General features: G+C 39.8%; 4 protein-coding genes across 7 annotated transcripts in view; 1 reads left to right on the top strand and 3 right to left on the bottom strand.

Moving 5' to 3' along the window:
- The first annotated feature begins 14,796 nt into the window (after window positions 1-14,796).
- Window positions 14,797-70,051, top strand: LOC115011992 (syntaxin-binding protein 4). 3 transcript variants are annotated; one of them, XM_029437345.1, is made up of 21 exons: window positions 14,797-14,992; window positions 18,572-18,645; window positions 26,406-26,501; window positions 30,366-30,435; window positions 30,547-30,621; window positions 33,724-33,803; window positions 35,179-35,302; window positions 36,212-36,353; window positions 45,080-45,186; window positions 45,354-45,495; window positions 46,424-46,496; window positions 54,985-55,073; window positions 58,601-58,697; window positions 59,488-59,615; window positions 59,838-59,930; window positions 60,771-60,824; window positions 63,026-63,313; window positions 65,774-65,890; window positions 67,670-67,719; window positions 67,816-67,946; window positions 68,986-70,051. In XM_029437345.1, exons 1-21 carry the CDS (start codon window positions 14,946-14,948, stop codon window positions 69,003-69,005), a joined length of 2,097 nt encoding a protein of 698 aa, XP_029293205.1. In that variant the 5' UTR covers window positions 14,797-14,945; the 3' UTR covers window positions 69,006-70,051. The 3 variants fall into 3 exon arrangements, with proteins under 3 accessions (XP_029293205.1, XP_029293204.1, XP_029293206.1); XM_029437344.1 differs by having other exon boundaries at window positions 60,759-60,824; XM_029437346.1 differs by lacking the exon at window positions 14,797-14,992 and adding an exon at window positions 15,786-15,900 and having other exon boundaries at window positions 60,759-60,824.
- Window positions 70,052-70,262: 211 nt separating this feature from the next.
- Window positions 70,263-87,251, bottom strand: rrn3 (RRN3 homolog, RNA polymerase I transcription factor). Its single transcript, XM_029437347.1, has 17 exons — window positions 86,947-87,251; window positions 86,660-86,716; window positions 86,485-86,574; window positions 85,468-85,597; window positions 85,145-85,204; window positions 84,567-84,630; window positions 83,416-83,485; window positions 77,840-77,938; window positions 77,438-77,533; window positions 75,983-76,106; window positions 75,653-75,783; window positions 74,902-75,032; window positions 74,619-74,806; window positions 74,409-74,517; window positions 73,322-73,474; window positions 71,340-71,418; window positions 70,263-71,007 (listed from the first exon to the last, which is right to left on the bottom strand). The coding sequence occupies exons 1-17, from the start codon at window positions 87,040-87,042 to the stop codon at window positions 70,861-70,863; spliced, it is 1,824 nt and encodes a 607-aa protein (XP_029293207.1). The 5' UTR covers window positions 87,043-87,251; the 3' UTR covers window positions 70,263-70,860.
- Window positions 87,252-101,023: 13,772 nt separating this feature from the next.
- Window positions 101,024-102,826, bottom strand: LOC115012503 (transmembrane protein 238). Its single transcript, XM_029438149.1, has 2 exons — window positions 102,140-102,826; window positions 101,024-101,134 (listed from the first exon to the last, which is right to left on the bottom strand). Exon 1 carries the CDS (start codon window positions 102,687-102,689, stop codon window positions 102,153-102,155), a length of 537 nt encoding a protein of 178 aa, XP_029294009.1. The 5' UTR covers window positions 102,690-102,826; the 3' UTR covers window positions 101,024-101,134; window positions 102,140-102,152.
- Window positions 102,827-106,514: 3,688 nt separating this feature from the next.
- The window catches only part of LOC115012504 (phosphoinositide-interacting protein-like), a 1,612-nt gene continuing 626 nt past the window's right edge, over window positions 106,515-107,500 (bottom strand). Inside the window, exon 2 of one of the 2 annotated variants that reach the window (XM_029438150.1) lies at window positions 106,515-107,251. In XM_029438150.1, coding sequence (XP_029294010.1) covers window positions 106,926-107,234 — 309 coding nt within the window. In that variant the 5' untranslated portion in view covers window positions 107,235-107,251 and the 3' untranslated portion in view covers window positions 106,515-106,925. The remainder of the gene's footprint in view (window positions 107,252-107,500) is intronic. The other variant, XM_029438151.1, reaches the window with a different exon arrangement.

Here is a 107,500-nt window from a genome sequence, read left to right as displayed (position 1 = left end):
CTTGTCCATAAACGCAACATTTTATCATCTTTTGGCCACAGAAAGCTAGATATGGAGATGGCCCCACATCCCCATACAACACATTGCTTCACAATTATCCTTGACGCTCGATTGTTGTCCGTTCTTTTTCGTAATAATTAACAGCAGTCTTTGCTGGACGCATGAACAATGTTTGGTCCCAGTGAGTTTCTTCTTCTGGTCCACTTGAATCTCCCAGTCAGATACTTGACGCAAAAGAGAGGGCGGGTTCTTGGCAGTTGTCCTTGCCCTAGGAGCCATATCTCCTTCCATTTATAAATTGATCATTTCGGGTGGTATTGCCTGGAGTTTGTTGGCTTTGACCCTCTGCAGGTCCACCCATTTGTACATTTTGGCAAGGACCTTATAGTGCCTCCATCTGTATTGGCCTTCTCTAAGTGATTTGGGACATCCGCTCAAGATGTGAGTCAGAGTGCAAAAGGTCCACCTTGCTTGCAGGATAGGTCTTCTTCACTGCCCCAGATCTTTAGATTATTTTGAGTTGGCAAGAGGTCAGACACAGCACAAAGGACGAAGGTCAACTTGCCCGGTCGCTATCCCAGAACTCCTTCCAGGCCAGCAACCGCTCAAGTGCCTGAACCCATGGCATCCACTGTCCCTGGTAGGTGAGTCCTACCGTTTTTTGGTCTTGTTAGCGAGTCAGACTTTCTCATCCTAAAACTAAAGCAGTGTGCTGACTGCTCTTGCCTTGGTGGCTTTGAATTGTTCCAACACCAATGAGACTGTAAGTGGAGCTTGGCGGTCTTGTTGTACTGGTTTACCTGAGCTTCACACACATTTGCAGCACAGTCTCTTCATTCCACTTGAGTCATGGGAAAGTCGTACAATAAGAATGGCCATTGCAGTCTGGGTATGATGCATCTTAAACCTACCATGCAGCTGGATGTTTTCAATGAACTCATTGGCGAACAGATAAGATGTTAGTCTTTTGGCAATGATGGACCAGGTTATTTAAATTTCAATGAGTAGCAGGGATATCTCTCGAAACTGACTGAGTTCAGTTCTTTAGGGACAAAGCAGCCTTCAGCGAGTGTCCAGAGCCGAGGTTCCTGTTTCTTCGTCCAGAGTCTTCGCAAAAGCTTCGATAGCCTTTTCTAAAGTAGAATAAGCAAAGATCTTTGCAAGAGAGCACATAATGTTCTCCATATGACAGAAACACTGACTTTGTACATTACTTTAGGGTGCTTCCAGGTAGTGTTCCAGAAATAAGAAAACCTCATTCATAATAAAATTGTAATATTATGCTAATTCCAGCCTGGGACATAACCAATAAACCCTCCATCCAACATTTATTGAGATTTAGTGCTGTGTGTGTGTGTTGTAAAGTACATTGTTTCCCCTACCATTGTGCCCTGCCAACAGAGCCCAGTGCCCTGCCTGAAATTCAAGGTGTTTTTTTTTGTTTGTTTTTTATGATTTTTTTATCTAATTTATGTGCATGTTTCAGTTTGTACTGTCACACGCACACACCTACACGTGCGCACACACCTACAGAGCGGAAAAGAAAAGAAAGGAGAGGGGAGAACTAAATAGAAACCGCGCCACGCACGCAATCTCCCCCCGTCGCACGATGAGCGCCCCTCCAAAGCAGTAAACCTAGGGGAAACACTGAAGTATGTGTCTATACACATCAGGCAGTGCTGATCTATAAAGTGAAAACTAGGATAACATATCTTTTCTTTTTCATACATCCCTTTTCTATACCTGCGTCTCCTGTGCATGGCCATGCAGACTGTAGCCACAGAGCAAGCATGCCATCTGGGAAATAAATCTTTTTTTTTTTTTTACAACTTTGGTGTTATGGTAACACTATACTCTGTGCTAGTGTAGTCCCGCGTGCAACTGCAGCCAACCTATGACAGTCCCTATTCCTCAAACTAAAGATGTGTCTTTGCTACATTGACTGGATCAACACGTGTCTGCTGGTGACTAGAGTGAAAGCTGTGTTTTTATAAGTCTCCGTGTTCAACTCTGATTACTTTTGTAGCTTCTAACTGTATCTCTGTGTATGAAGTTTACTTTCACATCTGCGTGCCTATTATTCCACATATCAGCCTTATGTTACTGTTTACTGATTGCTTTCAGCTGTGTTAAGTTCCTGCTGATGCAAACCCAATATTTTGTGATGACTTTGTGAAGTAAATATAGAAAAATGCAGTGTAACAGCGTTGGTGCTACTATTCTTCAATAAAAACAGGTCTACACAAACAAATGTTCTGCTCTATTTAGTCAATGGATCAGTTTTAAACAATGAGAAACAGTACAAGCAGAGACAGCCACTGTGAGCTTTTTCCTTTGCTTGTGCTGTGTAAGAGACTCTCACCGTGCCAACATGGCAAACATTTTGCTGACATACAGCAATTGTTTTTACTCAGTTTAGCTCAGCACCAGTATCCCCATCCCACAAACATGCATACAATGCATTTTAGTGAGAAACACTGAATGTTGACATAACTATTTGTTTGGTAGAGAACTCCATAGGGTACCTTAATGTTCTTATACTGCTGTAGTTTTTGCAGGAACCCAGATTCCTGTTAGAATATCAGCTGTTCACTGAACCTGCAGCCTCTCTTCCTCATCTACAGAGGGCAGCCTTGTAACTGGAAACCCATCACAGTGATCACCCATCTCTTTAGTTTTTGTCTATTTGTCTATTGCACTCTGTAACACCCCCCCCCCCCTCCCTCCCCCCCCCCCCCCCCCCCCCCCCATCATGCTCACATAAGAGTTATAAATGCATGCATTTGTGTGTTTTTGAGCATGCAGGTTGTGTCTCTCTGTGATTGGGTCTGGGCTTGTTTGATTTCTCAGTGTGGATTGGATAATCCCATAATCTGATAACGACCCACTGTGCAGATTTAGTGATTAAAGTTCTGAGGCAAATGGTCGTTACCATGGCTGCCAAATAGAAGAAGAGAATAAATCTGTCTGAGGTGATAATGTGTGTTTCTGTGTGTAGGGAGAAGACAAATGCTGAAGTAGTGCTGAAATGAGAATGTGCCATTACAAACTGAATCAGGAACAGGTTTATTGCTAAGTAGGTTTTCACATACAAGGAATTTGCCTTTGTATTTTGGTGCATTACTGTCCCAATAAACATAGTAAGAGAAATAAGAAAACAAGTACTTGAAAAGTCAAGAATAAAAAAAAATCTAAATTTACTATAAAAATATGTAAAATATATACAGTATATTTAAAATAAAAAAAGAGCTCTGCAGTGTTTAAAGCGAAGAGGATGGACTTGATGGACTGCAGCCAAAGGTTGTGGGAGGGGTTGGTCGTAATCTTTCCTGCTCACCTCCTGGTCCAAGAGCTCACCAGTCCTGGGGGGACGTCAGATTGCAGCCAATCACCCTCTCAGTTGAGCGAATTATATGCTGAGGTCTGCCCTTGTCCTGGTCAGTGGCAGCAGCATACGAGATGGTGATGGAGGAGTTGAGGATGGACTCAATGATTAGTGATGAAAATTTGTTTTTGAAAGTGAGTGCTTCTGTATGGTGTATGCCCATTTGTGCATAAGAGCCACGTTAACTTTGTTTAGCAACTCTTCCTGAGCCATAGAATGAGTTGATTATTTATTAGACAAAAAAAAGCTAAGAGAGCTTGTGGACATGCTGGCTTTTGTTATGACACGTTCTGGTAAATGAACAGACTGTCAGAGCCACGTACTGCCCAGCCGATACCGGCAACAACAAGGACATCAAATTTCAGTAGAAGTTGGAGGGGAAAAAATGTGCACGTTGTGTTTGTTTACTAGACAGTGTTTTCGGGGTGACGAGACATGGCAGAGTTTGTCTCAAGAAAATTAAAACAGCGCCAAGCTCAGTGAGCAGAGTTGGCAAAACAGCATAGCTGTGCCTTACAGCCACCAAGTGGACTGAAGTTGCTACACTCTCATTCATGTGCTCTCTGTCTCTTGCTCCACTCAAAGCGGTTGCTTAATCAAGTCCAACGCCAAGTGGTAAACTTCAGTGTACCGGTCCGGTGTTTGGCTTAACATCAAACCTCTTTGAACATTTTTACCCTGGCCTATCATTAGGTTGACCGTCGTCAGCTGCCGCTGGACGTACATCCTCTGCTGTGCTCCACTTGAGGTCCAGGTTGATGATAGTACCCAGGAAGCTGGTCTGTCTGAGACCCTTTCAGACTGAAGCAGAGTCTCTGAGACTTTCTCAGAGTACAGTAGTTCATGGCGGAAATGTATACGAAAAATCGCTCACAATTTGTCCAAATACGTCCAACTTTTCATTGGATCAGAAAAGTGAATGTATACATATCCGTATGTCTAACCTATTAATAGAGTATCACTTACTTATACAAAATGTATCAGACGATTGCCCAACGAATGCATAACGTATACAAAAATATGGCATATACAAAATATAATATGCTGGTGTACATTGATGTAAGGTATAAGTAGTATTCGTTAAGAGCAGGCGGTGTTACGCTGGGGTGCGTTGTTGAACGCTGATTCAGTGTTCAAAAATTTTCGACGTACCCAACGTGTGCTTCATAAATTATGCAGACGTTACACATAAGTTACGTTACGTTAGACATATGTGAATACTGAATACGTACGTGAATACAGTACGACGGAGTAACTTATTAAACGGGTTTCGACAGTACAGCTAGCATTCAGCTAGAGTTTTGGGAGCTTATTGGGGTTTGTATATAGGGTCCTTGTGAGTAGCTCGTTCTCACTTCTTCACAGCACGTCTGGATGAATACATCAACCCATCATCAGAGAGCATGGAGGATGCTGAGAGGCTGCGACAAGAGTACATTCTAGCCGTTCTCCAGCATTAGCTTGATGTAAACCAAATGGCAATTTTCCAGCTCCGTTGGCCAGACGCTCTGATACGTTTTATATAAGTAAGTGATACGCTATCAATAGGTTTGACATGCGTATAATAATTTGTTATGTATACGTCAGCTACAACACCGCTGTGGAAAAGTTGGACGTATTTGGACTCTGACAAGTCTTTAGCTAATTTTAATATACGCCGGCATATGTTTCTGCCATACAGAACTGTGTGACAGGGCCGTATGTCTGGCGTGTTCGGCGTATCGTCTGCGTCCTTCGAACGTTCACAATTTACCCTTAATTTATATCAACCTATTGCCGATATTTCGTATGCGCCGGCATACGTTTGTCATTCGGATATGTGTGACTGGGCCTTAATGGAAGATGTGGCAACACCCTGCAGCCTTCTGCTTTTTTGGTTCAGGTTTAAAGCACCGTTCAGTTCTTTAAAGCCACACAAAGATGCTTTGAAGAACTGCTAAGCTTCTCTATGTATTAGATTTGAAAAATGCAGGATTTTATATGTTATGTAATCCAGCAGCTGATCAAAGTAAACAAGTCACCCAAATCAAATGCACATTGAAAAAATTTAGGTGGCTTACCTCAAACATTGGCTTGCCATTTGAAAAACACACAAACAAACCAAACCATTGCAATAGCAGAGAAAAGAAGCTGCTGATGAATGTAAGGCTTAAGGTCTTGAGGGAGAGACATGTCCCTCTGAAAGGCTGTCGGCATGATGAAAGGAACAACACACTGCCGTGTGTGTGTGTGTGTGTGTGTGTGTGTGTGTGTGTGTGTGTGTGTGCGCGCGCGCCAATGGAGTCAGTGCGTGCCAACCACCTCCTTACCTGGGGCCACATAATAACGATGCATAAGGACAAACAATATGCACACGTCAATTACACACATGAACTGGTATTTATATAAAAGAAGAATGTGCACAGCACACATACTTCTGATGCCGAATACATACCGTACTCTAGAGCCACAATTCTTTCAACACAGCCTTGTGTAAAATGTCCACTCAAAGGTGTGTGTATATATGTATGTATATATATATATATATATATATATATATATATATATATATATATATATTATATATATATATATATATATAGATGTGTGTGTATATATGTATTTGTATATAGATATATATATATACACATAATATATATATATACATATATATATATATATACACATATACACATATATATATATATATATATATATATATAAATCTATATATCTATATATCTATCTCTACTATCTATCTATCATCTCTATATATATCATATTATACTATCTCTATCTATCTCTCTCTCTCTCCCCCTATCTCTCTCTCTCTCTCCTCACTCTCCCCTCTCTCTCTTCTTACTCTCCCTCTCTCTCTACTCTCTCTCTCCTCTCATCTACTCTCTCTCTCTCTCCCCTACTCTTCTCTCTCTCTATCTCTCTCTCTCTCTGTGTCTCTATCTCTCTATCCTCTCTCTCGTGTCTCTCTCTGTCTCTCTCTCTCTCTCTTGTCTGTCTCTCTATCTCTCTCTCTCTCTCTCTCTCTCTCTCTCTTCTCTCTCTCTCTCATCCTCCATCTCTATCTCTCTCTCATACCTCTTACTCTCCTCTCTCTACTCACTCCTATATCCGTCTTCTCCACTCTACATCTCTATCTCATCTCTATGTGTCTACTGTTCTATATCTTCTCTCTCTCTATATCTCTCTCTCCCCCCATCTATCTCTCTCTCTATCTCTCTGTGTATTGTGTATATATATATATATATATATATATACACATATATATATACACATATACACATATATATATGTGTGTGTGTATATATATATGTGTATATATATATTAACCCTCTATGGTACGCATGGTGATGGCAGTTTGGAGAGAAAAAAATTTGGAGTGTTTTTTTTGTCATAGAATAGACCAAATAGACATAATCTAAAGAAATTTCCAATAAATCATTTTGGGGGGGGGTCATTTTTGGGGTACATTGCAACACCGTACCATAATGCTAAGTAATGAAAAGTTATTGTTTCAAATTTGAACATTTATTTAAAAACACATGGAAAATACTAAATAGCCTCAACAGATTAAAATCCATGCCACTTAAAATATGAAAATAGTTATTTTTAATATTTGAAGAAGATTACAGGTCTGAATGTTGCCTGCTAGACAGGTCAATTTATGACAAACAACCACCTTGACCCACAACAAATTGCAAGAAAAGGTTTCTCAGTGGTTTTCATTCCTACTGGATATACTGATCAACAGAAAAAAGTCTACCAAAATCAGACCTCGGAAATGGGTTAAAACTGGGTCATTTCCAAGATGGCCGCCTCAGCTGTGATCTAGTCATTGAACAAACACTCATGAGAGAGATTAATTCCTATCCATCGGCAGTAACAAGCAACAACTAATCACCTTAATAGATGATCAGCTGAAGAAAGTGGGCTGCACAGTTATTCAGGCAGAAGGGGACGCTGATGTGGACATTGCAAAGACAGCAGTAAACGGCACAATTCTGCATTCCACCACACTAATCGGAGAGGACACAGATTTATTGATGCTTCTGCTTCATTACTGTTTGGCAGATGGGAAACCACTATATTTCAGATCAGACAACCAGTCAAGAAGCAATCTGAAAGTGTATGACATCAATCGGATGAAGCATCTTCTCGGGAATAATGTGATTCAACGTCTCGTGTGTATGGCGTGGGAAGAAATCATTCTTTCAAAAACTCGTGAAAGATGATCAAGTACTCAAGTTGTGTGCAGATACATTCACTTCGAGAGGCATGAGCCTCGCTGAAATAGAGAACCTTGGCAGCCAAGCGATGACCGTTATATTTGGTGGGGAGAGCACATGTTCTCTGGCAGGCATGCGTCACAGCAGCAGCAACCTTTTTGTTGAATATGCTAAGTCTTTCGTTACACCTGAACGTCTTCCCCCAACGGAATCTGCCACCAAGTTTCATTGTCTCTGAGTTTACTACCAGGTCATGGTTTGGATGGGGATGGAGCGTGACCTTGATCCTCTGGACTGGGGCTGGGGACTTGAAGACAATCGATACGTACCCATCATGACTGCCATGAATGCTGCACCAGACAATCTTCTGAAAATGATACACTGCAACTGCACCACAGCTTGTGGTATGCCCCATTGCAGCTGCCGAAAGAATGGGCTTACGTCTGCATGTGGATCGTGCCAAGTGACGTGTTGTGACAATACGTTAAGTCAAGTCTCTGAGGAACTAGAGGACAGTGATGAGGACTGAACTGAGGCAGTCTAACGGACATAACATTACAGATGAAGTTTCACATTCAAAGATCATTGCCTTTCGAGATAGGGGATATATTATATATGGGCAATTATTGATTTTACGCCCCTAATTTTTTGCCGCCATCTTATATTTCAGGTTAAATACTGCCCAGATCTGAAATTAAATGACACCAGTGGATTGCCCACCCATTAAAACCATGGACTAGAACCAATAATTATGTTACAATTATTGAAGAAGTTATAGCTGTTTTAGTGATTTTGAAGCCTGGCGGCGGCCATCTTGAAAATGGCCCAGTTTTAACCCATTTCCGGAGGTCTGATTTAGACTTTTTTCTGTTGATCAGTATATCCAGTAGGAATGAAAACCAGTGAGAAACCTTTTGTTGCAATTTGTTGTGGGTCAGGTGGTATATTGACCTGTCTATGCAGGCAGCATTGTACCATTGTGGAACCACCCATTAGAATGAATGGGTCGAGAGTTTAAGCATATTTCATCTAACTCTCACTATCTCACTGCTTATGGAAATGCATGAAGCACTTCTTCTCAGCAGTGAAGTATAGATAAGTGACACACTTTGAACACTGCACTTTTCCTATACCCTTACAAACAGGGTATTTGCACCGGCCCTTTACCCCACCCACAGAGGCCTAAGGTCAGGGTTGACCTGACACAGAGGCAGGGGCTCTGCCCTTCTTCTCATCCAGGTCTCAACATTCTGTGATGGTCAACCCTCTTCTTCAGGACTTTCCTCTCGTTGCAAAGGCAACTTGCAACTTCAGCTTTGAATTTCAGCAAGCTGTACACTTTTTTTCTTCGGGATGTCAAAGTCTTGCGGTCCAGGAGCCACGCGTTCACTAGAGTTAAATCCATCATTTATCCAATTTACCTTAATGGTACGGTGTTGCCTTTAGGCAACATTTGCATTTTAGCAAGTTTCCATTACTTAATTAGCAAATAAAGTACATTAAACTATTAGAAATTAAGCTTTACTCATCTATTATTGTGAATATATTTTTTCCCAGATTGAAAAAGGGCAGGAAATTATGTTTTCAGACCATTTTTGTGCAGAGAAATGGCTGAGCTGATCCTTGTGCAACAGACTGCAAAAAAAGTCTTCAGCATGGCCCCCAGAGACTCATGTGACAAATTTAAGCACTGCAATTGGTTCCTTATGGTCCTGCCTCTTATTAAAAGTATTGCGTTATACCTGGAGATGTATTGTGTGAATGTAAAAGGCCAAAAATGGGTATGTTGAGTTAAATGTGAAGAACTTTGTAATGTCTTTAAGTCAAATTCTAAATGAATCATTGATCATCTTTGTGACGTTAAACATTTATGATTGAGATATCACATGATGATGGATACATTTGTAACTTCCAAAACTATATATGTTTTGTTTGTTATAATCGATAAAACCAGCACTGCCAGAATGGCCAGGTAAACCCTAACCCTAACCCTAACAGACACTGAACTTACAGAATAACTATTTACTGTAACTCTTAATGAGGCAGAACGTTTGTCAGGCAGGTAAATGATGTGACTGTAGTGATCAGTCAAAGCAAACGTTTGGACAGTAGCATTCCTGCCTGCCAGCACAGATAATGGGGAGGTCCCAGACCAGCCCCAGATTCAGCAGCCATATGCCACGTGCTGTCGTAAATGTATGCCATTACACACAGATTGCAATGTGTGACACCCTGTGTAATGTAAACAAAGTATTTGTATCCATTTTCGAGTTCTGTTTTCTAAATGTTATTTCAAAAGAGTCAAAGACTGGAATGTTTTTCCAGTCTAAACATCATCTTTTATCTAAGAACAGAATTTGGGGAAAATGTTTGATTCTTGACAAATGATCAAACGAAGCTGGAGATAACAAGGAGTTTCTCCAGCTGTACAGTAAGATGTCAGGGTGTATGTGTGTGTCAATGAGCTTATTATTTCAGAGAAGGGTTGGCATGTTGGTGTCTGAGCGTTACATCACCAAGATGATGAAGTTTGGTTATAAAATCATCACGCTCACACATGCACGACTAGTTGGTTATGTTAGAAGTGCTGTCTGCGATTCTAATCCAAAACTTTTTGTCAAAAATGACTGAATATCACGATCCCCTAGCTGTCCATTCTGTACAGAACAAAGCCCTGGCTCTGTAAATGTGAAGCAAATAAAGCGTCTCGGGCCGAGTACAGCATTATTCTAGCCAATCAGCAACAGGCGGCATTCTTGTTGTGCACAGGACGGGGGAATGGCCATGGATGTTTAAAAAGAGGCAGTGGTGAGTGAGGGATGGTAAATAGGAGCACTGATTGGAGGGGTGTTTTAATTTGGGTGTTTGGGTGTTCAAAAATCTTTCCGCTAAATCGACCTTTAAACTACTTTGCCCCGTTGATGAGTGTGGGACTTGTTTCTAATGGTGCTCTACATGACCTGAGGATGTGAAATAAAACTGAATTTGCTGAATGACATGATTTTCATTCTCTATTCTAAAAACTTTTTATCCATATGTTTCCATCCAATTTCACCAAATATGTCTTTGTTGGGGTACATGCCGTCATGTACAGTATGTGGCTCGACAGGCCAGTATTGCTAAATGAGTTGACAGCAGTGACAACAAGTTGGCTACTATGGCAGTCAAGTGTTAGCCAAGCTTACGTCCGTGCTCCCAAAGCCTGTCTGGAGTGAGAGCAAGACACTGTGTTAGGTAAGAGGCTGGACCGCCTCCAGCTTCTTCTAATCTTATCAACTGGGTACACATCCAAACCTTGGCCTGGCTTTAGAGGAACCATTGGTGTGTATGTGGAACCAGGGATGTTTGTATGTGCCATGTTTGGTTTGTAATTAGCTTATTAAAAACCTAAATGAATGAATTACAAAATTCAACAAATTTTAACTCCTATATTTTAATGAAAGAAAATTAAAGCTGCAATAAAGTTGGGGTAGGTAATATATTTTTGGTGTCACTAGCAAAAATAACCTCTCAGCATATTGTAATTCAAGTGGTCTGAGAGAACTAGACCGCTGCACGTCCTCTTTCCTCTGTTTTCAGGCCGTTTCTTTTGCATTTTCCAGACAACATACCCTGGGGTCCCACTTGAATTACAATATGCTAAAATGTTATTATGAAATTGTTACCCAATAATGCCAAAAATAAGCGTAAATAAATGTATCCACCTGATGAAAGTAAACGTCATATTCACTCTCTTTTAGTTCTGGTTTGGTCTCCACCAACTTCTGAGAATTTAGCTTTAAATGCATAAATTAGACATGGGGCCCTTTAACAGCAGTTTGCCAAAAGAAAATTAAACTCTGTTTCTAAAAATATGTGTATAGTTCTGAGAAATAATATGTGCTTACTGTTTGGAGCAATTGAGTAGCCCTCTTATAAAGGCCTATATTTAGCACATTGTTGTGCCGTATGGATTTGTGTGTATTATCCTTTTGCCATAAGCTCATCATCTCCTCATCAATTGGCACTCTTCATATCTGCTTGTCAGCTGTAGTGCATCATGAGAGGGAATATGCAGAGCCAATGTTAACTACAAGAATCATATCCAAGCTTTTCCACAAAAGCAGAGACATGTTCCAAAGGTTGAAAGTGCCTCTAGGTTTTGCCAGGTATGTTTTCAACTGTTTCAGTCAGTTAAGCCAAATTTACTGGCAGATAGTACTTGTGCCTGCATGCCAAGGATTATGAGGATATGCTGAGCTGATGTGGTATTCTAGGATATTTTCACATGTATTTAGTTTAGTAGTAAAAAAAAATTGTAATTTGTGTTGTAAATTGTAAATTTGAGTCTATATAGACATACACATACATCCAGATGTGTTGTATGTAGGCTTAGGCTGATGTGTTCTTTTGCATTAAAACTGCCAGTAAATGTTCAGTGTTGTTCACATTTAGTTACAAAGTGTGCAAACTTTATTGTATTTGATGGATGAATGTGTATTTGTTCTGAAGCGGCATTTAACACTGAACTCCACTAAAACCGTGTTCATTGTATTCTTAACATTTTAGCACCTTTACGGTAGGTGAGAAACAGCACTTAAAATATTTGGTGGGAAGGTGACACTCCTCATATTGACCTAAAACTGGATTAAACAAGTTTGTAAGGCCTTATGATGGGTGTTTTCCTGCCTTTTGCCCATTCATACTCACACCGGTGGTGCTGCCATGCAAGGTGCGATTGAACCCGGATGCTGCCCATTCAGTGTCTTCAGAACAACAGGGACCACCAACACTGGGAGCCACTGCCACCACATGCTGTGATAACCTAGAAATATGTTTATATGGAAAATTAATTGATGGAAAGTAGTTGCAATTAGCTGATAAGGTAAATGTAAGGTAAATAAGATAAATGTAAAAAACAAGTCAGGTCCCTGTGATTGTTTACCTTTTTAAATAAGACATTCAATGAGAGAGAACAGTATTGCAAAATACTGTATATTCTTTTAAATCGGTTCTCAACCTTTTTAGCTCAACACCCCTTAAACACCTCATCACTGTTCCATTCTGCATGTTTTTGGGTTATGAACTCCATCAAAGAGTAATTCCCCCATCCATTTCTTATTATTTAATCATTTTTTAAAACACATTTGAGGCCTGAAGACTTAAAGATATCCAATAAATTGAAGGAACCGCTACAACTCAATAGAGCAGTGTTACTCATTGCGCGGCTCGCCAAGCTTTAATTGGTGGCTCACATGGCAGTAGGCTAAATAAAGGGGTGATAGATATGATTATGGAGTCAATACAGATATTTCATAAAAACACTAAAACCAAGCAGGGCTATTACATACAACCCATTAAAACACGGTGGCTGCTCTATTAGCCTACAAAAGAATACAAATAATTGATAATTGATAAAAGATGCAAATTTAGACTAGAAACAAGATATTTAACTTGCTCGGCCGACACTGACTCACTGCGGAGTTGCCAGTTGTGGCGGTCTATCCAGCACTACAATATAAAAATAATTTATGTCACTAAATTTGAACATTTAAATTGGAGGATACTACGACCAACCTGGCACTTCATACTCGCGTTAGCTTGACTCCGGTCGACTCGTTTCACCATTACATGCTAGTTCGCACGTCTTTCTACAGACGTAAAATGGATCGATTTCTTCTTAAAAAGTTGCACACCAGGTGGACAGAAACAAAGCGTGACAAACGAGGGAAATTAAGATTTGTCTTCGGAGCATCAAACCACCGCAAATCGAGAGGAAGATGCTGGAGATGGAGTTTGTGGACAGACAACAGCTGCTCCCGTAAAAAAGAAAGATACGAGCCATACAAGACAGGCATAGGAAAATTCAAGAAAAGTAGACAGAGGAATTTTTATTTGTCCTCCACGAGTCGAACCCTTTGTGCTTAATATGCAAACAGACCCGCTCTGGTTTCAAGAGAAGTCATTTGGAGCCGCATTTCCAAACGACGCATCCAAAATTCAACGAAATTTACGCACCTGGAAGAGAAATTAGTAAAATAAAAAATAGAGCAGCTTTCTTCTTCTCTTTCTGGACAACACAGACTCATACACAGGACAACTAATACAGCTGAACGATTAACTGAGGCATATTTTGAGATCGCATAGATTTTGGCTCGGGCAAAACACCCTCAGACTCATAAATTGTGAAAGACTGATTTTGGCTTCAGCAGAAATATTGTTTGCAGAGTTTGACAACATCATCCCAGTATTAAACTAATCTTGCTTGTATTGAATGTATTGGTTGGCTGCATTGCATATTGTATGTTCTGGGTGGGATGACAGATTAATAAGCAGACGTGCTTTTTATGACTGGATGTAGCTTTTCATACTTTGTAAAAGTGGCTCTCCCATTGACTTTGTCCTATCAATGTGGCTCTCGCGTAAGAAATAGTGAAGACCACTGCAATAGAGGAACATAATTGCAAGACAGACACATTTAAACCAATCACTATGGTACATTTCTGTTATTCAAATCATCTTTTTATTATATAGAATAAATTATTAATATGAGCTTTTTATCAGAAATAATCAATAGATTGATCTGCTCTGACGCTTGAATGACAAATGACAATGCTAAGTAATGGATGTCAATTGAGGATTAAAAATTGCTGTTTCTAAATGGAGAGCGGGACACTTATGTATTAATGTGTTTAAAGCCCATCCTGCTCTGTTTGAATTCTCCTTGGCTGAAAAGTTGTTAGTGTAGTGTATTCACAACATTTTCAGTGTCGTAATAATATGTCATTTATCTTAATCATTGTGAGTTACTATATATTTTTTAAATAAATGTAATCATTTTAAAATGTAAATAAAAAATGCCTGCAACGATGAACAATAACCCCACCCAAATATGTTTTTACAAGCTGGTAACATATTTACACGTACTAACTAACTGACGAAATTATGATACTTATCAATAACCAATAGCAATAATCTTCTTAAATTGACAGGACAGGCTTTGCTGAGGATATGCTTTCCTGCTAATGCAACTTCACCAACATATAAATACTGTCTCCAGTCTAACAGGCAGATAGAAATGACCATTAGTCAACGTGTGAGATAAGCCTCGCCAAAAAGATTTCCAGCCTCAGCGCTTTCGGTGCCTTTTTTAATTTTTCGGTGACTTTAGTTATGTAAGAGATTAAATGTGTGTGTGAAGGTGGAGATGTTGGAGCGGACAGTCTGGTTAACTGGAATTAGAGGCTGCCGTGGGTAGACTCTGGCAGACCATCATGTGGCTGCTGGCAGAAGGTTGAAGGCTGAGGAAGCTCCGACTGACTGTCTACACTACCGGGGAAGCTGGCTCCAATGTCAAAATGCCAACCTTTTCAGTCATGTATAAAGGAGCCGTCATCATTAGCAGGTAAAACAAAATTCGCAGACGGGAGGTGATGGGTTGGTGTTGGAAACACTGGCTGACGCTGCTGCCTTTCTACTTTCGTTAAGTGTTGAGTGTGTGTCGTCGCAGCGGTGCTGGAGTGATGTTTACGGCTTCTGTTTCTGGAAGAACAAGTTAAATGTAGAGGTTACTGTATGTGGAAAAAACAGCGTTTAATTCAAGTAGGACTCGTGCGGCGCTCGCGCGCTGAGCAGTTGACTCTAATTCGCTAAACCAGTGAACGTAGTGCTGCATGTAATGGTGTTGAAAATGGAGGTGCTTTATTTTCGAAATGTATTCCATGTGGGAGTTTAGAGGAACCAATTCTATATAAACTTATTGGTAGAACCACCTGGTTAAAGCGTGTTTTTTTCTAGTGTTTCTTTTGTTTATCATTCCACAGAATAGGGATAGACCCCTCCATCTGTCGTCCCAGCTGCTCGTGCGCCGCGCGCAGCGAGAGGCGGCTGTACTTGGTATGCCTTCTCAATAATGGCCATTCCTAAGTGGAATGCAGTTATCATTAATGTAATTAAATACAGCTGTGCTTTTCTTCTATGCATGCTGTTGTCATTTTCTGTTTGTACTTATACCTACGAACAGTTATACATTTCTCTGTTGGGGTTAATGGAAAGTATCCAGCCTACATAATCAATTTGCCTAAAACCCACTTAATCGTGAGCAGAGCCGTGCAGGGCTGCCTCTGAGGGAGGCAGGTGACGTAGTAAACACAGCGACAAAGTCTGCGTAGGGAGGAGGTCGGCTGGACAGACGGGTCAAAAAATTCAGCACCCAGGAGACCAAAAGTCAACGTTGATTTATTTTAACGTACATTGGTTACGTAACTTACTACTAAGCAATCTCCAAGTGAGTTACGTGACAAACGTAATAAGGTACTTATTTGAACCCAACTCACTTTTCTTTTCCTAACCAAGTAGTTACTGGACATTCATGGGAAAACGCATGAAAAATAACTTTTGTAATATATCATACAAACCGTTGTATGAGGATACAATGTACTTTGACGTGTCAAAATGTCTGCTGTGAAAGGTGATATAGGCTATGCTGCGTTGACTGGTGTTATGGAGATGACTCAGTTTTCAATCCAGGGGAGTGTTAGTTCCATTACTAAAAAGACAAAATATGAAAATGATCTCAAAATGTTACCCACAAAGTGTTGTTAATAGTATTTATAGGTAAACAGATATCAGTGTGCACTGGTTTATCGTTCATTTTACACCATCTTTTGTAGCGTAGTCTGAGTAAATTGATGTTCTTTATTTGCTACTTGAGCCAATATTAGATAGATTAGGAAAATATGTCTTAACCTAAAGTTTAAAGTGGGCATTTCTTGTGCAGCACTGTTGCACTACGATCATTTCTGCCAAGCTCCAATCAGGTGCTCTTATCAGCAGGGCAACATTGTTTGACAGTGCATGCCAAAATTGTTACAAATTACCCTTTGAAAATAAGATTCATACTTTCTATAGTTAAAGCTGCACTGATTAATATTTAGAACTAACAATAGTTTAAATGACTGCAATGTCAAAAGTGTCACTCAGTGAAAAACCCACAGAGAATTATCATCAACTTTGTAACTATGCAACCATCCTGCAAACATCTCTCACCATCACCATCCATCAACTGTTTTTAGTGACAGCTCTGATAAACCCAGTGTACACGACCTGCTCAGCAGCAAACTGCAGACTCACTCAGGTAGAGACTAGCTGTTGAACATAGTGGAGCATTTAGCAGCGAAAGAGCAGTTATTTTTCTGGACACAAACGCGACTTCAAATTAAAGATAATGTTGCATCAATGTTGTGTTTACAACTGATTGTGCTGCCTCCTAAATGGCCAAAAGTTCAATTAATGCAACTTAATTTAGGCAAGTACTTACACGTTAGTGCATACGAGTCCCTGTGTGTGGCTAGCTAATTGTCGCCGCTCTGCACTGCGCTCATAGGTCAACACGGAAACACAACAGCCACCCTCCAATTGCTGACTCTGTCTGCACTGTTGTAGTCAGTGTAAGCAACTTAAACTACTTGGCAAAAGTCAGGGCAAGATCACAGAGGGCTAGATCTCTCACCTGTTTGACAAAATGCTTTGTATGCCCGTTCATCCATGTTAGAAATGTAAAAATGTAGAGCTGCATGAAAAATAACTCTTTTAACTTAACTTTTTTTTGTGTTTGTTTTTTATAAGAGGACAGCAGCTTCATTACATATATTTGAAGTGTGTGAGGTATTTGCTAGCGCAATACTGTCACAGACTAAATCCATATTATTCCAAGAATAAACAAAAAACCAAGATACTGTATTTCTGTGTTCTGGTCAGTTAGTGAAAGATTTGAAGGTGAGCATATTTTCAGATGTGCTAAAATGAGGTATATAAGTGAGACCTGTCAGAAAGAACACTGCCATTACTTCTGCTGTCAAGCCTCTTCTAAAGACAACAAGTCAACAACCTACCAGGTAGTTTCTTTGGGTAGGCGCCTAAAGATGAGGCTTCATTCTTTGATAGTGCCTGAGGTGGCAGCAGCAGACACACACTTCTTATTCAACACCGCTGCAAACTTTATATGTTTCTTTCAGCCAACGTTCGGTGTTGGGGTGCTCTCATGTTAAAATTGTACATAGAGGGGTCTTTTAATTCATCAATCCAGAGGTGTACATTTTTATTCTCAGCCAAAATACGACAGATAATGTCAACACACCAGTCTCACCAGAAATGCTGATTTCTTACTGAATTCTTCCAGGAATTACAGGGACTATTTACTACTTGGGTCCCTCAGCTACAATATGCTAGTTTCATACATGAGACTGGTCTGAGTTGGACAAGTTATATCAGTGTTCCAATTGTCCCTGACTTACTGAGTGAGTGATGAAGTTACACAGTTTGTGAGTTTCCCCATTGGCCGTTGCTTTTTCAAAATGATTTGACTCAACCATGTTGTATGATATGCTACTTCAGTTCACTTTAAGAACAATCATGAATGGTTCCACTACAGAAAATTGCAGATGTCAACAATGTGAATTCCTGGATATTAATTGTTCATTACCACAGATTTCTTGCCAGAATAAAGCAAATTGACCATACAAGGCTCAACCATATACAAGGTTACGAGTGTTGTTGCTGTTACATACAAGAAATCTACATGCTAAACATTTTACTTTTACAAGAAAATGTTGAATACTTGGTACAATTCCATAGTTATTCCTGGTGGTTCCTAGAGCTGTTTTCCACCATCCACAATTTAAAAAGATTCGCAGTCGGGCATTGAATTTTGGGAGAATAGTGTTCATGAACACTCTAAGAGCTGTCTCCTACAGGTAAAGCTGCAGGAGAAACTCTGAGACAGACGTATATATTCATGAGAAAGTCAGATTCCACTGAAGAGCTCCCCCACATTGAGTAGTTACAGGCAGACTGTACCTTTGCAACTGAAGGGTGTCATATGTGAAGGAAGAACTCTTTAAATTTATGATGTATTTATTTTCTCCTCTCTTCTGCCTCTTGCTCCCTTTTTTCCCCATCCTCCTCATCCGTCCATCTTTAACAGGACATTAATGGGTCCATACGGAGTAGACAGAGCTGTTCATTCCATGGAGTTTACTGACTGTGAGAATGGCCTGGGTAAGTGTTTTGTTTTTTGAATCACTTCAGCAACCATGGATTAAAGGAGATACTTCTCAAAGTGAACATGTAGAAACTGTGTTTCCTGCAGGTACTAATGCCCTCTCCATCTCTTCCACTGTTTTTGCTCAATAACTGCTTACACAGCCCATGGTTATCAGGGGGCCTATGCCAGCACTCAATGGTAGAGAGACAGGGGACACCCTGGACTAGGGATGTCATGAGAACCGATACGTCGGTACCAGGCCGATTTGAAAATGGTGAAAATTAAACAAAGCTGTTATGGTGGACTAAGAGTAAGCAAACAGTTGCTATTTACACACCAGGAAGACACAGAGCAACATTAACATTCAACTGGAGTCTTTGTGATGAATGCTAGTCCAAGATTCAATCTCCTTTTGAAGCTCAGTTTTTGGTCTCCACCTGCTCCTGATGGAAACATCTGTCTCTTTAGCTGCTAAATGCTCCACTACGTTCACCAGCTAGTTTCTAACTGTGTGTGCCTGTGGTTTACTGCTGAGCAGGTCGGTGTACTAGCAGGCTGACGAAAGCAGTAAGACAAAGCCAAAACAATGAGCTGAATGCAATACATTACACAAAGGCATGTGATCTGTTATGCATGTATTAACAATATTACATGACTATTATTTAATGCAGCTTTAACTCTAAACTCCAGATACAGATTCTTTAAAAAAAAAGTCTGCTTTTCTGCTGAAGGTCAGAGGCACTGTTGTTGCTAACAGAGTGCATCTAGATACTTTAGTGTGTAGATGACAAATGGATCATGTGGATTCTCGTGGCCTTTGTTTCTTTGTGCTCCTGCCGTTGTTAGGTTGTAACTTTATCACCAAGTTTATAAGAGGCATGAAAAAATGGATCCTTTACATGTAAAAGTCTAATCTTTTAAATCAGTCATCACTAGCAAAACAATACATTTATTTATATGTATGAAGTCACATGCTCAGCTTAAAGAAACAATATAATGTACAGCCCTACTCAACCACCCTCCACTATCTGGTAATGGAGACTGATTTTGAATAGCTGAAATAATTGAAGTCCTACTTTTAAAGGGATTTTCTCTGCAGAGTAGGTATCCTTGTTAAGTATCAGTGTGTGTGCCTGCGAGAGGAAGTAGGTCATGTGGCAAAGCCCTAACCCACTTAACTCAGCTGGGTTAAGAATTCAGGGAGCTGCTGTTGCTTTTATCCTTACTGCACTTCCACAAAACCATGCGGGTGGAGCTTGTGCAAGGACAAACCTTCCATATGCATAAATACAATTACAGCCAAATGTGCTGCTCGAGTAGAGGTGCTTTACAAGTGGACATACATATAGGCATTAAAAGCTACTCAAAACTAAACAATGTTTAAAACAACTGATTTACATGAACATATTTATTTCATATTTATATTTTTTTCATTGAATATATATTTGTAATAATCCCTACAGCAGCTCACAGCACTTCTTTTACACACATATTATACTACACCTACATTTAAATTAACATTTTAAGTATGCTTGACAGCTGAAAAGCGCTGCATTAAGATTAATAAATCATTAAGAAGATTAACATGTAGCCCACATCACAGCTTTCTTTATTTACAATAAGATTTCTGTCCATAATAGTATTTTTTAACATACCAAATTGTCTCCGATGGTTAGAGCAGTACCTTGTATGGTAGCTCTGTGGGATTATTGTGTGAATGTGAAGTACTTTGCATGTATAAATGCAGTTCTCATGTTAGTGTGGATGGAAGGTTTGGACAGGATTTAAACATTTTATTTTCATCATTTTTCTCCTGCTCTACGTGATGTTTGCAACATAAAGGCTCTACATACTTTCTGCATTCCACCTCCACGGACCGCTGCGGTCATGTGGATGTGCACACAGTTCCATGGATACTACAATTGAGCGTCCGCGTTGATATGGTGTTTCACGCCTGTGCATTTACCGATCCACACTCCACGTTACGATGTTTGCCAGGAGTTTAACGGCTGTGTTTGTATTTCTTCTTCTTCTTCTTCTCTGCAAACCAGCTAGAGGTGCATACGTCACCAACTGGACTGGAGTGTGGAATGAAACAGGAGCATACATAGTTGGCGCGCTTGCGAAGTGTACAACCAGCGCGGTCACACATTTTGGGTTGCACATGGACAGTCTACGCAGAGTACATGGTGGATGACGTAATTTGCGTCACGAGGACTGTAGCGTACCCTCGCGGACACGCAGATGCGGAAAGTATGAATTCGCCTTAACTGTGTATGTTGCGTTTTTACAGTGTACAATTTGTGGAGTGGCCCTTTAATTGTTATGTCTCCGCGGCAGTGACAGCCATGGCCGGAAGCATTATGTTTTCGGGATGTTCCTCCGTCTGTCCATCCCATTCATGTGAACATGATATCTCAGGAACGCCTGGAGGAAATTTCTTCAAATTTGGTACAAATGTCCACTTGGTCTCAAGGATGAACTGATTAGAATTTGGTGGTCAAAGGTCAAGTTCACTGTGACCTCACAAAACACATTTTTAGCCATAACTCAAGATTTAATAGACTAATTATGGTAATTTTACACTAATGTCTAATATGATGAAATTATGACATTCTGGACAGACATGGATGTAAACTGCAATTTGACTGGCAAACAACTGCCAGGCAGTAATTCTAGTTGGGATTTATTCCTTCTATACCAGAGGTCTGCAACCTGCGGTTCAGGAGCCATGCGGCTCTTTAACCTCATATTCATTTTATTTTTATTTGATTAAAAAAATATGGGGAGGACTCAAATAGAGCTTCATAGTTCTGTGTTTAATTTATTTCAAAGTAGGTCCCTATACATGCCAGTGTATTTTTTCCTTCTCTTCAAAAGAGTTTGGTGTTTTCCTTTGTTGATCTCAACAGTTACCTTTATTGTCATTCTGTAATTTCATAAATGCAACAAATATAGTATAACTACATATAAAACTTAAGCTGTGTTATGAAATGCGGCTCCAGACAAATTTAATTTGGTGGAAGAGGGGGCAAAATGGCTCTTTGATAGAAAATGTGTGTGATGCTGTATGATGGTTAGCACAAGTTGAGCATGACTTCATAGTCTCATAAGCTCATTGACCTTAATGTATGGGATGAGTAAGAGATGCAATGTCAGAACGGGGCTTTGAGGAATAGGTAGTGTGCAAACATGTGACAAAACTGTGTGACGTATGCGTGCGACTCTATTTTGGATGACTAACAAATCAACAATGGCATCTAAAGCGAACAACAACAACTCCGACTTCTTCAAAGTATTCTGACTCTGGAGTCCTCTGCAAAGGCAAGATTCAGAGGAAAAAGTCCAAATGTGCGGCCGTGACCCGTACACGCTAAAGCCGTCGGATCATATTGAGGATTCAGATTCACTACCGCCGATTTGAATATCCTGATATTGTGAACTACCTTGTGCTACAAACGCCGTGGGCAACCAACGCACAAATGAAGGCATACAAGAGCTTAGATGCTTATCATTTCTTTGTTTCTGGCTGGGTTGGTAGTCTTCTTACCAAACCAGTGAAAGATGACAGGGTGCTCGTCCATGCCCGTGTAAATCACTCTCAAAGATCTCGAGATACACCGCTCAAGCCGTGGTTTGTGAGTGAGAAGAGCAGCAATGTTATCCTCACACACTGTGATTGTATGGCTGGAGTAAGCGAAGCATGTTCTCACATTGGTGCTTTGCTTTTCGCAAGTGAAGTAGGCTCAAGAATAAGCAAAACAAAAACATGCACAGAAGAAAAGAGCAAATGGCTGCCATCACATGTAAAGAAAGTGCCTTATTTACCAGTCAGCGATATGGAGAAGTAAGGTCTTACAGTGTTCGGGTATATCATAAGCACAAATGTTTAACGTAAACATTGAAAACATAGCTTTAGCATGAGCTCTTACCAGATATAAAGTGGACGCCACACACACACGGGTGAATTGTGCTTTTTCTTCTATTAAATCCTCACGATTTATGTTGCTAAACCACAGCTTACGGCGTTCGGTAGACAGCAATTCATCCCTCTTTTGTGGATCGTTGTTTTTGATGATTGTAGGAAATCTAAAGAACCGTTTCTCTGGGTCACAAGTAGCGTTATGACCACAATTATACACTGCGCACACGATTGGCATTTTCTTTCAATCTTAGACGTTTAAATACAAAGAAAATTACGAAGCGTTGTAGCAACACACACGTGAACGGACGCCGTCTTGGTTGTATATACATCCAACATGGTTGACTTACGGGTTGGGAAATAAATGTGACGTCACATGCACATGATCTATAGAGTTTATACTGTATGCTGATGGGATCACATGGGCCTTTGTAGATTCATAACTATTGGCTTTATAAACATTAATGCATTATGTAATTCATATACTCTATGTCATCATAATGAGCTTATGTGCTGTTGATCTGCAATATTAAATGGAGTGTGTACTCTATACAGATGGTGAGTTGGGACTACATCTACTTGAATGTACTTTAATTAGAAAGTCAAATCACCTCCTAAACATCATCATAATGAGCCTCTGTACAGTTCATCAGTGTGCAATACGTCAGTGGTGTTTGTAATGCCTACAGCTGATATATAAATGCAATGTCAAAGAGACTTATTAATCTTAGTAACATAGTACATAGACAGTCCTCAATCAGAAAAAACATAGCACCCATCAACAAGGTGTGTGTGTGTGTGTGTGTGTGTGTGTGTGTGTGTGTGTGTGTGTGTGTGTGTGTGTGTGTGTGTCAGGTGAGTACCAAAGCAGCTTATAGTCATCCAATTTGAGCATGTGCAAGTGTTCACACTGTTCCAATCCATAAAGCCTAAAGACCCCCGTGCTGTACATCTGAAGCGGCCTCAGCAGTGTCTGTTGTGCACACTGTAGCAAACAGTCCTGCTGTCCCACACTGAGGACAGCACAGCATGCTAATCTTAATGTTAGTGCAGCTCAGCGTGTGGACTGTGCCTTTTTCATCACATTGAATCGTGTGATCTTTACAACGTCCTAAAGTGTTGGAACTTTTAATCCTTGGGAAGTAAACATACTCTTGATGAGGAGGAAATAATTCTATGGAAAACTGAATGTGAAGGCAAACAGGAAAGAGAGAGGCATGTCTTTTCTATTTGCTCCAGCTGCTTTTGCATTAGTATGATGTTTTTCTTATCTGATGATAGGCGGGGGGAGGAGAGTGCTTTGAGGCTGAACAAAAGAACAAGATACTGTTTTCCTCAGAGAAGAGCAAGAATGGAGGGAGGACTGAGAAAAGGGAATTTTGTAACCCCATTCTTCCAACAGAAGATAATTAACATCCACCACTTCGCTCCAGACCTAATTAATGTTACCATTTTGTCTCTGTGGTAACAGGCAGCCTGAAGGAGGCCTGATCAATTGTTAAATAAGGGAGACTGTACCAGCCAGGCAGCCGGGTCTGATTTACAAATCAGCGATTTACTGTACATGATCGGGCCATATTGTGCTTTAATTAATTTCCCCACAGTAACTGTGTTTGCATTCTTTCATTTACTTTGTCATATACAGCAGCAATGGCCGACACACATACTTACTAGAGGTGGAAATTACAAATCACATTGCCCATTCGGAAAGTTTAGTTTAGTTCAAAGATTTGTTGTCACATTTTGTGGTTTGTTAAATGATTGCATCACTGTTCAACTGCATTTCAATCTCCATCCATCCATCGTCTACCGCTTATCCGGGATCGGGTTGTGGGGGTAGCAGCTCCAGTAAGGAACCCCAATCTTCCCTTCTCCGGGCCACATCCTCCAGCTCCGACTGGGGGATCCTGAGGCGTTCCCAGGCCAGTGAGGAGATATAATCTCTCCACCGAGTCCTGGGTCTTCCCCGGGGTCTCCTCCCAGCTGGACGTTCCTGGAACACCTCCCTAGGGAGGCGCCCAGGTGGCATCCTTACTAGATGCCCGAACCACCTCAACTGGCTCCTTTCAACGTAAAGGAGCAGCGGCTCTACTCCGAGTCTCTCACGGATGGCTGAGCTTCTCACCCTATCTCTAAGGGAGACGCCAGCCACCCGTCTGAGAAAACCCATTTCGGCCGCTTGTACCCGTGATCTCGTTCTTTCATTTCAATCTATACATCAAAAATTGAATATCACTGTTCATAGCGCTGTTATGTTCAGTGCTGATGTAAACAGATTCAGTCTGCTGTTGACTTAAAGGGACAGTTCAACCCAAAATCAAAAATTCATATTTTGTGTGTGTTGGAGGTATCTGCCGTAGAGATGTCTCCCTTCTCTCCAATATAATGGAACTGCTTCTTTTTCTTTTTCTTTTTTCAAAGCACCAAAACAGTACATTTGAAAAACTCTACAACAATGTCTCAGAAATCATGATCCGGTTGCTCAAGATGATTCACAAACCTTGTTGTGAGCAGTTTCATGTAGGAACTATTTTCTCGTGCTCATGACAGCAAAAGATGTAAACATTGAGTTCCTCCTCGGCTGAGCTGTAACGTTAGCTAGCCTCGTTCATGAGTAGAACGCTGTGGTGACGGTTGGCGGGTGTAGTTTGGTAGAAATAAAATCGTTCCATCTAGGGCTGTCAAATGAACGCAATTTAACGCATATAACATGATTGAATGTTTATGTTAATTGATGATGGACTGATGTTTCTGAGTTACCTGTAATAAATAACCCCATTGTTGTATTTTCCCATGATGTTGCCACACTGACGAGAAGCAGAAGCGTTGCTGTGGTCTTTGTTAGTTGCGTGTAACTTAAGGAGCAGGAACTGGGCCTTTCCTTAACAAAGTCTGCCAGCATCAGAAACTAGAAGAATGCACATCAACTACAAAGTCTACGATTAAAGCTACTGTAGCTACAGTGTAATCACTTAAAGGACAACTATAAAAACCCACAACACATGCGTACTGTGAGGTTTATCATGTAGAATAAACAAATACAGAAACATACAGTATATACGACAGTCAGTTACAGTTTGGTTGAGTGGAGGTTTAATGCAATTTCATATGTATTTATTACAACCCGAACCTACAAAACAAGTGCAAATGTTTAACACAATTTATGTCACATTTTAAAGTAAATAACTTTTCAGAAATTGTTACTTCTTTTATCTTTCATAGACATTAAACGGCACAAATCGTACATTCTTACTAATTCTTACTTTCTGACAACAAATGAAAAGGTTTCTTAAAATAAATATATTGTATATATAATATTATAATAATATAATGCATATTAAAATTGAAAATAATATCTTTTTACTTCTTGAAAATTCCTAAATCATAGAATAATATCCTCAGTGAATGAAAACATTTGTGCTCTTTTAAATCATCGAATAACTTTCTTATGTGACCCTCCCTTTCCTCTTCTGTCAGCAATATGACAATAGAATGGCCGCTGCCGACAAATGACCTTCCCCTCACTCCCTTAGATCACAGTGTTTAAAATCCCATCTTTACCATGTTATTATTATTCATTTATGTACTGTAATTAGTATTTTTACATGTTGAGTTCACCAGCTTTTTATTGTTGAAACTGAAATAGTGACAAGGACATGTAGAAATTAAGTGGTGACTTCGTAGTGAACGTTGTACCATGGTGAGCCAAAGCTTAAGAAAACTCTATAGTGGGATATTGTTAAATCTTGAAATCCATGAATAGAATTTGTTCTAAACACAACAAAACAAGACGAGAATCCTTACTCTCACGTGTCATTGATATCTGTCTGTTTCTTCTCTTCCTCCCAACAGGGATTAAAGTGATTGGTGGAGTGAAGGAGCTAACTGGAGAGGAGTTTGGAGTCTACGTCAAACGGATTTTACCAGGTGGCCTTGCATCTAGTGATGGTAAGTACTGTATCCTCCGAGGGTACCTTTTCTTGTCATGGTGTCCCAGGTTTACTTTTATTACTTCAATTCCAAGGTAACCATTATCCAAACAATACAGAGAGGCAGTGAAACTGCTGTAGATCATCGGCTCAAGGTGCAGTGACCTGTATCATCTCCCTCGCTAACTGCTAGCTTCTGCCTAACTAATCAAAACAAATATCAAAAATAACTCTTGTAGCTAGTGTACAAAGTGTATAAAACTTTTTCCTGTGAGGGCCACATAACTTTTCCCTTCTCTGATGGGGGCCGGGGTCAGTTTGTAACAGAAAAAGTGTGACGATCGCAGGGGTGCCTAAACGTAAACATTTATTGTTTTCCAGAAAGCCACACATAACCAAATATTAATAACCCTTTCTGGGATCTTCACAGAAAAAAGTCAAGAAATAAATAACCCGATTTGTGAAATAAATAAGAACCAATCTTTCTTCTCGAGACACACCTCTTCCGCGACAGCATTCAAACATTTCTTGACAAACTCTCCATCAGTGAAAGGTTTACCGCTGCTTGCTATCAGTTGAGTAACCCGAAAGCTGGCCCGAACGGATGACTACGTACAAATGTATTCTGCTGAGCTAACAGTCCACTTTTTAGCTTTGAGAGTTTGTCTGCTCGCATTTGGCCTTGCAAGTTATCATAGTTGTCTTTGTGACGGGATTCATAGTGTCGGCGCAGATTGTATTCTTTGAATACCGCCACCGCCTCTTGACAGATGAGACAAACAGCCTTTTCTTTGCATTGAACAAAAAAAGAATCGTTTGACCACTGCAGGTTAAATACCCTGCATTCTGAATCAATTTTTCTCTTACCTAACCTTTTCGCCATTATTCCGTTCTATTTGACAGGGGCTAGTCTAGGATTCAACTGAAGTTTCTAAATCTGCAAGTACTGTATCGTCATTGTTGTCATGTTGTGGGAATGTGTGTGATGATGGTAACTAACTAGCAGTTCTTTCTCCCTCCCATTGTTAAAGAATAAGACTGGAGACTGTTGGAAACATGTCCACAGTGTCTGTGGTTTCTTGCAGGGAGGTTTGGAATCCTGGATATAGGTTTATGGTCTTCCTTGTCACTTAATGGAACAACACAATCCAGATTAACAAGGTGACAATAGACTATTATCTGTTATTATGGTTCATTGGTCTGCATATAAATACAAAAACACATCACATGTGATTGTCCTTATAGCTCCCAACACCGGGTCTGCATATGTTATTGAAGTCTCCTGTCCCTGTATGAATTCACTGAGGTGTTTACTGGGGCTTATTTTCAAATCAGATGAAGTGTGATTCATGAATGGATTTTTGCAGGTAACATATTTAGGAGTCTGTGCAGGTTTCCTCAATCTGACATTGGACACCTGATGTCCATTGTCCTTGCCCAAAGAAACTCAGCGCACCTGTAGCGATAAACACGCTTTTTAAAGACGTTTGTTTTCCTCTCATTGTTGCCTGTGGGATTGATTTTTTGAAGTAAAGTATCACGTGGCAGACGAGCGTCTTGACATGTGTCAAGAGACACAGACGCACAGACAGATGTAACCGGTGATTTTTCAAAATAAAACCTTTCAAAAATAAAATGTTTTTTTATTCAATCTTTCTGTGCGGCCCCGTACCAAACAACCGGTGGTTGGGGACCACTGCTCTAAACTGCCGACCCTCAATAGGGGCTAGTCTTGAGTTTCCCTAGCTAGTCAAGCTATAGATTCCACATCTAATCATTCATCATACTTTCTTAAAAGGTGTGAAGAATCAGGTATCGTGTCATAGTTAACATGGATCACCCAGAACAAAAAAGTGCCATTGATGTTTCTTAGAACAATTGGCAATCTTTTGTGTAATGTATTAGACTCCTTGTGAAACATTTACTAAACTTGTCGCAAATTACCATAAGGAGTGGAACATTTTGTATTTTTCAAAATTAACCAAGTCTATAGATGTAAATGAGTTCAACTGTAGTTCACCAGATTTGCATAAAACGCTGCTAAATAGCGCTGCTCCCCGGGCGCTGCTCCCCAGGAGTACAGTAGCTGCCCACTGCTCCTAATACTAGGATGTGTGCATTCTTTTTTGATGCGCGTCGTGTCTGTCTGTAGAGCTCTGGATCTAAAGCAGGGAGGTGAACTTGGATAGTTGGTTGAAGAGAAGACACTTTTGTGACTTCAGGCTACATTCATCCTGCATGCCCTACTGCCTGGAAGGAAACATTGTCCTATGTCCTCAACACAAATATCAGTGAAAAATCACTGGAGGAAAGTTTTGGTAAAACTTTTAAAAGAAGAAGAGCCTAAAAACCTTTCTTTTCACAAAAGCCTTTTTGTAAAATATTATGTTTGTTGTTGTCCTGCATTTTAGCGTCTTGAGATTGCTTTTAGCTTTAAAAGGTGCTTTATAAATACAATTTATTATTATTATTATTATTATTATTATTATTATTATTATTATTATTATTATTATTATTATTAAACAAACAAACATAGGCTAATACTTCAGGAAAGTCAGGAGAAATATAAAGGTGGCCAAATCAGGTGCAGAAGCTATTTGTAGAAATGTCCATTCCCCCCATATTCTACAGAACGCCTTAAAATACATATTGCATGAAACCAAAACACCCAATTTTCAGTGGTGCTGCTTATCTTTCACTTTACCTACACACAACCTTGTGCAGTCCTTGAGAACACAAGTGAGAGTTAGACACAGTGGACATCCTGTCAGAAATAATGAGCAAATATTTTTGGAGCTTCTCTCATGTAAGTATTAAACTATATATTAAACTCAAAAATCGTTACCACTTTATTTGTGAGATTTCGTTAAGAAGCCATCCAAATCATACTGCTCATATGTAGTGAGCTTATCTGTTGATTTATTTATTTATTTTTGATCAAATAGTGGGTTAGCAGCCATCACTTAAACCAGATCTATTTAGACTTGAACTAGTGTTGTTTTGTTATTTACCTTCACTGTAATTGTATTACTTTTTTTACACTTTATTTAAAGTCTCACTGGATGAGATCACTAAATGTTAAAAAAGAAAAGTGTAATGTGCAAAGCTGCAGTGAATAGAAATAGGTCACACCGAGGTTTAATCCTTATCTCCAAAGTCTGATACTGTTAACTCTTAAGGACATGTTTCAAGTGACTGTAAGCCAGACTGAGGAGGAAAGGTCATCCAACGATCACAGATCCAAGAGGAGAAACAGTGGTGAGCGGTGCCGTGGTGAGCAGAGGCTGTGGTAGTAGCACACTGGGATCTGTTACGTCATGCTAGCCTTTTTTTGGCGTAGCAGATCTTAGAGTTGAATATATTATTATGAAGAATTCCAACACTTGGGTTAGGGTTTTTTTACAAGACTGCATCCTATATTTTCATTGTGGATTCATCAGCTGGTGTTCTGTTTGGTTGCCATGGTGATGGCGGTGCATGCAGATGCAGCTGCTAGAAGATCCCATAAACTTTGCTACATTTTTGTTTTAATTTGTTGTTTTTTCACCTTTTTTACTGCCGCACATATGGCATGTCATCAACATCGGAGAAGGAAGCGTGTGGGTTGCATAACAACATTGTGCAATCATTTATCTGATCCACTTCCTACATACACTGTTACTCTACCTACCAAACTCTCTATTACCAAAAGCTGGTTTCAGATGCTCTGGAGTCAAATGTCCCTACTTAGATCTTCCACTGCTGGTGTTTAAGTCCATTGTCTTGTCTCTCCGATTTTGCGGAGCTCTAAGTGCCACTGAAGGAATCGTCTCGTCCTGTTATAACCTGTATAACAAGTTCTTCTTCTAGCTGATACACCTGACCTTTCTCTGACCTCTGACAGGAAACCTGTTGCCCGGGGACCAGATCTTGGAGGTAAACGGGGACAGTCTAGTAGGAGTCACAAGTGAAAGGTAGTCCACTAAAGAATTACTGCTCTTGTCATTTGTTTAATCACATGATTGACTGAGGTGATGCTGTAACAATGATGTCAATGTGTGGTTGTGCCCCTGTTTGTTTTACAGAGCTGTGGACGTCTTGAGAGCAGCCTCTGCGACCAATCTTATGCGCCTTCTCATAGCCAGAGATGAGGAAGCAAAGTAAGCAAATGTCCATGATACAGTACAGTGATATGGTGGCTCACTGGTTCTCACAGTGCTTGACAGTCATCCCTCATTTTGGGATTTGTTTTCTCCAATCTAAAATACTGAGTTAGTCAGTATGGACAAGAAACAGAGCAGTTCTAGAAGACTTTCTTGGGTCCGATTGAACTCACCTGCTACCATTAGCGTTCTGGTCTACTAATTAGTATTAGTGTTCAACCAGCTTTCTAATCTCTCCAGCATCACAGGCCTAATTTCCCCCTCGAATCCACTTCAGACAACATGATCCTTATTTGTAAGTTGACTAAGGTAGTAGTGGACTTTCATATTTAAATGAGCAAGACTTTGCACATGAGCATGTCAGCCCTGATATTTCTTAAAAATGCCAGTGTAATCCTCAGAGAAGAGACTCGGATGCAGACAAGATTTGCGCTTAGCTTTTACAGATAATACGTGCCAGAAATGAAAAGTTAATAGTGGTAATAGCACTGTGACACAGCCAACAGTAGCAGACTGTGGATTTAATGGGAAGATTCCAGTATGAATATGTAGAACTGAATGAGTGTCATCCTAAAATGTATAAATGTTTAAAAGGGAATGTAGTGATGGATTGTCACAAAGGCAGTGGTGAGGTCTTTGTGGTGGAATGACAGCAGAGAGAGGAGAGAGCTTAACCTAGGGCTGTGCTCCTGATGAGATGAGCCTTGTGTGTTAATCTGCGCTCTGTGCTTTAACTACCCTCCCAGAGCAGAGGATCGAGCTGGAGGAGAGTGGATGGCAGGGAAGGGGGGGATTATGCCCGTCTGTCTGCCTGTCTGCCTGTCTGTCTGTCTGTCTGCGTCTCCCTCTTAACAAATTTCCTCTACTTCTTTTAAAATCAAGTTGAAACTAGCTGAGCACTAGCTACATGTTTACCAACTGTGACACTTTTTAAATATATAAATAAATAAGCTTGATTATGCCTACTCTTACGAAAGGCTAAACCCACTTAAACCACAACACAATTCACCAGAAACAACCAGATGAAATGGATGTTCTGGTTGTGAGCCACATGTTTCCATATGCAAGCATGCACTGGTGTCTGCCACAGTATATTTTATGTAACTACTTTAAATTTGCCTATTGAACAATAATTATAATAAATTATAATATTATAAAAAAAATATGTTCAATAATACTTGATTATTCCATTATTGTACATGACTATTGGTACATTAACTCAGCAAGGTGTTACAGAAAACTGGCCCTTAATAAATGTCCCATTCACAGTTGTGACACTGTTCAAGTGTTCAATGGTTTGAGAGTGGGGACTTTAAGAGAGGGAAAATGAGTGAGTAAGAGAGAGCTTATAATTGTGCGCTTATGTGGATCATGTAAAACATGCAAAATAAATTTTTTGAGATAAAAAAAATTCTCAACTCAAAATTAGTTTTGTGTCATCATTTCTTGACAACATATCATTTGTGTTCCTGCACTCAAAACGTTCTGTCAAGAGCTTTGAAATGGGACATATAACGGCCTGAATGATGAGAGGGGCTGTCTCATGAGCTCTCAGCAGCGATGTAATGTTTATTGTTTATTTAAGGATCCTATCACAAGCATCTGGGGGAGCCTCTAGTCTTCCCTGCAGTGTATTTGCACGCAAAACATATTTTTCTGTTCTCGGAATGTCCCGTTCTACGCTCATTATTTTTGACCCAAACATAATGGCATACATAGCATTCACATTGTGTGGTTGAAGTGTTGAACACACATGAAGACATGCAAATACATGCCATGTGCTTGTGATGCACATGTGTGCTGACTGCAGAGAGTCGAATTGTCCATTGTTACTGAGAATACAATGGTTGGCCACCCCCGTATAATGTGAAACAGTAGAAAATACCATTAACATGTTGGTTAGGCCTTTAAGTCCCAGTCAAAGAGCAATTAGAGCGTCTTTAGTTTCTATAATGTGACTATTTCTGAAATGAAATGCAGTATGTGGTCAGGGTATAATTAATAGAGGGATTTGATCAAATCGTTAAGGGATTTGATTTGATTTCCCTAATGTGGGTGCGACTTAGCAAGTATGAGTCTCTGGAGAACCACAGCATTACAGTTGTGGAGGACCGTTGGCCTCCACCCACTGCTCCCTCCTTCATATTGTTATCAGGATTGAGAAATGAATAAATTAGGTCTTAGCCTAATAATTTAGGAAATGAGTTAACCAGGTCAAGAGCCCTTTCCTATGATGGGTGGAGTTAGCCAGTTGCCCCAAGTAACATTTGATTGGATAGAATCATGTAAACACTCCCAGGAGCAAGATGACAAAAATGAAAAGACTCTAACTGGAGGAGAATAATTCAAAGAACAAGGACAGTTTGCCAGCCGTCTGTTGCTGCTGGTTATGAAAGAGGTGCAGCTTGAGGTCGTCTTTTTCTGCTGTCCAAGAACCATTTATTTACCATCCAGCCAAAATTACCGCTTATCATAATCTGCTTATAAACGGCACATTGAAATCATCATCCACAGGGATATTATATTGTTGTGATGTAGATGACAATCTACAAAAGAAATGACCATCATTTTTTTAAAAAGCTTTTATTTCCATGATAATAGAAATACTATGGTGCTTTCCACATTACAGACGTACATGTGTGACATGCACATTCAAATATTGTACGTACTATGCAAAAAACAAGTTGTGAATTTTATTGAATATTAATAACATTTTCTCATCTCTGACATAACACTGAAAGGTTTTAGATCCAAATGAACCATGTCTATAAGAGTTTGGCTGAATTTAGAAGATGTCTAGGGTTTCACATATGCCAGTTTAATTTACGCTTAAACGCCTGTAAATAGTCTGATGGCCAAATACGCTGACCCTATAAGAAATGTAACCACTGTAATGATTGTATGATAATTATAATGTGGTATACCTCACTATACCTCGGTAATCTCAATACATGTTATTGATTGGAATCAACTCACGGTTACTTCTGGTTCAGACACTGTTTTAGTCAAATGAACTGCTTATGTGTACATCTTTCTGTCTTTTCCATGACTGAGAAACTCTTATCCCAATAATGTTTCTCTTTTGGTTTCCCTGAATAGGAGAGAATTTGCTGAGTTGCTGGAAAAGTATGGATCTAATGGTAGCACAGGATCAACACGCAACTCTCCCATACAGCAAGGTAGGCACATCCCTGTTTAGCCCTGTTTGTATGATATATTACACATTTAGTTTTTTCCTCAATCGCTAACTTTAATTTAATGTGGGTATATCCCCTGCTCATGTATGTTAAATTCATTTTCTGTACTAATGATGTTTAATGCCTAAATTACATAATTATAGGTCTATGTAAAAATAACATTTCTATATTTGACAGAGCACTAAGCCTAAAGGGTAGATGAAGTGAGTCTGCCTTTAAAAATGGCTTATGACAAGTGCACTTGTCCATTACACAACTGCCAACATCTGTTTGAGCCGGGAAGGAGGCAGCCAGCTGGTAAAGATTTGTTACAACACGGCTTCAGCATGGGAGCAGTCTTGTGTGCTCTGTGCAGGGAATGGTGTTGATGCATCAGGGTACGTCTCAATATTAATGAATTCACACAGAATGTTTGGTAAAACACAAAAACTGAGTTACTAAAGATGACATGGTGAGAGGATGCACTGTGAGGGCCGAGTTTTGCTTGAATATAATTAATTTGTAAGACGTTGTAAGGGTTTATTGTGTTTCAGCCATGCTGACATGTCAGAAATTCATCCGGACGTCAGACAGCCGGTCGGAAGGAGTTGATCGGGCCATGATGGATCCCCCCGTGTACACTGCTGGTCCGACTCGGAAATAAAAAATCGGGTCAGAAACGGGCTCTAATTGTACCGTGTATGCCCAGTCACACACTGTGATTTACAGGCTGCAGTTTCTACTCAATTCTTACCAAGACATGCCAAGTTGAAGTAAAATGTTTAAAACGGTTATAAACAGTGTTTAAAATTGTGTCTCGTTATGAACTGAAATGACCCATGTCTTTGGCTCAGCTGCCATAGGACACATGGAGAAGTTAACGTTTCCTCTACTAACAAAATGCCACAAATTTAAGCCTTTAGGAATCGCAGTGCAATTGATGTATAAAACGCTTTGTTTATGGTGCACAAGAAGATTAGAGGAATGTTGCTTGCTGCTTAGTATTTTCTTCCATGTTATGCTTTGCTTTACACCCATTTACAACTAATTTAGTCAAAGAATCCATGACATCCTTATACACTACTGAGTTTCAGCATGAATAACCTGTTTCAGTTAATTTTGTCTGCAATGTGAAAAACGTTTATTCCCTTCCCTTATTTCCTTATAGAACACATTTCAAGTGACCATCGTGTTTGCTTACTAGCCCGTATCTAAATAATGATTTATCCAGTGTAAAAAAGGATTCAGATAAGTATCTGAAGGCATATCTTTTATCATTTTGACAATTGTTGATTTTATACCTCCAAGCAAAGTACAGGTTAAATGATAAATACTTACTCTTTGTCTATTGTGTTTGTTCTTTCTTGCCATTCCAAAGGAGGCCGCTACCTGGAGAGTACATCATCTGGTTCCTCGTCTCGCTCCCAGAGTCCTCTGTTGTTGAGCCCAGCGGGCTCTCAGAACACGTACAACAACAGTGGGCCCATGCTGCGCTCCCTCAGGTAAGAGTAGTTTGTACAGGATCAACCACGACTCTGCTCTCCTGTTGGTAAGAGACTGAGTTGGGGAGTTGTGGCTAGCAAATAGAATTTGGATGATTTAGAGAGTTGTAAAATGGAACAATTCCTTTCAGTACAGCAGCAATGACCGCTCAGGTCAGAAGCTCAGAAACTTCAGCCTGTTTAAACTAACCCTTCATAAACTTTCAATCATGCCAGTATCTAAATCAAAATAACATTGGTCATTGTGTCTCTCCAATCGTCCGTTCATATTGGGCTCTATCTTTTGTGCAGGCGTGGAGTGCAAAGCACACGCTGCTCTGGTCATGCAGCATTTTGTGGAGTTTAGTATTTTAGTGACCAATCCAAAGTTTGTAATCTAGGGCCAACTAGGGTTGATTGTATTGTGCACCGTCCACCACGGGCCAGCAGCGCTAGAGATACAGCCCTGATCCGTGATCCAGATCCCCACCAATACTGGATTTCTTTGGAGTTAAACTGATAACAATATTTCGGCTGATATTACTTTCTTACATAAACATAAACAAAGTATCCCTACTTTCTTTATATAGGGACAGTTGACAAATGACCTCTAACATATCTTTGGTACAGTATATCTACACTGCAATCTCTCTTACTGCCTGCCCAATACAGATAATTATCAGCGGGAATAATGTCAGCCAAATGATCACTTTTACTCGGCTTGTGTGCAGAATTTGGCAGTAATGCCATGGTGGCCTAATAATGCTCACAGACCTGTGGCACACCCCTGGCTACAAAAATACCAAAAGTGCGCTCATACACCATCGACACACCGGACACGGTGCACCTGACTGCGCTTTCATTCAGAGAAATAGAGGCCCTATCCTCTACTTGAAAGATTGATGTGTTTATGTGTCTTCGTTTTCTCAGTCATCCAGGTGAAGGAGTGATTCAGCTCATTTCAGTGGCACGATCCAGCAGTTTGGGCATCACCATCGGAGGAGGCTCCAACAAGCCTGACGGCCCCGCTGTGTTCATCCAGGAGGTGCTGTCTGGAGGAGACTGTCACCGGGTAAGAAATGACATACACAGAGTAAAATGAAACCCCAAAACATCAGATATTGAGAAGGAACATTTAAGGGAGGGATATTGCTCCTCGCCATACCAACATGTTTTTATTGTATAAACAAATAAACACAAGCAATACTTTTTAGTTAATTAAGTGCTACTATAAGGGGCTTTAACAATATCAGGAGTCTATTTTTAAAGCTGCAATAATTGTTTTTTGGCCACTATAACGCACACTATTGTTGACACTCAACTTGTATGTACAGGACTGTCTCAGAAAATTAGAATATTGTGATAAAGTTCTTTATTTTCTGTAATGCAATTAAAAAAACAAAAATGTCATGCATTCTGGATTCATTACAAATCAACTGAAATATTGCAAGCCTTTTATTATTTTAATATTGCTGATTATGGCTTACAGCTTAAGAAAACTCAAAAATCCTATCTCAAAAAATTAGAATAGTTCCTCAGACCAAGTAAAAAAAAAGATTTATAACAGCAAAACAAAATCAAACATTTGAAAATGTCCATTAATGCACTCAGTACTTGGTTGGGAATCCTTTTGCACGGATTACTGCATCAATGCGGCGTGGCATGGAGGCAATCAGCCTGTGGCATTGCTGAGGTGTTATGGATGCCCAGGATGCTTCAATAGCGGCCTTTAGCTCATTAGCATTGTTGGGTCTGGTGTCTTTCAGCTTCTTCTTCACAATACCCCACATATTCTCTATGGGGTTCAGGTCAGGGGAATTGGCAGGCCAATCGAGGACAGTTATGCCATGGTCAGTACACCAGTTACTGGTGGTTTTGGCACTGTGGGCAGGTGCCAGATCATGCTGGAAAATGAATTCCTCATCTCCATAGAGCTTTTCAGCAGACGGAAGCATGTAGTGCTCTAAAATCTCTTGGTACACAGCTGCATTTACTCTGGGCTTGATGAAACACAGTGGACCAACACCAGCAGCTGACATGGCTCCCCAAACCATCGCTGACTGAATTTCAAGCAACTTGGATTTTGCTCCTCTCCAGCCTTTCTCCAGACTCTGGCGCCTTGACTTCCAAATGAAATACAAAACTTGCTTTCGTCTGAAAAGAGGACTTTGGACCACTCTGCAACTGTCCAGTGCTTCTTTTCCATAGCCCAAGTCAGACGCTTCTTCCGTTGTCTTGAGTTCAGAAGTGGCTTGACCATGGGAATACGGCTATTGTAGCCCATTTCCCGGACACGTCTGTGAACAGTGGCTTTTGATACCTGGACTCCAGCTTCAGTCCACTGTTTTTGAAGCTCCCCCAAATTCTGGAAGCGACTCTTCTTCACAATGCTGTTAAGGCTGCGGTCATCTCTCTTGGTTGTGCAGCGTTTCCTGCCACATTTCCCCCTTCCAACAGACTTTTTGTGGATGTGCTTTGAAACTGCACTCTGTGAACAGCTTGCTCTTTGAGACATTTCTTTTTGTGTCTTACCCTCCTGATGGAGGGTGTCAATGATGGTCCTCTGGACAGCAGTCAGATCAGCAGTCTTCCCCATACTTGTGATTTAGTTTACTGAACCAAGCTGAGTGTTTTTCAAGGCTCAGGAAACCCTTGCAGGTGTTTCGAGTTAATTAGACGATTCAAGTAGTATACTTTTTCATGATATTCTAATATTTAGAGATAGGATATTTGAGTTTTCTTAAGCTGTATGCCATAATCAGCAATATTAAAATAATAAAAGGCTTGCAATATTTCAGTTGATTTGTAATGAATCCAGAATGTATGACATTTTTGTTTTTTTAATTGCATTACAGAAAATAAAGAACTTTATCACAATATTCAAATTTTCTGAGACAGTCCTGTATACATGTTAGCATGTTAGCATTTACCATGGTACTTACAGAACCAGCAAGACACTATGGTTGATCATCAAGTCTGACTTCCCGGTTTGTACATGGTAGCAGCCAAATTTCTGACTGGATGAAGTGCGGAGTGGTGAGAATTGTAGTTCTTAAGCAGTAATCCAGGAATAACACATGATTGCTTTAAACTCATTTAAAATCAGAGTAATATTTGTAGCCAGTCAATTACAGCCAACACATTCCCTACAGTATGGTAACAACAGTATAAATTATAGTATTACTTGACTCCCATGAGCCCAGACTGGAGGACCACGAGGAAACCTGGATAAGACATGAGTGAGATGGATGCAGTGCAGCAGTGAGGGACTACTTGTAGGGAAATGAAGTGAAGAAGATGGAGGAAGGTAGAGGAGAGGCAGAGGGGAGAAGCAGGAAGTGTAGACCTCTGCAGCTTTGGCCTTAGACTAGTGTAAAATAGTGCTTAGCCATGCCTCAGGTCGCAGGCTGCTGACATGTTACAGATACAGTGATGGTTAGAGGACCTCCTGACCAGCACAGTAACATGTATCCCAAACCGATTTTAGTTTGTCTTACTCCTTTAATGAAAATGTATATGTGAAAGTAACATTAACTGAAAATACAAATAGCTGAAAGTAGGGCTGCACAATATCAGATTTTCACTACTGCGAATAATTCACAATAGCAATATTATCGCGATATCTATAGAAAATGTGAATAATGCTATTAGTCAAATTCCTCTTTAACTTTATTTTATTGTGCGTTTTGTATCTTTTCTGGCAAATTAATTGCACTCAAAATACACGTGTAGGGAGGTGGAGAGACAGAAAACTGTACAAAAAGTGATTGATGATTTTAGAGGAGCTGGAATTTTTACACAATATTAGAATATGTGTGTTATTAACATGATCAGTAAACCATATTAAAGGCCACTATGCCAAAATCCTTTTCTTGTTTTTCCTAAAACACATTCAAACGGCATTTCTCTTTTATCTAATGTCACCTTGACTGAATAAAATGAGCATAAGGTGACAAACATAACAGTCCTGTCCATTCAAGATATCCTGTTGAATATTTAGGATTTCATGCTGGATTAAAGAATGTTAAACACAGCATATTCCTTAGTGTTCAGTGTCAGTGCTGCTCTATTAGCGTAGTCCCAGAACAGACACACTACACCAAGTTTGAAGGTCAGCCCCCCCTACACACACACACACACACACACACACACACACACACACACACACACACACACACACACACTGGCAGATCTACGTATGCTGCAAGAGCAGTAGCAGCTCCTGCAGCTCCTGTCTTGTATGTGTGCTGTCCCACTGAAGACATAAATCACCAGACAGTGCTCACAAATATATTAGGTTATTAGGTTAAAATAAAGGTTCCATAATTTCACATCCATTTTGTCACTGTAGTTTTTATCGAACGTATCAAACTCAAACAGGACTAAATAGCAGGCTGCATTAAATTGGGGAATATTTTCAGCAGTGGATTAGTCCACAATTTGTGTGCTAGTTTCCACTATTCCACAGTTAAAATAAACTTCAGTGTGTGTATCCGGTGTTGCTCATATAGATGTTTTTTTATCAGGCTTTGGATATACACAGAATACTTGTAAGAAGGGATCAAGTTATTGTTGGTTTTATTCTTTTCATGGGATTTGTTGACAAAGATATATTGCCAGATTGATACTTTAATCCCTGTATCATTAAACATCCAGTTTTTATATCCTGAGAGCAGATGGCTATTTGCTTTTGCCATAAGACTGCAAGGAGCTGAAGGATCTTGCACAGGAGTGCACTGGTGGAAGCATGTAAGGAGGTAAATGTTCCATTTATCCTGACCGGAAGTTGCTGTTGAACATGATGGATGAGCTCTGCACCATGGCCCCAGAGTCTCAGGGACTGTAGGGAACACAGTCATTTGTGCGTGACAGAAACGAGGCAACAAGTGCTGGAAACTGCAACCTCACAAGAGGCCTCTATGATCCATTTGTCTGCTAGAGGAGAGAGAGCGGCAAATGCTATGTGGTTAACGTAAAGGCTTCGTCGGTACAGCACGCTCCAGTTAGTCAGATTGACATAACACTGTGGAATTCTAGATGTACCATGAATACCATGAGATTAGTTTACTGTCCTGCTGTTAAAAGATCATTCCAGTTTATTGCAACTTCAACTTTGTTTTTGTTGTTTTTTTGGCTATCAATCATGGAGCATAGTGCTAACTGTGGCAGCACTGAAGTCACTCTTGCGTTGGTAGATCGGCATCAGCTGTTTCATTCATGCTTCACCATCACTGGCCCATTCATGTTTAATACTTCAAGGCCTAAACATGTATTGACATAATCTGAATGCCTCTGTCAGCTGCTGGGCTACCAGCAGACGAGTAATGTCCAGATATATTCATGCAGGTGTAAAAAGTGCAATTCCTACTGACTACTCTGCAGAAACTCCTCCCTGTTCATTAAGGGGGATTTGTCTGTTTTCCCCGCAAAACTTAATATAGCGCTTTGTTGTAAATAGTCAACTCCTTGACATGTTTTTCTCACTGAACCATCAGTTTTAATAACATTGTACTCACTCTATCCTGAGATGTAAGACTTGTTACTTCCCTCGTTGGACTGTGTTGCAACAATGTTGCTGTTTCCAGCCTTACTTTGGTGAGTACAATGTATCATTACCAGTGGAATTTTAGAATTCATTCCAAAACTACAATCATCCTTTAATTTAGGGCACGACAGAGACATGTTCTGTCTCTATAATGGTAGAGAGGGTAAGGATAACGACAATGCTTGTATGTTCTGGAATGCAAAAAATATACATGTTATTATCATTTTCATAGCTGCAACTCACTCATATCGCCTCTCATCTGTCAGGAAGTCAGTTGTACTCTCACAGATTGAAGGAGAAGTAAAATGATTATGCTGAATTAGCGGAAAGAATCACAACTTTAACATGACAACAAACCTACACACCCCTCCGTTTGCACATACTGCTGCCTTCTTCCTTTTCTTCGCTTCCTCTGCTTCTCTCTCCCCAATCCCATCCTCCTCGCCTCTCTGTCCGCCCACTCACTGTCAACTGTGGCCAATATGACAAGGAAGGAAAAGAGGAGAATGGAGGGGAGAGACAGAGAATACAGGAATATGCACTTATGTTTGTATGCTTGAAGAAAGCTGTTTCTAAGCAGATGTTTTTTGTTGCATATGCCCTGCAAGGTTTTACATCATTTTCAGTGACAGGGAATCACAGAGAGCGCTTCAGGGCGAAGACGGTGTTCTGTGATCCTTGTGGAAAACTGTTTGAGCTCTGGGTTGTACTTTTTGATACAAGATTTACAGAAGGGGTTTCTATGATTATTATGGCTGTCAAGCGATTAAAAAAATTAATCAAAGTAATTACAAACTTTGTGATTAATTAATCGCATGTAACAATATTTTCTGTGAGAGCTCCGTGCGACAGGGACGGTGCTGTCAGAGCTCCGGGACGGGGGGAGGGGTGCTGTCAGAGCTCCGTGCGCCGGGGGGGGAAAGTAAGGGGCATCTAGGAGCGCGATTAATCTGCGTTAATATTTCTAACGCGTTATTTCTTCTGTGATTAATTAATCGAAATTAACACGTTAATTCGACAGCCCTAATGATTATTATAACTTTTTGCTGCCAATAAAAGTTAGATTTTGGCTATAGCTGTGGTATGTGTATATATCTCCTCTCTCTCTAAGTTAAATCAGACATCAAAACACTCGTCAACAGTTATACAGTCTTATAAAAGACAGCTTTTTATAGATTCAATTTCACTGGCCTTTTTATGATCTATTTCCACTCTCATCAAATGTGATGTTAACATCTTGGTAATTCTATCTCATATCAGCACCAACAGCTTTCTTCTATTTGAAAGAAGTATCTAAAGTTTGACCCTTGTCGACCCAGAACAACCTACCTAGAGACATCAAAAGGACACATTTGGTTGTGTAGAAGCGCTGTTTCAAGTTATGTTGGATTGCTATGACTGGTGTCCGTCATGTAGTCTACCATGTCTTTTGTCCGAGTCAGCAAATCTTGCTGTCTCTATAATTGCCAGATATATTATGTAGTCTGATCCCAGCATTACTTATGTTGCATACTTGTCTAAAAAAATGTTGGTTAGTGACTGTTTATTTATTTTATGGATGTGGAATAATATTATGGCTTTATGTTTTTATTAGATCATTAAAGTTATTTTAGCATTTTGTACTGAACTAATGCTGCAGTCTTCAACACTTATATAGGTTCAGTGTCTCTGCAGTTCCCCTCTACAGAGTTTGTTAGTGTTGCCCACAAACTCTGCTCTCATCCACCTGGTTAAGGAAGATGTTTTCAGTGAAAGAGCTCTGACAAACTCACTGTGCAAGACCTTCACGGCAGCAAACACAGTTACAGACTAGCTGGTGATAGTGGAGCATTTAGCTGATAAATAGACTCCTAGCAGTTTGTGGAGACCAAAAATAGAGCTAAAGAAGACTGAATAGACACAAACATAACTAAATATAATAATAATAATAATAATAATAATAATAATAATAATAATAATAATAATAATAATAATAACTAAACTTAATAATAATATGTTAATATTGCTCTGTGTCTGTTGGATGTGTTTTCTAACACATATAAGGTGATGATATGTCAGATGTGTTCTTAGCTTATCTCACTGCCCCAGAGTGGCCAAAAAGCAGTTAATGAAGGTCAATAACTAAAAAAGTAAAGTGTACACATAAAATACTGTACACATGCATTTATAAGATTCTGACTAAAAAACAAATAATAAGAACGCTATAGCCATCTCTCCACACTCATTATACTAATCCAGATTTTCTCAGGGATGATGCAAGAGGCATATATGCATGACATTTCTTTTGAGCCGTTTGTTTTTCACTGACCTACGGACTCCAAATGCCCAATAACTGAAGACGATTGGTACAGGGTAGTAAGACTACATGCAACTGTGTTAGAGACAGGGCACAGTAAAGCAATGCTGTACTGTATGTCCACACTATGTCATTACATCTCTTTACCTCACTCCACACTGTACTATAATGCCTGGCTCTATTACAACAGCCACTGACACGCAGTCGCTCAGCTTCCCAGTCTTCTGCTTAGTTTTCTGCAGGTTCTTAATTTCCTCTAAATCCCAAGTCTTAATCCCCTGTGTGATATAGGAAGCAAGCTAGCATTTCATGTGATTTCCTGTATGGGATGAGTCAGCTGGAGAATTATGCTGCCATGCATTATCAGTACTGTCGTTGCTATACGGTGGCAAACCCTGCTTACTGGTGACAGTAGGATGATCTGAGAGGTTGGGACGATTCATAACTGAGTAGGAGATCAGAAATGTATTTTGGATCTGTAACATTTAGTACTTTATAAACCAACAGAATAACTTTAAAGTCAATTATTTAAAAAAACAGGAAGCCAATGTAAAGATCTAAGAAATGGACTTATGTGGTCCACTCTCCTGGTCTTTGTGAGGACTCAGTAGCGTTCTAAATCAGCTGCAGCTGTCTGATCAACTTTTTTAGAGAGACCTGTAAAGACAACATTACAGTAGCCTACTGGAGAACAGCAAGTTGTCCTAAATCCTGCTGAGACATTGGTCCTGTAATTCTTGATACATATACAGGTGATAGTTGGCTGATTATGTAAATGGCCATTTAATTATTCTTTGTTGGGTCCAATGACGATTAATTAAGTTTTATATTTGTTTAAACTTCTGGCATATCCAATCACTGATTTGTTCAATGCTAGTCAGTGCTTGTATCAGACCAAAGTCACCTGGTGATATTGTTATATAAATCTGTGTGTCATCTGCATAATTATTGTAAAACATTTAGTTGTTTTCCACAATCTGCCCTTGTAGAATGTGTAGATATTGCCCTGAAAAGGCCCAAACATGGAGCCTTGGGGAACTCAGCATATCATTTTTGTGTGCTCAGATATGTTTCCCTGTCGCTGTGCCAGAAACTCAGAAAACCAAGTGTTCCACGGTCTGTTTTTAAGTGGATGTCATTCATTACATAAACAGGGTCAAAATCCTGATTGGAATAGATGAACACAATTATAAGGGATGTTAAGGTGTTGAAAAATAGCCTTTTAAATGATTTTACTTAAAATGGGAGGTTTGATATGGGTCTGAAATTGTTCATAGTGAGGTGTCTATTTTTATCTAAGAGTGGCTTAATGACTGCAGGTCTCTGGGCTTGTGGGAAACAGCCTCAGAGTAGAGAAGAGTTGACTATTTGCAGAAGATCTGATGCCATGAAGTTAAAAACATGTTTGAAAAAGCCTGGAGGGAGGCAGCAGGAGGAGCATTTCCGATGTTGCACAATTGGCTCCAAGATCTGTCTTGTCATGCTAATGGGATTGGGTTTATGTAGACATCCTTCGGACCCTACATGATATGAAGGCAGCTTGTCTGCCATGAATAAATGCCCCCAGAACAGATTGAAGTTATCAATGTAGTTGATCCCTTTCAGACCTCAGCTCTGTGATTAGAGTCCGCTGAACCTGTTGGCAGTGGTCCACTGATGAAAACTTTGAGACATCATTAGCCCCCAAGTCATTTTGTGGTATTTATTTATCAGTTGAGGATTTTTCTCTTATATGTCACAGACCATAGCACCTGGCATGCAGTATATTTTAATTGTCCGTAATGCTTATGTTTCTCATCTGTGTCCCACAACCAGAGTTATAGGTTGAATTTAGATACATACACCCAGTCAGGAAGCTTTAGCAATCCTGTTAAATGAGCCATCAAATGAAAATGGAGCACCGACCTGTGTGGTTTTTCAGCTCAGTATGACTAAAGGCTCTGTCTTTCTTGTGCAGGATGGACGACTGAGGCCTGGAGATCAGCTCATTGCTGTTAACAAGGAGTCCTTGATAGGTGTGACCCACGAGGAGGCCAAAAGCATGCTGAACAAAGTCAAATTTAGGTGGGTGGTGCTTGTAGATCTAAATAGTTCATCCAGTATCTCAAAGTGAGTAACGTCTGTGAATCTCGGGAGAGACTGTGATCACAGTTGGGATTAGTCAGCTGCTGCTTATATGTACATCACTCTAAACATGCTCATGTCCTTGTATTTTTATGAATTGTCTCCAGCCAAGACAATGCTGTGGAAATAGCCTTCATCCCAGGGAAAGGACTTTTTCCAAGCAGCACATCTCTCCACAACGGGGTCCAGCGCGCCGCAGGCAACAGCTACAACTCTGGACGCTTAAAAGTCCACATCAGATCACCTGAGGTCAGCTACACTTTGTTTCAGTCATCAAAAGCATACCACAATATGTATATCTTGGACATTCTGTCAGTGGATTTCCAGAAACAAATATGAAACTGCAGGAGCAGCATTTCCCAGTGAACCAAAAATGATTGGGCTTGGGTTTATGAAACGCATCTTGCCTCATTGCATGGTTCGGCTCGGCTCACTTTTGGTACCAGTTCCTTGTCTCTATGTTGTTTTCCACTGCGGATAGTACCCCCTCAGTAGGATTCTCAGTAGTGACGGCAAGTGAAATTGCTATTACATCATCTTTAAAGCGACACTCGCTAAATCCTTTCATCAGCAACTAAACAGAGGAATGTCTCCACTCCGTCAATTGTACGGAGGGCGGAGTGTAAGGGGGGGGAGTGTACAGGCGGAGTGTACGGGCGGAGTGTACGGGCGGAGTGTACGGGCGGAGTGTACGGGCGGAGTGTACGGGCCGAGTGTACGGGCCGAGTGTACGGGCGGAGTGTACGGGCCGAGTGTACGGGCGGAGTATACGGGCGTTAACGCCACCTTCTAGTATCAGAACTTGGATATACCAAAAAAAGTACCAGGTACTATCCACAACTTTTGCCAATGGAAAACCATTAAAAACCCGAGCCGTGCTGTGCCGTGCTGTGCTGCATCATTTCAATGCAAATTGAATGAATCTATTCTTAAGAGGTTTGTTAAATTTACCAATGAATGAATTTGTTCTGATCATTATTCCGGTGGCACACTCCACCCTGTACAGGATCCGTTGATGAATGACTTTGTCATTTTCAGTAGAGTATCAGGTCACAATCACTTCAAAGTTCTCTCTGCAGATCAGACACTTTCAAAGCCTTACCTTTGTAAACTTAAGGCAGGGTTAATATAATCACCTTTTGTGGATCATCAATCTTGCATCCATTTTTCTTTTTAGATCTGTACAGAGGAGCCAGCCCCAGTGTCCTCCCCTTCTCCTGACATCTGCCCACCAGATATTCATATTTCAGGTAAAACACCTCAATGTACACTCTTTTTGTTTCTCTTCCCGTTGTTCTCCTATTTTATAATCAAAACTGTTCTTCTGCTGAGCAGAGTGGGCTGTTGGCTCCCATTGGAAGCACTAAGAACCATTTCACATTCCAGACTCATATCAAACAATATAGCTTCATGTAACTTTAAGGGCCTGGCAATAAGTCCTTGCAATATTCTATGTTTGCTTACTGTCAATGAAACCCATGTGCAGACCCAAAGCAGCAATGAATGTGTCTACTAACAAGCATTGTAACATCAATGAGCCACACTGTTGATTACCATGAACACACACACTCTATCTTACATACACCGTCCTGCTGCCACAAATACCCACTAAAGCACTAAATGTGGATTAATTCACAGCAGAAAATAGTCCCCAGAAAATGAACTATTTCCTCCTGTTTTGATAAGGTTAGAATAAAAACTACAGTGCTGTAGGGAGTTGTGGGCTGTTTTTAAAGATTTATGTTTTCAGTAGTAACGCTAAGGTCAGAAAGTATTAAGAGATAGACTTAATACAGATTTAACACTTTGTTGATTTTGATCGTGTCATGGGGTTTGATGACAGAAACAGGAAAAGTAGAATATGACAGCCTTCTGCTCTTAGAAAATATACAATGAAGTACCTTCTGTATGTTTTGGTGGTTATTTGTCAGCCATGTCATTCCCTTCACCATCATCGTCCCCCCTTCTCACTATATTCCTGTTAACTTGTATAATATAGTTAAACAAGCTGCATAAAATAACCTTTAAAGGACTATTAAACACCTGCCAAATCAGAGTTGAGACTTTCAGTGATTTGAAGTCCCTAAAATCAGACGCATATTAGATAAACCCAGCTAATCCGAGAATGAAAAATGGGGAACATTTACTCGCTCGCAGAGATTGGGGATTAGGTGGAGAGGAGAGGATGGGATTTAATAGAAAACAAAGCACAGTAGGGGACCTCCGAGTACACAGGAATGTGAGGGATCATGAAAGTACCATCTTCAGTATCATTATGGTTTCATCCTTCCTCTTATCCTCAGTGAATCTGCACAGATGCTGTTTCAAACACAAATGAAAATCACTTCAAACTGAAGCGAAATGATTGACAGATGGTACACGACATATACCTCATCCGACAATATTAGGACCCAGACAGTAAATGCTAATAATAATTAAAAAAAACAATAACAACAACAACAACAACAACAAAAGAGAACATAAATCAGAAAGAGAACATTTTTATTTTCAGAAAACCTTACAGTATAATATATACATAGTCAAATGGAATGACTGAATGTTTATAAGGATCAATTGAAGGAAGATATCTGTAATATTTCAAAACAAAATCTAATTTAAAAATAACCACAAACTTAAGCTGTTTCTTGTGATTCATTAATTCTGTGTTTTATTGCACCATGCACAATGAACATTGGACTCTACTATGTTAAATAACTAAAAATCCGAAACCTGATTTGTATGCTGAGTAATAGGACAGTTCAGTTATGTTAGTTGTATATGTTGTTCTCTTTGAATCTGTGGATGTGTGAATGGTGCTTTGTTATGTGATCATCTTGTTGTTGCTGTCTAGTGTTTTGTAGACACAAACAGGCTGAGCACCATGTGGTGTCGGACGGTTACAGTAAAGTCAATAAATCAATCATCGTAACAAAAAGTATCCTATTGAAACTTCCTGATCATGTCGATTCAGGTCAGGGATATCCAGCGTACAAACAGTCTGCAACACACTAAAACTTAACCTTTCTAAAACAAAAACTGAAACTAAAGTAAAGCACACTAACTAACTAAAACTAAAATTAAATCTAAAAGTCAAAAAGATATTTTTTCATAAATAAAATAAAACTATTATAAAACCATTATAACCTTGGTAGACAACCAGTGTGGTAATTATCAATGTATGTATTGCTTGATGAAATGACATGTGAGTTTTAATAGCAGGTGTAACACGTGTTTTACTGTGGTCCAACCAGCGCACATGAAAATAACATTTTGCTGAAGAACCAAAAGACTGAAAACAATGTAAAACAGTTTGTTTTTAATAACCGAAGAAGAGCTTGATGATACAGACCAGCAGCTTTAATGTTGAGGGTCGTCTGTGGGTCCCAGCTCAAAGCCACCTGGCAGCCTGTCCCAATCCTATTGGCCTGGATTACCCCAGTCAAGGTTATGTCCTAGGTGCTGTGACCATTTAGCTCCCCTCCAGGCTCTTATTGGTTAAGCCCGTTGCTAGCCATGACAGATGTCTGCAGTTTATAGTGAGGTGAGCAGATACAAATACTGGCTGGATGATTTCTTTTTGATAAAAGAGTGACATTGACTCTGACAATAAATAATGTTTGTCTTGTTGATTTAATGCTAATTTAAGTAAAGTTGCATTGAATTAGTTGTTCCTGCTGCTGGTAAGCATCTGTGCTTCGACTTCAGCCTCCTCACCCCACTCATGCACACATCTACTTAAACTTATGCACACTCATCTCTTTAGGTCAGCTGACCTCTCGGATAGCCTGACCTTCCTCTTCACTCTCATCTCTCATGCAGTATCTGACCTCTTGGAAAGCACAACTCATCATCCTGTAGGGCAGGGGTGTCAAACTCAAATACACAGTGGGCCAAAATAAAACAATCGATACAAGTCTCGGGCCGGAATGGTTCAATGTTTATTGCAAAACTTATTGAAATTAACTTATTGCACATATTGAACCTGGAACTAACAAAGCTTAAGTTATTGCCTATAAAAACAACATTAAATATTAAATAAATGAAAAATCAGTTGCATACATTTCTTATAGCACTATCTGCAGCTTTTCCAGGGTAATTTCTAATGAAAACATTTTTCCACAGGTGAACAACAGCCAAAAAATGATTTCCTTCAAAGAAAAACCAAACATGCCCTGTGGTAGCAAGAAAAAAGTGCAAAAAGGAAACACATTAAAGCTCAGTTTGCTGCTCTGTGATGCACACTAATCTAAGCCAGATACCTGGCATCTCATCTTGGATGCAAGTTCATCAATGTTTGGGGTCAGGCTCTGAGCTGAGGAAATCCTCAGGATCAGTAAGACGAGTTCTGTGAGATGTTTTGTTTATCTTCATCAAAGAGAACAGTTGTTCACACAGGTATGTGCTGCCAAACATAGAGAGCATTTGGGCAGCTTGGGTACGCAGCTGGGGAATTGTGTCCCAGATGAAACATGGAAACTGTGCAGCGCCCACAGAGTCATACGTTGCCTTGAGTGAGTCGCTACATTGGAGTTCAATCAGCTCCATTTGTATGGTGGTTGGTGCGCTTTCCACGTCAGCTGCAAATGGGTTACTGAGCAGTTTAAACCTGCTTTTTTGGGCTTCAAAGTCGGCAAATCGCCGTGTGAAGTCGCCAACAAGTATGCTGAGTTTTTCAGCAAACTGTGCACTTGGGAACACGGCGGTAGAGACCTACTCTTTCATAGTTTTGCAGCACGGAAAATGGCTCAACTTTTCTTGCAGCATTTGCGTTTCCAACAGGCGCAGCTTGGTTTTAAAAGCCCTCACTGCAGCGTACATGTCTGTGATCACACGGCCCCGCCCCTGAAGCTGCAGGTTGAGCGCATTGAGATGGCTCATGATGTCACACAGAAACTTTTGATCCTGGAGCTCTGATGTGTCTTTCCCTTTACTTTCCATGACCTGACAGATTTCGTCACACAACTCGAAACATCTTTTCAGTACTTTTCCTTGGCTTAGCCATCACACCGCTGTGTGATAGGGCAAGTCACCATATTCTGAACTGGCAGTGAAACCTTTGGCTCTTATGAAGTTGACTGCTCGTGTTATTACATGTTCCATTTTCAAGGCTTTGCCACACAACGCTTCTTGGTGTATGATGCAGTGATAAGTTGTTAGCTCACCTGCGCCGTTTTCCTCCCACATTTGATTATATATGCTGTGATAGAAGCCCTAACTATAAGCTTTATCAAAAAAGAAAGTCTTTAGCCTGCTCTTAAATGTGGAGAGTGTGTCTGCCTCCCAAACACAAACTGGAAGCTGGTTCCACTGGAGAGGAGCTTGATGGCTGAAGGCTCTGGCTCCCATTGTACTCTTGGAGACTCTAGGAACTACAAGTAACCCTGCAGTCTGGGAGCGTAATGCTCTAGTTGGTTTATAATGTACTATGAGATCTTTAAGATATGCTGGAGCCTGACCATTAATGGCTTTGTAAGTCAGGAGAAGGATTTTGAATTATATTCTGTATTTTACCGGGAGCCAGTGCAGAGCAGCTAATACAGGAGTAATATGATCCCGTTTCCTTGTTCTTGTCAATACACGTGCCGCTGCATTTTGGATCAACTGAAGAGTCTTAAGCGACTTTTTGGGACAACCTGATAACAATGAGTTGCAGTAATCCAGCCTTGAAGTAACAAATGCATGGACTAGTTTTTCTGCATCATTTTGAGACAGGATGTGTCTTATTTTTACAATGTTACGTAGATGAAAGAAGGCAGTCCTTGAGATTTGTTTTATGTGGGAGTTAAAAGACAGATCCTGATCAAAGATGACGCCAAGATTCATTACAGTGGTGCTGGAGGCCAAATTAATGCCATCCAGAGCTTCTATGTCATTATAAAATGCGTTTCGGAGGCGTTTAGGGCCAAGTATAATAACTTCAGTTTTGTCTGTGTTTAACATCAAAAAGTTGCTAGACATCCAAGTTTTTATGTCCTTAAGGCATGCTTGAAGTTTAGCCAATTGATTGGTTTCATCTGGTTTAATTGATAGATATAATTGGGTATCATCCGCATAACAATGAAAGTTTATAGCAGTGGTTCCTTATAATATTGCCCAAAGGAAGCATATATAAGGTGAATAGAATCGGTCCAAGTACAGAACCCTGCGGAACTCCAAGACTGACTTTGGCTGTCATGGAGGATTTATCGTTAACAAGTACAAATTGAGATCGCTCAAATAAATAGGACTTGAACCAGCTTAGTGCGGTTCCTTTTATGCCAACACAATGTTCCAGTCTCTGTAGTAGAATGTCATGATCAACAGTGTCGAAAGCAGCACTGAGGTCTAACAAGACAAGAACAGAGACAAGTCCTTTGTCTGATGCCAATAGAAGGTCATTGGTAACTTTCACCAGTGTCGTCTCTGTGCTATGATGAACTCTAAATCCAGATTGAAAAACCCTCAAATAAACTATTATTATGTAAAAAATCACATAACTGTTTTTGCAACTGCTTTCTCAAGGATTTTAGCGAGAAAGGGTAGGTTAGATATTGGCCTATAGTTGGCTAAAACCTCTGGATCAAGACCAGGCTTTTTAAGAAGTGGTTTTATTACAGCTACTTTAAAGGATTGTGGCACATAGCCAGATAATAGAGACAGGTTGATCATATTTAATAACGAGGTGTTAATTAAGGGTAAAACTTATTTAAACAGTTTAGTTGGAATCGGGTCTAAAAGACAGGTTGATGGTTTAGACGATGAGATTGTTGAAGTTAGTTGGTTAAAGTTGATTGGAGTAAAACAGTCTAGATATATTTCAGGAGTTACAGATGTTTTTAAAATTCTGGAGGTTGAAGTTAAGTCATTACCAATTGAGGTCAGGAGGAGATTAATTTTGTCTCTAATAATTAGAATTTTATGGTTAAAGAAACTCATGAAGTCGTCACTACTGAGAGATATAGGAATAGAAGGCTCTGTAGAGCTGTGGCTCTCTGTCAGCCTGGCTACAGTGCTGAAAAGAAACCTGGGGTTCTTATTTTCTTCTATGAAGGAAGAGAAATAAGCTGCTCTGGCATTACGGAGAGCCTTCTTATACGTTTTAAGATGATCTAACCAGACTAAACGAGATTCTTCCGATTTTGTGGAACGCCATTTACTTTCAAGATTTCTCGACTTTTGTTTTAGTTTGCGGATTTGTAAATTAAGCCATGGAGCTTTCTTTTTCTGTTTTATGATCTTCTTCTTTAGAGGAGCGACAGAGTCGAGTGTTATTCGCAGTGAGGCTGCAGCGCTATCAACAAGATGATTAATTTGGGAGGGACTAAAGTTAGCATTGGAGTCCTCTGTTATATTGATATTGAGTCCTGTTATTGAATTAAGTGCTGATGGAATCACTTCCTTAAATTTAGTCACAGCACTTTCAGATAAACATCGAGCGTAGGATATTTTTCCTACTGGCTTGTAGTCCAGTAACAGGACTTCAAAAGTTATTAAAAAATGGTCTGATAAAAGAGGATTATGTGGACACACTGATAAACTTTCAATTTCAACACCATATCCCAGAACAAGGTCCAGAGTGTGGTTTAAACAGTGAGTTGGTTCGTGTACATTTTGACTGAACCCAATTGAATCTAATATTGAGATAAATGCATTATTAAGGCTGTCACTATCAACATCCACATGAATATTAAAGTCACCTACAATAATTACTTTATCTGTTTTAAGGACTAAACTTGATAAAAATTCTGAGAATTCAGATAGAAATTCAGAATACGGACCAGGAGGGCGGTACACAGTAACAAATAAAACTGGCTTTATTGTTTTCCATGTTGGGTTTGAGAGCGTAAGAACAAGGCTTTCAAAAGAGTTATAGTTTAGTTTAGGCATAGGATTGATCAAGAGGTTTGAGTCAAATATGGCCGCAACTCCACCTCCTCTGCCAGTACCTCGAGGTATGTGAGTATTAATATGACCAGGTGGAGTAGATTCATTTAGACTGACATATTCTTCATGTCTCAGCCAGGTTTCAGTGAGACAAAATAAATCAATCTTATTATCTGATATTAAATCATTTACCAATCCAGCTTTCGTTGATAAAGATCTGATCTTTAAGCTGTCTGTTATTTGTAAAGCAAACAATAAAAGCACAAATGTAACTGTTTTCAAGGTCAAGAATGAACTTTAAACCTTGAGGGTCAATAAGATTTTCAGCTTGTGAATTAATATTTTGAAATAATTACAGTGCCAGTGTATACCACCCTTTGGAAATCTATGAAATCATAATGAAAAAAAGTTTCTTAATATGCACAAAAGAGTTTTGGAGTTTAAGAAAGAAATGTCTAACTAAAATATACAATATCAACGGTCAGGTCACTGCAAGACTAACTTGGACTTATATATGATGTTTCAACTTTGGAAATGCAGTGTACCAACAACAGTCTCAGAAACAGTTAGACAGCCAGGGTCTCCTACGTCACATACATCCTGTGTTGTGGGCCGATATCATGAGTGTTATGCTGCGGTGAAACGAGCGGTATCAAAGGAGAAGCCAGGTGTAGCTACTTATCGGTATTTTGCAAGCTAGGTTTCACTATATTCAAAACAATGGTAGAGACGTACTTGCTGAACACACTGTCAGCTACTACAAGCTAGCAGGCTAACAATCAACTCAAACAAAGAAAATATGCTAACAACACCTCCAGTCTGACACATCTGCTCTTCTGAGTGAAACATGTGTGGCTCAATCTCTCAGAAAAATGAGAGGGGGAAGATTAATATTTTATATTTATTTATATTGAGAATGATGTCAAAATGTCGAAAATAAAGTTAAAAATATAGTTTGATTTGTTCTCAAAAGCTCAACTTGAATCTTGAAATGTCATTCTACACATTTCGACTTTATTCTCAGAATGCAAAAGAAAATCCTCCTTTTGATTTATTTCTTGCGTCTGGCACAACTGCTGAAGACATTTTGAATGTTCTCAAAATGCTCCGATTCATTCCTTCAACTTATGCCTGTTCATAAAACTCTTCCATAAAAATGGAAATCTGGCTAATTTATGTATTTGTTATATTAGAGTGACAACAAATTATTTGTATGATGTGGAGTGGTATCAGGGTTTAAAGCACAGCTGTTGTCATGACAGCAAACCTGTCAATCCAGACCACCAGTCACGGGTGGGGGGTGGTGCAAATCCTTTGGGGACAAGGAGGAGGTTAGTCAGTGAAATGAGTTCATACCCCTAGCAACAGGGGGTGTGCGGACACAGACACTCAGAGGAAAGGTTCCGACACACACATCTGGGACAGATAAACTCATCACATTAACATTAGGCATTGGCTGTCTGCCCTCCCCCTCTCACTGTTTTCCCTCACTCTCATCTATATAATCATCCACCTTTCCTTCACTTCTCTCTTTTTAATCATCTGCTTCTCATCCCCCCGCCCAAACACACCTTCCCTATCACCACAACCCCCTACTTCCACCAAATCCACATAGGACTATCTGTCCATCCACTCTGATAATACAGATTATCCAATGATATTTCTCCTCCTGTTGTTTACGAAGTGTTCTGTGGCCTCACATACTCTCTCCTCATCCTTATGTGATGCGGATTCTGTATTTTCTACATCCGAATGTTTTGTCAGTGCTTTTGCCCTTTGTCTTATACAAAATCAATCAGATATTTCATCTTGTCTTCTTCTTCTTCCTCCTCTTTTTTCCACACTCCTTTTCTCTTTCTTTTCTTTTTTCTCCAGGTTCAACCAGCCAGAGGTCACCAGTGGGCGCCAAACCTAAGATAACACTGGACCCCCACATACGCCTCAAATCAGACAAGTTAGACTTGGTGAGTCAGAGTCAAGTTATTTTAGAGGCATGCTGCTAAATATATTTCTCTTGGTGTGTGATTCAAGCTGTGGAGTGTGTACTCCTTGCTTTAGGTGTATTCGCCTCGGTAAACTCATCCACCTTTCTCTCTACCCTTCTCTGTCTCCCCGTGATTCTCTTAACATGATCTGTGCACCAGTGATGCCCACCATGTGTTCATGCACTCACAGTTATTTGAGTTTGACTGATAAGGGGTTTTGGAGACTTGCCAAATGAAAAAATCTGGTTGCCAGTCCATCCATCCATCCATCCATCCATCCATCCATCGTCTACCGCTTATCCGGGATCGGGTTGTGGGGGCAGCAGCTCCAGTAAGGAACCCCTATCTTCCCTTCTCCGGGCCACATCCTCCAGCTCCGACTGGGGGATCCTGAGGCGTTCCCAGGCCAGTGAGGAGATATAATCTCTCCACCGAGTCCTGGGTCTTCCCCGGGGTCTCCTCCCAGCTGGACGTGCCTGGAACACCTCCCTAGGGAGGCGCCCAGGTGGCATCCTTACTAGATGCCCGAACCACCTCAACTGGCTCCTTTCAACGTAAAGGAGCAGCGGCTCTACTTCGGGTCTCTCACGGATGGCTGAGCTTCTCACCCTATCTTTAAGGGAGACGCCAGCCACCCGTCTGAGAAAACCCATTTCGGCCGTTTGTACCCGTGATCTCGTTCTTTCGTTTCGGTTGCCAGTATTCACTATTATGTTATATTAAAACTTCAATGGATGAAGTTATGCTGCAGCTATGCTGAGGGCAGGTTTCATTATCTGTCAATTTGATTTGAACAAAGATTGTGATATAAGAATTGATAGAAGGATGAACACTTTTTGCTCCTGTCAACACTACTAAGCTGGTGATCTGTCACTATAGTGTCATAGTGACATCATATAAAATGATTATAATACTGTTAAGTGGCTACAACAGAGCATATATGATATATAAAAAATAAGACACATACGAAGTCTGGAAATATAACACTTATGACAGAAAGACATAAGTATTATATCGGCTGCATAGCGATGAGGTAAAAGAACACGTCAGCTGCTGATGGAGCTCAGTGGTGAACTGATAATAAACCTCTGTTGAACCTGTGACATCATGAGCTTTATTATGGCTGCTTACAAACTGTTTATCATATCTCTAGTCTCATAGCAACACAGAACATACATTTTCACAATCACAAGTTTTAACATGAGCTGATATGTTAGTCCTCACTTATTTATGTGGAAGATTATATAAGCCATCATATACAATTCTAAAATGGTTTAATATTCAATTTAAATCTTAAATAAACAGTCGAACATATTAAAACTAGAAATACACTCTGAGAGTGTAGACCTCCGCCAAGGCCATGCCCTATCCGGCAAAGTGAAAAGTAATTTGTGTATATGCCCTGTGATTTGGATCTGCTCCAAAATTAAATGGCCCCTGCTCCTATACTACATGCTACATCCAAGGGTCATGACATTCCACCCAGTATTCTTGTGTAATCCAGTTGACAAACAGACAAATCGAACCAAAAACATATGTAAACTCCTTGGCGGAGGTAAATATCGAGCTGTGTTTCCACCAAGAATATCCATACCAACAGTTCATGACAGCCTGGCCAGGACTTAATGCAACTACAAGGAACTTTTATTGTGTGTAGATTTTGGCAGCCCATGTGGACAAAGCGGTACTGTTTACATGAGCACCACCTCACGTCGTAAAGATCTTGATCTGGCTAGCGCGACTAAGATAAAGACACAACTTGTACTGTATTTAATTAAAAAAATCTTTTTTAACACAGCTGTTTCTAGGCTGCATAGCGATGAGCTAATTTGTCTATTTGTGGCTATGTAAGATTAAAAACTGTAATATAACGATGGTATAACGATCACCTGTTTTCGTATCTGTGCTCCATCTCTGTCCCTCTTAGCTTTGTTTTATTCTTTGGTCAATTATTTTTCTTCTCTTTGCTGGTCATTATCAGTCATAACTAGAAAATATTGTGTAAAAACAATATTCTCTAAACAAAAGTTTCCTCCTGCTTCCTGTGAACTGGCTAACGTACGACTCACTGCCAAAGTTTGCCTGTGAAAATAGAAACATAGGCTTTTCTGGACTGTGTGTGTCTCTCTCTCTCTCTCTCTATCTATCTATCTATCTATCTATCTATCTCTCTATCTCTCTCTCTCTCTCTCTCTCTCTCTGTCTGTCTGTCTGTCTGTCTATCTATCTATCTATCTATATATATATATATATATATATATATATATATATATATATATATATATATATATATATATATATATATATTTCTGAGTCTTTGTCTGCTTGCTTTATCACACTTGCGCTCTTCATCTGTACATTATTTTTACCTCTCAGCACATTTTCTCCCTGCTCCCCCTCTCACCCCTGCCCTCCAGCTTCCTATGTCTCTGCTGATGGTCTCTATTTTCCTCTGCCTCGCTCTCTGGCTTGCTGTTGCTGCCCTCTGTACGGTTTTGTTACCGTTATTCAGCTTTGCTTTTAATTTAGCTCAGCCGTAGGTTGATCCTAATCTACTAATTCATTAATGGGATTAGAGAGACAGAGAGACAAATGTTAAATGTTGAATGCAGGCACAATTCTCTCTTGATGTGTTGACTTCTTTGCAAAAGAGAGTGAGATGAATTGTTGCTATATTTAGCTTTGAGATGTACTGTAATATGAGAGAAAATGGCATAAAGACAGAAAACCAATGAAAGAACAGATGGAGAAACTAACAGTACTTTACAATAGAGTGCTGCAGGGATGACGTCTTTTTCTAGGGCAACCAGGAAGTTAGCATCACCCAAGTTTGCTGGTATTATCCAAACCCTCTTTAACAGCTCAAAAACACATAGGCCTACTTAATGACAATTGCTTACAAACCGGATCTCTGCTTATGACATGTTTCAGAAGTCCTTTACAGACAAGATCAGGCTTCAGATATACATAATATGTTGGTTAATAGGATACATTCAGAACAGAACCTTTTACACTAAAATAAGTACACTAAACCGAATACAGTCGATACAACTCCTGCAATAAATCCTTCATGAAGGTTCTAATGTTGAAACTGTTAACGGGAGATGTTAATTCAACTGTATGGTCGATTTGGAGTCTGCAGTTTGCGCTTCTGTTGATTAGTATTGTGTTATAGGCTACTAAGAAGTTTTTCTAATATTTTGTCTAAGGCCACTTTCCCATATGCGGAATTGCAGGCGAGTGACCATCGCCTGCCGAGGCAATATTCACCTGAACGTTCACCAAAGTTGAACCGAGCACAAAGCAAAGTCATATACAGTCATGTACTGTATATCAACAACCTAACGCAACATGTGTAAATATTTTTATGAAACAAATTGCATTTGTATTTATACACTTTAAAAAAAGATTTGTCATTTTTACAATAACATAAAGTGAATGTAGTTTTCCTTCTGAAGTGATGTTGCAATGGCACCATGGTAAAACTATTTCTATCTCTGCCTCAGGCTTTGTCCTTCCTCGGGTTGGATGTCACAGAAGAGAAGAGGAAGAAGTTGAGACAGAGTCTGACCACAGACCCACAAGGCACTGTGGCCTATGGAGGTGAAGCCCACACAGAGAAACACACACACACACACACACACACACACACACACACACACACACACACACACACACACACACACACACTTCCAGTTGTGTCAACAGCCAGGTGAAATATCTGTGTTGAAATCCTGTCAAATCCCAGACTCCGTGTGAGGGCTGCATGTCACTGAGTGGTTGTGTCACTTGGGTGTGGTGTCACATTGTGTAACCGTGAAGCAGCTCTGTGTCTGTTTGGAGCAGGAATCAATGCTCCTTACCTGATATTTGTTTATTACTAATCTAATATTGAATATATCTACTAATGAAGGGGTCAAAACAAACTCTTCAAATATATGTTAAAATATTAAGTTTAATTAATAGCTCATTATTATAAAAATGTGTAGGTATAAGAAACTTGTTTAGGGTTGCAGTTATGAAGATGAACGACCAACGACCAGAACAGAACATTACAAATCAATTGACAGCGTTCACCATGTGTAAGCGGCAGGTAGGTGCAGTTCTGGAGCATGATAATAATAATAATAATAATAATAATAGTGATAACAACAGATCATTTGGGGTTCCAAGCAGATTAAATGTAAAACGTTCTAAATGATCTCAGATGACGTCATAATTAAACACACTTTGCTTAAAAAAATTAAGATATATATTTCAAATGTATGACATAAATGATAAACATCATAATGAACATTTATTCTATTATTAATGCACAGTATGTCTGTATGAAACACTTGTTCATTCCTTTATCAATAGGATGTTGTGTTTGTGCTTGTCTGTTGACTCTCAGACTTCGTGGAGGCCACCCGGAACATTTTCCAGGAAGAGCTGGAGGAGCTGGGTTTAGGGGCGGGACCCTTCATGTTTTCCTATCACGAAGCAGCTAGTTTGATGGACACGTCCGCCTTCCACTCCCCCGTAAGCTGTGTGTGTGTGTGTGTGTGTGTGTGTGTGTGTGTGTGTGTGTGTGTGTGTGTGTGTGTGTGTGTGTGTGTGTGTGTGTGTGTGTGTGTGTGTGTGTGTGTGTGTGTGTGTGTGTGTGTGTGTGTGTGTGTTCCTCTAACAATCCTGACGAATAAGGATATATAAACAAATAAAGTAAATGCATAAACATAATTGTCTTTTACACTGTGTGTGTAGACATATGAATCAGAATGCAGCTACAGCAGTGAGGAGATGGAGCAGTTTCAGACAGAGGTGAAGCAGCTGCACACCCAGATGAAGCAGCTCAAGGTGAACACACACTCTCACGCAAAGTGTTGGTGGGGGAGGAAGTATTCAGATCTTTTACTTAAGTGCAAGAAGTAATACCACAGTGTAAGAATCTGTAAGAATAAGTAAAAGTATTAACATCAAAATATACTTTTATGTTGTATTAATAATCTACATCTTCAGAGTAACTAGTAACTAAAGGTATAAAATAAATGTAAAAAGTACAACATTTGTCTGCAAATTGTAATGAAAGAGCAGAAGGAAAGAGTTGCATTAAAAGGAAATACTCAAGTAAAGTACAAGTATCTCAGAATCGTACTTAAGTACAGTACTTGAGTATTTGTACTTAGTTACTTTCCACCACTGGTGGTTGGATAAAGCTACAAACAGCCACAAGATTTATTTGGTTCATCGTAGCCTGTTACTGAGAAGACTGGAGCCGTGTTGAACATTGTGGAGGAACTTTGCAGTTACACTACTGAGCCAGTCGGATGCAGAGTTTATTTAATACTTATGCACAAACAGCTTTAAAATGAGCTGTATGTTTGAAAAAATAACATTGTAAGCCTTCAGATTTCAGTCCTAGTATATTACATCACTCCCTGCAATATTTAAATATCCATCACTGACAGTTGGTAAAGTAGGATGCCAACAATAACTAAAACTAATATGTAGTATGTAATTACAGATTACATTATTTACATATATCATTTTGAAAAATATAAATAAAAAGCTACTGAGAATGAAGGCAGAAGGGATTGTTTTCTCTGATGTAGTCTGGTTTCACTGAGCCCTGATGATTACAGCAGTAAAAACCTCCTGGGCTTCATGTGCTGCCTCTCTTGGCAGGTGATGCTAAAGGACATGGAGCACAGCAAGAAAACTCTGGAGGAGGAGCTGCAGAAGACGTCAGAGGTGAGACTGTGTGTGCAGACTGTGTGTGTGCAGACTGTGTGTGCAGAGAGTTTTACATCAGTTCAGATGTTGAAACCAGTTAATGTGAAATGAAAAAGTCAGCTATAGAGTCTGAAATATATTGCATCTAACACATGAATATATATATACATGAATATATGGTAACACTGTCTATGATGATCTCTATAATGCAATATAGACAAACTTATAATACGTTATAATCTGTTTATAGCACTGTATAATTATAAACTATAGTTATAAACTCTTATAAATATTCATAATGCTTTATAGCTCATTATTAAACATCTTATAATAAATTGTAAGGTCAAGTATCATAAAACTTCATAACTGCTCGTCACTCACTGATTTTTGTTTTTGCAAGGATCATAGCATTATAATTCCCATAGTTATAATACATTGTAATCATTTTATAATGCATCATAATAAGTGGGCATCGTTTTCTTTAAGTTAAGTGAACACACGTCGTAACAGAAATAGTATTCTAATTTGAACTTCTAAGTATATTTATAATGTATTATAGATATGGGCTTGCAAAAAGAGTCAGTGAGTGACCAGCAGTTTTGATCCATCCATCCATCGTCTACCGCTTATCCGGGGTTGGGTCGCGGGGGCAGCAGCTCCAGTAAGGAACACCAATCATCTCATCTCCCTCTCCATGACCCAGCCTTCATGACCATAGGTGAGGGTAGGAACGAAGATCGCCCGTTAGATCGAGAGCTTTGCCTTCTGGCTCAGCTCTCTTTTCGTCACAATGGTCCGCTGCTCCGATTCTCCGGCCGATCTCTCGCTCCATTGTCCCCTCACTCGCAAGATCCTGAGGTACTTGAACTCCTTCACTTGGGTTAAGGGCTCATTCCCTACCCGGAGTAGGCAATCCACCGGTTTCCTGCTGAGAGCCATGGCCTCAGATTTCGAGGTGCTGATCCTCATCCCAACCGCTGCACACTCGGCTGCGAACCGATCCAGTGACTGCTGAAGGTCACAGACCGATGATGCCATAAGGACCACATCATCTGCAAAGAGCACCGATGAGATCCTCAGGCCACCAAACTGCAACCCCTCTCCTCCACGACTACGCCTCGATATCCTGGCCATGAATATCACAAACAGGATTGGTGATAAAGTGCAGCCCTGGCGGAGGCCAACATTTACTGGGAACGAGTCCGATTTACTGCCGAGTAGCCGGACACAACTCTCGCTTTGGGCATACAGGGATTGGATGGCCCTCAGAAGTGACCCCCTCACCCCATACTCCCGCAGCACCTCCCACAGTATCACCCGGGAAACCCGGTCATATGCCTTCCCACCCTTGCTGTACACAGCTTGGATGGTTCCCCGCTTTCCCCTCCTGAGGTGCCGGACGGTTTTCCAGAAGCAGCTTGGTGCCGACTGAAAGTCCTTCTCCATAGCTTCTCCGAACTTCTCCCACACCCGCTGCTTTGCCTCTGACACGGCAGATCAGGGAGGCCGTTCCTCCCAAGCACGCCTCTCCAGGTGTCTCCATCGTTTTCCACGTGTGCGTTGAAGTCTCCCAGCAGGACTACGGAGTCCCCTACTGGAGCCCCCTGCAAGGCTCCACTCAGGGTCTCCAAGAAGGCCAAATACTCCAAACTGCGGTTTGGGGCATAGGCACAAACAACAGTCAGAGTTTTCCCCCCCATAACCTGAAGGCGTAGGGAGTCGACCCTCTCATCCACCGGGGTGAACTCCAACGTAGCGGCGCTCAGCCGGGGACTTGTGAGTATCCCCACACCCGCCCAACGCCTCACACCTTGGGCAACTCCAGAGAAGAATAGAGTCCAACCCCTATCCAGGAGTACAGTTCCAGAGCCAAGACTGTCCGTAGAGGTAAGCCCCACCAGATCCAACTGGTAGCGCTCCACCTCCCGCACTAGTTCCGGCTCCTTCCCCCACAGAGAGGTGACGTTTCACATCAAAAGCAGTTTTGATGTATTATCATAATTGACATTGTGTGTGGCATTATTAAATGCCTTATTATGTGTAATGATTATTGTTATAAAACATTATGAATATGTATGAGTGCTTTTAACTATAATTATAAAGTGCTATAGGCAGATTATAACGCATTACACATGTGTTTATAACACATTAAAAACATGGATGTCATAGAAAGGGTTACTGAATATATTCACCAGAGAACATTCTGTTGTCCTCCCCAGAAAGCAGGTTTGACTGTGGAGGAGAACACCCGTCTGAAGAGTCAGCTCCAGGCAGCAGAGGCCGAGGCCGGGCAGCAGCAGGCCGGGCAGCAGCAGGCCGGGCAGCGGCAGGCCGGGCAGCGGCAGGCCGGGCAGCGGCAGGCGGGGCAGCGGCAAGCGGGGCAGCGGCAGACCAGCAGCGCGGAGCAGGACTACGAGGAGGTCATCCAGCTGCTGGAGGCCGAGATTAGAGACCTGAAGAACCAGCTGGCCAGCAAGAGGCAAGCACGGGGACTGGAATCCACTAAGGTGAGGCTAAGGCATTGAACTATTGACATTATTTGTTTACTTCTACACTTATTAGGGTTAGGGTTACATTCCATAAGAAATGTTTTCTTCCTGAGTTGGAAACTATTATAATCCAGCAAATAATCCTGTTTGTCCTTTGTCGTGAGCAGGAAGTTTTTCTTTGTTAGATGTGTGTTACTGAAAAGCAGCATATTATATTCTTTAACTTCCTTCATGTTGTCTGTCTTCTCTCAACAATTTCTACCAGCATCAGAAACATGTAAGAGAAAACACAAGATTACAGCTTGTTGTCCCCACATGGTATCTCTGTCGCCACTGCAGCAACGATGTCTAGTTAGTTTGTAGCTGCTGTGTGTCATAACCTCTTAATGCAGAGGTTCAGCAGAGGACCCCTCACAGGATAGAGAATGTACTGGGGACCCCCTCATGTAGCCGTGTAGTAAAAAGATTTGCATTTCAACACAGAGTTAAGCAATGCAAGTGACATCAAATCAATTGGATGCAAACACACGTGAGAGACGTGTGTAGTAAAGTCTTTCACTCTTTGTGCATAAATAGGCTAAATAAAACACGGATTCTTATTACGGAATTCAAAGTAATATAAGATTTTTATACGATTTTTATAATCTATGAACTATATATACAGTATATAATCTATATATATAATTATATAAGATATATAAATATATAATAATATATATATTTAAGATTATATATATATATATATATATATATATATATATATATAATATATAATATAAGATTTTATATCATTATATAAAAATATAACAGTTTTAAATTAATGAACCTGAAAACGTTTTCAAATTTTAATCCCCCTTTACCGTTTAAATCAGTGCACAATTCATAACACAGACCTATTTCAAGTATATCTGAGTCTTGCTTCTGTTGGATGGCGTCACTTTGAGCACATGCATCACATGCAGACATGAACCCTCTCCCTGCAGATGCAACTATTGTTGAGCTAGAGGCCCTGCATCAGCTTTTCTCTATGAAACGCATCAAGCTCTGCCTCTGTTTTCACCACCAGTTATAATGAAATGGAGGCTATATATTTATCTCCTCTGGCTCTCATGCTCACTGCCTCACTACCTGTGGCTTTTCATCTCGGGTAGTAAATCCTCTGGCATACGGCCTCGTAGGAATCAACTGTGAGGCAAAGCAGTGTCCAGTGACAAACATGATGAGAGAAAAACAGAACCTCCTCACAGTTCTCCTCCGAGGACCAAAACTAATGTGCAAACAGCTGCTGGGTCACATGGTGAGATGAGTTTATATGCATGGGCTGATCAACTAGAACCTTCTTCCTACACCTTCTCTCTTTCCTTCCTTTCTTCCCTACTTCATTCATTCTCTTTGTTTCCTCCTAGCTTGTCTTTGCAGTCAAGCCTTTGATTTAGACCAGATTTAAAGTATATCTACATTCATGTAGACGACAATAAGCAACATCTGTTATTACTTGGACGAAGTAAAAACACGAGTTGTTCAACAGACAGATAGGCTTACACAGGAGTAACAAATACACAGTAAATATATCATCACTAGAAGATATATATATATATATATAGTTGTAGAATACAATATAAAGAATACACTACAATACTGTGAAACTTAGAATACAATAAAGATATACACTATACAATATAAACAGGTTACATACTATTGATGATTGATGAATTTAGATTATATGGACCCAGTAGTAGAGGTGAAATACTGCTTAGAGCAGGTGGCTCAGAACTACAAATTGAAGCTTTCAAACGTCACTCAAGCTTCCACTAAAGAGCTGAAAACATCCGGTCTGTGTGAAACAATGAGGAGCCATTTACCTTCCCAGTGAGAAACAGAAATGCCACATCTCCATCATTTGAGCTTTGACTTTAATGTCATGACATTGTGTCCTCTTCTTCTGCAATGGTTTAGTAGCACCTGACTGAATTAGCTCCACCAATTGCTTATCTCCATGAACCAGCTGATGATTCTCACACACCAGTAATGGATGAAACCATGTAGTTTCTTTGATGAATAAATCCACAATTCTTCCGAGGTTTTTTCTCTTAAATTTGTGAACCTAAATGTATCACTTTAATTAGAGAATATCTGAGTATGTTCTCGTAAATTAAACACTTTGATCTCAGAGTTTATTCTGTTAACCTACACTGGCCATATTACGCCGCCATACTATTCTACTGTACAAATTAACTGAAAGAATGTTGGATACTGTATTTACATAACTGAGGGTTCATATATTACACAATATAAGGCTACATATAGTCAGTTTTCATTAATCAGTTTTCATACCTAATGAAAAGTTGACATTTATAGATACATATATTTTATTTTATTTCTTTTGTCAGCTTGAGGTACTCTTCTAAATCATTAACAGAGTATAATGAACTGTTGACAGTTATTCTGCTGTTACATAACTATTGTTCACTTGGTCAGGAGGAGGTGCTGGAGCTCAACAGGAGGCTGACGACTGTTGACTGTCAGCTGAGGAAGTCGGAGCTGAGCAGGAAACACCTGGAGGTCTCCAACAAGAAACTGCTGGGCTTTGCACAGGTACAACTTAAACTGGACACCTTCACATTCAAATGTTTTTCTCTGTTCACTCACTCCTCTCATTTTAGTTGAATTAGTTTTCTATGTTGAATATAGAGACTCACTATCACAGTAGTTGTTTTTAAAGGTTCAATGTGTAGTTCTGAGCCACCTGCTCCAAAGAAATATGGGTCAGTATTTCACCTCTAAACTGGGTCCATACAATCTGCAATGTTCATATTTTAGTTCTAATAGTTTGGCATATTTATTGTATTCTAATGTATTCTTTATATTGTATTTAGTCCTGTGTGATGTCTGTCAGTCAGTCATCAGGGCAAGAACACCAAAATACGAGCAACCTACTGAAACCTCTGCTGTCTGATCATCTTCATCTGTGTTTACTGCACTGATGTGACCCGGGGCTGTAGTCCGTGTAACGCTACGTTAGTTTGTTTATTGAACTGAATCCAAAGTGTCTGAAACTAGAAAGCGACCACATATTTGTCTCATCTTCCCGATGGCAGCGCAGCCAGGAGAGCAGCCTGGAGATGAGAAGCACAGACAGAGTACGGAAGTGATAGACTCTCAAACACATTTGGTTTACGTCTTTTAATGGGACTTGTTGACAGCAGTGGTATCTTTCAGAGGCCATCCTCACCATAACACAACTTTAGAAGCAACAAAATGCAGGCCTAGCGGCTGAGTTACCACAGTCCCTTCAGCTAACATAAAGCGTGGAAAGGCCCTCTCTAGAGGCAGAGTTGGGTTTGTCCGCTCTGAGCTCCTGTAGAAACATGGTGGTGCAACATGACTAAGAGGACTCGCTCCCTATGTAGATATGAAGAGCTCATTCTGAGGTGACAAAAACACAACGATTCTTAGTTTCAGGTGATTATACAATAATGAAAACATATTTATGAATATTATATTTCATTTAGATCCCCTTAAATACTACACACTGACCCTTTAAATGTGCTCATTCTTTAAATATCGCTTTAGAATACTTTACTATTGTCCTATGCTTCATTTTATTTGTTAAATTATTCCCAAAAATATTTATTTATTTATTTGAAAGCATTTCAGATCTCTAAGAAGATTTTTGTAACCAACCAGTTATTTTAGTTCTAAGAAGGAACGGATCAGTAGAAAGAGATCAGCTGTGATCTATGAAGGAGTGTCTTGGATTCAGCATTTAAAGGTTTTTGGTATAAAGCATGACATCTCATACACTGGATTCAAAGCAAATCCAAAATACCTTCACATTCCAAACATCTCGTGTGCTGCCAGTCCTCAACTGTTATGGAGCCAGTCTGTCCCCCAGTGGCTGAGAGACTCACTGCAGCTCTCTGCAACGTTTGATAAACCAGAAAGATATCTCCCGGACCTCTTCTCTGAAAATCCATTGTTTTCATTTGAAGAAAGTTTTCTTGTCTTAATTATGAAAAGAACAAAGTGGTGGGATCAGTCCATGTATATGAGCCATACATGTGGATAGTTTGGCCTTTTCTTGCTTCTGAAAGAAGCACAGGCATTGTACGTGAAAGACCATTTAGAAAAATATAGACCAGGGGCCATGTTCACAAAGGATCTTACCGTGCCACTAGGAGTCATTCTAAATGTTACAACGGGTTTCCTCTTACCGTAAGAGCTTTTCACAAAGCTGCTGAGAGAAGGTGCCGCCATGATGCACAGCACACTGATCTCCAGGTCAGGTTTACGGTCAGCCGTGACGTCTGTGTTATTAAGAATACAATATTGTCACAGAACCATGCAAAAGTCTTCCGTTGTCTCTGTCCTCAGAATGTCCACAACGTGCTGACAACACCCAGCCTGTTTGGAGGAGAAGGCGGGTAAGAGACTCTGAACATTTACTGCTCCACATCACAGTACGAGTTCCCCACAGCTCTGCTGTAAGCTCTGCTTCCTGTGTGTGTTCTGTTTATCAGAAGCAGCAGATCATCTCCAGCCACCAACAGCCCCGACACCCCGTCACCATTTCCTGATTCCGCCTTCCAACTGGCTGTGGAGGCCAAAGAGCTGGTGGCAGGAGTCAGCCCCCCCACTGCTGATGACAAAGGTACAGACTGCAGGCTGAAAAAGACTCGACTTGAATACTCTATAAACACACCACACTGGAGCTGAAATAATGAGTCGATTAATTTATCAGATCACAGATTCTTTTTGCAACCAAATTAGATAATTAATTGTTTGACTACTTTTATTTAAATATAATTTAATTAGGAGATGTTTTAGTCTGAACTGTTTCTGTGATGCTCCACTTTGGAAGTTGAATAAATTAGTTTTAGTTGAATAAATGGTGTCCTAAGTTTATGGAGCATTGCAGCATCAGAGCACTCTTGTTTATTTATTATTCCCAAATGAATCAGAGGTTTTTCACAGAAGAAAGTTTGACTTTTCAGAGCAGGGTAAGCACAGATATTATTACATAACCTAAGCCAGGGTTCTGTAATAGAATGCATGATTTCATGCTGTAATGGTTGTGGGTTCAGAAATGGTGATTTTAATGGGTTTGTGTGTAATTTGGCTATACAGTTTATTATACATTTTAAAAAGGAGCTGAGATTTAACTTCCAAAATGTGAGAAAAAAAAAATTCTGTTACAATTCTTTTTAGTTGTCATTTAAAAAATAATTTATCCTCAGCTAATTTCATCAACATTGTTTTCATCATGCCAGGGATAATGATATTGGTCATACTAAAACCATAGATTAGTTTTTTCTTGTGACAAAGGAACAAATGTTTTTCCAGGATAATCGTTCTATGTTCCTTAAATGTTTCATCAGAGAAAGCCGGTCAACACAAAAAAGTTTTGCAAGGTGAAAAAAAATGTTTTATTGTCAGGATCATTTTTCATTTAGTGTTAAATTGCGGTGAAGAGTTAAAGAAGAGGCTGAAGTAAAAGTAAATCTTACTTGATAGATTATTCCTGAAGTATCTACTTTTCTTTTTGTTTGTTCCTGCGGGTTTTTCAGTTTTTCTTTGTTTCTAAGTTACATGATGATGATGATGATGATGATGATGATGATGATAAAAAAGAATGATTTTTAAAGTAGGTACTGAAAGTCTTTTTCTGCCCAACTGTGATCGACCTGCAGCATCAGTCCCAGATGTTTAAGCCTCATCTCATGTGAGGGCAGCACAGAGCCAGAGAGGATTTTGGGAGGACCTGGGCCGGCTGAAGAGGCTGAATGAGCAGCTGAACCCATGATGGACTACATCATAGCCGGAACGCTGGACGCTATCCAACACACCTCCTTAAAAATAACGATCTCTTCAATAAATTCAAATCCTCCATTTACAGTGACAGATTGAACACAACAAAGCCAATGTTTTAATGCCAAAGCTTGTTCGCACACATAAAATTAGTGTCTTGTTTTTGAAATATTCAAGTCTTTACGGAGGGTTCAGCAGTGAGGTGTGTCTCACTCAGCCACGACCCGAGGACTCTTCATTCCCCATAATAAGAGTACAGAAGACTCTATGAAATGTGCTCTGCCAAATAAAAAGTCAGCTGGAATTCTGTGTTACTTTGACAGCAGGTGGTGTTGGAGGAGCTGCATGACCGAGTCCACAACACACACATGCTGCTGTAAACCTTGTTAATACTCCTCCCCAACACTTTTCTACCCCCCTTCCCCCAGATTCACTCCATGGATTGCATGTATAGGAGGACGTGTTAGCTTCGAAAGGACAATCCAGAGAGCTGGTCTGTTCAGTCTTCCTCTGTGTCATAATAACTCGCTGCCATCTGTCTCTATCACACACGCCACTTGTTCTCTGCCACGGGGTATGAACTGGTGAGCAAAACAAAAACAAAAACAGTGTTCCTTTTTCCATCCTGATAACTCCTCGTGCCCTTATTCATTAATGAAAGGCAAAGAATGAAGTATTGGCAGATATCGCACTGGAGCAGTGTTATCTGTGACTTCATCCTGCATGGTTCATGTCGATGCGTCTCCTGCATCCAGAGGACAGTTAGCTCCTGCTGTGTAAACTGTGTTTGGTAGTCAGTCTGGGCAGACATCCGTCATAGACTACTCATTTGATTTAAACAGACAACTTTTAAAAATACTGAAATGTCCTGTACTTCAACAAGATTGCATCTTTGGTGTGGCCTCATATCTTTCTGTTACTGTTTTATATTAAAGGACTAACTGCTGACTGGATTTCACAACTTATTTATTCTAGTTTCCACTAACTGTACTAAGTGTCTTACCCAAAGTGACAATTTCATAAAATGATCTGAAATAAGAAACATGTGTTTGCAGTCTCCCACAGAAGACTAGAACATTATTGTGAAGTCACTGAGCGTTTCAGCTGTGCAGGACACTGGTGGTGTTTCTCACACAAGCTTTAAAAACACACAAGGTACTTTCAAGAGGAAAGAAACATGAATGAACTTTAATCTACAGAAACCTCAATGACAGCCCACACAAATAAAGAGAAACATAAGAAAACAAACTAATACTATAATAATATTCTGTTTTTAAAGAATAACTTCCCATTTTTCTGTCTGTTTAAAAACAACTTATAGAAACACAACCAAGACTTCAACTCTTAAGATCCCAGACTGCTGAGGCCTCATTATGTAAAGTGACCAACTATGCTTTCAATGTACAGACATTAAAACATGTGACCCTATACTTTCAATCCTTTCTAACAGGCTGTGGTTTAAGATTAACTGTATAATTATATTGTAAAATATAATTTGCAATTTAATTCTCCCATACTCCCTGGGGAAGGATTGGAGTTTCTACAATGTTTTTGCACGCACCAACATGGCCTGAACTGTGATTAATCACACCTTGAAACATGTTGAATCAGACTGTCTGCAGTATAACTCCCTGAAGTTAAACACGGAACTTTATTTATTTACACAGATGAGTATTCTTGTGTGACTACAGATCAGTCACATCTCTTCAAGTTCCTGTGTTCTTCGGTTTGAATCTTTATAAATGAAATGTGCTTGATCAGAGTCTCTGGAAGGCGAAAGGGGGTGAACCCACGGCACTCGGGCTGCGGAGGCTCGAGTCGTAGGAGCTGGGTGTGATTCCCACAATGCCCTCGGTCTGCGGCGTCTCGCCACACAGGAAGTCATCCTCGTCCTCCCTCGAGCCCTGACAGACACAATGAACCAACACGACCACATGAGCCTGAACATAAAGTCCAAATCCATGTCAAGGAGTTCCCAACAAGATGTAGTGTTCTTCTCACTAGAAGTGGTGATGAATTCTCATTCTCACACTTTTTACCGATAAATATAAGTATATCTGCTTCATACAATTGCTTGAGTAGATGTCTTTAGGATTATATTAAACAATAAAAGTCAATAATAAAAAGTAATGGTTAGTTGCAGTGCAGTCCTAATACTTCAAACCTGGCAAGTGCCCCAATGTTAAGGAAAAGGTCACGTGCGAGAGTTCTCCCCAAAAGCTCAGCCTTCTCTCACCTGCTGTCCTGTGGGAAGCTGCTCTGCATCTGATAGCTCCTCCCACACCTGGTACAGAGGCTCAATCAGCTGACTAGACCTGCACACACACACACAAACACACATCTTGTTGAGTCCAGATGTGCCAGCTACTCTAATTCTTCAGTGAATCACTAAACATTGGGCCATATTCACCGATATCTTCCTAACCTTTTTCTTACATTTGTTCTTGAGAGGTCCTGAGGAAAGTGCGTCAGAATCATGACAAATGAGATTCATTGGTTCTTAAAATGCAGAATTGTTGGTACCTGTGTTCTGATAATAATGAATCCCATTGTCCTTGTAATCTGCCAATGCACATAAAATAAATGTGTGCGCTCACAGAAACAACCAAAGGAAAGCAGAGTGGAGGCACTTCTGCAGGTCATCAGTGAATATTAAATAACACAGAAACATGCATGGGATGCTGTTACTCATCAAGTATTGAAGTGTAGTGTTTATTTATTTTAAAAGTCCACAATGCTTTGTAATATTATGAAAATAAATATAATTATTTGTATTTATTATAAAAGAATATTGTGATTTCAATTCTTTATTGAAGAAAAAGCAATAACTAACAATTATTTTTCACAAACATGTCAGCACTCAAATGTGAGTGAGTGTGCGTACGTTCTGTTCTGACCCAAGAACAAATCGCAGATAAGAAAACATGTCAGAACCTGAAAACTGCTGAGTGGGTTTTAAGAAGAAAAGTCTCCCTAAAGGTCCTGTCACACAGTTCCGTATGGCGGAAACAAATGCCGTCGTATACGAAATATACAGCAATATCCACTCGTTATCAATAAGTTAGCTGTAGGATTCACCGTCAGCCGACGTAGCCTATATCTAACGTACCTCTAACGTATTCACGTACTGTATTTACGTAGGTATTCCATATTCACGTATGTCTAACGTAACGTAACTTGTGTGTAACGTCTGCATATCTTATGAAGCACACGGCGGGTACGTCCGGTAATTTTGAACATCCTCAAAACATCGCAGTTCAACAACGCACCCCAGCGTAACACAGTGAGCTCTTAACGAATACTACTTATACCTTACCTTATATCAACGTACACCAGCCCATATTTTGTATACGCCATATTTTTGTATACGTTATGCATTCGTCTGATACATTTTGTATAAGTAAGTGATACGCTATCAATAGGTTAGACATGCGTATCTGTATATGCAGTGTTTCCCCTACCATTGTCTGCGCCCTGCCAACAGAGCCCAGCGCCCTGCCTGAAATTCAAGGTGTTTTTTTCACAACTCACTCTTCACATTGACCGGTGCTCTTTCATTAAATAAACTAAACACTTGTGTTATTGATCTAATTTATGTGCACGTTTCAGTTTGTAATGTCTACTTTGCGCATTCACATCCTCTCCTTCGCTCCGTTTTGCGAAGGGCGGGGCTTCGCAGCTGATGCACACACACCTACAGAGCGGAAGAAAGGAGGGGAGAGAACTAAATAGAAACCGCGCCACGCACGTGTACACAATCTCCCTGCGCCACGCACGTGTACACAATCTCCCCGTGCCGCGCACGCAACCCCCCCTCCCCCATGGCCCATGGAGTCCAACATCTCCTGTGCATGTGTCTTCTTGGAACCATGCATTCATTTATTTCATAAGTTAGTGACAAAACAATAAATGGAGTTGAGAACTTTAAGAACTTCTCTACAGCTACTAAACGTACTTTGTGGTTAGATTATTTTGTCATATACTATTTCCAAAGTCAAGAATGACCTTTAAATTTACAGATTATCCCTTTAAAGAGAGTTTTAGAGTTTGTCCTTCAGTCGTGATATAACACATTTGTGTTTCTTCTGGGAGATTAAGCTGAAGGCTGAACGTCTGCCTTCAGCTTCCCACTGAAACTTTGAAAACAGTTTTAAATGTAGCAGCACTTTTCTACAGAATGCAGTTCAGAGAACACAGAATAATAATGAGCAAGTGCACCTGTTGAGCAGGTAGGGGTCGAAGGGGAAGAAGCTGTCCAGAGGGTTAGTGTTGGTGGTCACACTGTCTCCCCCCGCAGAGCTGCGGACTACCGGCAGCACATGGCGATTGTTCCTCTCTATGATGGTGTAGCAGAACACCACCTGATACGTCCTGCAATAAAAAAAACAACAGCAGCTGTGAGTGACCGGGGAAACTTCCAACAGCATTTTAATTATTGACTGTGGAGCATGTTGTTTCAGTCTTACTGTGAAATAGTAAAACCCTGCACTTTATTGGCCACTGTGTGAACTGATGTTTGTTTAACAGTAATATGCCGGCCTGTGTTTCCTTGGTTATGACTTTTAAGTGTTTGTGGCATCTGGCAAATCAAAATGGTGACTGGCAGCAGTGATGAGTGTCGAGAGTGTCGGGGTTAAAATTGTGTTGATAAAGGCAAAAAATAACTTTAAAATAACTTTACATCCATGTTAGTTTTCTAACACTTTAGGGGTTTAAGCACACTTGAGTATTTCTATTGTATGCTACTTGTACTTCTACTCCATCATTAAGAGGGAAATATAGTACTTTTTACTCCACTATATTAATTTAACACATATACTTACTAGTAGATCACATTTTTAAAGCGGTCTGGCTTGTAAGAGATTTCACATATGCATTTTTCAGATATTTTTTACTTCAATAACTGTTGGAGGCCCAAAAGGCAAAACTTCCAATGTTTCAGCTCACGACCCCTCAGAGATATCCTGTGGCCCTTTGGTGGGGCCTAACCCTCAGTATTGGCACCACTGCACTAATCTTCACAACTGTTTATTGAGTAGTTTAAAAATAGCTCCAGTAAATAATACTGACTCATCTGTATCAATGTAGTAACAACATCTCTGACAATTATATTATAAAATATGATTATCCATCAGTCATAAGAGCCATTTTCCATTTTACTCTTGTAAGATATATATCTATCTATATGTATATATTATTACATTCGGAATAATACGACAGTCCCATCTGGTCTTTCATTTCAACGCCAGTTACAGGATGGTAACCGGTGATAACAGTCAGAGTAGCGCAGGGACAGAGTGTGTACCTGGTGACGGCAGCAAACATGCTGGTGACTGCAGGCAGGCAGACTTTGAGGGGGTTCAGTTGACACATCACCACCCGCTCCAGGTTCAGACCCTGCAGGTACTCCAGACCTGACACACACAACACACACGCAATGACACAGACATGGAGACTCTGTCATAAACTGTCATGTTTGAGCAGCAGGTGATGTTGGTACAGATCAGAGGTGTACCTTTCTTCATGTTGCCCTCCAGCATGCCTCTGTGTCTGAAGATGAGTGTGTAGAAGACGGCCTGGCAGGCGGTGTAGAAGGGCCCGTGCAGGCTGATGTCACAGCAAGCTTGTCTGCCGCTGCCGTCCTGGCTGTCAATGTAGCGATGGATCCAGGCGAGCAGCAGGTCCAGACAGGCCCGCACAGTGCTGCAGGAGGGGGAACAGCAGGATAAACATTGTCACAGGAATAAACTGCTCTCTTTGGCTTTGACTTTGTGTTTTCCTCAGCAGAATGAACTCACAGCACAGGAATGAACTTGGCTCGGGACAGGAAGCTCCCCAGGTATCCGGCAGCAGCCTGGCGGAGGACGGCAGGCTGAGAGGGGCTCTGCAGGATCTTCCACAGGTGATCCAGGAAGGCCTCGGCTAACGCCTGAAACACAGAAATACAAAACATACATCATTCATGCATCATTCATCAAAGTACACGAAGTAAATTAGACGTCATCTTCATAAAAAAAAGTGGACAGGAAAAGCAGCGTAGGTGATTTAGAAATAAGCAGTTTACACATGATGTGTGAAGTACACATTTTGTATTGTTTACCTCAAGAACTATTTTAATTGTAAACAAACATCAACATAATGAACACCAACAGCATTTTGAGTGGCATATGTACCATCATGAAACCAACATTTACACATCACAATCACTCAATTTTGGCTATTGATTTTTAACACATAAAATGTAATTTCAGTTGGACATTAAAGATGCAAAAGTAGAGTTTTGGTCACTTGGAACTGGAACAAGATACAGCTTGTCAACACTCATATTATATATTATCAGTTGTTAGCAAACAGTTGCCTATTTCCACATCCAGTAGACACACACAAATATTATCATTCGTTTGTTTCCACCTGATAAACCTTCAAAAAGTGTTTTGGTTCACCAGCTCACCACCTGACCTCCGCCCAACTAATCCAGTGTCTCACTGCTGAGGACCAGACTGAAGGCTACATGTACACACACTCATGCATAGTGTGAGGAGTACTGACCACTCTGAAGCTGCAGAGGTAGAAGAGTGTGTACTGGACATGACAGGAAGCGTGTGTTGGTAGAATGAGCTTGTCAAATACACTCAACAAATCTCGGTACAGATCCTTTGTCCTGTCCACATCAAGGGAGCCTGAGAGGGAGAAAACAAAGAAAAGACACGCTTCACTATACAAGTACACACTAAGTACACGCAACATATTTTATTGGATTCAAAAATGGAGAATTGTGAAGTTCTTTCAAATATGTTGCACTCAGTCAGAGCCTCCCAAAACTTCCTGTTATTGGTCAGTCCCGTTGAGGAAAATGTGGAAAAGCTGTTGTTCAGCTACCCTTGACGTGGCAGACATCCTTGATATAAGCCAACAGAACAGCCATGAGAGTGTCCAGCCTGTCAGCCACAGGGTGGGCCATCACAGAGGGCCTGGGGGGGCGATCTGCTGACATGTCCTCATCCTGTGAGACGCGCGCGCGCGCACACACACACACACACACACACACACACACACACACACACACACACACACACACACACACACACACACACACACACACACACACACACACACACACACACACACACACACACACAGTTTGAACACCCAGCGTACATGCTACAATTTTTAATTTATTGTCATACAGTTTATTCTAATCCAACAACAATCCTACAATCACATAAATTATTTTTCAATTAAATTTCACCTCCGCTGATAACTTCAAACTTCTTTTAGCAACTGCACTTCAGCTGACACGTCAATTGACATCTTTTCAGAGTTTTTGCACTTGAACCGTCTCGTCTGTTGGTGAACTCACTGAAGGACTCGACACTTCAGCTCCTTTTACACTTCAAATCCTTTTTAGTGTTTGATCTTTATCTCACTCTTTAACTCTTTCTTCCATTCCACATGCAACTTCCAATTGTTTTATTGCTTCAGCTGCAACTTAATTTTCTTATTTATTGTTTAGATCAACTTCAGCTTTTTCTGTATTCTGAGATTTGATTCCTTTTTAATCTTTAGAAATACTGGGGTTCAGCAAAATGTATCAAAGCAACAATATTTAACAAAATATGAATTTAAATTCAACTTTCTATTTTTAGAATGAATGTGGCTCATTTGTCTGAATCGGCACCTTTTTAAACTTGCACCTGATGTCCTTTATGTTTTTCCAAAAGAATGCTTTTTTATGATGTGTTAACAATGTTCATGTTCAAGGACAAGTGATTAAAAGAAAGACACATTTGAGACACGACGAGGCTAGAGAAAGAAACAACAAAGATACCGAGTAACACTGAAGATAAACTCTCATTGTACTGCACACGCAGTGTATGTGTGCGTGAGGATATGGAGGGGACTCCTGCTGACGGTTGCTAGAAGGGATTTCTCTCCACTGGGTTGAAATTGATTTGCAACAAATTTGCCAGATTCTTTTCATTTGAAATTTGAGGGTTTATATTTCATTCCATGTTAGTTCTTTGGGGCTGTTTGCATATTAGTTCTTTACTTGTGACTAAGTTATGTAGTTTTTGCTTTTGTTATAACACCTTTCATAACATGATGTAAGTTCAGTGAGCACACTTAACTTTACTTCCCTAAGTATGTCCTTTCTAGTTATTTAGTTTATTTATTGTCATTCAATGTATTATTTTACTACATACTTTCCTGCCAGGTGAGTTATGCTTGATGCCTGACAATGTTTCTATTCTTTATTATAAACTACTTTATCTGCGATAAACCTTTATATAATGTGCTGCTGTTGAAATACAACCCAAAAAGAGGCCACATTACCATGTGGAAGAGTCCTTCCTCAGTGTGCTCCTCTGTCCGCTGGGTCTGCACTGCGTTGTCTTCTGCCTCCTCAATGTCTGAGCGCGATGCACTCACCTGAAACACACCACACACCCTGTGACAGGCAGGAGCAGACATACAGACAGCACTTCACATGTATGTGTTTACAGACTAATGATAACTACTGAAATAGAACATGGAAAATGAAGATCAACAGGAAACGTCATTAATCCTGGAAATGCTTCCTAAGTAGCTCTGTGACCACCTCACTGCAGACAAACATGGATTTGTATGACTACATTGTTTTCAATGCTTCCAGAGAGACTACATCCACCTTCCAGTCACTTTCAACCCTGCAAAGCACTTTGGATCACTCAAGTTATTTGAAGTTTAACTACTTACATCCAGTTTGAGCATTTTTCCGACGATCAGCTCCAGTACGTCCCGTCGAATTGACGGTATGTACATGGTCAGCCTCAGGAGGTTGTGGACGTAACACTCCTGTAGAGAGCAACAAACTATCCCTCAGCAAGGCACTATTTCATGATGCAGAACACAATTTACTGTTTGCTGCTTTTTCTAGACCCCAACGGATACGGATATGTTCAGAGAGAAGCTGGGGCAAACCAGACAAAATTCAGCACACACAATATGTAACAATATACATGTATGTATTATGTCACGCAGTGTTTCCCCTACCATTGTCGCCCTGCCAACGGAGCCCAGCGCCCTGCCTGAAATTCAAGGTGTTTTTCTTTTTTCTCAAACATTTTTCTCTCGAATTAAACAATTCACAACTCACTCTTCACATTGACAGGTGCCCTTTTATTAAATAAACTAAACGCTTATGTTATTGATCTAATTTATGTGCACGTTTCAGTTTGTACTGTCTACTTTGCACATTCACATTCTCTCCTTCGCTCCGTTTTGCGAAGGGCGCAGCTACAGAGCGGAAGAACCTACAGAGCGGAAGAAAGGAGAGGGGAGAACTAAATGGAAACCGCACCATACACGCGCACGCAATCTCCCCGCGCCACGCACGCGATATACATGTATGTATTATGTGAAATACACGTATGTATTATGTGATATACATGTATGTATTATGTGATATACATGTGATATACTATGTGATATACACGTATGTATTATGTGATATACATGTATGTATTATGTGATATACATGTATGTATTATGTGATATACATGTGATATACATGTGATATACACATATGTATTATGTGATATACACGTATGTATTATGTGATATACATGTATGTATTATGTGGTATGCATGTGATATACATGTATATATTATGTGATATACATGTATGTATTATGTGATATACATGTATGTATTATGTGATATGCATGTGATATACATGTATGTATTATGTGATATACATGTATGTATTATGTGATATACATGTATGTATTATGTGATATACATGTATGTATTATGTGGTATGCATGTGATATACATGTATTATGTGATATACATGTATGTATTATGTGGTATGCATGTGATATACATGTATGTATTATGTGATATGCATGTAATATACATGTATGTATTATGTGATATGCATGTGATATACATGTATGTATTATGTGATATACATGTGATATACATGTATGTATTATGTGATATACATGCATGTATTATGTGATATACATGTGATATACATGTATGTATTATGTGATATACATGTATGTATTATGTGATATACATGTGATATACATGTATGTATTATGTGATATACATGTATGTATTATGTGGTATGCATGTGATATACATGTATGTATTATGTGATATACATGTATGTATTATGTGGTATGCATGTGATATACATGTATGTATTATGTGATATGCATGTGATATACATGTATGTATTATGTGATATACATGTATGTATTATGTGATATACATGTGATATGCATGTATGTATTATGTGATATGCATGTATGTATTATGTGATATACACGTATGTATTATGTGGTATGCATGTGATATACATGTGATATACACGTATGTATTATGTGATATACACGTATGTATTATGTGATATACACGTATGTATTATGTGATATACACATATGTATTATGTGATATACACGTATGTATTATGTGATATGCATGTATGTATTATGTGATATACATGTATGTATTATGTGATATACATGTATGTATTATGTGATATGCATGTGATATACATGTATATATTATGTGATATGCATGTATGTATTATGTGATATACATATATGTATTATGTGATATACATGTATGTATTATGTGATATACATGTATGTATTATGTGATATGCATGTGATATACATGTATGTATTATGTGATATACATGTATTATGTGATATACACGTATGTATTATGTGATATACACGTATGTATTATGTGATATGCATGTATGTATTATGTGATATACATGTATGTATTATGTGATATACATGTATGTATTATGTGATATACATGTATGTATTATGTGATATACATGTATGAATTATGTGATATACATGTATGTATTATGTGATATACATGTATGTATTATGTGATATGCATGTGATATACATGTATGTATTATGTGATATACATGTATGTATTATGTGATATACATGTGATATGCATGTGATATACACATGTATTATGTGATATACACGTATGTATTATGTGATATACACGTATGTATTATGTGATATCCATGTGATATACTATGTGATATACACGTATGTATTATGTGATATACACGTATGTATTATGTGATATACACGTATGTATTATGTGATATACATGTATGTATTATGTGATATACATGTATGTATTATGTGATATACATGTATGTATTATGTGGTATGCATGTGATATACATGTATGTATTATGTGATATATACTTGTGATATACATGTATGTATTATGTGATACACATGTATGTATTATGTGATATACATGTGATATGCATGTATGTATTATGTGATATACATGTATGTATTATGTGATATACATGTATTATGTGATATACATGTATGTATTATGTAATATACATGTATGTATTTTGTGGTATGCATGTGATATACATGTATGTATTATGTGATATACATGTATGTATTATGTGATATACATGTATGTATTATGTGGTATGCATGTGATATACATGTATGTATTATGTGATATATACTTGTGATATACATGTATGTATTATGTGATACACATGTATGTATTATGTGATATACATGTGATATGCATGTATGTATTATGTGATATACATGTATGCATTATGTGATATACATGTATGTATTATGTGATATACACGTATGTATTACGTGATACACTTTTGTGTATTATGTGATATACATGTATGTATTGATTATGTGATATACATGTATGTATTATGTGGTATGCATGTGATATACATGTATGTATTATGTGATATATACTTGTGATATACATGTATGTATTATGTGATACACATGTATGTATTATGTGATATACATGTGATATGCATGTATGTATTATGTGATATACATGTATGTATTATGTGATATACATGTATGTATTATGTGATATACATGTGATATGCATGTATGTATTATGTGGTATGCATGTGATATACATGTATGTATTATGTGATACACATGTATGTATTATGTGATATACATGTATGTATTATGTGATATACATGTATGTATTATGTGATATACATGTGATATACTATGTGATATACACGTATGTATTATGTGATATACACGTATGTATTATGTAATATACATGTGATATGCATGTATGTATTATGTGATATACATGTATGTATTATGTGATACACATGTATGTATTATGTGGTATGCATGTGATATACATGTATGTATTATGTGATACACATGTATGTATTATGTGATATATACTTGTGATATACATGTATGTATTATGTGATATACATGTATGTATTATGTGATATACACGTATGTATTACGTGATACACTTTTGTGTATTATGTGATATACATGTATGTATTATGTGATATACATGCATGTATTATGTGATATACATGTATGTATTTTGTGGTATGCATGTGATATACATGTATGTATTATGTGATATACATGTATGTATTATGTGATATACATGTATGTATTATGTGGTATGCATGTGATATACATGTATGTATTATGTGATATATACTTGTGATATACATGTATGTATTATGTGATACACATGTATGTATTATGTGATATACATGTGATATGCATGTATGTATTATGTGATATACATGTATGCATTATGTGATATACATGTATGTATTATGTGATATACACGTATGTATTACGTGATACACTTTTGTGTATTATGTGATATACATGTATGTATTATGTGATATACATGTATGTATTGATTATGTGATATACATGTATGTATTATGTGGTATGCATGTGATATACATGTATGTATTATGTGATATATACTTGTGATATACATGTATGTATTATGTGATACACATGTATGTATTATGTGATATACATGTGATATGCATGTATGTATTATGTGATATACATGTATGTATTATGTGATATACATGTATGTATTATGTGATATACATGTGATATGCATGTATGTATTATGTGATATACATGTATGTATTATGTGATATACATGTGATATGCATGTATGTATTATGTGGTATGCATGTGATATACATGTATGTATTATGTGATACACATGTATGTATTATGTGATATACATGTATGTATTATGTGATATACATGTATGTATTATGTGATATACTATGTGATATACACGTATGTATTATGTGATATACACGTATGTATTATGTAATATACATGTGATATGCATGTATGTATTATGTGATATACATGTATGTATTATGTGATATACATGTATGTATTATGTGGTATGCATGTGATATACATGTATGTATTATGTGATACACATGTATGTATTATGTGATATATACTTGTGATATACATGTATGTATTATGTGATATACATGTATGTATTATGTGATATACACGTATGTATTACGTGATACACTTTTGTGTATTATGTGATATACATGTATGTATTATGTGATATACATGCATGTATTATGTGATACACATGTATGTATTATGTGATTTCATACATGAAAAGGATGCTTTTATGGTAGAGTATAGTGACTATGTTGTCATTTTTCCACACTTCCACATAGAGCTGTACCTAATGTTGGATTGAATGAGTTATTCTTTTTTTATTAAATCAGCTTTCTTAATGAATATATCTCGTGCTGCTAGATCATCCCGTTAGGTGCGTGCCTCCCTGCAAACCTTTCTTTGTCAAAATGCTAACAAACATAGATTAAAGCAGAGATTTGGTTAGATAAAAACATGCTGTGAATTTTTTTAATGATTACATCTATCTTTTTTAATAAATGCTGACTCTTGAACTTTGCAATGCTATGGGAATGTTTGGATCCCACATGTCGGAAACAATCCTACGCAGCACCACTGGAAACTAATTATACTAATAGTATAATACTAATAATATTAGTGCAGCTTAATCTTTATCTGCAACTGTGCAGAATTACTGACTTTAAACACAATGTATGCAAAAAAAGGAAAAAGAAGCTGCGTAGCATTCAAATGTTTATTTAGAATTAGAAAGTCAACGTTATTAAATAAAACTGTGAACTGCAGCAGCTCCTTCCACAGCTGGAAGAGTTCTGACCAGTGCTGCCCTGACTGTTGCAAACAGCCCAAACTAACCTTCACTGTCCATGATGGCTGAACCTCTGAATTACCTCCTGAGAGATCAGTTTCCTCATTGAAATAACCGCATGTTTTCTGGGTGATGAGGCCACCAGTGTACATGCATTCTGACAAAATATACCACTGTCAGCCTCAAACTGTGGTACAACATCCCAGTGTTCCTATGTTGCCAGTCCTGTATGAAGGAAGCATAATTCAGATTTCTCTTACCAGTGTTCTGGAGGATTTCTGCACAAAGGGAAAGTTCTCTTGCAGAATCGGCACCAGAAAGCGACTCGTGCTGAAAGTAGAGGATGCGCCAGGAAATTAATGTTTGTGAAGATCTGATCATGCATAAGAATGCATACTTGTACTGTATTTATACATTTGAGCAGAGATAGTTTTTTTTTTAAACAACTAGAAAGGTGCACTCAGTGCGTCTCCCTCTCCCCTCCAAAACAAAGAAGAGTTCAATTTCACTCAATTGTCCCTCCAGGCTTCCTTAGATAACAAGAACTGGGATCTATGCATATGGTACCGTGCCTAACTTTAGTAGATCAGAATATACAGTATCTGCTATGGAATTAATCATCAGATTCTCTGGTTCAAGATGAGACCAAACTTTTCTATGGATGTCAGTCTTTGAGCTACGACAAAGGCCAACATGTGGGCTGTAACAGACCAGGGAGGATAGGTCTGCCCCTCTTAGTCAGTTAGTCCACTAAGATTTCTTTAGTAGAAAAGTCTTTTCTTTATGCTTTTTTCATTCTGAATGACTTTTCCAGGAAACTCTTGAGCACATCTCTGGTAAACACAACATTTAAAGTGGCGCTTTTGCTTGATTCTTTGATGAGGAACTCTAAATAAACTAATGATTAGTCGACAAACTTGTATGAGTAAGAATAAGAATTTCTTAAGTCGAGGACAGTCCTACTAGGTATGTGGTTTTTAGTTTAAACTTCTTTTGGTACCGGCCTTTCATTTTTCCAAAGAAATTATTGATTCCTCCAATAACGACAAACGCAATTTGACAGGGTTTGACAGTGCTAAACAGGGCCATTAATCCTTAAATGTCCCTCATATCCCTGAAGGGATTGTTAAAGGTTTACATATCAGCCTCTCTCACCTTCAGCCGGGACAGATCAGCATGCATACAGCAGGTATAGACTTATATATAATACATTATATTTTAGCAAATGAATATGTTGAAATAAATGCCGTGATCAGCGGTGTGGTTTGTTTCAGAAAAACATTTATTAGAAATTCAGATCTTGTTCATTATAGTTCCTGCACATAGTGTAAAGCCAAATCTTTACTTTAGGTGCGTAAAAACATGCATACTAAGACGAGAAGACAAAACGCCGGCAGAATAAGAGACTTACGATGGAACGTATCTGGTGATGAGCTGCAACGCCTGGTGACACTGATCAAAGTTTCTGGGGAGGTCTTAACAAATCAAAGGAGCAGAAGAGAGTTTGTATGTATGGAGCCATCCTAACACTGTCCTGCTTCACATCCACACTCACCTTCCAACTTCCCCAAAAATTCAACAAGCAGCAACACATCAAACCAAATGTCTTTTATTCATGTTGAATTTTGGAAATGCTTACATCTATTTATTTTTTTATAAATGTTGACTTCTGGACTTGTTTGGATCACACAAGTCAGCAACAATCCTACGCAGCACCACTGGAATCTAATTCTACCAATAGTATAATACTAATAATATTAGTGCAGCTTCATCTTTATCTGTAACTGTGCAGAAATACAAATGTTGATTTAGAATTTGAATGACAATGTTATGAATGAAGCTCCAAAATAAAAAAGGTACAAAGTATTCGGTACAGCCCCATCAGATATACACCATACTTACACTCCTGAACCATAGTAGGTTTGTGATGTTTGAGACAAACATTTAATCTATTGAAATATCACCTAAAATAAGAAGGAGGACACTTACTTTCATCTTCATCATCTGAATCAGAGATATCAACCCCTTCTTCACAGACAGTGACTCTCTCTGGAAACAAAAAGGCACTTTATTCCTCCGAGTCACTGATGGTGGGATACAGTAAATACATTTACTGATTCACTGTTCACTTTCTGCCTTCAGATGCAAACTCAAACTTAACTGAAAATGTAAAATGTTGACAGCCAGGCATCAGACTAATGATGTTCAGATAACCAACATTACTCAAGTACTTTACACACAGCCAGAACTTGAATTCTGTATTTTATTGTATAAATGAATGGATTATTTGACCACCAGTCAGCCGAACCTACTGGGGGTGAAGTGGGAGACCACCATCTTGAGGCAAGCACACAGGTAGACAGTCTGTGCTGAGACCAGGTTACCGAGGAAGGCCAGGTACTCCTCCACCACAGCCTGGCTCCGGCCCACCCATGGAAGCCTCTAGAAAAACACACACACACAGCCAGAGAAGAGTTTCAGCAATCAATAGTCAAAATACACGCTTATTCATTTTCCATCCAATAATTGATTAATTGATTAACCGACTAATACTGTCAGATTTTAAAGGAATAGTTTGGATGTTTAGAAGTGGGGCTGTATGACATACTTCTCCATAGTCAGTGTATTTACTACAGTAGATGGCGGACGGCACAACCCAGTTTGGAGAAGCAGACAGGAGTAGCAGCACAGAAGTTAAGCAATGTCCTGCTGTGCACAGAGGCATCAGCAAAACACATTTAGACACCTAGAAAAACTCAATATCAGTGATCAGCATATCACTATATTAAGAATGTTTTCACCGCTTTACCTTGCCGTGAGACAGCTGTAAAATCTGTTTCCAACTGGAAACTGAAGCCGTTATCTATGCTCTCGCCAAAGCCACAAGACTCCTTTGGAATAAAACCAGTCATTTTATCTGGCAGAACACGGGAGCTGCTGGTTCTCCGCTGCCGCGATCAGTTAGTATTGTGTGACTGGTGAATAGTAGTCACACAATAACACAAACAAACTACTTAAATGAGGAAGCAACTTCCATGATCTGTGAGATAAAATTACTGTTTTTGTCAAAGGAGTTTGGTGGCTTTGAAGAAAGCATAGCAGCTTCACTTCCCCATCAGAAAGGGCTATCTGAAGGCAAGGGAAAGCGGTGACAATATTCTAAATACGGCGTACACTTGAAGTGAAATTGATTTTTTGTTTTTGTTTTTAGGTAACATGTTTTGCCTATGTCCACAGCAGGACATTGCTTAACGGCTCTGCTGCTACGCCTGTTTACTTCTTCAAACTGGGTTTGTTCAAGCTTCATCCTCTTCACTTTCTATACTCACTAAGATAGTATAGATGAGCTGTTCATGGTGCTTAGTTAGCTGGGTCACAGAAGTCCGAAATTCTTGTAGCCAGTTGATGATCTGAGCATCCTGTCAGAGGAGAGAGGGTACTCAGGAACATGACCACATGACAATACTTACTGCTCACCTCAAACACACTGATGCTTTACTGTACCTTAATGTCAGGATCAGCCAGCTGATGTTTCAGCAGCTCATAGTCACTTGAGTCTCCCTTCAAACAAGAGAAACCGCAAATTTTACACGGGAAAGGTTCCAATCAGTTCACCTTGTCCTTGTTAATTTAACGTTAGTAACAAAGATATCTTATTCATCATAAACACCTTCCAGAAATGTCAGTGTTTAAAGGGCTAACGTTACAGAGCAGCACTTAAAATAAAGTCTCTACAGTTCTTAACTGGTAGCTTAGCGGACAAAGTGGACTGACATGACGTTATCACTCACCTGATTATGTTTAGCTAGAGTTTCCACAACATTGCCTCCGAATCTGACAGTCTTAACAGGAGGAGTGTTCAAAAAGTCCCGACCGTCTATCTCCATATTTCACTGCGCTCATGCAAACAGTTGCTTTTGTTACGTGACTACGTAAATTCATTAACAATCGAATGTGTAAGGAAAATGTTAATGGTTTTTGTAAAGTTATTGCAGTGTTTGGAAAAGAATTGCCCCACTATGCCGTAAATATGCAAGCGCGTGTGTTCACAAGAGGAAGAGAACGGCTTGTTTACGGAAGTGAATACAGCACACTGGTCACGGTGCCGCATTCAAAGTCTTCCCATAAACTCGATTCATAGGGTAATAGGTTCCGGTTGGCAATTTCAAGTGTGTGGTCTCTCTGCTTCAGGAACAGGGTAATTTTGTTCGTTTGTTTGTTTTTGTGTGTGTTAATTGAGCAAAAAGTAACAATTAGTAGTAGGCCAAGGATAGTAAAATATAAAAGGATAGGGAAAAAAAACTGTTATTATTATCTTGTACAATTCATATTCACTATATGAAGAGTCTTTGAAGCCTTAAGAAGCACTGATTTTTTTGTGGAAAAACCCAAAAGGAAGAAATATCCTAAACAATATGTTTACTGTTACCGTTGAACCCTTGTGATTACTGCTCTCCTCTGGGAGGTAACTCTTTTGAGTTCACTATCAAAACGACAACTATTCTAAGTGATACTGAACAATATTTTCAGTGGCACAAATGTGGTACAATTATAACATTTGTTCCTTATTTTGTCTTTATTTTGTATGCATGTTACAAAATAAGCAACTGCTATAGCAATGATATTGAGATCAATTCAAATAATGTATAGGCAAGTTCATCGAGGTTGCATGAGGATTCAACAGGATCTGAATAATGAAACCGCCCTGCTCTAAAATTGGGTATCGATTTAGGAGTTGAGTGCTGAATGGTTTGGCTGTAGTGTTGCACATCTGTTATAAAACATACTTTTTATGGATATGAAATTGATGATGACAACGATGACAAAACAATGTATATGATAATATAGTTTTGCAGACATCATAAAACCAAACAGGACATCACTAATGAATTAAATAACATAAATGTTGTAATACATCTGCAGAAATCATAGAAAACAATAATAGAGTGAGAAAATCTCCAAAATTTGTGTAGAGCTGCCTAATCATAATACCGTATTTTCCGCACTATAAGGCGCACTTAAAAGCCTTTAATTTTCTCAAAAAGCGACAGTGCGCCTTATAATCCGGAGCGCTTTATATATGGATTAATTCTGGTTGTGTTTACTGATCTCGAAGCGATTTTGTGTGGTACACGGCGCTCTGTCAAAATGTTTTAGTACGACTTTTGTAAACTGCAAAGCCGCACTGTGCTGCCTATTTCTATGTTTATAGAGTTGGGACATGTTTTTTGACTCAGAGTGAGCACTCCTTGGTTTGTTGGTTTGCTGGGGGCGTGTCAGAGTGAGCGCTTCTGCTTTGCGAGGATCTTTGTTTACGGAGCTGCGAGATCAACACGTGGAGCAGAGACGCTAAAAAACTGTGTTTGTGTCTGTGATGCTTGAGCCTTGGAAACTATTTGTCTTTTTACGAAGTAAAATAAGAACAGTAAAGTCAAGAAAGCAAACCTTGCATCTTTATTGGAGGACTTTTGCATGTTAGCTAACTGTCTAGCTACGCATAGGGATACGCGCTGTACTTGCATAACACGCACCGCTTGCAGCATTACGGCTACCGTAGTCAGGAGCGTCGCGGAGTAATACATACTGTGCTTCACCATAATATTACAGTGTGTGTGTATAAGGACCGCAAAATGGCACCTGTCAAGAGACACGCTTACGACGCGGACTTCAAACTCAAGGCTATCAGTCACGCAGTAGAACATGGGAATAGAGAGAATTCAACATTAATGAATCAATGGTACGGAAGTGGAGGAAGCAAGAAGACGACGTTTGATTTGGCGGTATCAGACTGTTTTTTTTACGTGTTACAACTGAACAAGGTTGGGAGTTATTGTGAATACGCTCATTAACGTTTGAACAATGTTGAGTTATTGTGAACACGTTTAATAAAGTTTGACTGACTGACTTATCTGACTGTTTTGTTTCGCTTAATGCGCCTTATAGTCCGGTGCGCTTTATATATGAAAACAGATCGAAAATAGACCATTCATTGACAGTGCGCTTTATAATCCAGTGCGCTCTATAGTGCGGAAAATACGGTACATAGATTGGTTGAAGTTGTTTAAAATAGACCCTTTTGTTTGCATTCAGTTATGTCAATGGCAAAGTACAAACCTATTTCGACAGGATGTTTATAACAAACCTTCAATAGACTTCATTTTCTGAATGAGAGATCTCGTTGTTCTGCTTTAGATAGACTAGATAAAATACATAAAAGGCTAATAACATCTCAGGTATAGATAACTTACAAGATGTAGCACAGTGCACTGTTTGTGGAGACATTGGGGACATCCAAAGTCTCTTAAATTGCATCTACGTTTCTTTCACTTGCGCCTTTTCCAAAACATGCGAGTAGAGAGGAAACAAGGAAATGTGTTTTTAGAGAAATTAAACGTCAACTGTCAGTCTGCTTTAACATCTGAAGAGACTGTCCCTAACCCATCTAAATGGACTGCTTTTATATATAGCGTTTTTCCAATCTTTAAGGTCACTCAAAGCGCTTTACAACACATGTCAGCATTCACCCAATCACACACATTCATACAGAGTCCATACAAGGTGCACATCAGCTTACCAGTAGAGATAACCATTCACACACACTCACACACACTCATCAGGAGCAATTTGGGGTTCAGCATCTTGCCCAAGGACACTTCAACATGCTGACTGCAGGGGCTGGGGATTGAACCACCTCCTGGGCCACAGTGCACTGTGCACTGTGCTAATTCTAATAAAGACACACAGTTATCAGTGCCAGTCTAACAAACACCAGCACACAAATAACAACCTTTATTTTCTGTAGATTACTGTGTCCTGCTCAGGGACCTTTTCTACCGGCAGAATGCGTTTACATTATTTATGCATTATTTGCGTCAATATATATTGATATTCTGATTGCGAATTATTTAATCACCCAGAATATTTTTATGGTGTTAAACACTGGACATTTTTTATTAGGCTTAATGTTTCGGGGGAAATACGTGATTCATATCAAACCCGACGCTCAGGAATGATCAGCCTCACATGTGACTGAATAGAAATGACGATGAATAAAAATGTAAATGTTAAAAATGTTTCTTGCTGACAGACAGACAGACTCTTCGACTCGCTCTGAATTTAATTGTATCCTTATTAAAAGTTGATGGGAGAAATAACAGATCAATCTTTCTTATAAATGAACAATGTTGTTTGTGGTCCATTTTGTTGTTTGTATTTAAAATTAACAGATTTTAAGTAGGAACTTTAGAGTGATGTTGAGACATATCAGATCAGTCCGATCAGCTGCAGTGTCCAATCAGTAACTGATATCCAGTCAGCTGGGTAAAGACTTCCGTGAAGCAGTGGCGGTTCTAGACCAATATCACTCGGGGGGCCTGGCTGGGGCCAAGTGTTTTGTCAGAGGGGCACATTCAACCTGGGACAAAAGAGACAAAGCAGTGTTCAAGCCTTCAATATTTTTAGTTAGGTGTAAATAATCGCGCACAACAAAAACAATACCATGATTGGTATGTTCCTGACTAATTACAGCATCTCTCAAGCGATCATTCATGGCATGCGTGTTTTTATTTAGGTTCCCATGGTAACGAGTCAAACCGTTCACACTAGTGATGGGAGGTCCGGCTCTTTTCAAAGATTTGGCTCTTTTGGCTCGGCTACCTTAGAAGAGCCGCTCTTACGGCTCCCAAATGGATCTTCATTTAGTATCACTCAGAGCCTTCTATTTTAGCCTAATTTAGCAATTATAAATGGTTTGTGTGTTGGTAAGCAATTTTTTATTAAGTATTTTCATAAAAGTCTTATTTTTATGCATTTCTTTTCATTACAAAAGAAAATACACAGTTACTATTGTTTAACATTTTAATCAAACCTTTAAATTAACAACTTAACACAGAACCACAGCAAACAAATCAAATAAATAAAGGCTAAAGTCTTAACATGACACTTTAGATAAAAGTCTTTAGTGCAGAGCTTCTTTTTCGATTTTCACTAATTTCTTCACTTTCTCCTGACCCATCTCTCTGTCTCTCTGTGTGTACCTGGCCTGTACCACTACACTCGCTGTTTTTGGAGCGTCTGCCCCCCTTCCTTCTTTCACATAATGCAGGGGTGTCAAACATGCGGGGTGTCAAACAAAAAACCCTAACCCTCTGGCGGGCCGGTTTTGGCCCATGGGCCAAAACCGGCCCGCGGGATGTCTTTGCAAAGTGTAGAAATTAGTTATTTTGATCATGGTAAATCATGGTTTTAGATCATGGTTTTATTGATCATCATAAAAGCCTTTGTAGATACACTGTGATCTGTAAGTTATAATGCACATGTGTAAATGATAAACTAATACTATTGTTGAAATTGCACCTTTTTGTCTTAAGACATTTCAGGTTGATGTTTTGTAAAAAAGCTTAAGTTTGAACATTTTCAGAATGTACTTGTACTTTTTTGCACTAAAACGAAGGAAGGAATTAGGAGTTGTCGTTATTTATAGGTTATTATGCTATGATTTTACTGGTCCGGCCCACCTGAGATCAAATTGTGCTGTATGTGGCCCCTGAACTAAAATGAGTTTGACACCCCTGACATAATGGTATGATCCTAGTCTGTCCTCACATGTGATTGGCCGCATGGTGTGCCCATCAAAATAAAGTCCCTCCCCTGCCTGGATCGTCGCAATTTTTAAAAACTTTTTATTATTGTACAATCTTCGTTCGGAGGGGGGGCCACAGTCTCAAATAAGAGACTTCTCAATCTGTTAACCTGTTTAGGAGGGCAATCCTACTTGGAATCAGATCAACAGCCAACCATAGCCTACTGTTCGGATCACATGCGTGCCTTTTGGTGGGTTTACTGACATTGGAGGGGATTAACGTCCTATGATTATATAATATTACACATGTTGGGTTTTTAAGGCTGATCCGGATCATTGTTAGACTAAAGATGCATTTCTTTAGCCAAAAAAGTAAATAAACCATAAAAAATAAGAACTATTTTTTCTCTTCACTCGAATACTGGGAACCAGACAATAGTGAAAATAAATCAAATGCCCACCCTACACCCAAAAAACAATGAACAATTAACTCAATAACAAATAAATGAAACTGAACAATTGGGCAAAATAAGACAAGGCACTGTGTTATTTTAGGATAAGACAGTACAACATTTCTAATAATCTAATCGTCAAAAATATAAATTAAAAATATATACAAAATATAGACAGTAGACAATGTACAATATACAATGTAAGCATTACGTTAATGTAATTGGTTAAAGGGGGGTGGGTCTCTGGCCTCTTTGATGCAACTGCAGAGGGGAAGAAACTGTTTTTATGGCGTGAGGTTTTGGTCCTGATGGACCGCAGCCTCCTGCCAGATGGGAGTCACTGAAAAAGTCTGTGTCCGGGGTGGGAGGGGTCTGCTGCAATCTTACCTGCACGCTTCCGGGTCCTAAAGGCGTGCCTGGAGGGATGGCAGATTGCAGCTGATCACCTTCTCCCAAGAGCGAATGACACACTGTAGTCTGAACTTCTCCCGGTCAGTGGCAGCAGCGTACCAGATGGGAGCTGTCTGAGTGTATCAACCATTGTAAAATGATTAGTAAAAAAAAGAAGAGCCTAAAACAAATCTACAGAGATTATCATAGAGATTCTTTTTACTCCACAGGTATTTTAATGACCAGTTCCACATCGTCCAGCATTTAACATACATTTTAAAGCGATATTCTTTCTGACATAAAAAGTAAAGCAATGTCTGGAGTGATACAGAAAGCCTAAACCAAAGTTAACAATCTTTTTAATCAATGTGTGGTTTTTTATACCTTCAGAAATTCAGTCAAACCCATTTTGCTAATATTTTTAATTAAAGTTTCTGGTGAGATGTGTGGTCATTGATTTATCTATTAAGTACCATGTACCAGGTGGTGGTTCATGACATCAGTATTCCCAAAATACTGGCTATATATCTTTTATACATAATTTTTATGCATATGGTTTCAATGAATTAAGAGTGGGATTCAGTGTGCTTGATCCTGTAAAACTCCCACCACTCATCTAATATTAATTTCTACCTCAGCTATCCCTTTTACTGACACTTAGGTCAATAAGTAAATACAGTATCTTTTTAAACATTTTTTTTAATTCAATGCAATATTTTTTTGTTTACTTGGACTTTTCCACCTTTGAAACTATTCAACCACTAAACAAATTTAATACGTTGTCACAGTAAATTAGTTTAGTGGTTGAATTGGCTTATTTTCCCTTACTTGTAGAATCAATAATGCAGGCAGAAGTAGATCACAGCTCCAGTCATAGGACACAGCAGTATAATAAAGCCAACTGGTTCCAAAGGTTAGACACTGAGTGGCTCGTTATCAACATGGGTGTGAACAAAGAAGCCTGCTGCCAGCTGCACCTCTTTTTCCACAGCAGTATTCTGGTCACCAAAACTAACTTAGCCACCAGTGCACCTTTATTGATTAAATGATATATTCGTATTCAGTTTTCCCTGCTGTAACATGTTGGCCTAGAAGGTTCAGCAAGACCCAGCTAACTACTAACATAATATATAAATGATGATCACAGTCTTTAGTAAGGTAAGGGTCACAGCTAATAAGCTGATCCAAACACATTAACAGCTATTATCACAGCAGAAGCTGCTCCTACTTTGTGAACTACTGCGTGGTTCTTCATATATCCTAATGTTTTTAATTTGCTTTTCACTATACTCAAATAAAGTTAATAAAGTTTGAATTAATGGATTTTGCTTCAGGAGCACACACATTCCCCTGTGTAGTCATTAGCGGACTGATATTGAATGGGGGAATTTGTGGGACGTTATGAGTTAAAGATACAATGAGTAGGATTTTCCAACAAAACATTATATAAACTGTGAAGTACGTTGAGAATCAGCATTCGTACCCTGCCAGTTGATAGGCCATAAGCCATAGACAAGTCTACTACACGTATTAATACGTTTCCAGTGGAAAAAACTTGAAGGTGAAAACATGAGAAACTCAGTAAAAAAGCTACGTGCTACATTAACTAAATAATTAATTATCCATGGTTAATCAGTCAGTATATATAAGAATAAACAATAAAATAATTAATAATTAAAGTATAATCATATGTATAATGACCAAGTTAAACTGAATGGAAATAAACAGGATGCACATTTGGCAATAACAAGTCAAGCTGGTCTATGAGTGAAAAGGAAATGGGTGATGTCCTAATACACGAGAGAGGGGAGGTCAACGGAGATGTGAGCTTCCCTACCATCGGAGAGAGAATCTAGAAGAAAAATCCAAGGTGCTGACTAACGGACCAATGCACGCAGAAGGAACTACAAACAGCCAAACAATTTTGGATTACAATTCTGGACTTTTGAGTTTTCCATGCTCACTCTGCAAAAGGGATAATTGAATCTGACGGAGCTCAGGGACCCTTGACAGAGCTGTGAACTGCCTGAAGAACAACCCAGCAGGACGGGAGGACCACTAGGTCAGCAGTCCTACCTCTCTCTCTCTCTCCAAACCTGATAAGTAGATTAGACCAACTACAGCAGTTACATTGTGATCATTATTCTAGAATTAATTTGAAATAATAGATTTCCAACCTAATCTATAGATTAGATAGATAGAATATAAAGGATATATTTGTATTGTATAATCAATTTAAGCTGTATGCTTTGAGAAATTTCAAAACCTTGCATCAGAGCTGGAGAACCAAGGGAAGGCATGTGCGCAACTTGACAGTGCGCGCTACACAGAGCAGATTGAAAATTGTCTGTCAGACTTTGACAAACGATCTCAAAACTTTGCTTTACTCTAGAAAATTGCTACATTTATGTGTTACCCATTTAGGGAAGATATTGAATTGTTTCAAGATTCACTCGCATCAAAAATTGCCACCCTGTTTCACCAGAACTCATCTGCAGTGGAGGATGAGATGCTGACACTACAAGCAGATATTCAGCTTGAGGTCCAGGGCTCATGGACCATTTTGGAACTTACTCACAGAGGAAAAGTACCCAAACATGAGGAAATGTGCTCCCTCCTTGACTGCATTATTTGGCTCTACTTATTTATGCGAGTCAGCCTTTTCCCACATGAAGATTATCCAGTCCAAGTACTGATCCACCATGACTGATGATCATTTGGAAGCCTGCTTGAGGCTGGCTACCTGCAGTTACTGTCCGGACTATGCAAACATGGCTGACTATTCAGTGCAAGTCATCAGAGTAAGGTAGTGACCAAAAATGTATTGAATTGGTTTCCGCACACATTCTTTAATCAAGCTACTTGCACCTTGGTAAGGTTTCTCAACGTTTCTCTCAAAGCCAGAGAGAGATCACTTTCTTGCAGTTTTTGTTCGGTTACGGTTGGGATGACCACTGATTTGTACCACTCCCACGGGTACACAGCCTCTCTATTAAGGGTTTGTGTTCCTTATAGCGGCTCACTGACCTGGCTTTTTCATCCACCAGCACATATTCTATATCTGATTTGCGGAAATTTCCCTCGGGATTAATAAAGTGCAGTCATGCAGTTTTCATTCTGCGACGGAAGGTGTGAAGACTGTCTGCTGACCTGACATCAATGGGGAAGCCGTTCCACCATTTTGGAGCCAGGATAGCAAACAGGCGGGTTTTGTTTGAGGGGAATCTGGGTCCCACTTGCAGTGAGGGAGTAGCAAGCCGATTGGCCGATGCAGAGTGAAGTGAACGCGCTGGGGTGTATGGTTTGACCATGGCCTGGATGTAGGAAGAGACTGATCCATTCACAGCACGGTAGGCCAGCACCAGAGTCTTGAAGCAGATTCGGGCCGCCACTGGTAGCCAGTAAAGGGAGCGGAGAAGCGGTGTAATGTGGGAGAACTTTGGTAGGTTGAAGACCAGTCTGGCTGCTGCATTCTGGGTGAGCTGTAGAGGTCAAATGGCACATGTATGCAGTAAAGCAAGGAGGGAGTTGCAGTAGGCAAGGCGTGAGATGACAAGAGCCTGGACAAGAACCTGCGACGCCTTCTGAGTCAGTAGGGGACGTATCCTCCTGATGTTGTACAGAGTGTGTCTGCAGGAGCGGGTTGTTTCAGCGATGTTGGCACTGAAGGAAAGTTGGTCATCCAGTGTCACACCCAGATTCCTTGCAGTCCGAATCAGGGAAACAATAAAGGCGCCGATGTTGATGGTAAGGTCTTGGATGGGAGAGCCCTTTCCTGGAAGGAAAAGGTGCTCGGTCTTGTCAAGGTTGAGTTTCAAGTGATGTGCAGCCATCCACCGAGAGATATCAGCCAGACAAGCCAAGATCTGTGCCTTCACCTGGGTTTCAGATCTGGGAAAAGACAGAATCAGTTGAGTGTCATCTGCGTAGCTGTGGTAAGAGATGCCATGAGAGTGAATGACAGAGCCAATTGAGTTGGTGTACAGCGAAAAGAGTAGGGGACCTAGGACAGAGCCCTGAGGTACCCCGGTGGCGAGCAGGGAGAGAGCAGAGCCTGAGACTCCCAGTTCTTGGAGGGTGTAGAGGAGGATCTGGTGGTTCACTGTATCAAATGCAGCAGAAAGGTCCAGAAGGATGACAACAGAGGAGAGGGAGGCTGCTTTAGCAGCATGAAGTTCCTCAGTGACAGCGAGGAGGGCAGTCTTAGTTGAGTGGCCTGCCTTGAAACCAGATTAGTGCGGTTCAAGAAGGTTGTTCTGGTGAAGTGATTTGGGAGCTACCAATTACATTGATGACGTGTTCATCGTGGAGGTCCCCCCCAACCTCCGAGAATGACCTACAAATGATTTTAGGACTCTGCAATTATGTGACCAAAAATATGCCCGACTATTATATGCCTGCCTCCAAAAGAAAGAAGATGAACCATACAAGAAAACAAGAAGAGACTGGGTATGGACCACCACAGAACAACTTGACGAAACTAAAAAAGTGCCATTCGTGCCGCAATGAGGTTGGAACCCAGAAGCCTCAGGCTAGTGGCAGAGGTCAGCTGTGAAGATGACAATGTCGTGCTGAAAGTGAGCAACAAAGAAGGGGGTATGGTGACTGTGGAGCTACACCCTATCCTCAGTGGAGAAGAAATACCCGCAAGAACAGAAATAATTAGCCGTGCTGGCTAGGTACTGGAATTGGTTGAAGGACCTCACCCAGGGCCACATGACTATAAGACGTCTATAAGGACAGATTGCAGAAGGGACAAGACAACACAGAATACTGGGGCTTCATACTCAAGTGTAAAGGCAAAGAACAGTTCAAACGAAAAGGAAAAACCGATGCAAGTGCCCAAGCTGGATAAGTGACTGCCATCATGGAAGGCATTCTGGAGCTGGGTAAACGGAAGGTAAAAAGAGCCAGGATAATAACGAACAGTCACTATTTTTCCCAAGCCCTAAAAGAAAACCTATCCATTTGGGAAGAAAAAGGATACGGCACAGCCAAAGGCAAAGTTGTCACACACATCTATGGAAGAAGTTTGCCGAGCTACGGCTCAACATGGACCTGGACATCGGAAAGCACACAGAAGACAGGGGGCACATTGGTGAGGAAACGATGAAGTGGACCGCTATGTGCAACAGAGAAAGATCGTCTTTGTCGAGATCGAGAAGAGGTCTACCCAAAGGACGGCTGGTTCCAAAAAGGTGAGGCATACCTTTTGGTGCTTGTGGACTCTATGTCGGAATACGTAGCAATGACAAAGCTAACAGCAGTAGCATTGTTAGCATGTTGGACCAAGTCTGCAGTAACCTTGCGGTCCCCAAGCAGTTTGAGACTAGTAAAATGCTGGATTGGTAAAAAAGCTAACACTGGAGAATGGAGCACTAAGGTGGGAAAGGTCCTGAACGACAAAAGTTAAGCTGATAGGCCCTCCCCTTCAGAAGAACTGAATCAACGCCCATTCACTTCACAAGTAGTATGGAGAGGCAGAGAGGACAAGAAGCCAGCCCTGGCCCTTAAAGTCCCATTTCACGTTGGACAGAGGGTGTGGATAAAGGCACGAGACCATGCTACAGACTGTCACGATCTGCTTGTTCTTTGGTGTCCTGTTTTATTTTGAAGTTTTCACTCCCCCTTGTTATGTCTAGTTGTACTTCCTGTCTGTGTGTTTACCCTTCCCCTCTGATTGTTAATGTATTCCTCCTGTGTCCATTTACTCTGCTCTTGTGTTTTTGCCTTTCTCCCCCAGCTGTGTCGTGTTCCCTCGTTTGGTTTCTGTGTATTTATCCCTGTCTGCCCCAGTGTCTTTTGTCGGATTGTCATCGATGTTACGTGGTCTGCTCCCTCGTGTCTTCCCCTGTGTCTACCCCTGTGTCTACCCCCTGGCTTGGTTTGTGTGTTCAGTTTATTTGTTACTTTGTATTTTGCTACCTTTTTGTAGATTAAAGCTCTCTTTTTGTTATTATCCTCGTCTGTTGTTCTGCTTTTGGGTCCTCACCTCACACTGCGTGACACAGATGCTGCAGTGAAGGCAAAGTACACAGTACCCGACATAGTGGAAAAACTTTTTGACAATAATACAGTATTATTTAAGAACAAGTGAATCCAGAGAGTGGAGCAACTTAAACCAATTCCAAGCTAGAGAATAACCAGGAACCAAAGATGACCAGTAACACACCAGACCTACCACCCTACGTCAGACTGGCTACTGTCTATGGGGTTGTTGCTATAAGAAGAATGACCTCGGGCATCTGGGCAGGCTGAGTCTTGAAGAAATGATTATGCTAAAAAGGGATTCCTGTCAGAAGATGAGGAGATGGAGATGGGGTGAGGGCCGTAAAAGTGGAACTAATATACGACTACAATTGACCCCTGTATTCGGCAGTACAGAGGGCGCAAGGGGGAGGACAAGTCTGCTGGGATGCAGCCAAGCATGAAGGAATCTGGCAAGGACCTCTGCCCGATACAGGCGCAGAGACAGTTACCAACTGGAAGTGGGTGTGGCATAGGGTTGGACATAGCCCTCCCCTATCCAGCACCTATATCCACAAAACTCCTCAGGGTCCGGATCAGAAGCACGCGAAGAGGGCACAAGATAAGTGCACCTCCTATAGTCACCAGACTAGACCTACCTAAGGAGAAACGAAGAGCAGAATCACCCACTGACCAAGTCAAAATCTGGACATACTCAATCGTAAAGGAATGGACCATCATATGGCTACGCTACATCCACCCCCCAGACTTCTCAGATAAATCTGACCCAGAAGTCATCTCACCAGGAGAACAATTAGATGTCAAAGGATGACGGCGGATATTTAGCTTATAGCGGAGGAATCGACAACGGAAAGAAAAATGTTTTTTCTGCTTATGCCTAATGATTAAAATAATGACAGTGTAGGTAGGACTAGCTTCATCCTAACCATCCTGTACCTGTACAGTGTGGAACCCTGGGCCCTAACCTACGCCTACTACAGACCTACCAAAACTTTTCAACAAACATGCTGGAGGGTTGATCCTAAGATCCAGTTCATTGCATGGGGTGATAACTACACCCAATCGGATCTGGAAAGTTATAACCAAACACAGAGTCAGGGCACTGAGGTGTGGTCCGACATCGTCCAAGACCAGAATCTTACAGACGGAAGATGGACCTTGGAAGACCTGCTAATCAGATAGGATAGGATTAATATTGATATTACTATCAATATTAATCCTATCCTATCCGATTAGTTAATTCTGACAGAAAAAAAGCAGAAGAACGCACAATGCAACAGGATACATCCAGAGAAAGCAGCACCAGGTCAATATTGCACCTGGAGCTTTAAACCATTGCCGGGGATCAAAAGCCAAGGATACTGAGAGAGGAACATAGTCTATGAGGTAGGACCGTAAAATAATTCCTGCTTAGACATATTCCCCAAATGGGAGTTTTGGGGCAACTACAACCTCACTTGTGAGAAAGTAAAAGTTCCAGGCACCAGAACGAGGGTGCCTCGACGACAGCCACCAATCAAAGCACCCCCTAAAGGGACATGCCTTCAGAAAAAGGCCTGTGTGAAGGAAAGGAGATTTCAGCATACCAATTGTTGGGGCCAAATCGGATCTACAACAACCTGTCACTCACCAGAGGAGCATTGGATAACATGTGGAACGGGACTCCAGAAGCATGAATGCACATGGAGAGTGACTCTGTAGTTGGCTTTCACCCGCTAGCAAAAACCCTAACCTCGAGTGGGGGCCAATTTTGAATGTTGTGTTTACAACCCACAAATCCTACTCATTTTGGTGCTGGAGTCAATTACTTAAACTTTCAATAACTGATTTGTTTTGGCCACCTGGGGGCCTTTTGAGTTGACTTGGCAAACTTGTTAGCAAGCAAACTGTCGTTTCTACAAGGCACTTGGCTGGAAAATAAGACACTAGGTTGACAGAAGAGGAATAGTTGCCAATGACAGAAATCATCTTGTAAGTGAGACACAAGACCGACCATGTGTATGGCAAAAATGAATTAAAATCTCTTTCAAATGTAAACTGTGTTTTCTGTATTTGTCAATAAATCTATAATTTGTGATTAAACTTGAAGAGTGAAATCCCATTAATTCCCAGATACCATAATGTAATAGCTGATTGCTTAATTACATGTACCACATACGAACATGTATCATGTTATAAAGTGATCAGTCAGTTAAGCGTTTTTAATCAGAAGTCTCATCAAAACCTCATCCATGTTACTTATTCTTTACATGACTATGAATTTCCTGTGAGATTGCACTCATTTGTGCAACTGTCATCATTATGTATGGCTGTAAATGTTTACTAACTTTGTAACTAGGTCTATTGATCTAAAACAGACTGAAACAATGTTACCATACTGATTAAAAACACAACATTTATTAGGAAAATATACATTTTAATACAGTATTTAATAAAGACTTGAAAACACATTTTCCAGATATCATCAATTATCAAATATTTCTCATGAAACACACAAACAGTAAAAAAAAAAATTGAGCATCAACTGGAGTTAGCTGAAGACACTGTAGGGCAGGCTCCCTCAAGTCTCTGTGGGGTACAAATGGATGATACATCGTTATTATAGCGTGTGCTCAGAGTGGAGATCAGTTTTGTTTGTTGTTAGTTGTGGTCAGAAAGTCTTCAAGGACGTTTTCGGTGAGCCTGCTATTGTTTAAACCAAGGGTGTGTCTTTTAGTGAGCAGTGAACTGTGGTTAATGGTTTATCTAGTGATAAGAATCTTTACTGCCACAGCCACAAGGAAGTCCTTTTAGTTCCGCATTTAAACTACATCAAACAGAGAGAAAATTAAGTCACATTCAGCTAGGAGAACACCCTCATAAAAACTTTTTCATAGTTCTAGTATTCTAGAATATTGTACTAACACATTTTTTTTCTTCATTCAATTGAACCCTGTTAAATCAGGCCTGGGATTCCTTTTGTGTACATAACCACGATACACTTTTTTTTCACAGTCAGTTTTTAGGGTAACATAAAAATGAAAAAAGACATTGAAAAAAACATGTTTTATGTTTCAAGTTTTCTTATTGTTATATTCACAACAGTGCAATAGGCGCTGGCTGGATTACTCAGTCTCAGCCACCTTCCAACAGTACTTTTGTATATGATGGTATACAACAAATAATACAGAAAGAATATGCAAGTGGAACAAAGTCTTATTAGAATCCAAGAGACGAAACGGAGCTACAGTAAAAATATAGGAACAGGCTATATAATAGTGTGGTAGCTAGTTGCACTTATTGTAAGTCACTGTAATGTAATGTAATGTAATGTATAACTGTGGTGTAAACACGTTGTGCAGTAATGCAGCTTACTAAAAATATGTAGGCCTATACATTATGGCATATGCATATAGCCTATATATATATGTATGTATATATATATATATATATATATATATATATATATATATATATATATATATATATATACATACATACATACATATATATATACATCATACAGTGATGATAAACAGCTTCTAAAAAGTTAACTAGATATATATATACTTTTTTATTTGAGTAAGGCCTCACCTGTCGGACTACACTATGTAGGTGAAGTCTCTGTTGTTGTGTGCGGCATTTCTACGTCACAGTCCGCCGCTGAGGAGACAGCAGTGTGCGGGGTATCCTCCTGTGGGGTCATCGTTGCCATGGCAACGGCTACCTGCTCCAACTGCGGGCCCACCGGCAGCCCTCCGGCTGACCTCTGCGCGCGGGCTGTGTGGGTGCTGGTGGACGGTCCTCCGTTCCTACGGAATGACGTCCTGATGCCGCTGGACACGCGGCTGGAGAGGCGCCTCACCGCGCCGCTGATGCCGCTCAAAGCGCCCTTGTCCTTCTTCAGTAACCCGACATCATCCTCAAGCTCCGCCGGGGGAACCTCAATGTTCCCAGAGTACCAGAACACCCACCAGATGAGGCTGAGGAAGATGACGATGGCTCCAGCGTAGATGAGTAGGTCATAGAAAAACACGTTCACAAACACCCCGACGAGAAGCACGAGCAGTCCCACAATGTCAAAGGCTACTGCGAGCCAGAAACAGCACACACAGCGACCCAAACCTCGGTACACTGGTTCCATGTCAGCATACAGTCTGTATCCGAAGAGACGCGGAGGTCCCTGACAATTACCGCTTATTTCCCGGAGACTTTGTGGCCTGGCATTGAGTTTCAGAGCGGCTGTAAGGAGAGTCAGGTGAGTCAGGTGAGGCGCGCAGCCTCGCTCAGGTTGTCTGAAGAGGGGCGTGCGCTCACTGGAGGAGGGGCTGAGAGATCGACCTCACCGGGAAGGTGTTTTTTCAGGTGATATATTCACAGGTGGGAGTGTTACCAAAACGTTTAATTAACAATAACAAAGATGAATACAGCTGATAACAACAAATGACACTGGCAGGGAAAACTCTGAAAATGCTATATAAAGCATATAATTTAAAGCAGAAGTTCTGAAACACAGACCCTTTTAGGGTTTTCAAATAATAAATGCTGTCTCTGAGCAGTACTACTTTATACACTATAGGGGAGTTGTAGCTGTAAGACTTCTGTGCGCTTGCCATATGTCATCTGCAGTATTCAGTACTATAGCAATGTGATACATTTAATGGATTAAATATTACAGTATTAATAAGGGTCTATTGGTTACTTTAATTAATGCTTTTTGGGATAAATTAATTTCTAATCTCTTAATTAATACAAATGAATAATCATGAATTTTCGGAAATGTATCTCCAACGTTCCACCTTTAATGAATGCATTCCTAACACTGTTATAAGGTCAAGACTTTAAAATGGACTTTAAATAGGTATCTTGTACACATGCTATCTTGTTAACATTAGCATTACATTAGACAAGTTTGCAGGTTTCAGAGCACTCGTTTATCAAATGCTTTCGTTAACATGAGTAAAATACTGCTTGTTGAAAAGCAAACAGACAAATAAAGTCATAATAAAATACTAACTCAGACGTTTTGCATGGACTTGAGGATTTAACATAATTAAAATAGGTGTTGAAATGTCAACAGTGCAAACAAAGATGAGGGTGTTCACGCAGTCCAGCTCCGGGTGGAGAGCTGATGTCTGCAGATACCCCCATCTGCATCAACGGAGCAGAGTTGGAGCAGGTCTCCATCCTTAATGTCCTGGTTGTCCACATCCCTAAGGACAGAGACACTTCCCACCCCAGCTACAGACCGTTTACCCTTCTCCTCTCCAGGAGCACCAGACTCAGGAACAGTACACTCCATCTACTGTTCAAACTCATTGGTTTGATTCATCTTAAAGTAAAAAACAAACAAACAGTAATGCACCAGAGTGCCTAAATAATGTGTCAAACACAGCTGGTGCAACAGGCTGCAGGACTTTAATAGCTCATATGTGTTTCAGAAAGATTTGTGTTATTGTCATATCACAGTTCTCTGAGAAGTCATGATATTTTGAGAAAATTAATATTAAAAGAACAAGGTTAAAGTAATTTAATGAAAATGAAGTCATCATTTTTAATAAGAAATCTACCTGCCCTACAGTCTGTTGTAGTAGTCTTTGCAGAGTAGAGCAACGGCTCCTGCTGAGGTACGGCAACACCACTGGGACAAGCCACACGGAGAACTGCAGTACATCAGAATACGAGAACCGGCAGTAATAATAATGACAATTTGATGAGTTAGTTTTAGGTAATACATTTTTTTCAGCTTGTGGATCGGACTTTACAGATGTGTAGCTGAGATCAAAGATGGGTGTTGCACCTGATGGGGAGGCATGAGGGGTTGAAGGTAGGTTTAAATATTTTTTATCAATAAGTTATGGACATTATGCCCCCCCCCAATATCTATTATACTTATGACATTTGTAGTTGGTCAAAGTCAAATGTTAACCTTTTTTTTCCGACTGTACTATCTGTTCAAATGCTAAATTGCATTCTGTTCTGCTGGTAATATAAATCTTCTTTTATCATGGAAAAGATTTCCGTATGCATTCAGTGTCATATTCTCCATATTAGTGTTAATGGTGCAGTTTAAAGGGTGTTGGGATTGGTGGGACCTGCACTGCTCTTCACTGTTGAATCAACGTCAAAAAACAGAAACACTTTCGACATTTCCAGACTTATAAACATGTTTGCATCAGTGTCTTGCATTGACAGCTGCTTCTGTTGTATTTGCATAATGCACACAGACAGATGGACGAGCTGTAGGTTAGATGAGGTCAGATCAGTTCATTCGCTGCTCTTTGGCCTGGAGCCACAGCACAAAGCTGAAGTGTGTGTGTGTGTGTGTGTGTGTGTGTGTGTGTGTGTGTGTGTGTGTGTGTGTGTGTGTGTGTGTGTGTGTGCGTGTGCGTGTGCGTGTGCAGGGGTGGAGTTTGGGAGGTCTGCAACTAGCGGCCATATTGCTCTCAGAACAATCAGAGATGGATATGTACAGTAGCATTTCTCTGCCTCATTAATCCTTTTCCAAGGGATTTACACAGCCCACCAGCGGCCACGATGAGCAAAAAGGCTTATGGAGAAGATGACAAATAAATAAATAACAGAGAGTAACAACCAACAAGGTATAATGAGACAGATGGGCAGCAGAACATGACCCATTTGTGTGATGACCTGTGTGACACATTCGTCAAATAAAATAAATAAAATAAAGGCAGGAGATATGAGGTCTTCAACACACATTCACTTTAAAACCATGCATTGCATTTTCATTCTACATTCCTGTAAAAGTGCATGCAGGTTATGAATATAAAGTAGTATAAACAGAGCATGGCTGAGACAATAAACTGTAGGTGAGACTATAAATGTATTCGACTGGGAAAAACCCACGCCCATCCAGGTGATATACCAAGTTTTTATGGAGTCCCGTAGATGGTAGCCCTAGTTTTACCAAAACTCGCTGCACGTTGACCTATCCTAACCATAAGCAGTCGATGTCAATTCCTAACCTCAACCATCTTGTGAGAGTTTTGCAAAACGAGACTTACCATCTTGACATGACCCCCAAACTCCAGGCTTCAAATGGCAGTCCACAAACTAATGTCACGGTGACTACGTCCACTCCTTTCATACGTTCTATAACTATATGACCTCTTACATGGCGGTTGCAGCTGTTCAGTCTGCAGCCTACTCTAAAGGGATGCACCCCCTTCACGTGCCCTCACATCTGGTTCACCACTCAGGGCCTATAAATCTACAGCTAATGAACTTCGATATGTACTTCAACATTATGCACTGAAGTGAATAATATGATTTCCTCCTTATCTACTAAACCCCTTAATAGAGTCAAAGTGATCCATGTCTTCCATGATTTTGCATGTTCCTTAACAATCTATTGTCAAATCAAATAATAATAACAACTGTAAAATCAGTAGCAGTAGTAATCAAGTGGGAGGAAAATAATTTATTCAATTTAAATAGAGAAAGAAGCAAAAAGTGCAGGACAGTAACCTAATACAGGGATATGATATTACATATAAGTAAAACAAAAGAAGAAAATGCAATAAGGTCTTTGAGCCACCAGCTTTTAACCTGTTAGGATGCAATCCTTTGAAATGTAAAGACATAAACCAACTGCTATCACAGCCTCCAGGCCGACTGCAAACAGCTGTGTAGCTTCAACTGAGATCATGTCCTTGGCAGTTACTTTAAAGGCGTTTAACACTATTTTTCAAGACTACTTTTAGGCCAATAAATAATTACATAAATTTCTTCGTCACCAGAATTTTATTCCTGGCACTGTGCAGAGTTGATGTTGGGAGTTGATAATTGTATTGGGTTGAATTCTTTCTATGCTTTCTAAGTTTGAATATATCATTAAAAAACAATTGATTATCTAAAAAGACACACTGTCACAAAGATGAATAGGACTGTTTTTCTTAGGTCATAAAAAGGTGACATTAATGAGACAAACGGTTTTTCATGTTGGGAGATAAAATGTTCAGGCGATATCATTTATTGAAAAATCCAATGAATTAAAAAACATTTTTGAGACAGGTCAGATTGTTATACTTGTGGAGGGAGACTTGATGACCTCAGTATTTCTAAAATCCTGGCTATGGCTTGGACTGAACATTGCATGGATTGATTAGCCCAATAAAAAGAAAAGGGCTTGGCAGATTAAAATTAAGAATGCTCAAAATTGAGGCAGAATTCTGAGATATCCTGACTTTTAGTACCTGGTGAGGGTCGAGCTCTGGATCCTACACTCCCATAATGCAAACAGTACTGTCCCAAAGTGTGACCTCACACTCATGTACGTACTGATTTGTGTTCTCAAAGCAGATCGTTCAAGGGTCCTGTTAGTTCCCCATCAGAGGTGTTTGTGCTCTACTTGGAGTCCCTACCCCAGGCTCTGTTTGAGCACGGGGATCCAGACCAGGCCGGTAACTAGGAACATCAGACCCACAGAGAGGAACAGCGGGCCCAGCAGGTAGGGGACATTGCCCATCTGGGTGAAGTAGAGCAGGGACAGGGCTGTGCCTGATCCAAACAGCAGTGTGCCCACACTGATGGCCATAATGGGCTTAAAGTAGAGGAGCCCGCAAGATGGAGCCAGACCGCCCTGACAGCGAGGTGACTCACCGTCCTGGACAGGGTTGAGCTGTGTGGAGGCTTCAGTGTCCGCACCATCCGGGGAGGAAGGATCCATGGCTGATATGGTGACTGCTGCGGAGAGCATTGGAGGACACCACAGATCACAAAGTCAAAGTCATTACTCTAAATATTGTCCACAAATGAAAAGACTCTCCAACACTTTGGTTCGTGCTGAAATATCTTAACAGCTATTATATATTATATATTTATTATTAAAATTGGTACACTCAGTCATGTTCCTCTCGGTATGAACTGTAATAAAGTTTGTTATCCTCTAACTTGACATCTAGTGGCATTATCAGGTCAAAATTCGCATTTTTC

The sequence above is a fragment of the Cottoperca gobio genome, chromosome 8 (assembly GCF_900634415.1).
Source record: "Cottoperca gobio chromosome 8, fCotGob3.1, whole genome shotgun sequence".
Taxonomy (NCBI): Eukaryota; Metazoa; Chordata; class Actinopteri; order Perciformes; family Bovichtidae; genus Cottoperca; species Cottoperca gobio.
The sequence above is the reverse complement of the archived record's forward strand: the minus strand, read 5'-3'. Positions and strand labels throughout refer to the sequence as shown.

What these genes read in the sequence shown, in the direction of transcription:
- LOC115011992 (XM_029437344.1), top strand. Translation starts at nt 14,946, where the DNA reads ATGCCAACCTTTTCAGTCATGTATAAAGGAGCCGTCATCATTAGCAG. An exon ending in GTAGGAGTCACAAGTGAAAG is followed by an intron (nt 30,436 to 30,546) that starts GTAGTCCACTAA and finishes TTTGTTTTACAG; the next exon opens with AGCTGTGGACGTCTTGAGAG. An exon ending in CGTCCGCCTTCCACTCCCCC is followed by an intron (nt 59,616 to 59,837) that starts GTAAGCTGTGTG and finishes CTGTGTGTGTAG; the next exon opens with ACATATGAATCAGAATGCAG.
- rrn3 (XM_029437347.1), bottom strand. Translation starts at nt 87,042, where the DNA reads ATGGAGATAGACGGTCGGGACTTTTTGAACACTCCTCCTGTTAAGACT. An exon ending in ATCACCAGATACGTTCCATC is followed by an intron (nt 83,486 to 84,566) that starts GTAAGTCTCTTA and finishes CTCTACTTTCAG; the next exon opens with CACGAGTCGCTTTCTGGTGC. An exon ending in GAAAAATGCTCAAACTGGAT is followed by an intron (nt 77,534 to 77,839) that starts GTAAGTAGTTAA and finishes GGTGTGTTTCAG; the next exon opens with GTGAGTGCATCGCGCTCAGA.
- LOC115012503 (XM_029438149.1), bottom strand. Translation starts at nt 102,689, where the DNA reads ATGGAACCAGTGTACCGAGGTTTGGGTCGCTGTGTGTGCTGTTTCTGG.